Source organism: Chanodichthys erythropterus, chromosome 12 (assembly GCF_024489055.1).
Source record: "Chanodichthys erythropterus isolate Z2021 chromosome 12, ASM2448905v1, whole genome shotgun sequence".
NCBI lineage: Eukaryota > Metazoa > Chordata > Actinopteri > Cypriniformes > Xenocyprididae > Chanodichthys > Chanodichthys erythropterus.
In genome coordinates, this window is record NC_090232.1 from 16510141 (window position 1) to 16633711 (window position 123571).

General features: G+C 38.5%; 1 protein-coding gene across 1 annotated transcript; it reads right to left on the reverse strand.

Moving 5' to 3' along the window:
* Positions 1–36945: 36945 nt before the first annotated feature.
* On the reverse strand, positions 36946–104350 carry mtnr1aa (melatonin receptor 1A a). Its single transcript, XM_067403413.1, has 2 exons — positions 104167–104350; positions 36946–37814 (listed from the first exon to the last, which is right to left on the reverse strand). The coding sequence occupies exons 1-2, from the start codon at positions 104348–104350 to the stop codon at positions 36946–36948; spliced, it is 1053 nt and encodes a 350-aa protein (XP_067259514.1).
* Positions 104351–123571: the final 19221 nt, after the last annotated feature.

Consider the following 123571-nt stretch of genomic DNA (forward strand, 5'->3'; position numbering starts at 1 on the left):
CTTGTGCTGGTGAACTTCTAGGACAGTTCTGACTTGAACAAGCTCTTCCAATCATTAGCGGATTCTGCTAAGCCTTGAAAGCATAGGCTGTAGGTATTTTTAGCAATGGTCCCTTCTCATGGTTTCATTGCCTGTTATTTGACTTGTTGCTTGGTCCTCACAAACAAATTACACTGCATCAAATATTTAGAGGACTCCACATGAACATATCTATTTTTATCCAACAAAGCCACCTCCCAGAGCAGACAGCTTAACAGAGGAGTTAGGGCACTTTCTAAAAACAGCATGCACGTTTTCAGGCAATGAGGACTCTGTGAGCAAGAAGGATTTTAAACAGAGAAGGGCTTCAAAGCCTCTGTGCTCCACCATCTCTCTCCCAAAGCTGTCGCTAGCACGGACACTTCATATTAGCGTCAGTACCCACGGGACTCAGCGCGAGAAACCCTGACTGACTTCTTTTCAATGGGCGACAAGCCGATGAGACCCAAAGGAACTGAGCTGTCCTGACTTTCCCTCCCTCCTACCTCTTTTCTTTTTATTCCTTCACTTAAAAGTTGAACTTCTAGGCAGATACCATTATTGTTTATGCTGCTGACAATTGTAGCCATAGTTTACACTCAATACAGTCAATGAGACCTTGAGACATCATGGGATATCTTCAAATTCTAAGGAGACAGTTATTTCAGTTCAACTCAAAAAGGGGCATTTGTGCATAATGTGCCTATTACTCAAAAAGTATCATATGCAAACCAGATCATCTTAATTATTTAGAAAGTACGGCTCAGCAATTATGGATTTTCCAAAAATAACTTATCAATTATGGATATGAGATTAAAGGCTATTAAGAAGGCAGTGTAGCTATATTCCCTCACATGACGCACACTGAACACAAAATTCTAAAGCTAAAATATTTTTTACTCACTGTACTTCTTATCTAACCCATGCTCAATATTGCAAATATGTGCCTGTGGTGACATTTCTGCAAAAAACAATGCTTCTTGGACATTTTGCGACAATTTAAACTGAAATGTCCATTGAGTGTTGTTAAAAGCGCATTCAGTTTTATTCGAAACAGATGACTGGGAATGTTTCATTACATTGGATGTTGTATGGAATATAGAATATGGAAATTGAATGTCCGATGAGTGCCGATAAAAGGTAAAAGTTCAAAATTTAAGTTTTTTAGCTTTTAGTATGAATATGTTAGCCTTAATGTTATGAATAAGCTGGTGTGTACCAAAACAATGACAAAATTCGTATTTAGGAGATATAAGCATTGAAAACTTGCAGTATCTCACCACGGACGTCAGCTTCTTATCAGATCTTCTGTCCATTCAAATGCCCTCTAGAATCTAAGCTCATCTAAAATCATGACTCATGTTTCACGGGACTCTTACCTTGCTCAGCATCACACGTGAGTGCTGTACCAGGTGAGCTACCAAACAAGTTTACTACATCAGAAAAGCCATACATATGGAGCTGGTTATGTGAATGTCAAAAGCTATCAGCTTACAAATCATGGACAAATCATACAACAAGACAAATTACAAATCATCGTACAAGAGTTTGAAGTCTAACACAGTATTGTGCAAGAAATCGTGCAAAAATAAGTGTTTATTAATCAATCATCTGCCCCTGTAAACATAATTAATGTGAAAAGGAATAAGCTGTTGGTGTTTTACTGCCACTAGTGTTCATTCAAGCTATAGAAACTGCAGTGAACTGTATGAAGTTTTGTAAAAATTTAGGCAGATTCAAATTTTCCCCATGAGCCTAGATTGATCTTATCTGTAGGATAACAGCATTTAAATTAGCAGTAAGACAGCAAAGTTATTATTAGCCACTGATAAAAGCACACCAATTTCAAACAACAAAGACAGACAACAGGCAGGCCTTTTAATCTAAACATACTGGAGATGTGACCAAGCGGCACACATACACATGTTGACACGACACATGACATTCACATTCATGTGACATTGACGTGACATTTCCAGATCCTTCTTCTGCCTATCATTTCTTGTAATCGCTATATTGTTTCTATTAAAAGGATGAAGGGATGAAAAGACCAAAAACAATTATATTTAAAGTACAAGGCTAAAAGTGAAACAAAACAACCACAGCACTGTTTGTCCATATGCACTGCAAAATTGCTCTAATTTATGAAGTCTTCACATACAATGACAAAAGATTAATTAAGAGGTAAATTGGTAGAGATACATTTTATAAAGATTTAATGACTAGGTGATTAAATCAATAGTTTTCAATAATTGTGAGGGAATCTGTTTGCAGTAATGTACTGTATATGCAAAGTGGGCTACTCCATATCATAATGAAGATTAACTGATAACACTTACAATAACACTGATAACACTTACAATAAGGTTCATTAATTAAACATTAGTTAATGTATTAACTAACATGAACTAACCAGGAGCAATACATTTGTTACTGTGTTTACTAATCTTCGTTAATGTTAATGAAAATACAGTTGTTTATTGTTTGTTTATGTTAGTTCACAATGCATTAACTACGGTGGCCCAGTAATGCACAACACAACGAAATTAAAAAAACAAACAAGTTCACAACACAACGGAAGAAAGCCACAACACAACGGAATCGAGCCACAACACAACGGAATAAAGCCACAACACAACGGAATCAAGCCACAACACAACGGAATCAAACCACAACACAACGGAATAAAGCCACAACACAACGGAAACAAGCCACAACACAACGGAATCAAGCCACAACACAACGGAATCAAGCCACAACACAACGGAATAAAGCCACAACGGAATAAAGCCACAACACAACGGAAACAAGCCACAACACAACAGAATCAAGCCACAACACAACGGAATAAAGCCACAACACAAAGAAATAAAGCCACAACACAACGGAATAAAGCCATAACACAACAAAATCGAGTCACAACACAATGAAATCAAGCCACAACACAACGGAATCGAGCCACAACACAACGGAATCGAGCCACAACACAACGGAATAAAGCCACAGCACAAAGAAATCAAGCCACAACACAACGGAAATGCTCCCGACCACTAGAGGGCTCTCAGAGCTCGGTAAAGTTAGTTTTCCTTGCCACTGTTCTATAGAGTCGGCAGTAATATCAATACCAAGATTAGTTTAAACAGTATGTAACCACCATATATCGACATGAAATATTAATTCAATATTACCTACTTGCAAAATAGCTTCATATTTATACTTGTGAATGATTTGATGCGCTACCACGGCGCATGATGAAGGGAACGTCTGCCAATCCCACCAAGTGGTTAAAACGTATTTTGTATTCATTAAAATTACTTTTAACATTTAAAAACAGACATTCAAATTCCAAAGCTTGTCAGTCTTACCAACAGGAACTAACAACCTTTGGAATTTGAATATGTCTGTTTTTAAATGTTTAAAGTAATTTTAATGAATACAAATTATACGTTTTAACCACTTGGTGGAATTGGTGGATGTTCCCTTCATCATGTGCTGTATCGCGTCAAATCATTCACAAGTATAAATATGAAGCTATTGTGAACGTAGTTGATTTTTAATTAATATTTCATGTCGATATACAATGCTTACACACTTAAAACTAATCATAAACTGTCGACTTTATAGAACAGTGGCAAGGAATACTAATATTACCGAGCTCTGAGAGCCCCCTAGTGGTCGGGAGCATTTCCGTTGTGTTGTCGCTTTATTCCTTTGTGTTGTGGCTCTATTCCGTTGTGTTGTGGCTTGATTCCTTTGTGTTGTGGCTTGTTTACGTTGTGTTGTGGCTTTATTTCGTTGTGCTGTGAACTTATGTTTGCTTTTTTAATTTCGTTGTGTTGTGCACTACTGGGCCACCGTAATTAACTAATGTTAAAAAGATTTTAATAATGTATTAGTAAATGTTGAAATTACCATTAACAAAGATTAATAAATTCTGTACAAGTGCAGTTCATTATTAGTTCAACTATGTTAACTAATGTAGTTAATTAATGTTAACTAATGAACCTTATTGTTAAGCGTTACCGATTACTTGATTAATTATTAATTCATTAATTATTTTTTGAAAACAAATTTAGATCAATGGTACACGTTTAGACAGACACTGAAAATGATATCTTGAACAGTTATCACATTCAACACTTCTTCTAGTTCAGCCCCAGTCAGTGATCATGTTGGCAAACTGGCACATGCCCACAGCATTAGCAAGTGCTAAATGCTTTACAAAGTCTGAGCCTACAATCTGACCATAGAGGACACGGCACTGAATCATCGCTGCAGATTGGGCCGCTCCGTTAGTTTTGATGTGTGAGAGGGAATGTGTGCTGACATCATATGAATGTCCTCTCGTCCGGTACCAAATATGTCAGCCAGCCAATGAAGCCTACCAACAGTAGACAACATGTCAGGTCTTATTCTTAGATTGTGCCTCTGGTGTTCTTTGTCTGTAGCTCACACAAAATTTCTCTCAATCTCTCAGACACACACAAACACACGCTTTGTCTGACAGTCTACTCATCCTTATCCAGCTTTTTGCTTGCCGTTTCATTTCTTATTCATTTTCTCTACCTGCCACTCATTATTTCTCTTGACCTGTTTTTCCTTCTTCTGTTCTTTCTCTTTTTCTCTGTCTCTCTCCAACTCCGTTAATCATCCCCTGTGAGATTTATCTTTTTAATTCAACTCAGCAACAGCCTTTCCTATTATTCTGCCGTCATTGACTGAATCACAGGACTCTCATGCTTGACCACATATAAGTGTTCATGTGATGCGTCTCAGGCTTTAGGGGTCATATTTATAAAAAAAAAAAAAAAAGGGGGGGGGGGGTTGAATCTTCATCACACTGGCTATGTAATGCACACAATGACTAAGATCGGGATTGGGTGCGAGACAGCTTTTAAAGAACAAGACAAAAAAATTTGGGTTTCTACTCCTTTCCATTTAATTTCTCTAATAATATACTCTTTGCAGGTAATAAATTATTTTGAATTCAGATGGTTCCGAAAGTTACAGTGTGTTTAGTACAATGTACTCTTTTATTTCAGATGATCAAGGAAAATGGTATTCTTCATGAAGAGTTCATCCAAAAATGAAAAAATCTGTCATCATAACCTTTTGTTTTGCAGATATTTTTGCAGAGACTGCTCTTTTTTGTAATAGACCACAAACAGCTGCTGTCACGCTCTAAAAAAACAAACAATAAATATATATATATATATATATTATCACAATGACCAAAAAAAAAACAGGCATAGTGTACATATGAGCACAAAGCAAGATTGCTCAGGGGAATTGACTGGATTGGACTGCAGCAAAATATGAGCTTTTTATAGAAAAAAAGTACTGTAGATATGGAGAAGATTTTAGGGAGGCTTAGCAAAAGATGGGTCCAGGATTCTAGATCAATAACACCAAAAGATCTACCACCCAAGGAGGATATAATCTAAGCCAAGGACAGCTGGTAAATCACACACAGAAGACCTGAGAGTCTGTGCAGAAATCTATGGATAAACAGTAGTAACTCTGACAGATGGACAAGGCCAATAGCTTGAATACAGAGAACTTTGCAAAGAGTGCTAGCTGAGCATAGAGCTGCAAGCTACAAATTTAATTTGCATTTAATTAGATTTATTATGAAAAATTATAATTCATTTCTATCTAAGACAGGGGTTTTCATACTTTTTGAAGCCAAAGACCTCCAAATATGATGCAAATTGTCTTTCTATAAAGTCTACATCAACAATCAACATCAACAACAATTTGGAGTTGGAGCTAAGCTCTGCAGGACCTTGGCCCTCCAGGACAGAGTTTGGACACCCCTGCCCTAGCATATATTTGCAGACCCCAGTTTGAAAACTCCTGTTCTAAGTTCCTGAAATTCTTTGAAAATAGCCTTTCAAAAATGTCCTCATTTAGCAAATGTGAACAGCCATCCTTCTTATCAACAAAAACAACTGCATTTTTGAACATGAACATTTTTGAGTGTCAGTGTATACATGCCCTTACCAACATGAGTAATTATCTCAGACAACACAAAGCAGCAATTCTAATAAATGTGTTCATTCATTAACCCACAAATGACCACACACTTAACTTCTGCTTATAATACTTTATGTAAGAAACTAACACACTTAACAACCTTCATACTGTCCTTCCCAGTGGGGTGTGGTGGTGCAGATGGGCTTGGAAAAAGTATAACTGCAGAAAGTGAAGCATATGCCACATACAGCAAGGTTCAGCTGGCCCATATGCCATTTACACACTCTCTCACACACACACACACACCTCAGCTTCAGGCCTGACATCCGCCTCCGGGCATCTTATCTTTGGAAAGGGCAACATATAGTGCATTTGGGCTACCTGGACCTCCTCCAAAACTGCATCAAACAATCCCGCAAACGCAAACCTGCATATTTACATTTTGTCTGGTATAAGTGATGTTTTTGCAAACACATCAAGATGAAATAAAAAAAGAATAGCCTTATAAATGTACGACTAAGTTTCAGCATGCTTGAACTGCGTAAAAAGTATCAAGAGAACCACAAAAGTTCACAAGTGAATGCTCATAAGTCACAACAGGAGGTTTATGAGGTGAGGCATGCCTGTCTACTGATTCAACCTCTATGCATTTTTAATGCCACTCGTTTTAAATGACACCAGGCCTTGTAAAACATTACACTGTGGCATTAAAGGCTTTAAAAGAGGCCATGTCAGTGATCGCTACTAACAGGTACTTTGTGTTGATTATTTGTTACATAATGTCAAGAGATCCATGCTGTTTCATTGATAACCATGATAGGAGGTTTGATTGATCAATCCACAAATGTCACCTAATTGCCATGGAGGGACCCCTGCTCATGCTCAGTTCATAGATGGATATGACATGGGATAGTAAATATATTTGTTGCTGGTAAGAGTGCAAAATCAGAACCATTTCTATACTTAACATATCAGTTACATGTACACACTCTCTGAATGTTAAAACTGTGAACTGCCCATGTGTTACAGTTAAGAGACATTTCCTGACCCCAGTTTTCAAAACTATACATACAGAACCAAATTACAACTCAAATGTGCTAAATATTTGATTCCACTAAACAAAATTAATACTTGAAAATAGATTTTAAACAAAGTACATTCATGTACAGTAAGATTAAAATTTCAGTCAAATCAGTATAAAGTCCTAGAGGGCGCTATAGGAGTGTAGTGTGTTGCGATAGGTCTGCTGTTTGACAGAACAGACAAAAAAGGTTAGTGCCTTACACCAGGTCAAAGAGCGCACCACAGACTCCAGTCCCCGAACCAGGGTCACACTGTCGAAACTATACAGTTAATGTTGGGTCATGGAATCACAGAGGTAGTACTGCAAGGAAACCATATGCAAGGCAACCTCAGAACTCATTAAATTGTTCAGTTTGTTGGGAAAAACTGTCTACTGGAAGGGGAAATTGGAGGCCAAAGTAAGCATGGTTCTCAACACTGGAGCACAGGGGACTTGGGACTCACTACTCCATCCAAGTTCCCTTTCTGGTCAATCAGCTGCAGTTGGTGAGGCCTCTGTTGGGGTTTAATGTGATCTCGGAGTTAATTACAGGGCCAAAAGATAGTGCAGGCATTGTGCAAAAGGCCTACACATCTTTACCAAAGCCACTCTTGAAAGAAGTAAAGGAGTATGTTCAGGACTTGCTTGCCAAGGGTTAGATAGTAAAATCCTAATCTCTTACGCTGCCCCAGTAGTCTGCATCCCCAAAAAAGATGATGCACTATGATTGTGTTTTGACTACCGACAGCGTAATAAGAAAACCGTGCTTGATCGCTATCCGCTACCACAAATCCAGGATCTCGTGAACACCTCAAGATTTTGCTGATAAGGACAAACAGAGCTGGAAGGAACTTCTGCAGAAGGCAATCCATGCCTACAACTGCACCAAACCTGAATCTATGGGGTACTCTCCATTCTACCTTATGTATGGTCGCCAACTCCGACTGCCCGTTGACTTATTGTTTGGGCTGGTGAAGGAAGATGGATTCACCACCCCACACGGGTATGATGAATGCTGGGCAGATCGGATGGCTATAGGATTGCAGCACAGAGCCGCAAGCAGATGAATCTTTCCAGTAAATAGTACAATGACCAGAAAGCCAGCTGTGTCATCCTAAGACCTGGAGATCATGTCCTGGTAAGGAATTTTAGTCAGAGAGGAAGCCGAGGAAAGCTGCATTCTGATTGTGAGCACACTATTTATGTTGTGAAGAAGCAATTACTCTAAAATTTTGTTTACAAAATGCATTCTAAAACCGATAAGTGCAAGATCAGCACACTGCACTGAAAACACCTCCTGCTTGTGAATGACTTACTAACACCAGAGAGCCTGGACCCAAAGAGAGAGGAAGTGCCTAATAAAGGAAGTATTGAGGCAAGGGGACAGCAGAACAGAAAGGAGATACAAAAAGAGGAGGCAGGAGAAGATGGAAAGTCTAGTTCTGAAGGTTATTATTGGTGGAGGGCCAACAATCCAAAATAATCAGAAAGTATACTGACTCAGGGAGGATTGAATGGACCCTGCACCACTGAAAGAGATGATTCACCAATGACTTGCACAAGAAGGACTTGGGACAATTACCAACAGAACCAGAGTACATACCCGGTGAATCTCACCTGCCAGCTGATACTTCCCTACCTGCAGAGAATCTGGAGCCAGAATGAGGCATGGATTCAGAATGTGAAGGCCCACAAGAAGAGCAGATTACTGTTAACCAAGATGGAGGGTCATGGCAACAGGAACCTTGTGGAGCAATCAGATGGTTACTCAGAGATAGAAAACCTGCCCAAAGAATGACTTAACCATACCTGGGACAACCTACATTACAAACATTGCCTACACTAAATACATTAGCAGTGGGCACAATTCAGTCACTACCCTTGGTATCCACAACTGCACACACATTAGGCCATGCCAGTAATTCATACCAAGTAGTGCCATAAGTGACATAAGAAAGTAGTGACATAAGAAAAGTTAGAGGTTTACCTTCTGTGGTGTGGAGAGTGTGATGCCCCAATTGTTGGTCCGTCACAGTTGATGAAATTAATGTTGTCTCTGTATGTGAAAATACATTGAGGGAATGGTGGCTCTGCCAGACCGGTAGAGAGTGCTATGGGGGTGCAGTGTGTTGCGATAGGTCTGCTGTGCTGCTCCTTATAACCCAGCAAGACCAGAGCTGATCACATGCACCATTTTGTCCTGTTTTTATGCCACCATTCTACAGAGTGATTGGGAGCGCCTAACTGTCAGCTGATACAGAGATCCTGTACCCGCTACACTTGCACCCTTTAATTGAGTGTTTTTAATATGGCAGTGGAGGTCAAACCCACATCTGCAGTGATTTGTTCACCTGTCTTCTCTTAGCCTCCTTTGAAGATCATTATCATACAGATTTGCATTTTTTTTTTTTTTTTGTCAATGACCTTTTTAAAATCATTTTTTTTTAAATAAAGATATTACACTGTAAAATATTGTGTGTTGTTTTTCATGTAGTCTAGATCTGTTTTTATTTATAATACACTAATACAGCAAATTCTCTGAGCTTCTTTCCCTTGAGATTTTTCAAATTCATGACTTTTTATACAACACAAACTGAAATAGTATATGACAGATGTTAATTTGACATTGTGTTACAGGTTCAGGATGTCTGTTAGCATGTAGCGCAGGGAAGAGTCATGTGGATAACTTGTCAAAATTTATTGGGTGAAACCAAGGAGTTGTGACAGGGTTAAACCTGTTGGGTTTCTAGGGTAAATGAAGTGCCAACAAAAGAAGGGCACCAACAACCTGTGTCAACGCGAAATCTATTAACTGGCATAATGACTTTCACAGCTTGAATTTTTTCTGTCTTGCTCCTTCAAATCAGACCTTTTAGAGATTGACAGAGACAGTTCTCCATCCTGCCCACCTGTTACAGTTTCTCGCTCTGGTAGTCCCTTTTCTCTACAGTCTTCTCTGAGATGTATGGCTAATTGGCTATATGTTTTGTGTAAAAGCTCACAGTGAGATTTCATGTAGAGCCATCATTTCACAGCCAGACACAGACCTTGGCAATGACATCAAAGAAATACTGCAGCCCCAAATGGCTTCTGCCCTAAAAGTGGCACATTTCTAATTCACAACTGTCTTTACTTGTAGTACATTGAGAACTCACCCAAAAAAAGGTTGAGTTTCACTATTGACTCTTCTCAGCAGTATGATAGATGAACATTACCAGTCTGTTCTACGTTAAGTTGGACATTTTCTTCAACCCTAAATCAATTCAATGTATGCAATGCGTTATTCAAAATACAGGTAAAACACTTGTGTAAAATCAATACAGAAAATCCCTTATTAATACAGTACATTGCACTGTTTTTTTAATGGATTTTTCTTAGAATGCATATTAAATATTTTAGTTATGTTTAAGTAAAGAAACTTTTCAGTTCAAAAACTGGAAACAAATGAAGAACATATACACTATATGTACACTATACACAAGTATATACACTCAAGCATACAAAAGACCATACTGACAGTTTTTAAAACGTAAAATAATCATCTATCAGCTTTAGAAAACATTAAAATCTTTACAAATCCTTTTTAATATAAATATAAAAAGGGTAAACCTGTTATGATGGCATTTAACACTTAATTAATCTCATTAAGTACAATCAATGAAACCTATTAAATTAATATTCTAAATGTAGTTGTGCATACAGAAAATTCTTACACTTTAGATTGTCATTACATTAATACTGTATTTCAGTGTCTATAGAAACAAATGAAAATCTAGGTCTGAAAGAACTGCACATGTAGAATACCTGCAAATTCTGATGAGATCACATTGGTAAATCATTTATATTTTTTATAGAGTACTGCTAGCTCAGGAGGAAAGTCATGTGTGACAGTTATTTCACCCCATAGCTAATTTCTAATAGGTTAAACTATTTCTGTAATGTTACAACTCACTCAATGTTAGAACTCTCACTGCTTTCACCTACCAATAGCACAAACGTACCATATCTAAAGTAAGAAAACAACGGTATGAAACTTAGTTATAGCCGAATCAAACTCAACCAAGAAGAGGATGAAGTCATTCATCCATATGATGTCACATCTTAAGGGAAACGTACTGAAAGCTAACAGTTCTTTCTCCTCATGTTTTATATGTTTTATATTTCATACATGTGTGTGTGTGTGTGTGTGTGTGTGTGTGTGTGTGTGTGTGTGTGTGTGTGTGTGTGTGTGTGTGTGTGTGTGTGTGTGTGTGTGTGTGTGTGTGTAGGTGTAGGTGTGTATGATTTATGAGGACGCAAATTTGTATAATGACACGGGTATTACACTGGTATTACGAAGTAAACGTGAAATATGAGGGCATTTCTTGAGTCCTCATATTTAAAATAGCTTTAAAAACATACTAAACAATGTTTTCTTAAAAAAAATGTAAAATGTAAAATTAAGAATGTTTTCTGTGATGGGTAGGTTTAGGGTAGTGTATGGGGATAGAATAAACAGTTTGTACAGTATAAAAACCATTACGCCTTTAGAATGACCTTACTAAGATAGCAAAACAAACCCGTGTGTGTGTGTGTGTGTAGGTGTGTGTGTGTGCATTTATTTAATTAAATTATTAAAAATAATTATTAGTACCCCCCATCACCAGCCCTATCTCAACATGAGGAGGCTTTGGACTTCAGCATGTTACATAAAAATTTCAGGGTGCCATTGGTGGGGGAAAAAAGCAGAGGAGGGATAGTTTTTATTTTAATTTTTTATTATTATTATTATTAAACCACAAACCACAGTGGGTATTTCGTCCAGATGGTAAAGTAATAGTAATATTATTAATTATAATTAATTAAGTAATATTTATTGAATAATATGAACTTTAAATTAAACTTTTTTCATATTTTACATTTTAATTCATGAAATAGAGTGAGATATTCCTCATTGGGAAGCGTTCATACACATTATAAAACATGTATGGTTGAGCAGATTACCTCTGTACTTCTCACTGGTTTCATACTGATTACATAATCAGAGAATATTTATTTCACATTTCAAGCTTTCTATAGATTTCATTTCTATCGTGACTGAGGCACGTACAGTATACAATAAGTTTCAGTTCAATTTTTGAAGCACTCAATAAAGGAGACAGAGGCGGCAGAAAGTGCATCCTGTTTGTTTGTTTTTCTTTACTTTACAAAAGCATAACATTTTGTTTTGTAGACCCTACAGTTTAGAATGATGTATCTTCTAATCTGTATGACCAAAAACGAAAATGAAAATGAAAGTTCTTTCCGCTGTTATGAGGGAAAAAAATCCTGGCATGTTGGTGGAATGCTTATTTAACATGCCAAAATTAAAAGCTGATTTTAGAACAATGCAGAGCACCATTCGGCTAAGTGTGCCAAAACACTTATAAACTTCAATACTTTATACAAAATAATCACAAAACACAATGGCACAACATGCTGTCAGCATAATAAAAACAGACTATATGCCTAGATATATAAGAAACACTTTCTTTTACACAGTCATGAACCTATACAGTCCAATTTGAGTAGATGAGCTGACTTTGCCTGCTGTGACCCAATTAACCTATCATGCAAAACGCACTCCTTCCTCCAGATGCTAAAAATATATGCTTGCACATGTTAATAAAAATATGACTGGACTTCAGTCTAAATAATGCATTGACTGGTTTAAGAGATTGATGACTAGGGTCACGTTCAGACTGCCAGCAAAAATTCATATTTTGCATATCCAGATTTTATCCAGATGGGTTTTTGAAAGTCTGGACAGAAAAAAAAAAAAAAAAAAAAAAAAAATAATGAAATACAATGAAATGAAATACAATGAAATATGATTCCCCGCCCCAAATTTGATTCATACTACATATGGAGGTGGTATGAAATGGGATTTCAGTCAGATTTTTACAGATGTGTCTCAATCTGAACGCCCTGGCTGCTCAAATCGGATTTTTCCTAAACCCCTTTTGAAAGCCTCGTCACACCCCAAGCAGATAGCTTGGTTATGACTGGCCACAAACATCTTATTTGATCGCTTGCAATTAATAGTGCAGACAGTCTGCCTGAAAAGATCTGATTCAAGAAAAAATCTGATTTGCCTGCAGTCTGAACATATATCGAAATCGATGGCCGTCTCTCCGGAGAGATTAATCCTCACAGAAACCCAATACATCCTTATACTTAGAACACAGGATTTGTGTTTTGTTTTGTTTTTTTTTTTTTTTTTTTTTTTTTTTTTTTTTTTTTTTTAAACTTGTCAAGCAGAAACCCCGGGGAAAAATGACTAGCTGATCCAAATAAACATGACCAACTACTCGAGAGCAGTTGTTGTTCATATCTGTCTGAAAAGCTGCCTGAAGTTGTTGTCATGTACACATGTAGTGATTTCTCACCTGTCAGTGAATGTGTTTGTGAAACAGTGCTCAGTGAACAGATCTAATAAATGAACATCTCAGAACAAAATATTTCTGTCATATCATCACAAATAAAAGCATGTAATTATTGCACCACTAGCAACGGCAAGCGGATTTCCAATGTTCACAAACAGGTTTCCCAAATCAAAATACTCCCATAAAGAAAACAAACATCACTCTAGTAACTTTTTGTAACACAGCTCTGGTTCTGTATTCAGCTTTTTTTGAGGATTCCTTTAGGTTTACCGAAGACTAAACTTAAAGTTTCTATTCCAGAATTTCCATGCTGATTCCATTCAATGAAAGAGGACATTGATCTACTGTCAGGCTCCAAAAACACCATGAAAGTAGTTAATTCTACCTGTGAACATTTTCTGAAGCCGTATGATATCTTTGTGTGGAGGAGGCCTATTTTTAATTTGTCCCAGAGAATATTTCTATATGACATTTGACAGCCATGGTATTGTAATCCAAAAAATGAATGATGTTGTAATCACTCTATATATATATATATATATATATATATATATATATATATATATATATATATATATATATATATATATATAGTGATTACAACATCATTCATTTTTTGGATTACAATATCATGTAATAATATATAATTCTATATAATTCAGTATATAGGCTCTATATAATTATCTATTTTTATGCTGGCCAATTTATAACACTTAACCATGGCCCATTTTTGTATCAATATATATTACATATTATTAGGTATTTTCTGCTATAAGTAGGTCAAGAAGGATAATTTCTTTAACAACCAACCCCATGTCAACGTCATATTCCTTTGACATACCAACAATTGATAAACCCATAATTACAGTCTTATTTTTCAATAGCATGAGGCCATTTTATGACATTTCTTTTTTTAGGTATTATACATCAATATTTGAAATGTAATTTTGTACTATAAAAGATGCCATGTCGGTCCACCTCTGAGAAGCTGTACCTCAAAATGTCATCTTCTACTGAATTGCAAAATGTCATCTTCTACTGAACATGCTTCTCACACACATCCTACCTCAACTTCATATAACACATATGCAATAAAATTATTTACACACATATGTTTACCCCACTTTAAGGTAACCCAAATAACCTGCTTCATTTTATCTCCAAACTCAACACACTATCACAGCCACCACATACAGACTATCTTCATCTGTTTAATAACAGTTATAATTACTTCTTATCTGCACCCAGTTACAGCTGCCCGGCCCAGGGACCGACTGTTATCAAAACAGTGCAGTTTGCTAAATTGTATGATGTGAATTCATGATATCTGGATGCTTATTAAGCTAGTGTGTATGTTTGTGGGTTGCAGTTGTTTATCATCCTACTATGAGTGTACATATATGCATGTACAGAGGAGGGAGCAGCTCCAATATTATATATTGGCATATGGTATAACCGTGTGTGTGCATGTGTGTGTATGAATGCATGGGTGTATGCATGAGTGTTCTACTTTTCTAATCTCAGTAATGAGGACAGGGATATTATTAAGCTGGTTATGATGGCAAATAGAAATTGTGTATTGTGTTTCAAACATAGGGGAAAGAAAAAGTAGTTAGCAAAATCAGATAAAAGTTCTATTTAGTGAAAGTTTTCCAAAAGGGAACGTTCATAAAAAACAAAGAACGTCATGTGTTCTTTAGGGTTTGGGTTAAGGTCGGCCAATGGAAAAAATATTTTTTTTACAATTTACATATTTCTCAATACTTACAGTACAGGAGGTCACTTTTTCACACAGTTCTCCTAACCAACTTTTATCTTGGCACTTCAGTTAATTTCACATTCAAAATGCACTAAAACTACCAAAACAATTCATACACATTTCAAATAAATTCTTCCATTACAATAGCAAAGGTTGTCAACCAATAAACACACTTTGTGACTCATAATACAATGACCTAAAAATCACAAACAACAGGTAGCATTATACATTTCTTTTATAATGTTTAATTAGAAAATAAGAATGACAGTACTGTATAGAATTCACTGCAGTATATGTTAGTTACATAGACTGATGTTGTGCTTAGGTCAGTTTTTGAAAAAGTGACCTAAGTATTGAGAAATGTGTCCTAGCGATTGCAAACTGTAATAAACAATAGAAGCCAATATAGAGCATCCCGCCTTTTAGATATAGGTAAACACGTCCCCAGAAGTCTGCTAAATACACCAAATTATAATAATAATAATAACAAAACAATAATAATAATATACAATTTTAAACATGCTAAACATTTTAGGGGTCTACAATAATTTACAAGTAATAGCTGTCTATGATATGTCTTAATTTAAATGACACTAGTGTAACAGTTGTGCCATGCCTGATTCACTTGTGTCATATGAGGTCTTAGCAAAAGAAATGCTGGAACTATCCTATTACTAGAATTATAATCAGCACCCCAAGCAACTCTCAGATTTATTTTGGCAGTGAGATATTCTTAATTCTGCGCCTTGGATCATGTTACAGTCTGTTTTTTTTTTTTTAAAGCTTAGTCATCCAGGTTTATAAATCCTGACACTGAAATCTTTGCAACAGTAGGGACAACATGATACTGCACATTCTCAAATGTTTCTCTCTATTTATTTCAACATAAATACTTATATCTAAAGTTTGCTTTTACAGGAATTTTCAAGGTTCAATACAAGGTCAGCTAAATCTTTTTACACAGAAAATCATTTTTGACTCATGTCTACAGGAAATATACACTGTTTTGAAAACATATCTACAGACTAGGCTTAAGCCTATAAAATGCATGTTTTATCTCTTTTAACTGAAAGCAACTTGCAACTTGTCATTTCTTAAACTATGTAATTGCCATTGTTTTGTCATAAGATGCATACCAGTAATGTTTTTGTCTAACACGTTTAAAAAAGCTACTTAAATGTGACCCTAGACCACAAAACCAGTCATAAGTAGCACGGGTATATTTGTAGAAATAGCCAATAATACATTGTATGGGTCAAAAAAAAAATGTTTATGCCAAAAAATGCCAAAAATGCCAAAAAAAAAAAAAAAAAAAAAAAAAAAAAAATTATATATATAAATATGTAAAGATCATGTTCCATGAAGATATTTTGTAAATTTCCTACCATAAAGATATCAAAAATGTATTTTTGTGAGTGGATATGCATTGCTAAGGACTTCATTTGAACAACTATAAAGGCAATTTACTCAATTTTTGTATTTTTTTGCAACCTCAGATTCCAGATTTTCAAATAGTACCTCAGCCAAATATTGTCCTATCCTTACAAACCACACATCAGTGGAACACTAATTTATTCATATGATATCATGACTATGCAAACCCAGTAAACCATGTAAATTTCCATCATACATGCAATGATACAAGAAATGGACTGTTTACAACAACTGTAATGATTTACTGTACATTGAGAATGATTTTGGTATGGAGCAAATAACATAAGCAGGGTATTAAAACCCTCTGTAATGCCTTGGCCCTAGACTTCCATTGACCCTTTTCACAGACAATTAAGAACAATTTTTTTTTTTTATAAAAGTACATTTATAACACTATACTTTGTGTTTTATTAACTTGGGATTAAATTACAGAAAACTGGTTAAATATATATTTTTACTCTTTTGGAAATTCATAGAAACGCTATTGTGGATTTTTTTAGTCTTTTGCTATTGGGGCAAATGGGAATGCAAAATTATACTTGCTGTAGTTCCCTTTCACCAATACTCTGTAAGTTTACCAAAATATAACAACTTCTGCTTCTGAGAACACCGAAATTTGAAGAGGGACCATTGTAAGTGCAAATTCAAGGATGATTTTAAGTTATTTTCTGTGGTAAACAACAAAATATTCTTAATTTGTTTAAAACCCAGAGCATTCCTTTAATTATGAAATGTTCTTTACTTCCTGTGCATCAGAGGTCTCACAATTCCCTCTGCGCTTCATCTCATGCAAATCTACAAACCCTTTTCTTCATATTCCTTGATTTTTTTTCTTACCAAGTAGGTCTGTCTGGCATCTCATTGTAAAAAGAAGTTCATGGGAATCTGGGTCAGGAGAGATAATTTATACCTCTATAAGAGTAAGTTATGACAGAGCCTTCAAAAGACACTCCAACTGTCCCTCGCTACACTAGTCTAGTCTGTTCATTAGATCAGAATATGTTAATGAAAAAGCCTTCAAGATGAAGAACAGTACTTATGTGGTGCCTCTGCACTCTCCAAACAGTAAGAATAAATGATGTTCAAATTGAAGAAATGCTGACCTTCTACAACAAGGGTAGAAATTGGTAGTCTGACTCTTTTGGTTGAGAGATGGGCAGTATTAATATGTGTATTGATCCTGACTGGATAGGAAATGATATTAGGTTGGTTTATGACACACAGAATGAGGAAATCTAAAAATAGAGGACAGCTGAAAAGCCACAAATGCTTAGAAGGGATAATGTAGGCTAAAAAGGAGGTGTGTGTGTGTGTGTGTGTGTGTGTGTGTGTGTGTGTGTGTGTGTGTGTGTGTGTGTGTGTGTGTGTGTGTGTGTGTGTGTGTGTGTGTGTGTGTGTGTGTGTGTGTGTGTGTGTGTGTGTGTGTGTGTGTGTGTGTGTGTGTGTGTGTGTGTGTGTGTGTGTGTGTGTGTGTGTGTGTGTGTGCATTCGCAGATGCCAGTGCCTAAATGTAAAGGATTTGGTTAATCAACACGGCTTAGATCACTCTCATTTTATGGCCCAGCAGGACATGTTGATACCAGAAAATCTTCAATGGTAAATGTTTCATCTCATGGGGGTGTACTTGATCAAGTCTTAATTGTAATGACTGAGTATTACTGCAATCCTCTAAAGAACTGAATCCATTCATGAAATGATGTGGTCCTTTGAAGGAAGCAGCAGGCCTAGCAGAATGAGCTGGAATGAGTTCAGCTTTAATAAGGGGCAGGGTGACACTGGTCCACATGGTGTCAAAACTACTAATGGTGTAGGGAAAAAATTAACAAAACAAACAAACAAATTGAATTTTGTAGCATAAAAAATAGTTATAGCAGTGAATTTCTGTTGTCAACTGTATCTTACTCAACTGTATTCAACATTTCAAATCATATGTCATAATGTTGGCATAAATGGTTTAATTGAGATCAAATCACTGCTGTAAAAAAAAAAAAAAAAAAAAAAATACAAATAAGAAGTAACATTACATGTTGTAACATTTGGTTCCAAACTAGCTTACTGATTGCCTAATTAAACAGATAGTTCACTCAAAAATGAAAATTATCCCATGATTTAGTCAACCAATCCTAGGTGTATATGACTATCTTCTTTCAGATTAAAAAATATCCTTAGTCCCCAAGGTTCATAATGGTTGCGAAAGGGAGGCCGCGTTTTGAAGTAAAAAAATAATGCATCCATCCAAAAAAGTAATCCATACAACTCAGGAGGATTAATAAAGGCCTTCTGGAGCGAAGTGATGCATTTTTGTAAGAAAAATATCCTAACTTATAACTAACTTCTGGTGGATGACCATATGCAAAATGCACAAGTCGACTTGTGCCAAATGAGTAATCCTTTGACGAGATGTATGACGCAGGATGTAGGAGTATTGTAAGCTTAGAAGTCTCTTGTGGTTCAAACAAATAGGGCTGTGCAGAAAAGTTTAACTGCTCTTCTCTTATATCGAAATTCTCTGACATTTCTCTTTAATAATTATCATTTTAAACTTATAATCCATGAACGGTGATTTGTTTTGCTCTATCCTCTGCGCCTCCGCGTTCATCATTACGATATGCATCAGGTCAAAGGATACTCTTCCGCCACAAATCGACTTGCGCATTTTGCATACGGTTGGCCGCCAGAAGCTAGTTATTTGAATTTATACATTTTTAAATATCCAGCGTTAGCGTCAGTTCTGGCAGGTCACATCAGTCAAGCTCCCATCAGCTGACTTACGTCCACATATGAGCTGGAAATAATCTCTTGAAATAATCTGTTGTATAAAGATTATTTATACATGCCTATATAAACGCCTAAACGACGCCTATCACAGCATCTATATATAAGCTCCTCAGTATTATCAGCAGCTATTGCATTTCTCAGGAGCAAATTACCCTGCTCCATCCCCAGCTCCTCCTCTCTTCAGTCAGGATTGGCCTTATTATTCCCCTGAATCAGACTAATTCTTGAAATATGTGTACATGGTAAATTATGACAATTAATGATATCTGCATATGTTGGTCCTGTTCTATTTACCCTAGGGGGGTTATTGCTGCTCTCCCTGCTCTTATCCATGCTAAGAGCAGACAGAACCATACCGCCAATACAAACTCTATGCATTATCTACATATTTGACGATACAGGTTCCTGACAGAAATGGATATTTTTCTTACAAAAACGCACCACTTCACTTCAGAAGGCCTTTATTAACCCACTTGAGTCGTATGAATTACTTACACAAATCAGGTTTTAGATATAGAAGGCTAAATATAGAAATGTCCCAATTTTTTAACAGGGTTGCAAAAACTGTAAACTATGTATAGAATAAACAGAAAATACATCCACAACTATAATGCTGCTTTTGTCTCAAAACATACTGTAACCACATGATTGTAGCTACGCACACATAATTTCATACACTTTTGTCTTCCAAAACTTATCACAGCACAGTTCATAAAGCAATGCAAGCATGAATCTCAGCTTTGCCACAAGTAAAGTCTGTTTTCTTCTACAGTCAGTTTTCTCTTCCAGGTCACCTGTGGTCATGGCAGAGCAGGAGTTTCAAGAATCTTGATGAGTAATTTAAATTTAATTGTCAACTTGCTTATATCTAGCCACTAAAACAACACGTGTGTGTGTGTGTGTGTGTGTGTGTGTGTGTGTGTGTGTGTGTGTGTGTGTGTGTGTGTGTGTGTGTGTGTGTGTGTGTGTGTGTGTGTGTGTGTGTGTGTGTGTGTGTGTGTGTGTGTGTGTAATATAATGTGCATTTCCATTGCAGGTTTGGTCTTAAATTTCATATATTTCAAGGTGGTATTAAAAAGGTCTTAAACAGCTCAAACATGCATTTAAGTCTAGGCTTAAGCCTTGTCGGTGAAACTGGGGGGTAAAGTCTTAAATTTAATTTAACCCTGGATGATCGGTACTGAGGAAAGCTGAGATTTGATCATCTACATTAACAATTATTTAATCTGCCATTATGTTCCATTACTAATGATTTTAGCTAGGCGAGTCTGTGACTCATCTGTTACCTCTCACTCTCTCTCTCTCTCTCTCTCTCTCTCTCACTCTTTCACCCACACATGCATGCACACACACACCTTCAAGTCCCTGTCAGGCACATTTGTGTTGCTCCCACATAACAGAATTTTACTCCACTGGATCTGTTCTACTTCACTGGGCTTCTTACATTCACCGCAGACCATGGCTGAATTAAATCTTATAATTATTGGGCCAATTCACTTTTCTAGTCATCCAAATCTAATTCCCCTTTTCTCTTTTTATTTCTTTCTTTCTCTCCATCTTCCTCCCTGCAACCAGAAACATACCCTGCGTCTCAAACAGCTCCCAAGCTTCCTAGGTCGTGTATCAGTATACCATTTAAATGAATGTGGCCAACTCCCTGATCAGTGCCCTGACTAGTGAACTAGGAAGCTGATTGAGATGCACGCATACTGTTCAAAAGTTTTTTTTTTTTTTAAATCTCTTATGCTCACCAAGGCTGCATTTATTTGATCAAAAATACAGAAAAAAACAGTAATATTGTGAAATATTATTACTATTTAACATAGATGTTTTCTATTTTAATATATATTAAAATGTAATTTATTCCTGTGGTGGCAAAGCTTATTTTTCAGCAGTCATTACTCCAGTCTTCAGTGTCATATGATCCTTTAGATATCATTATAATATGCTGATTTGCAGCTCAAGAAGTATTTTTTTATCACAGTTATATATATATCTCTGAGAGGTCTTTCCAGCCATGCAACATTCTACCAGTATCAACCGTTTCATCATTTGAATCACTCCGCTGCAGCATTCTCACAGTGAGTATCATGGCAGACGATCAAAACCACCATATTTTTATAGACACTACTGTTATTTTGTAACGGAATGTAATTTTAAGAATTTTTCAGGCGTGAATATGGTTGTTTAGACCTCAGATATGTGATTTAAATGTAAACATAGTGCCTATTTGAAAATTTGTTTAGATGCTTTCAATTTCGATGAAATGTGTAAATCTGCATGCTGACTTCTTCAGTGTATCCAATGATAGACTGGAGAATATTTTGTTGTAATCTGACCACAAATATTTAACAAACATCAAATCTGAATTTAAGACAATTTAATATTTTTTAAGGCCTTTTACTAGGAAAAAATTATTTAAGACATTTTAAGACTTTTTAAGTACCCGCGGCCACCCTGTCAACACTACACACTGTCTGGGGACCCTGGATGTCTTCATGTGCAAAGCTAGAACTACAGCTGAATTTATTCAATGTTTGTTTGGTGTCAGTTTTTCTGTCACAAGTGGACCATATTAAAACAGCGTACAATATTTTAGAACCAGCCCTTTTTTTATCAGGGGCAAAGTCTGGTGAGTTTGAGTGAAAAGCAGATATCAGAGGTCCTGCTGTCCTTTTGCATCAGAGCTCTGCTTTCATCTGCCATAAAGCTTGGGGCAAAATCTGCTGACTTGCAGTCTCCATCCTCAAAGTCAATGAGTGAATCAGGTTGGGTAAAACTGGTTTGAGAGAAAACTTGTGCTTATGAGATTAAAAAAAAGTCCATGGGGCTCAGAACTTTCCTTTTTTTGATTCCATGACCCCTTTATTTTATGTGCATAGACTGACAGAGCACTAATCATGTTAAGCAAAAAGGTCAATACTCCAGAGGTGCCCCTTCCATGCGTCATTCGCGAATGTAGATCCTGTTTAAAATAGCAGGAGGGAAAGCCCTACCTGCATAGCTTTTATGCACAGAGAGTTAGTGCTCTGAAATCTACCCTGAACACCTGCAGCTAGGGAATGCTGTGGATTTGCTTCAGGAATACAGTCAAGGGGAGGTCAAAGCTGATATGAGCCGCACAGGCCTGTGATACAGTAAAGCACGTGCTGCATCTAGGATATCAGGTTGATCTTGATGACCTCAAAGCATGTGATGGATAGATCATAACTTAATTGAAATAAAAACAGACACGATCACATTTCATAATTGTACACACTCCACCACATTTTCCACACATTATCACCATGATAATCATGTTGCTTGAGTTGTCATATTGCATGTCATTTTTCCATATTAGGTAACTTTATCTCTGTCATCAGTAAGTGATTAACAAGACACTTTCATTCCAGCAGGGATTAATATCTGCTTCACACTGGGACTTCCTAATCCTAATCTATATGCAGCCTGCAGAGTGTTTCCAGCCACACTGATTTGATTTCCAGGGTGATAGATGGCCAGCTGTCCTCATGTGTTTATTCATGATGGCCAAATACCATTTTTTTTTTTTTTTATTCTGGAGCGCTTGGGGTTAAATCTGGTAAAGAGTGCAGCTGCTTCAATTATTCATTTCTCTCATGTTGCTGCTCACGCATCTGTTTCTTTCCAAAATGCAACATCTAGTTCTAGGTCAGTGCTGAAATATTTATGAATATGCAAATATTTGTTTAGAAGGGTGCAAATGGGAGCTCAGTTCGAAGTTGCGGGGCCATCTCTCCTGAGATCTTTTTAGCTGCATATTCATAAGCGTCAGACCAGTCCTGCATCACTTGACAGAGTGATGGGGTTTGATGAAAAAAGTGCATGCATGTGGTCAGCAGACAGATGATGTCACTTTGATCACTTTTACATCTGGTATTAACATTTCCTTCAGGTGATTCAATCACAAGCGGATAGCACTAAATACAGGTAAACATGGTTAGTAGAAAATAATCAGTGATCTGATCACTCAAGTACGCACATGGAAGAAGATAGCTTTAAATTAACATTTAAAATCACTTAAAATAATAATAATCTGATGTCCATTCAATTGGTGTCCTACCAGTTTAAGTTGAACCATTTTTAATTTTAGCAGATATGAAAGTTTGAGATACTGTACATAATTAAATTTCGTGAAAAAAAGTCAAGATAAAATGTTGAGAATAAACTCGTTAAATTACGAGAAAAAAGTTGAGATAAAATGTTGAGAATAAACTCGTTAAATTACGAGGAAAAAAACTCGTTAAATTTTTAGAAAAAAAGTCGAGATAAAATGTTGAGAATAAAGTCATTAAATTACGAGAAAAAAGACGTTAAATTATGAGAACAAATTCGTTAAATTATGAGAAAAATGTCGTTAAATTTCGAGAAAATGTCGAGATAAAATGTTGAGAATAAAGTCATTAAATTATGAGAAAAAAGTCGTTAAATTACGAGAACAAATTTGTTAAATTATGAGAAAAATGTCGTTAAATTTCGAGAAAAAAGTCGAGATAAAATGTTGAGAATAAAGTCATTAAATTACGAGAAAAAAGTCGTTAAATTTTGAGAACAAATTCATTAAATTACGAGAAAAATGTCATTAAATTTCGAGAAAAAAGTCAAGCTAAAATGTTGAGAATAAAGTCATTAAATTACGAGAAAAAAGTCATTAAATAATGAGAAAAAATTCGTAATTTAATGTATTTGTTCTCGTAATTTAATGACTTTTTTCTCATAATTTAATGACTTATCTCAACTTTTTTCTTGAAATTTAACGAGTTTTTTCTCGTAATTTAATGAGTTTATTCTCAACATTTTATTTCAACTTTTTTTTCGAATTTTTTTAATTTTTTCTCGAAATTTAACAACTTTAATCTCGAGATGGTTTTATTTTATTTTTTTTAATTATTATTTATTTATTTATTGCTTGGCCCTAATCCTCTTCTGTACTCCTACAGTAAATGTTGTATTGCCATAGGTCTGAATTGAAATCTGAATTGAAAAGGCAAGATCAATCTGTTATATTCATATATTTATTGTCCAACATTCACAATTTTTCTTATGCATGTCCTCAATTTAATTTCATATGTTGTTATTAATTCAGTGTTTATAAGCCTTTTAACATTTTTTAACCTAAACTGACTAGGTTTCTAGAGAGCAAAGGTTTTGTGAAAAGTGGAAGACTTAAATACAAAGTGTGTAAAATAAACTGTAAAAAGGATTTGATGATCACTAGTGATAGTATTTTATTCTGTGTTGTCATCATTCAGGTTGGATTTCAGCTTTTATGTACATTTTGTTTCAACAAAGCAGCTGATATTGCCATAGAAATTAGTGGACTGCCGACTCGCTTTCACCACAAAATGGCGGAAACACAGGGCTGCTGCTGGGCGCCGGTGTTTCAATGGAACGTTCTGTTGTCTGTCGTTTCTTGTTGGTGTATATTCTTTGTGATTGACTGTACAAATGGCTTTGACACAAAACCTGAGGTATATATTTAAAGACTGCCGAAAGCTACAGAAAAAAAGAAGCAAATGAATCACTGCAATTCACAGAAACAAATCGACTCCAGCAGAGAAACATGGATTTGCAGTTATCATTTTGTGTCAAATTGTTGGATTTTGACGTAAAATTACACCGTATATATTGAATTGCTATATATAGTGTTTACAACTCATCAATTAAATATTTACCATCTTATATTCTGCATAATTGGGTGTTTTTAAATAAACACTGACAAAAACTATGCAATTTTTAGGGCTGGACAATATGACGATACATATAACATTGATATAAGTGATTACTCGGATTTAAACCTACCTATATTGTAGTTACATAAAATATTCACAGGCAGATTTACTTTATGTATTTTGCCCGGCGTCGAAAACAGGCACATATAAATGTCAGGAAACACGACTCCTGGATATCCATGGATTAGGTTTATTTGACAAGTTGTAAGAAACTCTTTCGAGCCCAACCTTTCGTGTAATTTGTTTATTTTACTCGCGTTTTCGCTGTTTCCCCTATTAAATCCAGTCATCCAGCAGGTTCTTTTGCCACTCAGTCCAGCTGAGGGTGCGTGTTCCGACGGGAAAGTGACGTCGATGCATACCCTCTATTGTCTTGACCCCGCCCATCTTGTTACCTAATTATTGGTTTATTTGCCCCACCTGTCCACCCGTGTTACCTGCCTTGTTTGCTCTCCTATTTATTCTCCTTGTTTTTGCAGTCTGTGCTGGATCGTTGTCGTATATTCCCTTGTGTTTTCTCATGTCATGTCAAGTCAAGTCAAGCCAAGTCAAGCCTAGTCTGTTTTCCCCCTTGGGGTAGTTTTTGTTGTATTTTTATTATTGAATAAAGCCCTTCCGTCATGCATTATTGAGTCCTTGCTCCTTCCACCACCCATTACCTGACAGATACAGCACAGCCTCGACTACCTTATTGCTTACATAATATAATATAATATAATATAATATAATATAATATAATATAATATAATATAATATAATATAATATAATATAATATAATATAATATAATACAATGGAATAGAATAGAATAGAATAGAATAGAATAGAATAGAATAGAATAGAATAGAATAGAATAGAGAGCGGTGTAGTGAATGTTATGAAGTTTATCATTAGTTATACCACATATAAGTGATAGATATTTTGTATTCAGATGTAATTATTTGGGTGTTTGTTCACAATAACATTCGGTAACACTTTATTTTAAGGTATTTTAACTAGTTGCTAATTAGCATTCGTTTTACTAGAATATTGGCTATTTATTAGTACTTATTAAGCACATATTAATGCCTTAATCTGCAGCTTAAATGAGTGACATGTTGTAATAACAAATGTCTGACTCTAAGGTATGAGCTTCCCAAGTGCACTTGAAGGCATCACGATAGGGAAGAAAAGACAGTCACGAGTCCAAACTTTATATGTGCAAAAATACTGGACATTTAATATTATATGGTTTCCCAGTCCTGTACAGAAAAAAATAGGGTAACACTTTATTTTAGGGTCTTTTTAACTAGTTGCTTATTGGCATCTATATTACTAGAATAGTGGCTGTTTATTAGTACTTATTAAGCACATTTAATGCCTTATTCTGCATGACATTGTTGTTCATTCGTAATCCTACCCAATACCTAAACTTAACAACTACCTTACTAACTATTAAATGAGGAGTTTATTCAGGGAAAAGTCGTAGATAATAGTGAATATGTGTTCCCTATACTAAAGTGTTACCAAGATTAGCTGGATAATAAGCTACTTAGCAATTAACATTTTTCAACAAAACACTGATTGAGTACAGTATAATGCACCGCACTATACTGATGTACCGTATTAATGAATGTGTCCATTTCTCCCAAAGATATAAAACTTATTTCTTTGCTGACAGATCTTGCCCATGGATTTGCTCTAAAATCTCAGATGTTTTAAACTAGTACATTTCTTTTGTAAGAGAGAGAGAGAGCCAGATAGACACGTACAGAACAAGAGGGATGTTTAACGTCAGATATCAAAGGGGTCTGTCAGTTTTTCCACCATTTGAAGTGAAATTACAAAAGGATTGAGCAATTAAGTGAACTCCCGGTTTGATATGCACATTTTTACATATCCGTTTCAGTCTTGACCTCTCAGTATTCAGGCTCTCACCTATATTTTCTCTCCCGCTCTTCATCTCTACGGATGCGATCCATCTTCTGAGAGCGATGAAGCCAAGCCGAGTTCAGATAGCCATTCACTTGGTTGATGGTGTGTGGGTGAATTTCTGGAAGAATGCAGGACAAAAAGATGAGAAATAACAAGACATAAAAAAAAAAAAATCATAAAAAACTGCACAACACATATTGGCAATCACCAGCATCGCCTGGCTCAATCTGTCACTATATTTTTTATAGGCTTAAGGCAAAATGTGGGTGCAATATGTCATGCATGCACACAACACATGCAGACAGGCTTCACAAGATTGCAGTATGTTCACTGTACAATTTACACCATAGCTGTATTGAAATGCAAATTAATTGAGTATGCCAATAAAACACTTACTGTGCTTTATTGTAAAGAATAAAAAAAAACTTTAACTTCCAATTCATAGACTGCATAGAAAATAATCCATTGGGCCTGTTTCACACAGCTTGCAAAATTAACATAAGCAATCTATATTAATTTACTTAAATATTAATAGCATACAACATTCACACCTCACACTTTAGGCACGTGGTGCCTGCGGAGTTCCACCACTGAGCCTTTTTTACTGCAGAAAGCATTTAATTAATCAGAAAACACATTTACAATGCACTGTAAACCTATTTACCAGAACAGTCTTTTTCATTATGCTTTTATGAATTAGTATGAAATAATGGAATGAAGTATGCACCCATTTGAAAAAAAGACATCTGTACAGTAAACATGAATACATCACTAGATTTAAGCCATTTATAGCTACACTTTGGGGTTTTACTTTTACTTGGGGTTTTAATGTGATCTACCTCTTCATGTCAATTTGATTTCAGAACATCCATTTTTATAAGAATTCTCAAAGGCCCACTCCCTATAACCATTTAATATTTATGGATGTTATTAAAAGATATATTAGCTGTACTAACCCAGAAATCACTACTTTATAGATCTGCGGAGAAATGCTGTCATTGTGAAATTACAACACTTGCTGTTAAGCACTCTTCATTTAAAGGTGCCCTAGATTCAAAAATTGAATTTATCTTGGCATAGTTGAATAACAAGAGTTCAGTACATGGAAATGACATACAGTGAGTCTCAAACTCCATTGTTTCCTCCTTCTTATATAAATCTCATTTGTTTAAACGACCTCCGAAGAACAGGCGAATCTCAACATAACACCAACTGTTACGTAACAGTCGGGGTGTACGCCCCCAATATTTGCATATGCCAGCCCATGATGTTCCCAACATTATGAAAGGCATTAGACAAGGGCAGCCAGTTAATGTCTGGAGCTGCACACAGCCGAATCATCAGACTAGGTAAGCAAGAACAACAGCGAAAAATGGCAGATGGAGCAATAACAACTGACATAATCCTTGATAACATGATATTTTTACTGATATTTGTAAATTGTCTTTCTACAGGTTTCGTTAGCATGTTGCTAATGTACTGTTAAATGTGGTTAAAGTTACCATCTTTTCTTACTGTATTCACGGAGATAAGAGCCGTCGCTATTTTCATTTTTTAAACACTTGCAGTCGGTATAATGCATAAACACAACTTCATTCTTTATAAATCTCTCCAACAGTGTAGCAATAGCCGTTAGCCACAGAGGACAGCCTCAAATTCACTCAGAATAAAACTTTTAACATCCAAATAAATACTTTACTCACATAATTCGAAGCATGCATGCAGCATGCATGACAAACATCTTGTAAAGATCCATTTGAGGGTTATATATTAGCTGTATGAACTTTGTAAATGGGCTGTAATATAGTCGACAGCTTGTGTTGCAGGAAGCACGCGTCTTAAAGGGGCAGCGCCGAGTGTAAATCAGTGCATTGTTAATGGTGCCCCAAAATAGGCAATTAAAAAAATGAATTAAAAAAAATCTATGGGGTATTTTGAGCTGAAACTTCACAGACACATTCAGGAGACACCTTAGACCTATATTACATCTTGTGAAAGAACGTTCTTGGGCACCTTTGGTGTGAAACAGGCCTTAGAATTACAGCTTTAAAACAGAATATACACATATCTGGACACATATATTCAACAATATTTTTGATTTGACTGCACTGATACTATTGGATGAGAACTGAAATAAGCTGGACAATGACATAACTGAATCAACTTCAGCTGAACAATCTTATAAAATATCTTATAAAAGATAATGAAACTGATATTTGTTCTTATTTCGCCTGTGTGCCGAAATGTGTTGGTAAAATAAAACAGCATTACTATGGTAATGGTATTAAGTCAAATTAATGCCTTAAAGTTTTGCACAAAAATAAAGTTTTGCAAAACAAACAAAAAAATTGAGCAATAAAAAATTTTTTTGCAAACAAAAATAAAGAATTGCAAAGGAAAAATAAAGTATTGAGCAGAAAAAAATAAGTTTTGCAAACAAAAATAATAAATTGCAAAATAAAATAAGGTAGTGCAAAAATAAAAATATAATCAATTACAAAAATCAATGACAGCTGTAATCCTATTTATTTTTCATGCTCAAACCTACTAAATCATTTGCAATGCTCATTTTATTCTGCGTTTCAGTCAAGCGTGCGCTCACGATACCAGATTTCCTTTGCGCTGCACTTTTCTGTGCGGTTCTCTTTATGGCACTGGTTTGATGTGGGGGTGGAGTCAAGAAACGGGGGCACGCCCCCGCGAAACACGTCATCGGCAGGAGACCCAGATCGGAACAGAACAGATCAAGCATAGAGACAGAGCGCATTTATTATAATCTGAAAATCACGCCCACCGGGGGGAAAACAATCCAACCATCTCCATTGACTTTGCATTGCGTGAGGCTGCCTTCTTGTCTTTTCTGACTCATTACAAAAAACAGAACAATGCCTAAAAGGTGCTGTGTGACAAGGTGTACAACTAACAAGCTAAAAAACCCAGAAATACGTTTTTATAAGCTGTCGACCCCAAAAAACGAGTGTTTAAGGACACAAAAGTGGATACAAGCAGTGAGACAGAGCGCAACGAGTCATATTACTATTAGAAATGTTTTGGAATTGTGTCCTTAAACATTCGGTTTTTGGGGTCAACGGCTTATAAAAACTTATTTCTGGGTTTTTGCGATCTGCGTCTCCTGCCAATAACGTGTTTCGCGGGGACGTGCCCCCATTTCATGACTCCACCCCCACGTAAAGAGAACCGCGCAGAAAAGTGCAGTGCAAAGGAAAACCGGTGTCGTGAGCGTACGCTTGACTGAAACGCAGAATAAAATGAGCGTTGCAAATGATTTAGTAGGTAATGAAAAATATGTGGCAAAGATAAAATAGGATTACAACTGTCATTGATTTTTGTAATTGATTATATTTTTTATTTTTGTTTGCAAAACTTTTTTTTCTGCTCAATACTTTATTTTTCCTTTGCAATTCTTTATTTTTGTTTGCAAAACATTTTTTTATTGCTCAATTCTTTTTTCTTTTTTTTTTCTTTTTTTTGCAAAACTTTATTTTTGTGCAGAACTTTAAGGCATTAATTTGACTCCATACATTACTTTTTGAGCTCCATCTTTTGTTTGTTCAGACCCCTTGACTTCACAAGTGTTGCTGGTATTGTCCAAAAAATAACTTTTTTTAAGTTTTTTCCTTCCATGCACCTTGATCGTGTGAAGTTGCACCAGAACAATTACACAATTTTAGAGCTGCTGTGCAGCCAAAATGAACACTGCTTGCATCATTGAATCATTTTCCTGTTATCACTGTAAAGCCGCTTTGAAATAATCTGTATTATATATAACGCTAGAAATAAAGTATACTTGACTGACGGCCACTCTCTTGGTGAACTAAATAAATGTGCATCTTAATTAATCTGCCAGTATATTACTCACTTGTCAAGATCTCAGGTCATTTGTGTCTGTGTGACAGTTTGATCACAACTCAACATGGCTGCCAGTAAGCAACAGCAACCAATCTGGATGATTCATGCCCTCTAATGTAACTCGTTTCACATCTCATTCAATTTATACGGTCTTCAAGTGCTATTGGAAATTCCCTACTTCCCGCTTCTGAAATCGTGATCACGGGCTCATCGCATTCAAGTGCTTTGTTGTCAAAAGAAAAGGAATCATGGAGGACACCAGTTTTATTTTTATATATTGAGAAAATCTTATAAAAGTAAAAAATGATATTTAGAGTCCCATTTAATATAAACATTCACCATGCTATCTAGATAGACAGCTTGTTGACGAATCTGGAATTTTGGTCAAATACAGGCTATTTTCGCTTTGTATAAAACATACAATACACTTCAAATGTGAAAATGCATACAAGACAAGGTGTTGTGGAAAACCTAATAAAGAAACCAGTCACAGCAGCAATCGTTCTCCCCTCCACCATGTTTAAAGTTAATGGCACACCCAACTCAGGAACTTGGGTATCAAAATTATCCTTGAGCATCACAGTGGTAAATATAACTTGAGAGGGCGTTCAATATGGGTACAGAGCCTCACACATGACATGCAAGAAGAAAAAAATAGGAGGTTAAATAGTGCACACAATTTACTTTTAACCAGGAAATTCGTATTTACAATAATTCCGGTAGCACATGAAGGCAGCATCATTCTTTGGACACACAGAGGTTAAAATATAACAAATATTCCACAACCACTGATAAAAATGTAAAAATGTTTGCTAATATCTGCATGTTGCATTTCTTATGCATAATTATTATGGTTCTTATTATTATCAGTGCTAAAAAGCAAAAGAAAAGAACAGCATTTATTTAAAATGGAAATCTTTTCTTCATTGTCACTTTTGATCAATTTAATGCATCCTTGCTGAAAATAAAAACAGAACTGGCATCACGTTAGTTAAGGTTTTTCTGTAAGTTGAATAGGGACGGCGTAGGACGTAGTGTAGTGTAACTGTTTTGAACTGTGAGAGTTTTAGACTTTCTTCGTTGAACGGAAGGTGGTCTGGCGGAAGCTAGATGTTACTTCATAACATGTTAAATATGTTTTTGTTTTTTTTTTTTGTTTTTTACACAAACGCATTGCTTTGCTTCAGAATGCCTTTATTATGGAAATTCAGAATGAGAAAATTCTTTCAAAAACATCAAGTTGTAATTACCCCAAACCATTAACCATTAGTATATATATATATATATATATATATATATATATATATATATATATATATATATATATATATATATATATATATATATATATATATATATATATATATATATTATGTTTATGGCATCCCATAATTTAAACTTCACAATGAAGTGCAGCATATCAATTGTACCTGAGTAAGTCAATACACCCAGTGCTTTATTCATAAACATGAAATCCCAGAACAACGAGTAGTGACAGATCTGGGGCGCAAGATTATAGAACATATTAAAAAGTATTTGTTTAACTAATTAGTTGACATATGGTTGTCACTTAATAAACAGGTTTTATTAAAGTCCTGAATCAATGTAAATTCAATGTTGTTTGCTCAGTGTTTTACTTGAGGCTTGTCTTTGATCCATCACTACCCAAAGGGGGCTTGGCTGGTTAGTAGGGACCTCTACCCATGCTGGTAGATTTTATAACACCATTTGGATCCAAAAAAGCATACTTCAGACATTCAACCATATAGATGTGTATTCCGACTAAAATCTTTCAGTATGGTATGTTAGTTATTTTACTAATGCTGATTTTTTTGGAGGGCTTTTTCATAAAAGCATAAATTGACATTTATTTTTCCCTGTCTGCTACCTTTCACATCACAGCTCAGCAGTCACTTAACATTTTGGGTTTGTTTGGGATTTGGATCATTTGTTGTAATTTTCCTGCGGGTTCAGATTAGATGTATGCGGCACTGCACAGACCAATCAGCTTGTGACTTGAAAGCAGTGCATGCCAATTAGAAATTTTGACTTGATACGTCACCAATGTCATGTCACCGTGACATGACATCAAAGTACCGCAATTCGAGAGCAGTCAGCTGGCTCATTCTACAGAGTTTCTTCAGCGTGCTGCACAATCTCTGATGATGACAGTTGTTTCTCGATTGACCAGACTCACTGATGGCAACGATGATGTGTTTCGTGTTTATTCTGACACCTTCAATTATACTACTGCTCACAATTCCATGTTTTTATAAAGGTAAAAACTTTTTTGATGTAACCTAAATGTTAAATTGTCATGTTTATTAAAAAAAAACAAAAAAATACACACTTTATTGTGATTTAAATAGTATAGATCAATTTGGTGTTTGCAAACAGCGATGACGTTTTTTTGTGGGTGGAGCCTACCTGGTTGCAGAAAAAGACAGTTGAGCAGTAGCAATCTATGGAAGCCATGGAATAAAAGAATAAAAACAGTTAATTTCCAGTTTATTTCTCACAATTCTGACTTTTATTTCTCGCAAATCTGAGTTTATGTCTTATATTTCTTACAAGGAAAAACAGAATTTTGTACGGAAGAGGATTAGGGCCAAGCAATAATAATAAAAAAAATAAAACCATCCCGAGATTAACCTGTTAGCCAGCACCCCCGCTTTTGGAAAATCCCAAAAAATGACATACCCAAACTAAAACAGATACAGTTCATGAACCCTTTGCACTAAAAGCATAAGTAAGATATCATTTGAAAGCAGACACTTTGCAGTTTATGGTAAACTCATAATTAATTATTGTCACAAAGAAGAAAATAGTTTAAAATAGCTTTGAAATTTTGAAAAGTTATTATTTAAGTTGTTAAATTACGTGAAAAAACTCGTTAAGTTTTGAGAAAAATGTCGAGATAAAATGTTGAGAATAAAGTCATTAAATTACAAGAAAAAAGTTGTTAAATTATGAGAACAAATTTGTTAAATTATGAGAAAAATGTCGTTAAATTACGAGAAAAAAGTCGAGATAAAATGTTGAGAATAAACTCATTAAATTATGAGAAAAAAGTCATTAAATTACAAGAACAAATTCATTAAATTATTTTTTTATTATTGCTTGGCCCTAATCCTCTTCCGTAATTTTGAGATCTACTCATTATTCTATCTTTTTTCCTCATAATTGCAAGTTTATCCCGCAATTCTGACATTTTTCCACCAGGATTGTGAAATAAGCTCACAATTGCGAGTTACAAATCCGAACTGGGAGTTACAGTATAAACACGCAAATGCAAGAAAAAAGTCAGAATTGTGAAATAAAAATGTTATAGGCTATGTTTAAAAGTTTTCTATGTTGAATGTTATAGGTTTAAATATTATTTCATGCTGCAACTGCTATGTATGTATGTCCTCTATGAACTGCATATGTCAATATTATGTAGACTTACTACTAAAATCAAATTCATGCTTTAATAGTGGACTACTCCTTGCAAGTTTCATGATTCAGATGATTCTCACTTGTAGGTTGAGAATAATTTAATATTCATGCTTTCTTTACTGGCAAAATGCAAAACCCACTCAGACGACTGTTGGCTGCTAGACACGGAATAACAGAACTGGGTCAAATAACTCTTGCACAGGTGATTCTCCATTGGAAATGCTTTGCAGTCTAGAAATAGTCTTAATCTGTGTCTGGGAAGCCAGGGCTGCTCATCTGCAAATCACCTCAAATTAAATGGACTATTTCTGAATCAGCTCTGATATCATCATATTACAACAGACTAAATCCTGATCAGTCTGCGTCCAGCTCTAAAATAGCCCCTATCTCATATACAAGAAACCGCAAATCAACACAGATTCATTACATTTAAAATTGCCATTCATACAAAAAATTCCAAAGACTGTAAATTATAGCGTCCACGAAACGAACCACCTCTCACGTTCCAACTATAACCACACCTGGACGGGGTCAGAGTAAATCACCCCTCTTTCCACATGGTGTGTTCAGTTATTTTATACATAGATATGAATCTCTTGGTCTCAGAGGGCTATAGAGGCAGGAGAGGCACAGATTAGTGCATAATTCTGTTAGAGGGTAGTGTAAATCCTGGCATTTTTATGTTGCTCATTCATTCTGTCGCACACTTGTCCAGTCGGTTGGGTTGGATTAAACCGAGTGATGTCACCACAGAATGTCATGTTTCCCTCTCTCTCTCTCTTTATCGAGCAGCAGTGGTGGGCGTTCGGCTAGAACGATTGCATAAGCTTCAATCTAATACTGTAATTTAATACTTATATTGTTGTGTTGATGATACTGCCTGCTTTTTGCCCCAGAAAAATAGCTATCCTAAAAATAAGATAAATGTGCTTATCTTACATTTAATTTCTTTATGTAGTTGGCAGTGTTATGGTTAGAACAATAAAAAAGTAAAGTTCTCTTGAATAAAAAAAACAGTATTAACACAACTTATTTTTTACAAAGCTTATATATTGTTTTAGCCGTTTAATTTTTTAAAACCTTGTTTTAAGAACGATTCAATATTTTTACTAGATAACAAGACAAAAATAGTAAATTAGTAAAAATAAAAACAATTTTTGCATATTCAAGATATATAAAATTCCAATTTTATTTTTTATTAATCAAACATTTTGATTTTAATATGTTTACTCGGTTTGCATATGAACTTGTCATTAGATCCATGCACACAAAGAGTGGAGAGAGACAGATAAAAAGAAAAATAGAGGGAGAGAATGTAAAGAGACATTTAAAAAGACAAAGACAATTAAAAAAAATAAAAGTAGCAGGAGGAGAGGACAGAGACCCTGTGGGACTGTGGGAAAGCAGCAATCCAGGTGTATTGCTTTCTCAAATGGAGAGTAACAGTGGCAAACCAGGTGAGGTCATTTCAAAGCAGTAAACTTTGTAAGAAACTCTTTCGGTAGAGTGTTTGTAAAGATTTGGTCACATTTGTGGCCAGGCATTGCAGAGATATGCTGATGTTCATGGCATCATTTTGACAACATTGTTATTCATCCTCCACTGAATGATCAACATCAGTGAAACACACTCAATATATATTTATATACAGTAATAGTGCATTAGTGCCCGTCCACTTTTTTAGCGGCGTTGGTCCTAGAAGTATTTTTTCCCATTCATTTTTCCCATAGGGATTTAGAAAAAAAAAAAAAACTTTGTTAAAGCATTATAAACCATGAACCAACCAGCTATGAGGTGAATCACAACAACTCGTATTTACTTGAAAGTACTCAAGTACTTGAAAATCGGACAAAAAGACAAGGCTGTGTACTTAACAGCTTCATTGAGGGAAAAAACTACAATCCCATGAAGCACTTTTGGTATGACTTGCTTGCTGCGACTCTCTGATTGGTGGAATTGTCTGTACAGCATCATGGGAAATATAGTTTTTTACCAGGAATTCAGCTGTTAAACATGATTATTTTAAACATTTGTTGAAATAATGCGAACAGATGGCTTCAACAAAAGCATATGCCATTGCTTAACCTCAGAGCTCAACAAGTCTTTGTTTTTTGAAGGTTTACATCATTACAAATCTATTTTCCAATGGAGAAAATGAATAAAGTTTATACTTCCAGAACCCGACTGTTGCACTCTATATCATTCATACCTTCATATTTGTTTTTTGTTTTTTTTTCTTTCAGACAAAGATATTGATATAAAATTATTACACAGTATGTCTTACATAGATTTCTTGATATAATCACTGTAAACATTAAAACAAGAAATTCATACATACAAGTACATCTGACCAACGATGAAAAGTGCTTTATAAAAGACAATGATAATAATTTCCTGTTTGTTTTAATTGTGTTGAGGCAAATAAAATCACAGTTTCAGGGCTGCTTCCTGACAACATATTTGGTTATCAGTTTGTTTTTGTTTTTTTAAATCAAGTTTGCTGAGTTAGTTGAGTTCTCTTCACCTCACACACATATACAGTTCACACAGAGTCCACCTTGACCTGATTGTTGTTGGTCATGAGTGGTGAGGGTTTGCTTTTGAGTCTTTCTTGGGCTTCATTTGAACTTTCCCCAAAGAAGATCCTTGCAGTACATACCGACACCACAATGCGCTTATACTCGCGGCGGAAGTTCTGGTTCAACACTCCATAGACGATTGCATTGAGGCAACTGTTAAAGTATGCCATGAAATAACTTGCCACAAAGAGCCATTCAGGTATTAAAGGAACCACGCGCTCTGGAGAAATGGCTACCGCCAGCCCGATGAAGTTTAATGGTGCCCAGCACACGGCAAAGAGCACAAAAACAACAAACATTGTGACGAAGTTTCGTACGTCATGAGGCGTGAGCTTGGGACGATTGTCAGGCTTGACCCGTCGCCGCACCTGTATGACCAGGACCCAAATTCGTAGGTAACAGTAGGTGACTATCATGATTGGAAGGATGAAATGGAAGAAGACGACAGCGATCGTGTACGCCGAGCTCGCCGACTGCTCGAACGTACAGGAATAAACCCGCGGGTCATACTGCAAGGAGCCCACAAACAAGTTGGGCACGATAGCGAGCACCGTCAAGGCCCAGATTAACAGTACATAGCAGACTGAGTTTTTGTCACTGTAGAGCTTGTCATACTTCAGGCTGTGGCATATATAGCAGTAGCGATTAATTGCAATTCCGGTGATGTTGAAAATGGAGCCGATTACACTGACGCCCATCAGGAAGCCGCTAATTTGGCAGTGCATGTATCCCAGGTTCCAGCCCTGGTGAAATATGGAGGTCAAGACCAGCGGATATGGGTATATGGCCACCACAAGGTCCGCCACCGCCAAACTCACCACAAAGATGTTACCTGAGGGACAGACAGAAAGAGAGAGATAAAGGTTAAGAGTCTATGACATGCATCCAAAAGCTTAGGCAGCTTACATGTTGCCTTGCTGCCCTCATTGTAAAAAATAAACAAGCTGAGTTAACTTAAAATCTGCATTTTTAAGATTTTCAACTTCAGTAGTTGTAGCTGTGCCAACTAATTTTTGAAAGTTATACTGGTTGTTCACGCAAACTAAGTTAAATCAAGCTTTCTCTGCAAGTACATTAAAATATCAAGCGCTGGAAGTTAAATGAATAGTTCACCCAAAAATGAAAATGTTGTCATCATTTATTAACCCTCAAGTTGTTCTAAACCTGTATGAGTTTCTTTCTTTTGTTGAACACAAAATAAGATATTTTGAAGAATGTTGGTAACCAGTAACAGTCCATAGTAGGGAAATAAATACTATGGAAGTCAATGGCTACTGTCAACTGTCTGGTTACCGACATTCTTCAAAATATCTTCAATATTCAATAGAATAAAGAAACTCATACAGGTTTGGAACAACTTGAGGGTGAGTAAATGATGACAGAATTTTCATTTTTAGGTGACCTATCCCTTTAAATCCCGTTATTCTAACTTAAAGAAACAAATTCCCAAGCATGTCTTTCTTATCAGTGAATAGTTGAACACAGATGTTTTATCCTTTAATTCTAAAGCACAATTAAAGGTGCTATCGAACGTTTTTTTTACAAGATGTAATATAAGTCTAAGGTGTCCCCTGAATGTGTCTGTGAAGTTTCAGCTCAAAATACCCCATAGATTTTTTTTAAATTCATTTAACTGCTTTTTTGGGGCATCATTAAATATGAGCCGATTAATGCTGTGCGGCCCCTTTAAATCTTGTGCTCTCTGCCCACGGAGCTCGCACTTGCCTTAAACAGTGCCTAAACAAAGTTTACACAGCTAATATAACCCTCAAATAGATCTTTACAAAGTGTTCATGCATGCGTCGGATGGGCTGGCAAATGCAAATATTGGGGACATACACCCCGACTGTTACGTAACTATTCAAGAGCATAATAGAGTAAAATAGAAGTTGGATTTAATAGCTACATTTCCATTACCCTTCAAATTGCAAATTGAAAATATGCCCAATGAAAACACGTCAATTTCGCAAAAACTTCCATACGTATACTGCAAATAAGTTTTTACGCTCACATGAGATGGTTTTTCAGGCAATTTAAAAAAGAAATATTTCGCAAAACTACAATGGAAACTAATACAAAGTTTTTTTCGCATTTACAGGTCACCTGGCATGGTAAAAATCAATCATTCTTGACAGAAGACGAGACAGAGTTCTTTATTAAACTCATAAAAGACAAAAGTATTAAGGCAATACTGGAATTTAAACAACAAACAAATGCCACAATTTATCAAGACCTTGAAGCAGATAGGAGGAAGAAACACCCAGAGACACCTCCAATACTTGGATAACATGCCTATCTCCTTCGATTAAAAATAATGGCTAGTGCAGTGGCTGCAATATACTTAAACCTACTAACATCTGTTGCCATGATTTTTTTTAAATGACTTATCGCAAGAGGAAAAAAGACATAGTCCCATAACCTCAGTTAATTGTTTTTTATCGACATTTAGAAAATATTGCAAATGTTTTGTGCAAATCTGTAGTGGAAACCGACTTTGCAGGCAGCGTTTGTACATTAAGTTACTTCTCAAAACTGATTTCAGACAGACTTCTGAGGCAGCATGACCTTTTAATGATGTACAGCAAAATAGAGAGGGCTTTGGCTATTATTGTAATACTAATTTTTCACTAGAAATGTGGAAAACGTTTGTCAAAAAATTTACATTTACACACAAACTGACCGCTAAACACAACTTTCAGATTTTAATTTTTTTGCACAGAACTGTCACAGAATTGAGCACACAGAAATGCGGGATATCATAGGCAGTGAATAATACATCTATGCTACCTTCAAAAATAGATCAGGACATGCTTTGTTGCCTTCCATATGCTGCCTGCGGAAGCAGCATTTTTCAGCTTTCAGAAGCAGCCTACATGGTAACTTTTCATTTTTATCAAGTAAACAAAATGTGTACTAAGTCTTTCATTAGTTCAATAAACCTTTATTGTCCCATAAACATATGCATGAGCAGCACTCCAAACATTTGCCTCTATCAATCTACAGAATGTGCACTCTATAAAGGAGGGTGCACATGAGTGTTTATAAATGTGAGAGTGAGCAGTTATTAATTAGTTTCCCCCATTGTGTGGATGGTTAGGCATGGCCTATAGCTGATGGCTACATTAGTAAAAGAACATGGGAGGTTATAATGAATGCACATCTCTAATTGCCGCCAGGCACAAGGAATTGACATTGTGTATAAAGCTGAAATAATTAACTAACATTGTAATCAAGAGGGAAACACTAAAGGCAGTTGCAGCTGAGTTGCACTCTGTATAGCTCTCTGAAGATTGTGTAAGAAAAACGCATGTGAATGGCAACACAGAGGCTTTTTGTCACATAAATAAACTACAATCTGCATTTAGAAGGATTTACTGTTACTCCATCCTCAACAGTTAAAGACCTGGGTGTTATATTAGACAGCAACTTGCCCTTTGAAAATCATATTTTATATGTTACAAAAACAGCCTTCTTCCACCTCAGAAACATTGCTAAGATACAGAATATGTTATCTATTTCTGATGCAGAAAAGTTAGTTAATGCTTTCATGATGTCTCGACTAGATTACTGTAATGCATTACTAGCTGGTTGTCCTGCTTCCTCAATAAATAAGATACAATTAGTACAAAATGCAGCTGCTAGAGTTCTTACCAGGTCAAGAAAATATGATCATATAACAGCAATTTTATCATCTCTACACTGGTTACCCATTAAGTTCAGTATCAATTATAAAGTATTGCTAATGAAGGCTCTAAATGATTTAGCTCCTGTGTACTTAACCGATCTTCTATCGCCCTACAATCCTTCACGCTCTTTAAGATCATAAAACTCCACTAAAGGAGGGAGAGCGTTTTCACATTTGGCTCTGAAACTCTGGAATAGCCTTCCTGATAATGTTAGGGGCTCAGACTCGCTCACCCAGTTCTCTTTAGCCAAGCATTCACATAATGCATCTCATATCAGATCAATTGCACATGACTATCTTTGCTTAATGTTATGAACAGCAGATATGCTAATTATTCTCCATTTGCTTTTCTGTTTTACCTCGGGACACCCGTCCCAAGGTGACTAGAGTGGACATCAGCTTCAGTTTGGATCCAGCCTCTTAAGAAGACCTCAGATGACCAACACCTATGAAGAGACGGCGCCAACTCCTGCAAGGACTTCAGAAGACGCTATCATCTGGATCAATATGCACATTGCCAAATTTCTATATATCCTAACTATTGTTAATATGTAATTCATTTTCCAGGAACTCATTGCTTCTACCTTCAGTTAAACTGCTAACAGTGATTGTAAATTAATTGCCATAATTATTACATTATTTGCTAAATGCATTCTTTAAATTGTAATGTTGACATGCATTCTCTGTAAAGCTGCTTTGAAATTATGTGTATCATGAAAAGCGCTATATAAAATAAATGTGAAGTGAATTGAATCGAATACCATATATCTAGACTTATTAAAGTAGCACTGAATTTAATTCACAAAAAGGAAAGAAAAGGCACAAAAGGGAACTCTTTAATAGCCTTTATTCCCCTGGACAACAATGAAACTATTTCTGCTGAGCTAAAGACACGGATAGTCTCACATAAGGGATCAGTTTAACAAGATGCCAAAGTCTGCAATGAACAATCTGGACAATCTAATTCTTTTCTTTTTATTTGACAACAATTGTCTCCTTTGTGTCTATATCCTAAATCAGGGGTTATGAAACTGGGGTTGCCACAAGAGGGTGCAATGCAGTTCGCAGAAGAACAGAAAAGTTTCTACTTAAAAACATCTGAGAATATCTATCATGTCTCTTAGACTTCTTAAACTCTCATTAGGGTAACGTCACTAGAGAGCATATCATCTTTAAGGTAGATTTGCAGTGAAAAGGTCTTATTTGCCTTTAAGACAAACTCTTGCAAATCAGGATGTTGATAAGTCATTGAGAAATGGGCACATGAACCCGTCCTTGCGTGTCAGCTGTCTCGCAGCCCCCTCGCAATGTCAGCACGTGTCAGTAGTGTTGTCAAAGTGTAGAACAGAAGCACTAATTTACGAGTAGTGGCAGTCCGTCTTGACGATTATCTCACAGTGGCCAAAAGCAAAGCTGTCACTCAAACATCCCCTTGAGCACACCGTTGACATGCCATCCACATAGGGGCACATACACACAAACTTTCTCACCATTTGCACAAATATCATCTGTGCTTTTCAGGCAAATAACCTTGGCTGTTCATAAATACCAGAAGTCATTTCTCAGAGCATCCTCCTTGGTCGCAGACCATGTCGGAGACACCATGTGACATATAGAGGCTCCGCCTCCATTTATTCTACTTACATTTTAATGTAAAGCTTAAAGGGATAGTTCACTCAAAGTTGTCATTTACTTTCCCTCGTGTCAGTCACAGAATTATTGGAAAAACGTGCCTGTGGTGACGTTTCTACGAAATGTTGCTAGCAAATTGAATGTCCTGTGTGTGGTGTGTTAAAGTGTGTAAAATTTTTCCCAAAACAAATCTGAATCTGGCAACGTTTTATTAGTGGTTATCGAGGAAGTTCGTAAATGAAATGTCTGATGAATTGTGCTAAAACTAAAGGATAATGCTCAATCACATTTGCAAACAACGTACCACATAAACTAATCCCTACCCTTACCTGTAGTGTAAACCAGGGATGGGCAACTTCAGTCCTGGAGGGCCACTGCCCAGCAGAGATTAGCTCCAACCCTAATCAATCACACTTGAACCAGCTAATCAAGGTCTTCAGGATTAGTAGAAAGCTATAGGCAAGTGAGTTTTTATTGGGGATGGAGCTAAACTCTGCTGGACAGTGGCCCTTCAGGACAGATGTTGCCCATTCCCTGGTGTAAACAAAAGCATGCATTAGATTAAAACACATTTGCTGAAGCAACCATGTCATTTTAGCCTTTGAGCTCTGTTATTATGACTTGTGTTTCATGGGACTCGTACCTGAGCGCTCAGCATCACAAGTGAGTGCTGTACCAGGTAAGCTACCGAGCAATTTTACTACCTCAGAAAAGCCATACAGCTGGTTATGTAATGCAAACATCAAAATGTATTAATTTAAAAATCATGCACTATGGTAAAAGGTCATAGCATAGTATTGCGTTAGGAATCATAATTCATGCGAAAAAGAATAAAGGTTGGTGGTGTTTTAGTGCCACTAGTGGTCATTTAAGTTCGAAACTGTTGTTTGTAGGTACACTGTAAAAAAAAATGGTGCTATAGTACTAAAAGTGGTTCTTTGGCTCATAATCATAAGGGAGCCACTTTAAGTGCTGTATTGCACTAAATTTTCAGTTGTTCTTCAGTGGTTCTTAGGCAGTTCTTCACCAGTTCTTTGGGATGACTGAGGTGCTACAATATATAGCAAGCCCCTGTAAGGTTCTTCAGCGGTTCTTCAGTGGTTCTTCGGGTTGGTTAAGGTGCTATATAGCACCACTGTGCCATATAAAGAACCTGTTAAGCCCCTTTAAAGGTTTTTTACGATCCAAAGAACAACTGTTGGTGCTGTTTAGTACCATTTTTGTTGAAGAAATAAAAAGCGATATGGCACCTCTTATGGGTTCAACATAGCACCATTTGAAAAAGGTTCTGTAGAGCACCTTTAAAGATAGCACTTTTTTAGACTTTTTTTTAGAGTGTATGTTTTTGCAATAATGTAGGTAAGAGGGATTTTTTCCCCAAAAGGCCTATGTTGACAAAAACTGTTGAAACACTCAAACAACATATCTTCTTTTGTGTTTCACAGAAGAAAGAACATTCTACAGGTTTGGAACAACATGAGAGAGAGTAAATTATGACAGAATTACATCCCATTAGTGATCTCCTATCTGAATCTAAACATATAGTACACTTTCCCATGAAGACATTCAAATGTTCACAAAACAAGTTTGTTTTGAATCTCCCAGCAGTCACGGGTTGTCCAGACTCAATACCTTGTATGGAGCCATTACAGGTTAAGTCTTGATGCACACTGACAGCAGAGGTTACTTGGGTTGTCTCCATGACAACTTCCGTGGTGCACTCAGCTTATTTGTGACTAAGAGGGGTAGATGAAGGAGGCTATGCAGCCTTAGTTCTTACAGGCGGAAAGAGGAATGGAAGAAATCAAAGAATTGTCCTTGACAAAGTCAAACTGTCAAGTCCCAAGGGAATGTAATGCCATCAGCCTGGCTTTACTTCCATTCTGCAAGTTTGGGTTATCAGAGCTTAAGGTGTCACTCAAACCACTTTATTTAGCTTACAAGGAGATAGGACTCCGGCTCATGGAAGACATTCCTCATTTTCCCCATTACTTGTTCCAGTTGGGTCCCAAATTCTGAAATGTTTTCCCTTGTGGGATTTCAGGATGTGAGAATTACCCAGACAGACAAGTGACAGAAGCATATTAGCAGAAAGATATGAGACTCAGTACTTTTAATGAGTCTGTGACTGCCCTTAAACAAACTGCCCCTGGCATTCCCTCTAACCACTAAACACTTTGTAATCTTCCAGCATGGGTGAATCACATTAGCATGCGCATATCATCTTCTCTTTACTTCTTTACTACCGTCTTCCATGTAATGTATGGAAAGGTCATTCACATGTTAAAAGTCAAGGGTGCTTCAGGCATGGCCCAAGTCTTCAGGTGCAGCCAATATCCTTGCAAAGGCATCATCTTAATTAGAGCAGAATGCCTAGGGTCAGCCCTCAAATTGGGAAATAGGAGATAGGTCAACAGGTCACTATATCGACGAGGTCAAAACATGTGGCAGCTTCCTTCCAGCAGGTCATTATGCATAACCTTCAGGATAATGCATGTTAATGTATGTTAAATGTCTCACGGATATGACTACATTTCAATATGTCAAGGCAATGCCATTTTTTACGGATGCGTAACTGAGGACGACAGCACTGTAATTGCCTGCATATATTACATTTACACTGGACTACTTCACAATTAAGATTCTGAATACTGTTTACTGTAGAAATACATTATTATGAATGTCACTCTACTTTACATATAAACAATGTTCTTGATCGCTTCTTGGGCTGTTGAAATGGGAAAAAAATTCCAAACTGATTGGGTGAAAATTTTTTTAATGGATTCAGCGATATATGTAAATTTTAGGGATAACAGCATGACTGAATCTAATTCAACAAACCAATGGTTCTTAAATGTCTGCATTCTTCCACTGATGCGGACACCATGATAAAATACTACACGTGACACACATTTTAGAACAGGGGTATCCAATCCTTCTCCTGGAAGTTCCTAGTAATTCTAAGCTGTGTCCGAAATTGCCTCCTATACCCTTAAATAGGGCACCATTTCAGGGGACAGCCATTTGTAGTAGTGTCCGAAAACATATTGGACATTATCAAGTGCACTCATTCAATCCCACAATGCACCAAAATAATGAGTGTACAACCGATGTACGCTCAACGGCTAGAGAATACCCATAACGCACTGTGATGGTCATGCCGAATTAATTCCCACGTCTCACCAGGAGATGGCGTCTGCAGCTCAATCATCCATCCGCTTTCCACACCGTGGGTCCAATGTGGGTACAGCATAATATCATACAGGTGTAAATTAATTGATTTGTTTAATTAAGGTTTATACATGATAGTTTCCATGACAGAGTTGAAGATAAATATCTTCATTACTACTGGAGCTGCTAGTTTGCTAAATTTAAATAATCATTAAATGGCAAGCGCTTCCTGGCTGGTGGAATGACCAGATCACTTTACACTGTGACTTGACACAGCACTTACATATTGTTGTACTCATGTTGATTTGATTGCTTCTTCTATTCTCATTTGTAAGACAATTTTGAACACCGTTCATGTGTGTTTACTTGGGGTTGGAACTAAACTCTGCAGAACAGTGGCCCTCCAGGATAAGGATCGAACACCTTAAAATGTTGCTGTCATCATGACAACCTATATGCATCTTATTTTCTGATAATCAACCGTCAATTGTGTGATTCATTGTTTACATCAACTAAAAGTAGTGGTTTATCAATGACTGATGTTGATATCTAGAAAGCAGCATGGCCGATATACTGTAATGCTGACTATGCAAAATACATTTCAATGACAACAAATTAGGAGTACAGTGCCTGGATTTTTTGATCAAAAATAATAAAAACTGTAATATTGCAAAATTTTTATTACAATTATAATGATCCTTCAGAAATCAGTCCAATAAGCTATGTTGCTCAAGAAACAATTCTCAGTACTAGAAAAGAGTTGTGCTGTTAAATATTTTTGTGGAAACCGTGATACTTTTTATTTCAGGAAACACTTCTGCTGTCTAAAATCTGAAATCACCTCATACTGTAATTGAACAAAAGGTGCAAAAAAAAATATATATATATATTATTAAAGTGGAATCAGAATCATTTTGAAATTCCTTATGATTCACTATTCAGTTCATTTCATGTTAATTTTGCATGAATCACTATCTGTCTTTTGGATGGTCCGCATGCTACAAGCTTTAAGTAACTTTGCAGTTCTCTGCATGTCATGGCACCGAATGGCACCTTAAATGGGTCTGTGAATGAGAGAGATCTCTTAAAGGAGTCATTAACTTTTTATTATTTTATAATGTTCTCTGAGGTCCAATTATCATGTTATCAAGATTTTTACATTAAAAAAAAATCTATTTAGAAGTAATAAGTTATTTTCTATCCTGTTTTTGACCCTCACTTTCAAACACTCCATTTTGTTGGGCGTGTCACATGAAAGACTTGGAAGTAAATGGCCACTGCTATGATTGGGTATCAGTTTTGCATATTAAAATAATTTTCAACATCCCCACCACTAGGGCAATGCAAAGAATGTTTTTCCACAACTTGGCACTTCAAAGCGTCTTGTAATTCTCAGAGGCATCGTTTTGTTGCTTGATTAATCCTGTTTATCTCACAGTTACTACTACATGACATGTGTGAATTGGTGGGCGGTGCTAAAGAGGCAATGATGTTGCAATAGAGTGCCCCAGGGATGACGCGTTTTTGTAGGCAAAACCCGGAAGCGAGTTAGCATTTTAGGACTGTGGTCAACAAAGCCTCTAAATACTTTCACGTTTTGATCTATGACATAAAACACACCAGTTATAACCCACTTGTGATTTTTTAAACTTTTACTGTGTCTTAAATTCGGCGGTTGCTAACAAATTGCTAAAAGGGATTACTTCCTTTGGCGGGGACTTTAGACGTCATCATGACAAACAGGACATTTGGACAGCATTTCTCATGAAAAAGTGGATAAGTATTCATACACAGTACATATATAATCAGTGAGCATGTTTTTAAATAGAGTTGTTTTCTAAATAAAGTTTGAGGATGCTTGGTGGTGACGACGTTGATCCGCGACCATGGTGTGCTGTAGTCCGTTTATAGCCTACTGTTAGCCTTTATATCTGACGACTTTATTTAGGCTTCAAAATCTATAAATGTTGTGTTAACTTGTAAAGATTATCTTGATAGACAAAACATGTAAGTGTCATAACCCTTTGTTAAACACAGAGCTTATTTTCTGCGATTTTCCAAAAGTCTATGGGAAAAATTAATAGGCTTTCAGTCGAGGGAACCCGTGCGCTGCTAACTTCCGGGTTGGCCTACAAAAACGCGTCATCCATGGGGCACTCTATAGGGATTGATCTTCTTCTGCAGAGATGCTCTTTCATTGCACTATGATGTAATGTGACAAAAGCAAAACAAGTTGTTTTCTGAGCTTGTTTTCAATAAAAGCTGTTTTTGGACTAACAATTTCTTGAGTTCTTAACTTATGTTAAAATATGTCAAAAGATCAAAGAAAAAAATATTTCTTAATTCATGACCCCTTTAACACAAGATTAATGCTACAGTAAAAGAAAAAAAAAATGAATGGCAGTGACTCTGTGAAAATAGCAAGAAAAACAGCAAGTGGGTGGCTTTCAAATCTAACATTCATAATGACTCCAGTACAGTCAATAAAATGAAAACCTTAAGGTATTCATCTAATTATCAACCAATTACCCTCTCTTTTCAGCACTCAGTTGGCGATCGTCCCTTAATGTGTCTTTCTGAGACAAAAATAGGACAGGGAACCTGTGACAGAAATAGCCTCTAGTTTTTTTCCAAGCTGATTACGGTGTCAGCGGAAGCCCTTTCACCTATGCAGTCTAGCATAGCAGGAAGCCAGCATGAAATTATTTGATTTGGTCTGATATCGATATCATGTTTATAAATGAGAAAGGCAGTCAGACAGTAATGACGAGCCTCAATCACTCCCCAGTGCTCTGTATACATTGATGATGGGCAATTTGAGTATGTTTGAAAACAAAAGAAGCACTTTGAGGGCTCTATGGATATCAATTACAGTGCTGCACCTTAGAAGCACATATACACCGGCTGAAGAGAGGAAAAGTAGAAGTATGAAGGGACACTGAATTGTATTTATGCATCTGAATGGAAATAGCTCTCTTTTACTATCATGATTCCCCCAAGGGCACACAGACAAAGCAAGGTCAAATAGTTTTCAGTCATTGGGTTTAGTGCAGCAGTCAGAGGCAACAAGGTGTTACACTGAGGACTGTGAGCACAGTAATCTGCCTGATTAACTCCCTTCAGTAAACAGCATTGAAATTCAAAACCACCAACCCCTCCAACCATGATGCCATGCTGCTAGCGTGGAGTTAAACTGAGGGACAAGGGCATACAGAGACACATTAACACATTAGCGTCTACACACATGCAGCATGAAATTGAAGATGCCAGAAGCTTTGTGGCCATATTTAGAATCAGAATTACTTAAACACTGTTAAAGATTATATGACATTATGTGTGAAGGATGACTTTACAACATGCTGCATATGACACATGCAATTTAATAGCCCACAACAATAGTGAGGTGAAGGTGGAGTGAATGGTGTCTTATAAATTATGTCTTCGTAGATGTCTTATATTATATATATATATATATATATATATATATATATATATATATATATATATATATATATATATATATATATATATATATATATATATATAAAATGTGAGACAGAGAAAGAGAAGCACTTTGAAAAATAAAGGAGCATTTATTTTTAAAAAAAATTCAAATAAATGCTCCTTTATTTTTCAAAGTGCTTCTCTTTCTCGCTCTCTCTTATATATATATATATATATATATATATATATATATATATAGATAGATAGATAGATAGATAGATAGATAGATAGATAGATAGATAGATAGATAGATAGATAGATAGATAGATAGATAGATAGATAGATAGATAATTTGTAACAATGTAAGAGCCTTTACTGTAATTTTTTTTTATCAACTAAATGCATCCATGCTCAATAAAAGTATTAATTTAATTAAAAAATGTATATATTACGGACTCCAAACTTTTAAATGATAGTGTACATATGTACAAATCTAACATTATCATTAAAAATAAAAAATAATTGTAATGGTTTTAAAAGGATTTTAAATATGCTATTCTACATTAAATAGGGTCCTGAGGTTGTATTACAGAAAATTTCTATTGTAATTCTTGATTTCTTGAAAGAAAAAGTTTAAGTCTAACATGTTGCATGCTATGCTGTATGCTATGCCCAAGCAAACAGATGTGTTCGGATCAGGTCAAGAAAAAAAAAAAAAAAACATGTAAGTGAAATTACCATGGTTACTAAACAGAGAGGATAGATTTCTGAGTTGGAATTTTTCTGTAATACAGCCCTTGTGGTAACATAACATGCTGCAAAACATTAAAAGCTTCAAATTCTAGCACTTCCATGACTAATTGTATAAATCAAAGTAAAAGACATCCTCAGAGTGGCCCATTTAAGGTGCACTGGAGGACCAGCATAGGTGACATAGCTAACTGCCTAGAGCAGCGTAGGGCTCTTTCAGATACTTTTTCTCATCTTTCACACATTCAAGGCAGTTTCACTAGATTGCAGCCACTACTCTCATTTTTGCTTTTTTCAGATGCAGCTCCCTGTGCGTTACCTCCCTCCCTGCTGCCAGAGCCCCCCTCCACCTCTGTCCACAAGTGTCCTCACCTGCTAGAAGCAAAACATGGACACTGATTCATGGGAATGTAGCAATTCACTCACTCAACTCATGATTCAATACGATTCACGATACTGGCTTCACGATTCGATTTTCTCAAGATTTTCTCATGATTTTCTCATGATTTTTTTTTTTTTTTTTTTTTTACAAAATGAGATTTAAATGAGAAATTGTCTTGTTATTATTTCTCAGACAAAATATTTCTTTGTGAATTTGAAATATCTTTATAATAAAAACTAAATTGAAATTTTAAAACCTAAATCAAATAAATAAATAAATAATACAAATAAAAGAAATCTGCTAGACGAACAAGATGTTTATTTGCTCTATTACAGCATGTAGCCATTTAAAATGGCAACCACTGCATTTTAATCACAATCCCAACAAAGATGCTGCATACATGCAGCATGTGCAGTTTTTAGATTGTATACTTTTTAACATTTGAAGAAAAAAAAAATTTTTCAGACTTTAGCTTTGTCAAATTATGCTACATAAAACTTCATAACAGCAGACGGGCTGCATGAGAACGCAAATTCACTGTCTTGACAGCAGGTGGCGTTTATGGTACAGCGGCAATACAGCGCTTCCATGGTTTCTGCTGTAAACAAACCAGCGCTGTGCACTAAAACAAAGAATATGCACTTAAGCCGGGCACACATTTAACGACTAGCTAAAACATTCTAAGACTGAGCTCAACATACAGCGATTGTTTCCTGCGACTGAAGCAGATTTATATACTTACACATGACTGTAATCGCAGACTGAACACAACTGGCTCTGACTGGACGCGTTTGAGTCAATTTACATTCATAATTGGCCTTACAATCGTTAGGTGTGTCTCCGGCTTAACAAGAACAGCAGTCAACAAGTTCCATTGAAACACCGGCGCCCAGCAGCAGCCCTGCGTTTCCGCCATTTTGTGGTGAAAGCGAGTCGGCAGTCCACTAGTTTTTATGGCAATATCAGCTGCTTTGTTAAAAAAAAAAAGTACATTAAAGCTGAAATCCAACCTGAATGATGACAACACAGAATAAAATACTATCACTAGTGATCATCAAATCCTTTTTACAGTTTCTTTTACACACTTTGTGTTTAAGTCTTCTACTTTTTTCACAACACCTTTGCTCTCTAGAAACCCAGTCAGTTTGGGTTCAAATTCTTTAAAAGGCTTATAAACACTGAATTGATACCAACATATGAAATTAAATTAAGGACATGCATCAGAAAATTTCGGAATGTTGGACAATAAATGAATATAACAGATTGATTTTGCAGTGTTGTCTAATGTCTGTTAAAAAAAAAAGTGTCCAAAAGTGGGAATTAAGCGATAACGGACACAGCAATGCATCATGTATTTTATGATCGTTATGTTTGTAGCATGATCCATTAGAACGTAACCTAACTACGTTACCTCAGATGGAGGATTAGTTGGATTCCACAACTGGTAAAATAAAAAATATATAAGACAATACAACATTTACTGTAGGCGCCATACAATTACTTAACTTAAAATACTGTTCTATTGCGCTTCTGATTTGGCTGTGAAATTCGCAAATTTTGGGTGCGTAAGATGTGAAGGATTCTATGGTCCAGTTAGTATTTTCACCCCATAATGGCGGCCGCGCTATCGGAGCACCATCTAGTGGCTGTTAGCAAAAAAATATCAAAGTGTCGCCTCTTGGGTTCTAAGTCGCTTTAAGACAAGACAATTTCACTCGGCGGCCATCTTTGAAACGCCCCTCGGGCATGCAAGTGCAATTCCTATCTCTTTGAATAGGGAAACATCAAATTCTCCAAAGCTGTTTGCCAAATTTCTCCAAAGCTGTTTAAATTTCATATTTGTAATCACCAAAGAAATCTGACAACAACTGTCTCATAATTTTTTTTTCCAAAACAAGAATCATGAAAAAAAAAAAAAGTATTTTTCAGGCTGGATCAAGCTAATGCGCATGCGCAGACCTAAATGTGCGTCACTTCGGAGGCTATAGAAACCGGTGCTTGTGACAGCCACTGCAGTGACGCAATGACTTTACTAGTCGCCGATTGGCTCTTATTTAGAAGGCTGGACTTATTTCGCCATATTGCGCATTGCACTTTCTCCCATTCAAAACAATACAAGTGACACGTCTTGTGTTATTCTGTAGTCCTTGCTAAAACTACTTTAAAATGCATTTTATGGAAGTAAGATGAAAAGAAAATACCATCTAATTTTTTCTGAACCCAGTCAGCTCTCCTCAGATATACATTAATATAAACCCCCGCCTCAAAATGTATCGCATTTCATTTAGCATTTTTGAATTGTCACGTTTCAATCTATTTTTAACCCATTCCAGATGTATTGTTACATCCCTACTGATTCATGTTATTAGCACAAGTTTTTAATGTTGTTTATATGTTTATGTAGTGTTTTAATTTGCTTTAAGACAAACCATGTGCAAATTCATATGTCAGCACCATTGCTGAGTATTTTATGTTTGATACTGCAGTAAACCAAAGACAGTCTAAAGGCCTGTAAGGAACCCCGCATCGGCCCAAAAACGGAATCCGACACGCCCGGGTGAAGGTTAACGCGTGTATGTCTTTTCAGCGTCTCTATTAAGTTAACTTAATTTCACTCGACTCCAATTTCAAATGATTGTTACTCTTAGGTTGTGTTTCCAATTAGAAATTAATAATTTGTTATGTATTAATTTAGATATTCGATTGTTCTGATTACCTTATATATTCAATTATTTCGTTCACTGCAGTCCCGATATCGCTTTAGAAGAGTTACTACGGCCTACTTGAGCACTCTTCCAGGACACAAACTCGTCAGTCTGACCTTAAACATTGGATGCAGGGTAAATATCTACCTTTAAGTCGGTCGTGCTCTGCTTACTCGTAACAAAAAGCATACAATTAGAAGCCAATTCAGAAATGTTAAATGCATAACATTGATTACTCAAAGAAATGCATATATACACCCAGTGATGCGTGAATGTCTTCAGACATTCACCCATCTCTGTATGGGGGTTCTGGTTACAGAAGGTCCCACATGACTGCTTTGCTCTTTACCTTTTATACCAGGACCAGAACAAAAGGATCATAAATGTTTATTACACCAACACCTGTTTTAGGGGAGAGGAGAAGAGACACCACCCAAAAAAAGGACAGAATTTTCCTTAGTTTTCCATCTTCTTCATAATTCTAGTGACAGCTGTGTGTGTGTGTGTGTGTGTGTGTGTGTGTGTGTGTGTGTGTGTGTGTGTGTGTGTGTGTGTGTGTGTGTGTGTGTGTGTGTGTGTGTGTGTGTGTGTGGTGGGGGGAGGCATTGTCCTTTTGGAGTTAGGGCAAGGCATTGCCCCTTGCTATTTCTCTGAGATCTTCTTCTCTAGGCGAGTTTTATTGCTTTATTGCAGGATGCTTGATCTCAGTTTTCGTTTAGCAGGAAAATCAAGCCTTACAGGCCAGAACACACCAAGCTGACGCCGACGAACTAGTGGTGACGAAAGCAGACTGCGGGGTTGGCTCACGCCAGCAGCGTCTGTGTCCAAAGTTGCCCTGACACACCAAACCGACGCTAAATAGCCGACGGCCAAGTAGCACGTCAGTTCTGCCTGCATGAGATGAAATGCCTTTCTGAAACAGCAGGCGGCAGTAGCTGAGCAGCCAATCAGAATGATCAGATGGCCCCACGGACCGACGAGCTCCAACGCCGATTCGACATGTCGAATCGGCCAAAAAAAAGCCGACTAGGACCAACTTCAGCCGACGGTGCAGAACACACTGAGAAAACTTAGTCGGCGGACGAAGAAAAACTGCCCGACGGCCGACCGTCGTCTTGGTGTGTTCCTGCCTTAAAACCCGCAGTTTGAAATCGTGGGTGTAACCAATCACAACAACGTGCCTGCAGGCTTTAGCATATCATTAACTATGACTGCTCTGAAGCAGGAAAGTCTCGAGAAGCCAGGTTATCCCAGTATATTCTGTTGATATGAATAATTGTGTAGATTTAGCAATACAGCGAGTCTATTACGATGTTATGATAAACTATATGCCTTTCTCCACTGACGTTCTGAGTTGTTCAAAGCGTTTGTAAGGATAGTGATTGTTAGAAGGCAGCTGTCTGACTCTGAGATGAAGAATGAGAATGATGTGTGTAACAATAGTAACACATTATTAGCTGTTTGATAAAGTCAAGCAAAAAATGTATCATATTAATTCATATTAATTCATGAGGAACCGTCGCAAGGGTTGTGCCAAGTGTGCAAGTGCATAGGAGCTCGCGTCAAAGTAAAGTGACAGCTGACTTGAAGTAAAGCCAATAAAGTTAATGTTTTTGTCCTTTGAAATATTTTAATACTATAAAACATAGCTAAAACAATATTGCTCTGAGCGTGTGCGTGTGACCGTGATTCCTGTGCATATTCAGTCACCGTGGCATCGCACGTCAAGTTCTGCTATTCAGCCCATTATAAATTCTGATTTTGGCCCCCTCTGGAATGGATCAAACCATAGATATTAGCCTAACCTGATAAGTAAATACGCTGGAAATCTGCATTCATTCAAGGATGTGCATTTATTTCATGTACGGAGAAGGAACTGGCACCTGCAGAATTTCATCTGAATGTTTTTTAAAACTCCAAAAAGCAATGAAATTGTCAAACATCCATTTAATGCATGTTCACAGAGGAAAACGGCTGCTTGTTCTCTCAATGCGGTCTGTTTTACTGAGAAATTGCTTCAGGTGATTCAGTGAGAGAGCAGTCCAAAGAAATGCAAGTGGATTCAGACCGTTTTGCAAAGGCGTTTTACCAATTCGTAATTTAAAACACAATTTAAGCGTCAGAAAATATGAGAAGTTCAGTTGCACAGCTGTTAAACTGAATATACAAAGTGAAGCAAGCTTTTTTCTTAAATATCCACAAACAACAAATTGCTTGTCACCATAGCAACAACATACTCTCTCCGAGCTGGCGCGAGTGAGTGGATGCGGGTCTAATTTGCATATTCATTCATTATCCATGTATAACTTATAAAGATTAAGTACCCTGCAATTAAAGTCTGTTAAATCATTGATGCAACTTAAAACAATTACATTTTCTGAACGTTTAGTTTTATTTTTGTGTAGCTCAACATTTTTGAGTAAACCCTAATAGTAAAATTATTATTTTCAAGTTTACTGAGCGATAAAAAGTCACGTCATCCATGTCTCATCGTTGCTGATGTTACCAATGTAACTGACGTTATCAGAAGAGTTCATTCAACATTAAACTGAGTTGCAGCAGATTTCGAGTTCCCAGTATGCTTTGCATCACACTCTGTAAGGGAGAAAAAATTCTGAAATTGCTATTTTGTGTGTTTTTTCACTGAATTAATACAGGGAAAGATGTGTTGTTGTTTAATGTTCTGTTATTTTGGTATTTAAAGATATTTCTGTGATGTTGAAGTTCATGGTGAAGAGAAGTGCCTGTGGTTAGATCTAGAATGGGCTGTGAAACATCAAGGCTATATTTACTCCATATTGATTAACAGTTCATGCAAGTAAATAGTGATTGTCTCTTTGATGGTTACATTAGCACATGCTGATGCGCTGTTGCAAACTAACACTCAACCGTAAAGATTAGGTGTTAGTTTATTCAATATTTCAATTAAACTGTAATTACCGAATTTGTTTAGTATAAAATAATGTTTTTTAGGTTCTACTAAAATAATCTTTGAGTTGTTTACTTAAATGTTTTGAGTATTCTGAACTGTTTTACAACTGCATCAAAACAACTGAAAAATAAGAAACATTACATACGGTAAATAATAGTTTTAAGTACAGTGGACTTGAACACTAAATAAATCTAGAATTAAAAAAAAAAAATCAGTTTGACAATTTTTATTTATAATTATTCTTTACTTAAAAGATTTGAGTTACTTAAATTGTTTGAGGTAATCGGTGTCTACAATAATTTTGAGTACTCTGTCTTTTTATACACTGTAAAGCCCGATAAGTTCAGTTCAAGGATGCTATCAAGCATTTAAAATTTTAAAAAGACCAGAACAATTCATATCATCTCTGCTCAGTCATGTCCTTATCTTCTCTCTTTTTGTCTCCTGGCATTGCTTGCCTGCTTGAATTAAGGACAGCAAAGATTGCTGGGGTGAACATATTTCTTCATGACGCATGCTCAGACATCTCTCTCTCTTTTCGTTGCATAATTCTCCTTTTCCTGTCTCTATGCCTATGATGAAACTCGTTTCTCATTCAAATGATACTTAAGTATCAATTAGCTGTTATACCAGGCTTGTTCACAACTCAAAATGTGCTGGCTCAAAGTGTCCACCATTTGAACTATCCAATAAAACACTTATTCTTAATTTATGATCATAACCTCACGCTCACACGCTCTCATGGATCGTTTGCGGTCAGCGCGATACGACATCGTGTCACGGGTGTTATGCCGCAGATTGTGGTCGGTGTGACGGTACCTGTCGTACAAGCTCAGCGTCTCCCTAGAGCAAACAGAGATGACAAAACACCACAGGTGGTGTCACACTCCGCGTCAGGCAAGTTCTGAGCAAAGTTGGCAAGACGCGAGCTGACAGATCCGTGCCACAGACTCTGAAACATACACATACACATATTCACACAAACACAGAAAGAGAGGTGGAGACAATGAAATACACATGGCGCTACTGAGGCTTTAACCCTGTCAGATGTCAGGTTTGAGCCCAAGTCACCGAACACACACACACACACACTTATATACTCCGGCAGTCCTAACGCTGACAGGACTGTCAGTTCTATTTCTTGTCCACCCGAGTGTCAAGCATTAGGCTGTCCTATTCAAACAAGCATGTCCTCCAAGCGCAGTGACGTGTGGTGGTCTTCTGAAATGAGAGGACAAGGTTTCATCTCTGAAATTGTTTTTTATTCCGGTGTAAATTTGTGACATTTTAAGGGTTTTATGTGACACTGAAGATTGGAGTAATGACCGCTGAAAATTCAACTTTGCCGTCACAGGAATAAATTGCATTTTTAAATATTTTACTTTTTAAAATTTTAATCAAGCATAGCAATAGTTCAGGCAGGTTACGTCAATCAAGCATGTATCAGCTGACTCTCTACCTATAGGAATACGACGTCTATCACAGCATCCATATTTAAGGTCCATTAGTATTATCAGCTGCTTTATCACGTTGCTCAGGAGCCAATTACCCTCCTCCATCCCCATTCCTCCTCTCAGCCAGGCAGGACTTGGCCTTCTGATTCCTCTTCGAATCAGACTAATTTCTTGAATTATGTTGTAAGCTACATTAAATTATTAAACATTAATGATATCTTCAATACATTTATGTTGGCTCTGTTCTGTTTACCAAAGAGGGGTTATTGCTGCTCTCCCTGCTCTGATCCATGCTAGGCTGCATGGATGTGCAAGGAGTTCTTGCCTAGAACAGAACCATACCGCCAGTCCAAACTGTATTCTAATTGTCAATCACCTTTGATGATAGTGGTCATGACCGAAATAACATTTTGATCAAATAAATGTAGCCTTGGTATAAGAGGCATAAAAAACATTTTGTAAAAAAAAATAACACTTTACAATAAAGCCTCATTTGTTAACTCATTTGTGCCCTAGAACTTTTAAAAAAAAGATGTAATATAAGTCTAAGGTGTCCCCTGAATGTGTCTGTGAAGTTTCAGCTCAAAATACCCCAGAGATTTTTTTTAATTCATTTTTTTAACTGCCTATTTTGGGGCATCATTATAAATGAGCTGATTCAGGGCTACTGGCCCTTTAATTCTCGTGCTCCACACCCACGGAGCTCGCGCTTGCCTTGAACAGTGCATAAACAAAGTTTACACAGCTAATATAACCCTCAAATTGATCTTTACAAAGTATTTGTCATGCATGTGGCATGCATGCGTCGGATTATGTGAGTATTGTATACTGTTATATTGTTTACATTTGATTCTGAATGAATTTGAGGCTGTGCTCTGTGGCTAACGGCTAATGCTACACTGTTGGAGAGATTTATAAAGAATGCAAGTGTTTAAAAATGAAAATAGTGACGGCTCTTGTCTCTGTGAATACAGTAAGAAACGATGGTAACTTTAACCACATTTAACAGTACATTAGCAACATGCTAACGAAACATTTAGAAAGACAGTTTACAAATATCACAAAAAATATCATGATATCATGAATCATGTCAGTTATTATCACTCCATCTGCCATTTTTCACTATTGTTCTTACTTGCTTACCTAGTCTGATGATTCACCTGGGCAGATCAAGACGTTAATACTGGCTGCCCTTGTCTAATGCCTTTCATAATGTTGGGAACATGGGCTGGCATATGCAAATATTGGGGGCGTACACCCCGACTGTTACGTAACAGTTGGAGTTATGTTGAGATTCACCTGTTCTTCGGAGGTCTTTTAAACAAATGAGATTTTTATAAGGAGGAGGAAACAATGGTGTTTGAGACTCACTGTATGTCATTTCCATGTACTGAACTCTTGTTATTTGACTATGCCAAGATAAATTCAATTTTTCATTCGATGGCACCTTTAATGCATTAGTTAACTTGAAATAACAATGAGCAATATTTTTCATAGCACTTATTAATCTTTAACGTCAGTTAATAAAAATCTAATTGTTCATTCTTTATGTTAGTTCACAGTACATTAACAAATACAACTTTGGTTTTTAAAAATGTATTAGTAAGAAGTATTGTTACAACGAACTCAATGGATATATTCACCTCAGAGAAGAAGGTTTGTGGATTGTATTTTGAGTCACGTTGTTTTTTTGTTTTTTTTTAATTCTTCTTTATGATGTTTTATTAACAAAATTCGGGAGGAGCAGGTGCAGATAATTAGACTAATTATCACAGGTGGAAAGCATTCAGCTATTCTACCAACAGAGGTATATATACTGCAGACTTACCTCCATTCGATTGACAGTTTATCAGCATCCCTCCACCACCCCATCTCCTCACTTCTAAATTCTATCTCTCATAACCACATCCGGGGGGAGTACTCTGGGTTCGAGCCAAAATTCCGAGCTCGGAGCCCTCCCCCTGGACAGCACGCCAAATACGCATTACTTTCTCTATCTAATATGTATATGTGAACTCATGAATGGCCTGGTTTGAAATCAGCCGTTTCTACATTTGTCCGCTTATGTCATACATGCCAGTTAGTAGGAAAACCAAAGCAGACCATACTGTTGCCTACTCTTAACCTGATCCCTGTCCTTCATGAACTGACTGATTGTAGACTGAGTAGGTCCCTTACCTAAATCCAAATCCGGTCATCAATATATATTTTAACCATCATATGCACTGCAACTCGCTATCTACAAGCAATTCCTCTTTGCACAATAAGGGATAAAACAGTGGTGCGAGAGATAATTTGTTTCTGCTCTCTCTCTTTGGTTTACCTAGGGTTATTCAATCAGACCAGGGTTTAAATTTTACCTCAAAAAGTGTTTACACAGATACTGAATGAATTGGGAGTTAATCAATTGGCGAGTGTGTATCACCTCGGCGCATTACAAAAATTTCATCAGACTCTTTAGTCTATGCTCAGAAAATTTTACACAGAAACTGGTAGAGATTGGGTGGAAGATGTTCGATTGATTATGTCCACAATAAGAGAGAGTGTTCAGCCCTACAGAGTTGGTGTTTGGCCATACAGTGAGAGGCCTGCTTAGGTTTACTGAGTGAACGGTTGCTTTCACAGACTTCATCACCTGTACATACTTGAGTATATGTGACTTCTTTCCGTGAATGTCTTTATCAAGTCTGTCAGTTCTCATTTACATTACATTTATGTAATGGCTGCACAGGATCAGGAGCAGCAATACAACTGTAAAGTAAAGAATGCTTTTAACATCTGACCCCTCCGTATAACTCACGGACCATGGCTCCGGCCGGTCTAGGAGAAACTGTGACTTTGGCATCTTTGTTGCCCATCTGAAGCTAAACAGAAGACCCCATCACCAGCTCTGGGGACTTTAAAAGAGTCACCCCATGTGGGTTGATGGCCAGGTGGCCACAGGCACCAGCCAAACAGACTGCCACCACAGACACACAAACACACAGGGAGATTGTATGTACATTTATCCTCAAATTATGACTGTGCCAAAGTGTACCCGTCATTGTATTTCAAGTTGCATGTATGTATCCCTAATATATAACTTTAGCTATGACTGTAGTTGTATTAGTTTTATTCTAAACGCTAAAATTCAAGTATAAACTGTATCTCCCTTTTATGTCTTTGCCATCTGACAAGTTTGGTCTCATTGCAAAGCTCTCTGAATGTCCTAATTGACAATGTATGTTACATTACTGTAAAATGCATTTTTCTATTTTTAATGGTACTTAGATCTGACACTTCATAAACCATGCAAATTAGGTCATAAATGGAGACAAAGAAAAAGTTTGCCTGCCAAAATTGCACCCTCACCATTGGCTGGCGTACCCAAGGAGGCGTTCTGGTTTGTTGTCCTTAAAACACAATGACACACATCTCTTGGTCGCTCAACTTTTTCTTTTGTCAAGCCTTTTTCATCCTCCATCACCTAGGAGACAGACTCTCTCTCTTCTTTATTTTCCAATTATCTTACTCTTAAGTTAAAACCTTGTTTGAAAATCCCGCCAAAGAGCCCTTCCGCGGAAGCGGACCAATCGCAAAACCACGCGCACTGAAACTCTGACAGAAAGGCGAGTAACCACAGCACCTGAACTTATGCAAGTAACAGAACAATTTCTTTCCACATGCTTTAGGCTCTGTGTAAACTGAGTTTCCTTGCTGGCTCTCAAAGGTTTTAACTGTTTGTAATTTGCCATTTCATTGATCACCTCTGTTCCCATTCAGTCGGTCACGTTCGACGTACGTCGGACAGACGACGAATAGGAATCTCGCTAGAGAGGCCAATCTACTTCGAGTGTAACTAAACGAGCCAATGCACATTGGCATGCAATCATATGCATCAGCTGCTCGCCTCGCAGCGCGGGTATATAATGAGCAGCAGGTGCGTTGCATCTTCAGCTTTTCGCTTCGGAGCCAAACCTTCTATGAAGACAGCTACTGAAAGCGAGTGTGGTGAACGAGTCTCTCTTCAAGACGTCTCTTTGTTGCGAGGTGCAGGCGGACAGCGCAGCAGCGGGGCCGATTCTCCTTTTGTTTTTGTTTTTGACTTTAATTTGATTGAGCAAAGCTGTAATCAGCGTGAAGGCCGTTCTCACGGCTGGTGAAACGGTGCGCCTAGAGCGCTAAAAAGCTGTTGTTACAGCTGGTAAGAGGAGCGCCTTCAAGGAGAGTGCACACGACAGGCCGCACATTCCCTGTCTGTGCTGCAGCGGCTATTCCCCTGCGTGCTTCAGCACCTAAAAGAGTCAGTCCTTGAAAGAGCTAACACGAGTAGTTCGCGTCTTTTTAAAGATGTCGTTCTACTTGTGTGTTTCTGGATGCGGTCGTTACCTGGCGCCTCGGGATGGTCACCAGCGCTGTATCGCGTGCTTGGGCTTAAGGCACGCTGAGGCAGCGTTTGTGGATGAGTCATGTACCCATTGTGGGAAGATGACCATCGCGGAGTTGCGGTCGAGACTCCACTTTCTGCAAAGGGGTGGAGTCCCGGTCCCGACGCCTCGCTCCAATCCTCCTCAGAGGGTTGCTGCGAGCGGCGGGGCTGGTGACTTGAGGATAACGGTGAGCGCGCTTCCTTCGGGGAACCAACCCCTAGGAACCCTCCCCCTCGTGCGCTCCGCAGCCAGTAGAGCTGCCCTCGGAACGTGGTGGACCACCCCAGAGGTGTGTACCATCCGTTTCCTTCGGAGCTCCCCCAGACGACCGGATGTCGATCGCTGCATCGGAGGGTGAGCCTGATACTTCTGGGGAGGATGAGTCGGCGCAGTTGCCTCCTTCGGGGGTGACAACTGTGCCCGACACGGACCCGGAAATGATGGCTATGCTTTCCCGGGCCGCCAACAGGGTCGGGCTCGTGTGGAATCCTCCACCGTGTCCCGAACCCTCGAGGTTGGATGACTGGTATCTCGGGGTGGCCAGGGCTGGTTCTCAGCCCCCCACCCCAGTGCCCTTCTTCCCGGAGGTGCATGAAGAGCTCACGGGCACGTGGACGGCACCTTTTACTGCCCGAAACCGTGTCGGTGGGTCCTCCTCCCTCACCACCCTTGATGGCGGGGCAGCGAAGGGTTACACGCGCATACCCCTGTGGAACGGGCCGCGTTGCTATGCAACTGTGCCCTAACTCCACCTGGCGGGGGAGCCGTCTCTCCCTTCCCGGGCCTGTAAGTACTCGTCGGATCTTACCGGCAAGGCTTATCAGGCCTGTGGGGAAGCTGCTCTGCCTTACACGCTATGAGCGTTGTTGCAGGTCCATCAGGCCAAGGCACTGAGGGACCTGCACGAGGGTGGTCATGATCCACAAGTTCTCCAGGAACTTCGTGCCGCGACGGACCTCGCGCTTCGAGCGACGAAGGTTACTGCGCGGTCAGTGGGTCGTGCGATGTCCACTATGGTGGTCCAGGAACGCCATCTCTGGCTGTGTCTTGCGGACATGAGGGATACCGACAAGGTCAGGTTTCTTAATTCACCCGTGTCCCAGACCGGCCTTTTCGCGACGCGGTCGAGAACTTTGCCCAACAGTTCTCGGCTGTACAAAGGCAGTCTGAGGCCATCAGTCACATCCTGCCGAGTCGGTCAGCTGCTGCACCTCCACCGCCGGCGGCACCTCAGACTACCCGTCGCCGAGGGCGCCCCCTGCAGCCGCCCCCGCTCCCGCGCCCCAGCAGCAGCAGCCTCCATCCAAGCGGCGCCGTGGAGCCGGTCGCGGGCGGGGCGCCCAGCCCGTCCAGCCACCCCCCAAGAAGAAGGGTGGCAAGGCCAAGTCCAAGCGGCCCTAGGACGGGCGACCCGGAGATGGAGGGGACTGCTCTTCAGGAGGTGGTGAATGCACCACTCCTTCCCCGGAGGAGGGCCGGGTGGAGAATCTTTGTTGTTTCCTTTTGTTCCGCCGCTGGCTCAACGGCCAGCGGTACCCAAATTTTCAAGAAAAGAGCAGTTTCCTTTATCTCCGGGTCCCGAAGAGGGCTCGGAGAGCAGTGGGAGGGCTAGAACCTCACCACTCTCATCCACCTCTTCTGTCGCCAGCGGACAGCAGCGAGCAGCAGGTAAGCAAATCCTCGACTGCTCCCTCTGTCCACCCGTGGAGGCAGGTAAGTGTTGCACAGCACACTGTGACCCCGCTTCGGGCCGCCTCACACAGAGAGCCTCCCGGGCCGCGTCCCTGCGTTCCACCTCGCTGTCCCGCGGCGGGTACGCCGGTGGTCCCCTTGGTGCCGCTGGTGCGGTCTCTGGGAGCCTGGCTAGCGCTCCCCAGTCCGTCTCGCTGGCTCCTCCGGACCATCAGGCTCGGCTATGCGATTCAGTTCACCCGGCGTCCCTCCAAGTTCAGGGGCGTCCTCTTCACTTCAGTGAAAGATGTCGATGCCCCTGTTCTGCGTGCGGAGATTGCAGTCCTACTGGCGAAGGACGCGATAGAGCCGGTCCCTCCAGCCGATTTGAGGTCAGGGTTCTACAGCCCCTACTTCATTGTACCCAAGAAAAGCGGCGGGTTACGACCGATCTTGGACCTGCGAGTTTTGAATCGGAGCCTTCACAAGCTACCGTTCAAAATGCTTACGCAGAAACGCATTTTCGAGTGCATCCGTCCCCGAGATTGGTTTGCAGCGATCGACCTGAAGGACGCGTACTTTCATGTTTCGATTCTTCCGCGACACAGGCCATTCCTGAGATTCGCGTTCGAAGGTCGAGCATATCAGTACAGAGTCTTACCCTTCGGGCTGGCCCTGTCTCCCGCGTCTTCACGAAAGTCGTGGAGGGAGCCCTTGTTCCCATGAGAGAACAGGGTGTTCGCATTCTCAACTACCTGGACGACTGGCTCATTCTAGCACAGTCTCGGGATCAGTTGTGCGAACACAGGGACTTAGTGCTCAGGCACCTCAGCCAGTTGGGGCTTCAGGTCAACTGGGAGAAGAGCAAACTCGCCCCAGTGCAGAGGATCTCTTTTCTCGGTATGGAGTTGGATTCGGTCGAACGGGTAGCACGCCTCACAGAGGAACGTGCTCGGTCGGTGTTGAACTGCCTGAATACGTTCAATGGCAGGACAGCGGTCCCACTGAAGTTTTTTCAGAGGCTCCTGGGGCATATGGCGGCTGCAGCGGCTGTAACACCGCTCGGGCTGCTTCATATGAGACCGCTTCAGCACTGGCTTCACGGCCGAGTCCCGAGATGGGCGTGGCAACGCGGCACGTTCCGGGTGCCAATCACTCAGGAGTGCCGCCGAACCTTCAGTCCGTGGTCGGACCCTTTGTTTCTCCGGGCAGGAGTGCCCCTAGAACAGGTGTCCCGGCATGCTGTGGTTTTCACAGATGCTTCTGCCACCGGCTGGGGTGCCACGTACAACGGGCATGCAGTCTCAGGGGTTTGGACGGGACCCCATCTGCATTGGCACATCAATTGCCTCGAGTTGCTGGCAGTATGCCTTGCTCTGAGCCGCCTCAAAGGCCTGCTTCAGGGCAAGCATGTACTGGTCCGTACGGACAACACTGCGACCGTTGCGTACATCAACCGCCAAGGTGGTCTACGCTCCCGTCGCATGTCGCAACTCGCCCGCCATCTCCTCCTGTGGAGTCGGAAGCATCTGAGGTCGCTTCGCGCCATTCATGTCCCCGGTGTGCTCAACCGTGTGGCCGACGAGCTATCACGAGCTGCGCTGCCCGGAGAGTGGCGACTCCACCCCCAGGTGGTTCAGCTGATCTGGAGAGAGTTCGGAGAGGCTCAGGTAGACCTGTTTGCCTCACCAGAAACCTCCCACTGCCAGTTGTTTTACTCTCTGACCGAGGGAACACTCGGGACAGACGCACTGGCTCACAGCTGGCCCCGGGGCCTGCGCAAATATGCGTTTCCCCCAGTGAGCCTACTTGCACAGACCCTGTGCAAAGTCAGGGAGGACGAGGAGCAGGTCTTGTTAGTTGCGCCTTACTGGCCCAACCGGACCTGGTTCCCAGAACTCTCACTCCTCGCGACAGCCCCTCCCTGGCCCATCCCTCTGAGGAAGGACCTCCTCTCAGAGACGGGGCACTCTTTGGCACCCGCGTCCAGACCTCTGGAAACTCCATGTCTGGTCCCTGGACGGGACGCGGAGGTTCTAGGTGACTTACCCCCGAGGTACTTAACACCATCACTTCGGCACGTGCACTGTCTACGAGACGTGCTTACGCCTCGAAGTGGAACCTGTTCGTCGAGTGGTGCTCTTCTCGCCGAGAAGACCCCCGAAGATGCTCGATCGGTGTCGTGCTTTCCTTCTTGCAGCAAGGGTTGGAGCGTAGGCTGTCCCCCTCCACCCTCAAAGTCCATTCTGCTGCTATCTCCGCTTACCACGACCACATAGATGGCAAATCTGTTGGTCAGCACGACCTGGTCGTCAGGTTCCTTAGGGGGGCGAGACGGTTAAATCCTCCTCGTCCCCCCTCCATACCCTCTTGGGACCTTACTCTGGTGCTCAGAGCACTCCAGATTGCTCCCTTTGAGCCTTTGCTGTCAGCAGACTTAAAGATTCTCTCTATGAAAACTTTGCTGCTGGTGGCATTGGCCTCCATCAAGAGGGTAGGGGACCTGCAGTCATTTTCGGTCGACGAATCGTGCCTAGAGTTCGGGCCGGGTGACAGCCACGTGGTACTGAGACCCCGGCCTGGCTATGTGCCCAAGGTTCCTACCACTCCCTTCAGGGATCAGGTGGTGAGCCTGCAAGCGCTGCCCTCGGAGGAGGCAGACCCAGCCCTGGCTTTGCTCTGTCCAGTTCGCGCCTTGCGACTGTACATAGACAGAACTCGAAGCTTTAGGACCTCAGACCAGCTCTTCGTCTGTTACGGAGGCCAGCAGAAGGGAAAGGCTGTCTCCAAGCAGAGGATGGCCCACTGTATAGTGGATGCCATCGCCCTGGCTTACCAAGCTCAGGGCGTGCCCTGCCCGCTCAGGTTGCATGCCCACTCCACGAGAGGTGTGGCATCCTCCTGGGCGCTGGCTCGTGGCGCCTCGCTAACAGACATTTGTAGAGCTGCGGGCTGGGCAACACCTAACACGTTCGCTAGATACTATAGCCTTCGTGTCGAGCCGGTCTCCTCCCGTGTTCTTGCCTCAGGTCAGAGGCACGGAGAGGCCCCGGCTTAGTGTCGGCTTGCTGCGCTACATGCGCATTCTATTCTCCAGAGAGTCCCTACGGGCAGACCCTGTTGAGTCCTCCGGTTACCCTTCGGCAGCCGACGTGGCGGAGCGTCTGGCGCCAGGCCTATACTCCGTTGTATCCTTGAGAACCGGATTTAGGCTGGGTTCCATATGTGTGACCCTACGGGGATCCCATATGGCTTTTTCCAAGGCTGCTCCTAAACGAAGCCCGTGTCTTTCCCTCTGGGAGAACCCATCTCTCACCGAGTGGAGTCACCCCAGTTCTTCCATATGTTGTACAACCTACAAGGTTAGTCCATATGTACTTATCCATATAACTCCTTCGGGAAGGATATGGCTTCCGCAGCGTTCCTTATCGCATGTAAGGCTACGCTTTCCCAGCGTTATCCAATTGTCGCACTGAGTGGGTTTTGGGAACAACAGTGATCGACCCTCTCTGCGTGAGCCTGGTCCCACCGTCCTTAGGCAAGGGGGTTCAGGTGGCTCACGACAGAGCGCTGGAAGAGGGCAGCCCCTGTGGCGCTTTGGTAGGGATTCCTATTCGTCGGTCTGTCCGACGTACGTTGAACGTGACCGACTGAATGGGAACGTCTCGGTTACATAGGTAACCCTCGTTCCCTGAAGGAGGGAACGGAGACGTACGTCCCGTCGCCACAGGCGTTGTCCTGCTGATGCTGCCGCCTGCTGGGTTCGGCTCCTCAGCGAAAACCTGAAGATGCAACGCACCTGCTGCTCATTATATACCCGCGCTGCGAGGCGAGCAGCTGATGCATATGATTGCATGCCAATGTGCATTGGCTCGTTTAGTTACACTCGAAGTAGATTGGCCTCTCTAGCGAGATTCCTATTCGTCGGTCTGTCCGACGTACGTCTCCGTTCCCTCCTTCAGGGAACGAGGGTTACCTATGTAACCGAGACGTTTTCTTGACTTTACTTTTGTTTTCTATACATGTATTATTTGTGTATATTTATCAGTATAGCCTCTGTATTCGTAGTTTCATATATTAAATACATTATATTCATGCTCGATTGTTTCTGCTGCTCATTCAGAAAACCAAGTCACTTCTACGTTTCGATTTTGCAAACTGCTTTACGATTTAATGCTAGAATAGGAAGTTATTTCTCGTGGCCAGAGAATAACCTCCTTTTATAACAGTCTATGAGAAAACTGATGGTTTGCAGGACAAACTAGTCTAGTCTTTCTAAAACGACTATTAAACTAGAACTAATCATGAACCATATATGTAATTAATTATAATCCGTTGTAATTAATTCACAATATATGTGCATAATTCCCTTTTTGGTTGATTTATATTATAATTAATCATAACGAGTTATGATTTAATTATATTTATATTTCACCCATAACTTGAGCTAATGAATTAAATACCTGTAATTTGCTACATTTATATTTAATCATTCAGCATTTTATCCAAATTGACTTTAAAGTGAGGAGAGCAATAGAAGCAATCAAGCCAACAATAGGGCAACAATATGCAAGTGCTGTGACTAGTCCCTGTTAGTCTAGCACAGTACAGGGTTTGTTTGTTTGTTTGTTTTTTTTAAAATATATAGAATAGTAAGTGTTAGTATTAATGTGTCAAGTGTTTATGAAAAAGATGCATCTTCAGCCGTTTCTTGAAAATGGCTAAAGACTGAGCAGCTTGCGCTGAGTTAGGCAGGTCATTGATGCAAGCGACAATTGGCAACCAGTGAAATTTAATGAGGAGAGGTGTGACATGAGCTCTCTTCAGCTCATTAAAGACCACTCTTGGCGCTCCATTCTGAATCAGTTGCAAAGGTTTGATAGTGTATGCTGGAAGCCCTGCCAAGAAAGCATTACAACAGTCCAGTCTGGATAGAACAAGAGCTTGGACAAGGAGAAGTGTGGCATGCTCCTATAGGAAGGGCCTGACTGTTGTATAAAAAAAAATAAAAAAAAAGTATGAGGCGTGATTTTCAGCCTGGTGAGGTGAGGTCTGTATTGGCCCTACTTCTTGTGCCTGGAACAGCCTTACAAGCTAAATTTTCTTGTTGATCTAAAAATTCCCATACATGAACCAACCCATAGACCCTCCTCTCGAAGAAATCAGGAGAGAAGTGGTTGAAAATGGACAAAATAGACGTCTTAAAATACCAGGTGTAAACGAGTATGCATTTCTACTTGTGATCTGATCGACCAAAACACTTCTTAACACAAGGTGTAAAAAGGGCCTCAGACTACACCCTATTGTTGAAACCTAAAAGGAGAAACTGAGTGTGAACTTCTATGATTACTTATTGTAAGCTGATTCATTTGTTTTGTCTTTTGATTATTTGAAGTTTACTAGTTTAATAACCTATTTGCCTATTTCTTTATTGAGGGGTTAGTAGGGAGGTAGGTGTCATTTTATTTTTGAATTAGACTTTTTCTCATGTTTATGTTAACTAGGAAATTTATTCTGCTGTACTTTTCTTTTAGTGTAGTTATTTTGGTTAATTAGGAGTTAGAGTGTTTGTTTTGGCATTGCCCCCTTCTGAAATCTGAAACCCTCCTTTTCTTTTGTTTGTTTTTGTAAATAAACACCTTTCGTCTGTGAAGTTAAATGTGGTTGTTTTGGCTTTTGTTGTAAAGCAATTTGGGGTATTTTCTCTGCTGTTGCACATTTCACCACCATCCATTTAGCTGTTGCGCTTCTACCCTAGCCTAATTTGGAATTCGTAACAGGAAGAAATAACATACCTGTACAGCCGCCACTATAAATGGTGTAATTGCATTCAACATTACTTTCTGGAATAGAAAGCAACCCGCAGCTTCACTGAGTAACATTTACGAGAGCAGCAGGAAAATGTGTGCTATGATGAATAACAGACAAGCATATACAAAGTAACTGCTGACAGTAGAAGTAGAAGTCAAGCATGCCTTGTACATATTTCTCATATTCATTGTTTGTTTGTGTGTGTGTGTGTGTGTGTGTGTGTGTGTGTGTGTGTGTGTGTGTGTGTGTGTGTGTGTGTGTGTGTGTGTGTGTGTGTGTGTGTGTGTGTGTGTGTGTGTGTGTGTGTGTGTGTGAGAGAGAGAGAGAACTGTTAGGCCGCGGGCTGAAGAGCTGAGCATATTATGAAGGTCAGGAATAAAGCGCTTCTTCATTTCACCTCATCAGCTCTACAGAGAGTACCGCACATGGGTCTATTCAGCACACACACACACTGTGTACACACACACTGATACTAATGAATCTATTGCACATAAGCCCATAGACATACACTTGCTCAGACAATTAGCATAAACTGACAATTTTATTGTTTTAAATAAAGGTGTATTACAAAAATCTTAATCCGAAGATAACTATATACAATGTAATTATATATATATACTTTGTATATAGATGTTCATGTTCAGTGTCACAAAAATGCTTGTATCTGACAATCTTTTATATTTCTTTACCAGATATTCAATTAGTCTCAGGTCCCACTTCATTATGTTATATAAATTCTAATATACTGTAGTATATATTATTAAAAAAAATATATCCTGTATAATATATATTATATGATATGTTTTGATATTATATCTCCATTTTTTTAATATATACAACATTTATTTATTTAAGCGCATATAAATACTAGACGAATCATTTTATCATTTATAACACAAAGTGGTTAGAATCCACCAAGGTCATGGTTACTGGAATGCAACAAGGGTCACCATGAACAATATAGTGTCTGTTGCCCTTTTGTGCTCCTGAATTATAGTTATGATTTGGGTTGGAGAGGGTCCTAGAAAAGCATTAAACACATTTATTAAGCATGAACAATAAGGAAGAAGCTTGTTTCCAGGACATTCCATGTTATGAGTCTATGATTTCAGGACAATCAACCTTTAAGAGGTGCTCAGTGTCAGCAATTTCCACTCAGTGAGAGCTTTTACGCAGCTCGCTTCAGGAAAAGTCACAGTAAATCATAACATGGGCAGTAAAACCCAGATATGAATGGGGCTTAGAGGCTTTTCCAGCCTTTACATCACAAGTAAATGGCTTTTATTGTGTTTAAAGTGTGTGTGAGCACATGTAATAAGATTTAGGGGATCACAGGACCTGTAAAAGACAGAAATACTATATCTTTCTCTTTTTCTTTCTCTCTTACACATACTATATTTTTGTGTGTGTAAAGTATAACACAATGTACACGCATGTACTCTGAAACCAGAAAGAGAGCTGTCAGTCCCTTTATCCATAGTGGCAGTTACTTTAAAAGGTGCCATCGAACGTTTTTTTTACAAGATGTAATATAAGTCTAAGGTGTCCCCTGAATGTGTCTGTGAAGTTGCAGCTCAAAATACCCCATAGATTTTTTTTTATTATTATTTTTTTAACTGCCTATTTTGAGGCATAATTAGAAATGCGCAGATTCATGCTGCGGCCCCTTTAAATCGCACGCTCTCCGTCCCCGTAATAAACGATGGTAACTTTAACCACATTTAACAGCACATTAGCAACATGCTAACAAAACATTTAGAAAGACAGTTTACAAATATCACTAAAAATATCATGTTATCATGGATCATGTCAGTTATTATCGCTTCATCTGCCATTTTTTGCTATTGTCCTTGCTTGCTTACCTAGTCTGATGATTCACCTGTGCAGATCCAGACGTTAATACTGGCTGCCCTTGTGTAATGCCATCGTAATGTTGGGAACATGGGCTGGCATATGCAAATATTGGGGGCGTACCCCCCGACTGTTACGTAACGGTCAGTGTTATGTTGAGATTCGCCTGTTCTTTAGAGGTCTTTTAAACAAATGAGATTTATATAAGAAGGAGGAAACAATGGAGTTTGAAACTTACTGTATGTCATTTACATGTACTGAACTCTTGTTATTCAACTATGCCGAGGTAAATTCATTTTTCAATTCGATGGCACCTTTAACGCCATACATTTGCCATTAGCTTCTATGGAATCACCATTAAAAGGCATATATCAGAAGAGACATGGTTCAGCTCTGGCATGATGCCTTATGTAAGGCCTGGTCAGTGTTTTTATGTGTCTGTGTGAGTGGTATGGGACCTGCAGATCACAGTTTCAGAAATGTTGCCTCCAGGCAAAGAAACACAAGCTATTGTAGTCTTCACAACTGCTAGATCAGAGTGTTATAGGGAAGAAGGTTTGTAACTTTAGCTCTGTAATGTACTTATCACTTAAAGTAACAGTACTCTTAAATTGTGGTTAAAATATATTAAAAAGTAAATATTTTCCAGACAATACTTTAGACATTTTACACACTGAATTGGATTAGAGTATAAATGGGCATATTATAGGAAGGTCCCTCAGAAGGGGGATCACTGGGGGACCATGGTATCAACATTTATCTGAAAATCTTATCTTAATATCTTTAGACTTATACTGCAAGCTACTAAAGAAAAGTAGTAATACACCCAAGCTATTTAAGGGGGGAATGTTTTGGAATATTTATCTATCATGTCTCATTTTAGAGTTTATTTCGCACAAAACAATGAGGTGAATATTTTTAGTTCATTGGTTTGTTCGGGTGGGCTCCAACATCCCGGTCACCCAAAGCTACACTGACAGTTTTTAAAAAAAATACATATATATATTTTCCAACACTGATCAGGTAAAGGTAGGAGAGAGCAGGGATAAAAGTACAATTGTTTTAAAGATAATGTTACATTTTAAAAGATAATGTTTTAGACAATAACTCACAAGTGTGGTCTATCAATACCAGGTGGTGTTTTGTACAAATGTAGAGCGGCTTCAGTATAACTTCACTTTGAACATAAATTACACATTGTTACTTTCGACCCCGTCAGGTGGGAGGAAAGTAACAAACAGGTGGGCCAAAAGTAACAGAACAATACAAGCTTGATTTTTTTGTGTTGGTCTTGTTTTTATTAAATATACCTGACTATGACCTTGTTAATATCTAACTGCAAACATGTTTTGTCCTTTATCTTTGCAAAATGATATTAAATTACATTTTCATTTTAAATTGAGAATTTCAGTTTGATTAAATGTTTTAAAAGTAACCCGACAGTACAAACTTGAAATGTTTAGACAATTTTTTTGGGCAATGTCAATTTATTTTATAAAAAAATTTTTTGTAGTATGAACAACATGAAAATTAAATTAAATTAGCATAATATAAATTGTCAACATAATGTAACAGTAGTCAAGTTTCCAATCCAGCTGTTTTTATGCATAAATTCAAAATATGCACAAAAAACATCTGAATGGAAACACTGCAAATTCATAGGTGGATGTAGAAAAGCTATATGGCTAAAAACTAAATGTGACTGGTAAATGTAAACAGATTGAGGGAATAAATGATGACATACAGAAATCAGATGATGGAAGTGATCAGCAACAGATGTCCAGAAATGTCCTCTCATAAACATCTGGCTGAATCAGACCTCTGCTGTCTTTCTGTCCCTCACTTTTGGCATATTCTGCTAGTATAATATGACATAAACATCTTTTAATAAATGCTGCAGCACAGAGAAATACACCACATTAGCAGTGGGACAAAAGTTCAGGATGTGTTACAGCACTAGATAACCTGTAGACTGATCATTATTGTGACGCATAAAACGAGAAATACAACTTGTAATTCTTGCAATTTATTTACTGTACTCGAAAACTGCTTTCCGCACCTAACCGCGGGAAACAATGACAAAATCACATGATATTTGGCAGGTCCCGGTTCTCCCCTACTGACAGTTATTCTGGTTTCCCACAGATTCTTACATTGTAAACACACACCAGTGAGACAGAAAGTGGAAAAAGATCTTGCTATGAAAAATCAATGATCAGGAGGAAACGAGCATAGCGGAATAAAGAAATTAATACCACATAGGAAGATTCCATCATTCAGTGCTCACTCAGCACACTCTGACCTTCACTGCACCTACTTCTTCCAAACAAAACTTTAGGCTATGGACATGATTGATACGTGGCTTGCTGAAGAAAGTTATGCAACAGGAATTAAAAGCACAATTTATACACACTGGACACTTACATTAAAAAGTCTCCCCACACATATCTCGACACTGAAATATCATTGACATGTAGCTGAGCTCTTTTAATGGGGTGATGTACTGATGTACCCTGCCATATTTCAACAGAATCAGCACCAAAATATCAGAGATGCGAGGGTGGCCCGTAAAGTACAAACAAAACACACAACGACCTGGCAGTGAGATTTACACCCATGCAAGCACCAGTGAAACATTTATAAGGTTGACAATACTTTAATAAATACAGTATACCCCTTTTAAAATGGCTATTTAAAATAGACTTTTTATAGAAAAAAAAATCCAATTATGAATTTTCCAATTTTTCCAGTCATCGTAAACACGACTGACAAATTTCTTTGCTACTTTTCTACCACTACTGTAATAGTGGACTGTATTGTTAAAGAAGCCAGGTTTAAGGTACAGATACAATAAGATCTGCTGCAATGAACATGTTCTACTATGGTTCTATAACCTCCTCTACATTTTATGACTCAAGCAAACCCTTCAGGCTCATTTTGAAAAAGTCACCATTCAGGCAAATCTCAAGACTCAGTGACCCACTAGGAGTAGAACAGCAGCCATGCAGCAAAATGTCCTATAGCATGAAAATAGTTCCATTATGTGCACAATTTTATTCAGAGTAACCTTCACCTTTTCAGATGATGTACAATGTATGCAGTGACTCAAAGACCTTCTTGAACCTCCACACATGATTTACGCTTAATACACGATGCCGTGTTTTGGACAATAGGTGAGATTGCAAAGCCCACTTAGACTCAAATGTATATTGACAGCGCTAACTAGGCGTTTTAAGTCACAAGTCCATGTTTGTTCTGACATCCTTGTTTACACATGAAATTGAAATCATACCGAACAAACCAAGCAAGACTTTTGTACTAAAGTTGGAAGGACCTTTGTGCTAAACTGTCTCCCTCTATATCATTATAAATAGCAAAAAATTTAATTTTATGTACTGTCATATGGGAATCTCTACTCCTGGTACATTAGCTTGGGTTTTTTGAATGTTGAATTGTTAACCATGTTTTTAGAAGTAACTTTCAAAACGATCCAAAGTCTCTCATATAGAAGTTTAAAATATGAAATAAAGTCACACTGTGAGGTATAAATGTGCAATTACCAGAAACATAGTTGCAATTGCAAAATATAAAGAAGCAATTTAAAGTTATATTTAAAGCTGCTGTCCGCAGTTTTTCCTCTTTGTCGCCATCTCTGTTTGAAACATGCGATTGCAGTCATATGTGGAACAGTTATTTGTATGTGCGTTGTGTCTCGGCACGGCTCCTCAGCGCAGATGAATCTAATGTTTGCTGTCAGTCACTGCACCGGTGTAGATACTGTACTTCAGAATCACAGATTCTACGTCTTGAAAGTATGACCAATATAAGAATTTTCACTGGAAAATATCACCTGAACAAGTAAGTAACATGTCTGCCACTTTTGTTTTGACCAACTGAGAAAAAAAGCATTAGGCCTACAATAAATCATGCTGCCAATGATGATTAAATCTAACGATCGCTTAGTTCGGATCACGTCAAACCGTGCAAATTATTATTACTGTTATACTTTGTTCTCAAATTGTTATTGTTAACAACATCAGCACTGCGTGACTGTGTGTATTTAGTGTGTATTAGCGTTACCTGTAGATTTCAATTTCTGTATCCACTCCACAGTCCGAAGACTTTTGCTTTTTGTCTACGGCTGAATCTCCAGTTGTCACTGATGATTGTCATTTGGATCTTTCTGGATTACAATCCGCCATCAAAATGACAAGTTTAATTATTTCAGCTGTTGTGAGAAAAGGCTATAAATGTGCCACTACCGGCAGCTGATATATATTACTAGCCTCTCGACGGGACTCCTTCCTTTGTTTACGGACGTGACGTAATGACGCACAGAGGAACTGCTGCATGCTTGAATTTCCCGCGGAAATCCGCCATGTCGCTCTTATTATGAACATTATTACAAGCTTACCGTTGTGAATCAAGACAAGATAATTAGATAGTTTTGAACACTGGCTGGTTATGTATTTGTTCAAAAGTTGATTTTGGATAATTTTTAACCCAAAAAAGTTGCGGACTGCAGCTTTAATTTTTTTTATTGCTTTAAGAAGAATCAATGTTTCCAAAGCATAAGGATGTAAAACCAATACATTCTGATTATAGGTGAAAGACAAGTGTGCTAAAGAACATTTTCAAAATTATCTTGCATAAACTCTACACCTGCCATTTCATTTATTTCCCAATATCAGATTTCACGGAAATGTACATTTTGCACTCTTCTTAATAGGATCATATCATTATTCATGCACAATGAAATGTTCCTTAATGTTTTGAGATAAAAGCTTGGGATTGTAAAACATCCTCAGTTCATATAAGACTATTTACTGAAATTGAGCTTCAAAAATGCAATAACTCATCCTGAACTTATTTGGCACAGATTGATTTGTGAGATTTTCACAATGTAATGGAAGCTTTTCAAAGAGGCTGTTACTGAAAAATCAGGGGATTAAAAACTCCACAGCAAACTCACAGCAGGCCTTTCATATCAATGGCATTTGCTCAAATGGAACAGGACCTTGACATCCATAATTTGAAAACTGCCACCTTTCCTCACAGCCACTCAGTTTTGGAAATGTTTTTGACCCATTCACTAGAGCTGTAAATGCTCTCAATCACTGAAAAATTACAGTACGTTGTAACAACACTGTATGACTGATAACACCATCCAAACCATTCAACAGCTATACCCTAAGCCAAAAAAAGTAGACATGGGAAAAGTCCCTATTTTATAAAAACAACTTCTGTACTATAATGAAATCTTGGCAATATATACTGTAAGATGCTTGGGGGGGAAAAAATGGTAATACTTTAGTTTAGGGGACAATTCAGGCACATATTAATGCCTTATTCCACATGACCTTATTCTACATTCCTAATCCCAATTCCTACCCAATATCTAAATGTAACAACTATTAATAAGCAGTAATTAGGAGTTTATCGAGGCAAAAGTCGCAGTTAATAGTTAACTTATAGTGAGAACTGGACCCTAATCTAAAGTGTGACCGAAAAATGCTCATCAATGTAGAAAGATTCTACATTCTAGAATCTATAGCATCTACTAGCATTCAAACTAGCTAAACCTTGACTCCACTAAAGCTACGGATTAACTTGTAATACACAGATGCATGAACCCAGGTGTCTCTCATGTCTTATATGAAAAATAAAGGGTCCATCGTATGATTATATGCATCGCTTTCACCGTTTCACTCCTCCTCTTCATAAAACCAATTACCAAGGCTTGTGCTTCAATTTGCAATTACTGGGCCACACATATTCTTGACAAAGATTGGATAATTCCTATTTCTACCTGCTAGCTTGTCAAACGCACTCCATATAAGAAGCAATTTATAACAAACCACTGATATACTGTATCCTAAATAATCCTAATAAGCCATTAGTATACAGATCCAGAATTCAAGACAATTTCCTGTCAGCTGCTGCTAAGTCATTAGAAAAATGTACCTGTGGGAACGTTTTCACGAGTCACAAAATACGTAAATAAATACATACATATCACTGCAGTTTTGATGTGAAATGCCCACTGAGTGGTGCTAAAAGCATGTTTTTTGCGTATTTTTTTTTTTTGCTGGAACAGATAAACGTGAATATGGTACGTTTTTATGACTTTGGTTTTTATACCAATCACCGCAGTTCTGATTTGAAATTTGCACTCCACTGCATTTTAAAATAACGTACCACCAACATTAACCTACCCGATAGTGCTAACAAAAGCAAATGTGACATAAAAAGCATGCATAATCGTGCTGTTTAAGCTTGTTTAGATCTTTCTTTGAGCTCTTTTACCATGACTCACCTTTCACAGGATTCATACCCATGGCTTCCTCATCTTAAAGGGATAGCTCACCCAAAAATGAAAATTTGATGTTTATCTGCTTACCCCCAGGGCATTCAAGATGTAGGTGATTTTGTTTCTTCAGTAGAACACAAATGATGATTTTTAATGCATGTCAATGGCAACACAATCTATAAGAGTAAAAAAAAACATGCACAGACAAATCCAAATTAAACCCTGCGGCTTGTGACGACACATTGATGTCATATGACACAAAACGATTGGTTTGTGCGAGAAACGAACAGTATTAACACCACTATGTCCAACTGTCCTGTGCATCCAGTTAGTGAGGTCTTAACGCACTCTGACAACGGAAGTGATGTCTTGCACTCATTGAAGCAAAGCGCGAGAGATCACTTCCATCATCAGAACGCGTTTTCAGACCTTACCAACCGGATGTGCATGTGCACATATTGTGCAAGGAGACGTGAAAACAACAAGTCTTTATTAATCCATAATCTGACCCCGTAATCGTAACTGTGTATCAAAACGATTAAAAGCTCTTGCCGTTTTACTGCCTCTACCGTTCATTTCTGTTGGAAACTGCAGTGATATGTACGCATTGGTACGTATTTTGGCGACTTACATGAAAAGGTAGATATATGGTGTAATTTGAATTGGAAAAATAGGATTGATTACACCTTGGTTAACTGCAAGTTGGTCAAACTAGTCCTTAAGGCACAGTCTTAATATAGTGACTAAGTTTATGGAACTTGAACTGGCATTCATATACTCACCTTACATCTTCCTCTTACAAATCATCTTTTCTTTTTTTCTGTAGTATGGTGTATACTTTATCAAAAAGTCTTGCATAATATAATTTATTACCGCTATAGGTTTTATTTGGGAGGATGGAAAAACACCTCATCATCTACCAGGAAGAGAAATTACCAGATAGCCACTCTATTCCCCACACAGTAAGATGCATTGAACACTGAGTCCGGAATCCCAGCGGGCTGGAAAAATTATAGTAACTTCCTTTAAGTTTCTGGAGCCATTACAGGGGGGCAGAAACCATTCAGCCACTGTACAAATCTTATTCCCAGGGCAAAATAATTTCAATGATTCAATGCTCCTGCAGATGGGATATCTCATGGACAGGCAGAAATGTGGAATAAATTAATGCACCCAATAGAAGATTGAAGAAAAAAAAAAAGATGTAGAAAACAGAAGGAACAAACAAACTCACGCATGTGTGAAATTGTGCATACAATACATTCTTTTTTGTGAAATTCTCAAATATTCTATGCTATCTCATATTTCTTTCTCATTTCCACTTCCATGAATGTATCTCTATAGCTAATATTTAATTAGGTGTATATAACAAATTTGTCATTTTTTGCATTCTAGGCCTACATTTCATTGGCCTTCCAATCAGCAGAGCATGGTGATCACAATGCCATCATACCCGTAAATACTCTCGTTTTTCCCGGGAGTCTCCCATATTTCATACCCATCTCCCGCCCCCTCCCATTTTTGTTTTTTCTCCCAGGATACTCCCATAATTTGTATGGCCCAAAACAGAATAATCACATCAATATATCATTCCAAGGTTTTCCAGTTGCCAGATCTTGTATGAAACACATTTGACTCACACAATTTAAAAACTTTTGAAACCTCAAGCTGGCAAACTACAACCCAGTTGCGCTGTTGATATCTGCGCAGGTACAGTAGTAGATGTGGGAAGTTGAATAATGCTCACTGGTAGGAATGGGAAAAGACTCATGGTGCTCCGGCAACAAAAACAAAATATACATGTCCATTTAAAGGTGCCCTAGAACGCTTTTTCACAAGATGTAATATAAGTCTAAGGTGTCCCCTGAATGTGTCTGTGAAGCTTCAGCTTAAAATACCCCATCGATTTTTTTTTTATTCAGTTTTTTAACTGCCTATTTTTAATTATAAATGCACAGATTCAGCGCGCGTCCCCTTTAAATGCTTGCGCTTCCCACCCACAAGGGAATAATAATGAAAATAACAACGGCGCTTGTCTCTGTGAATACAGTAAGAAACAATGGTAAGTAACTTTAACCACATTTAACAGTACATTAGCAACATGCTAACGAAACAGTTACAAAGACAGTTTACAAATATCATTAAAAATATCATGATATCATGGATCATTTCAGTTATTATTGCTCCATCTGCCATTTTTCGCTATTGCTCTTGTTTGCTTACCTCCATAAAGTCTGTTGATTCAGCTGTGCAGCTCCAGACGTTAATACTGCCTTGTCTAATGCCTTGAACATGGGCTGGTATATGTAAAAGTTGGGGGCGTACATATTAATGATCACAGTTGGTGTTATGTTGAGATTCGCCTGTTCTTCAGAGGTCTTTTTCACAAATCAAATTTACATAAGAAGGAGGAAACAATAGTGTTTGAGACTCACTGTATGTCTGTGGCGAGGGGGGCGTGGTTCAGCGAGGTCTGCAGTAGGAGAGAGCATCGGGAGATCTTTGGTGAGTGAGCGAGTTAAATGTAAATCACGAACACCTGTTTCTCATTTCAGTAATTGGCGCGGAGACAGGTTAAAACGCCGCGAAAAGCAGGAGTCAGTGAGAGAGAGGGGAACTGCTGACTGAGCCGCTGGTGCACGACAAACTGGAGTGAAGCCCTTTGTGGATTGTATATGCTGTGACCAGGAGTGAAGCCCTTTGTGGATTGTATATGCCGTGACTGGAGTGAAGCCCCTTTGTGGATTATTTTGTTTTTGTGCCTTGCACAGTTTTTGTTTGACATTTCTGAATTTCGAAATAAAACTCAGTCAGCAGTTAAACGCCGACCCTGTCCCCTTCCTTCCTACACTAAAGAACTGTCTATACTACACTGGTGCCGAAACCCGGGAAGGAAGCTGGGTGGCCGCTGCCATGCAATCTTCGTCCTCCCCATCGACATTTGCGGAAGTCATCGCCTCCCTCGCGGTCCTGCATCAGGAGCAACATCAGGCCCTGCTGGAACTGAACAGGGCCCGTATTATGGACCCAGGGGGGCGGGACTCCCTGCCGCCAGGCCGGACTCTGCTCCTGCTTCTCCCCTCTCTCCGCGTCAACCATTTAACCCGCTCCCTGCCACAAGAGCGGCGGGCAGGTCTGGGCCGGCCTGTTGGCACCCCGGGACCGGTTGGCACTTTGTGGACAGGTGTCCAGTGATGGAGGTTGGGACGTTGATCCGGGTCCCGGACGATCCGCAGGCTGCCCCCAGTCAAGCTGGCGAGTACCAAATACCTGTGAGTGTCAAAGGGGGTACCTGTCAGGCTTTGGTGGAATCAGGATGGAACCAAACCTCGGTGCATCAAAGCCTGATTTCGTCCGGGGCATTGGATGCAGGCCGCTTGGTTAAGGTGAGGTGTGTGCACGGGGATGTGGTAAAATATCCGTTAGTGCCCGTCATTATTCAATTTAGGGGTCAAAAGCATAGCGTGGAGGTGGCAGTTAATCCGCACCTCCGGCATCCGATAATTTTGGGTATGAATTGGCCTGCATTTAACAAATTATTGGGGTGTTTATGCTCGGATGCCTCTTGGGGGGAAAAAAAATCGCGGGATAAGGAGATGCCAGTACAGGCGGGAGAGACTGATCAGGGACCAGTGAGTTCAGCTTCAGGGGAACAGAGCGAAATTGGAAGACTTATTCTTTCAGATCGCGATGACTTTCCCCTGGAGCAGTCTCACGATGAGACGCTAAAAAACGCGTTTGAAAAGGTCAGCACTATCGATGGTCAGCCTCTCCAGCCTGGACGTCCACTTTCTTATCCGTATTTTGCGATCATAAAAGATAGGTTGTATCGAGTGACCCAAGACACTCAGACAAAAGAAGATACGACCCAATTATTAGTTCCAAAGAGCCGCAGGGAAATGGTTTTCCACGCAGCTCATTCTAATCTGATGGCTGGACATCTAAGACAAACGGCAACACTAAATCGTCTCATGACCCAATTCTTTTGGCCGGGCATTCACGAGAATGTGCGCAGGTGGTGCGCGCCTTGTCGGGAATGTCAGTTTGTTAACCCACCGGCCACCCCAAAAGCGCCGTTGCGCCCCCTGCCATTAATGCAGGTCCCCTTCAAAAGAATTGGTATGGACCTCATCGGGCCATTAGAGCGATCAGCAAGAGGGCATCGCTTTGCTTTAGTCATTGTGGATTATTCAACGCGATGTCCTGAAGCAGTGCCACTCCGCAACATTTCCGCTAAGAGTGTTGCGGATGCACTGTTTAGTTTAATCTCCCGAGTGGGGATTCCGAAAGAAATCCTCACTGATCAAGGCACGGCGTTTATGTCACGCACGTTACACGAACTTTACGAATTGTTGGGCATTAAATCCGTGCATACCAGCGTCTTTCACCCACAAACAGACGGGCTGGTCGAACTGTTTGATCGCACGCTTAAATCCATGACTCGTAAATTTGTTTAAGAGGACGCCAAAAATTGGGAAAAGTGGTTGGAACCTCTGTTATTTGCAGTGCGAGAGGTCCCGCAAGCCTCCACGGGGTTTTCCCCCTTCGAGCTTCTCTTTGGACCCCAGCCCCGTGGGGTATTAGACGTCCTAAGAGAGACTTGGGAGGACGGACCATCTCAGGCCAAAAATGAAATTCAGTATGTGCTGAATCCACACGTTGGGGCGGCTGTCTATGGAGAATTTGTTACAAGCCCAGCACAGACAGAGCCAACTGTATGACAGATGAGCTAACTTACGCAAATTTGCACCGGGAGATAAAGTACTTGTATTGCTTCCCACTTCAAGCTCGAAATTACTTGCAAAGTGGCAAGGACCATTTGTGGTTACACGGCAAGTCGGTGAGCTCGATTATGAGGTTGTGCATTCCGATAGGCGAGGAGCACGTCAGATTTACCACCTCAATCTCCTTAAAAAATGGAATGAGGCGGAGTCAGTGATGCTGGCGATGGTGATTAGCGGAGAGGATGATCTCGGGCCAGAGGCGTATATCAAAAAACAGTCCCTCGCTCTGGCCCCGGGGGGAGATCACCTCTCGCCCTCAAAGCTCACTGATTTATCCAAGTTACAAACAGAATTTGCAGACGTGTTTTCTCCCCTAACGGGCCGTACAAACCTCATTCAGCACCACATCGAGACAGAGCCAGGCGTGGTGGTTCGCAGCCGGCCATATAGATTGCCTGAAAAAATTTGATAAAATTTTGCGGCCCCATGGTGCATATGCTGCTGCCTATCTGGATGATACTATTATCTTCAGTAATGACTGGCAGCGGCATATGCAGCATTTGAGGGCCGTCCTGAGATCGCTGAGGGGAGCCGGGCTCACGGCCAACCCGAAGAAGTGTGCAATTGGACGTGTGGAAGTAAGGTATCTGGGCTTCCACTTGGGGCATGGACAGGTGCATCCCCGAATTGATAAGACGGCAGCTATTGCGACCTGTCCGCGCTCCAAGACCAAAAAGGAGGTTAGACAGTTCCTCGGGATGGCGGGATATTATAGGAGGTTTGTTCCTAATTATTCGGCCCTCACCAGCTCGTTGACTGATCTAACTAAAAAGGATGCACCAGATACGGTCCAGTGGACGGAGCTGTGCCAGCAGGCCTTCACCCAGGTGAAGGCTGCTCTATGTTGCGGGCCATTGCTTCACTCTCCTGATTTTTCTCTCCCTTTTTTGTTGCAGACTGACGCGTCGGACACAGGGCTGGGTGCTGTCCTGTCCCAGGAAATAGAGGGAGAGGAATGGCCGGTGCTGTACATTAGCCGTAAGCTCTCAAGGAGGGAAGCTAAGTACAGCAACGTTGAGAAAGAATGTTTGGCTATTAGGTGGGCCGTCCTCACCCTCCGCTTTTATCTCCTGGGACGGGAATTCACTCTCTGTTTGGACCACGCTCCCCTGCAGTGGCTCCATCGCATGAAGGATACCAATGCGTGGATCACTCGTTGGTATCTGGCATTACAGCCTTTTAAGTTCAAGGTGGTCCACAGGCCGGGTGTTCAGATGGCTGTGGCCGATTTCCTCTCCAGACGGCTCCCTGGCCTGAGTCGGGCGGTGGGGGTATTTGGCGAGGGGGGCGTGGTTCATCGGGAGATCGTTGGTGAGTGAGCGAGTTAAATGTAAATCTTGAACACCTGTTTCTCATTTCAGTAATTGGCACGGAGACAGGTTAAAACGCCGCGAGAAGCAGGAGTCGGTGAGAGAGAGGGGAACTGCTGACTGAGCCGCTGGTGCACGACAAACTGGAGTGAAGCCCTTTGTGGATTGTATATGCCGTGACCAGGAGTGAAGCCCTTTGTGGATTGTATATGCCGTGACTGGAGTGAAGCCCTTTGTGGATTATTTTGTTTTTGTGCCTTGCACAGTTAAACGCCGACCCTGTCCCCTTCCTTCCTACACTAAAGAACTGTCTGTACTACACTGTCATTTCCATGTACAGAACTCTAATTATTTAACTATGCCGAGGTAAATTCAATTTTCAATTCTAGGGGCCTTTAACATCAGCTTGATGGATTCCACAGCTTGATATATTGACAATGCCCACGCCTTTTGCAAAGTGTGTCGCACTGATTTTATTATCTGACATGGTGGGAAAAAATACGTTACAGCACAGAAGGGCACACCAGCCATTTTGACCTTCAATGTAATTTTAATGTACATGAGATATTTGTTACATATTCCACAGTTACATGAACCAGAGTTTTTAACGTCTGTGCAGTGTTTCTGTTTATGTAATAAAATACTCTGAGACAGTCAGTCTATTCCTGCTGAACCATGTTTGAGCTGATTCTAAAATGATATGTGATGTTCCTATGCATTTTAACAGTATGTTTACCCATATGGATCCACAATGGCAAACCCTGAATGCATTTTTATATTTTACTCTGTGTGTGTGTGTGTGTGTCAATACACATCTGACTACACTTGGGCTATCCTGCTAATACAACGATGAGCAAAACCCACCCCCAAAAATAGACTGTTTAAAGAAAGCAGTTGCTTCTTTAAACACTAGTGACTCATGCACACCAGCGCACTTCACCTGATCTCCTGTTATTTCCAATCTTGGTGTGGTCCAAACCAAGAATATGATGAAGTAAAACATCACTGTGGCTCATCCTATTGAACAGTGAGTATGTGATCAAGGTGTGAAGTGTTTATATGTCAGTAATTCCAAAATTACTGAATTGGAACAGATGGATTTGTGTGACTTTAAAAGGACTTAAACTGTGATGGACAGACAGACAGATACATAATTAGACATAAGGACAGACAGATAGACTAACAGTGATAGAAAGACAGACAGGGAACAGTTTTTCTGAGATGATAATGGAAGCCTGCCAGTGATTTGCTATATTATAGAGCCCATCTATTCCTGCAGCTTTGTCCCCAAAGCACATTACAAGGCTCAAAGCACATGATTCCATTTAGGAAATATCACAGTTTCTGTCACTCTCTCTCACATTTTATCTCTCACTCTCATTCATTTATTTCCCTGGAGTCTCCTTATCCCTCTTGCAGGTACCTAGATGGACAATCACTGACACACAAACGCACATAAATATACAAACACATGCAATTATGCAGTTTTTGTGTTGGAAAAGAGATAAAACCATTTGCTTGTCTAATGCAATACCTTCAAATGGAGAAGAGAACTGGGCTTTAGATAAGATAAGCTTGTATTAACGTAATAACACGTTTTCAGATCATTTTATATTTTCTTTTTTTTTTGTTTTAAGCATAAACCTCAATACATTCTGTTATATTAAAGCATTATATTAAAGTTTCTGGCTTGTAGAAAAATATGTCCGTATTGAACAATACTGTATCTTACAATGAAGATGAAGGGAAATATCATAAGTAGGCTCAAAAATTAGGATTTTTGCTCCCAACACCGACTACTGATTACTTGTCATCATGATTGGCAGATACTAGGGGTGTAGCGATGCCCGTCTTTCAATTTGGTACAAGTGTACCGATGAATACAGAGTTGTATAGTCCAGTAACCAATAATCGCAATAAGCTCTGTGTTTTGTTACTTTCGATAAGAAACAAAGTCTCATCCCTCAAATTCTGTCCATTTTATGGTGAAATAAAAACAATAAATGCCGTTTTGATGCTCTTTGATGTGGTGTGACAGATCACTGTACAGGTGATTTTATTTCAAGGGACAGAGCGGAGCACGAGTGACTACGATCATCACTTCCTCTTTTAATATTAGTTACAATATAAGAATATGAATGAACATCTGAAGGTATGTTGAAAGATTCAGTACAACTTACTGAAACATATCTCATGTAATCGCTCAATCAGTGTTTTAACAGTGGAAAGACATCAATTAAACAGCTTATAAGCAATATCACATATAACATTTACCTCAGAAATGCCATTCAGTGTCCACACCTTGTTAGTTCGCAAGATAAATTAATTTTGTGTATTGTTACACCCCAGCAGATACCAATCCCAAGCTTTATATAAATGATATATAAGCCTTCTGTTGACGGTCAATGTTAACTCCTTACACCATGAAGAATTTTTAATGATTTCATGTCCTTGGGCATACTTTAAAGTAATGGCTTATAACTTCTTAAAAAAGTCAATAATTATACAATGTCTCATTAAAACGTCTACAAATCAGATACTGATCAAAGATCAGGTAAAAACCATAGACAACTGTTCAATGGTTCACCTCTTGGGGGGCGATCTCAATGAATCTGCATGATTTAGGTGTTCACAGAGATTGCCCCCCAGCAGTGAACTATTGTAATTTTAAAAATTGTTATGTAAAAATTATTTTTGCATAACAAAGCCTCGGAATGAATACTCTGAACCACTGGTTCGAAACAAATGATTCGTAAAGGCTGCGAAGCTTCATTAAGCAGTGTTTCTAAAGTGCCCATCATTACCTTACCAACCATACCAGAGATCTAGTTTCTATTGGTTGAACTTTCAAATGACATCATGCGATCCGGTCCCGGAAATTCTATAGCTTTGGCAAGCAGCATGTCATGTCACTTCATGAGGATTTCCGGTCTCCGCATCATGTTATGTTGTGTGTGAGCTCATTTGAATCTAAATATAAACTTTTTTTTTATATATATAACTTTTTATAGTTTTACATCATTAAATTGCATGACTACCGATCAAGTCATAGAATGACAGTAATTATTAGCCAATACTGATCTGCGGCCATTCGATCGGAGCATCCCTGATCAGAAGACAGGTCAGTGATGAGAGGCTTGTAGATCAAGAGAACAGGAATTGTGTTCTTTCTGGGATTTCCCATATTGGGCCGTCTTTGTTAATGGCTCCAGTGTCTCTAACCTATGACAGAAGCCATTAAAAAAAACCATAGTATCTCATGGTCATGTGTCTCTATTATAGCTACTAGTGGAGGAAAGGAGAGGAAAAAGAGCAGGAGAAGAACTATGCAGAGAATAACAATGTGAGATTCACTGGTAATGCATCAGCTACAGGATTATATGACCTATTTCTGACTTTAATTTTGGGCCACTTCCATTACACAGCCTGTGAAAAAAAAAAAAAGCTTCCTCTTTCACTCTCACTCAATCTCTTTTTTACATACACAACCTCTTCGGAAATGACAGAGAAACAAAATAACAAGAGCACGACTTCAGAATTAGACTTTTATGGGAAAATGAAACTTGGGAAATTAAGGGAAAATAGAGCTATTGTCCTTTGAATCTATATTTATCATCCCTTTCTCTGCCTTTCATTCTCTCTCTCACTGTTAGTACAGTGTCAGCAGCAAACCTAACTGTGCAAGAACATTGGTGCTTTACAGCATGTGCAATTCGTGCAAGGTCCTGAGACAGGAAGAGAAGGATAAATGATTGGATAAAGGAATAATGAGCGCTCCTCTAGCACAGTCTGTTCGCAGAGTGGGTGGGATGGATGAGGGAGCCAAAGAGATTGACATGTGCAGACATGGGGGTGTTTACTGTGTTTGGATGCACTTATCCAATATGCTGTAAATAGAAATAAACAACTATGACAATTAATACCTCACTGGTATGGGCTTTTGACCATGACGTTTATCTGACATTCACACACAGTCAAATTACATGAGGCTTGAGTGCTCTTCACAGATCAAGTGCACAAATACGCATGTAAGCGTTCAGTCAGACAGAGTCTGGGTACCGTATTGAGATGGTAGTTGGTAGAAAGACTGGCACCTATACATTTTTTGACAAAATGAAATAAATACTAAAAAGATCCTTAAATAGCATGTAATACACAAAACTATAATTGAGGGCTTCTCAACTCTGGCCCTCGAGATTCACTTTCCTGCAGAGTTTAGTTCCAACCTTTTTAGGACTGAATCCAAAAACTTAAAAATGCTGCCTTCGGAGGATGCATTACAAGGTAGGAAGGCATCAAGGAATGTAAAATCTAATGTTAGCTTCACTTTCTGTCTCCTGAACTACCTTTATCTGATTGAATTTTGAAGGCAGCATAAATATATTCTTCACTGCCTTTGATGTCCCACAATCATGTGCTTTCTCTTCTGTGACAGTTGAGCTAAAAAATAAAGATGGCATCTGAAAGTTGTGGTTGGTGATAAGTTTGTGTGTAAATGTACATTTTTGACCAACGTTTTCCACTTCCGATGTCATTTCTAGTGACAAATGACTATTTTAGTAATAAAATATTTGCTTAATTATCACCAAAGCTCTCTCTATTTTGATGTAATTTACCTTTACGCTGCTTTAGAAGTCTATGCGAAATCAGTTTTGTGAGGTGCCTTTTGTGCGCAAATGCAGCCTACTGTAAAGGCATTGCCTAATAAGACAGCAAGACAACAAGTCAGCTGCCTACATTTTAGAACACAGCCTAGTAATCCTGAAGACCTAGCTTGTTCAGGTGTGTATGATTAGGGTTGGAACTAAACTCTGGAGAAAAACCCCCACGTTCCCCAGCTCCTCTCGTATAGATCTGTAACAGGTAATTCATGTATGCTATATTGTACAGCAGCAGCATGTCTTACTTGCTCACAGCAGCATGTTGTGTATATATTGGCAGTAGAGAGCCAAAATGTATCACGCAGATCATTTTCCAAGTGTTCTGATTGGATGTGCTGAAAAACCAACATGTTCTCCAACCAATACGACCATATGGTCGTTTGTCATTTCCCTGAAATACGACCCACTAAAGTGGCGCCCCTATCGACAACAGGACACTTTCATTTTAATGCATTGTTCCCTTTAATCCGGTCATATTTCGTTTCGTGTAGCTCAATTGGCAGAGCATTGCATTAAAAAAATATGCAATCATGTGATCATGCGATTGTGGGTTCGATCCCAGGGAACACATGTGCTCATAAAGTGTATATGCACTATAAAATCACTAAGGTTAGGTTTAGGGATGGGGGTGGGTGTAGTCTTTAATAAAAAATAAGTTTTGCTAAATGGAAATAGGAGAAATTGTGTAAAAAGTCCAGACATTGCATTTAAATGAACACGCATTTTGATTGGTAACGACGGTCATACGTAACACGACACTATCATTATTTTTACGCCAACAAGAGGGTGCATGACTTTAAAACGCAAATATAGGTCGTAATAAGGTGGTTTTTTTTGGAGGACAGTCTCTGAAAAACAAGTAATATTTAAGCAATTTTAACAGTAAAATTCTTGTGAACATCACTGAATTCCTGAATCTATTTTCTCGAGCATGTTATTGATCTTACTGTGAACGACTTATCCAGGGGCGTAAATTTCGTCGGACAGTAGGGGGGGACAATAAACATAAAATTTCTCAAGAGCAATTTTTGAAGGGGACAAATAATACAGCCACAATTTTACTTATAAAGGATATACGCAGGGGTTAAATTGAGCCGGGGCCGTCCGGGGCTGAGCCCCGGCACATATGCTTATCAGGGCTCGACATTAACGCTTAATTTTTTGAAGGGGCAAGAGAAAGAGAGCTTTACTTGTCCTGATTAAAACATCAATAACAAAAATAGTTAGGGAATGACCAAAACGCAAGCATGATTCTATTACATTTAGTGTAAGTGGCGATTGATAATGGATAATATAAATATTTAATAATAAATATTTTATTAATGAATGATTCAGCGTTTTGAACGAATCGGTTGCGTCAAAGATTCAGTAATAGCCTATTCCAAAACACCTGCCTCATTCTTGAATGAATCAGCCATTTGAACAAATCGTTTGAATGAATGACTAGGACAGTCACTTGCCGCCACCTACTGCCAGTTCAGTTTCATGTTTAAATTTTCCCAACATTTCTTATTTGTATATTAAAAAATATTTAAAGAATATCATAACATTATTTAATGCAGTTGTAATTTTTCAGTGTAAATTATTTAATTTGATTCATAACAGTCCTGCTTTATTTTTCTTATTGAATTTATTGATCAAATGTAAAAAAAAAAATGAAATAAGATTAGGGGAAAAAATGACCTTGGGGTAAATATCACAAATATGCAGATATAAATATGCAAAAGCTGATGGAGCACTGTTGAGAATATAGCTTCAGAATAAATTATATTTACACCAAAAAAAAATCCAATTTTTTCCAGACAACTTTTTTGGTCGGACAAGTGACCAATTTACTTGTCCAAAGGACAATACCCTGTATTTTGTATTGATATGCTCTCCTTTAGGCCTACAGAAAGATTTTGTTATCAGATGTAGCTTTGCACACTGCCAACATCTAGAATGATTTTGATCTGCATTTTAGTGTTCATAGCAGAGGGCTCTGTCGACTTATTTTTAGTTTGTCAATTGATAAGATTTTGTAGGCTTTGCATACTCATGTGCACTCCTCGAAAGCCTGAAACCACAGAGCCCCCCCACATAAGAAATCCCAATTTAACCCCTGGATATATGTAATGTTACACAGAAGAAAACCTTACTACTATTATTAGTGTAGCATGTAGACTGCCATTATGCTCAATGTTTCTCTTTGGTTCAATAAAAAAACTTACTAAATTGACCAAAATATTCAAAATCACTTATTTATTTGAATATTTTTGAAGTTTTTTACAACCAAGTCACCAAAATACGATGAATATACTTTGAGCAAAACCCAACACACAACAGTAAATCTTCTAGCCTTATTACAGTTCACATATTCTTATCACACTGTTAATTGTTGTTGGTGTGGGTGACATAGTATCCAACAAGCTATTGTAAACAAGCTACCAAACACGCTAGGTAACATTATAATTGCTAAAATAGCGGACTCACGGGAAAAAAAAATCATGTTATCATCTTGCTTTTTTGTTATGACTAATTACTCAGCGTCGTCAGCATTAAAGCAAAAATAACCACTTCATCCGATGTTTTTGAATAAAATAGCCTTAACAGCCGACTTACTAGAGCTCCTCTCAACTACCGTCTGTCTTCTCTCCCGCCGGCGCCGCCGGATTTCTACACGCACGAGTGTGACATGCGCGGTGGACCAAACCACTGTGAGGCAAGGGAGAGGTGACTCAAAATGTTTCTAAACTTAAAACGCCTGTTTGCGTTTGTATTGCTTTACTTCTTACACAATTATTTTAAAAATATATCATTTATTTACAATACTTAGAGTGGTATTTAATTATATTTTTTGGGGGGGACAGCACTCAGATAGGGGGGGTCATGTCCCCCCCGTCCCCCCCGCGATTTACACCCCTGGACTTATCCATGCATACTGAAATGACAGACTGATGACATTTGCTGGACTTCTCCAATCATTAATCCACTTAAACCCTGCCCCTGCTTTACAACCAGCCCTGTCTTTCACATCTGCCTCCATCCAATCAACAACTGATGGATAGAATAAACTGTCCTACCATTGTTTTTTTGTTTGTTTGTTTGTTTTTTCAATAATCCATTTCACTTGGATATACATCACAATACAGAAGAAAAGATCTGTTGCTACTTCTGTTTTATCATGACTACTTAATAAAGTTAGTCTGCAGAAAAAAGTATAGAATAGAACTGCATGAGGTTGAATAAATGATGACAAATTTAATTTTAGATGAACTATGCCTTTAAGATTTTTTTCTAAAAGTGAATTAAATTCAGAATATTTTTATGAAAATGAACATATTTATATTCAGAGCAACATGTACTGTTGAATCATGCAAAATAAGCCCTGAATATTATCTGAATTAAACTACCTGTTTGTGTGATTGTGCTGATGGAAAACACTATTAGCAGAACTCCTCTACAGGTACAAGTGTGTATGTGTATGTGTGTAAACATTAGCTTCCTCCAGCAGCAGGGGGGCACAGACTGAGAGTGATGCACACAGACAAAGATGTCACAAAGAATGAGTACACCCCAACCAAAATATGTCTGTGCGAAAGAACGAATGGGAGGGAGAAGGGGGTCACAAAGAGGTAAAATCAGAAAAAGAGGCGGAGAGAAACAGATGGAAGGGGTGGGGGGAATGCAACCCAAAAGACTGAGAGAGGGGGCCTGAGGACAAGCAAACAAGTGTGCATCCGAGAAGCATCTTCGCACAAACACATCGGGTTATGTGTTACGTGTGTTGTGCCTTTTAAAGAACATGTTTTGCGATGCTCACAGCAGGCATGAGTGATTTCAGTGCCTTTCATGTTCACTGCTTTTCGGGTCACTGACTCTCACCTCTAGCAGCTACATGCACACACGCAACTCCTTTCAGTCATCACGCTACACTCTACTTCTGCTCTATACACATGTATTCACGTGCATACACACAGTTCTCAACACACTACCGCCTATCCATTAGTACAAACACACATGCTTGCTCACAAACTCACACATAATGCTCCAATAGCTCCACTCACACCACACCAGAGATACACACTTCATTCCTTGATATCGTAAGGAAGTTACTGCTTAATCGTAGCAAGCAGAAAGCCTAATCGCAGCAAGCTGCAAATTGCTCAAAAACAAAATTAATAACATAACAGGAAAAATGATCTTACCGATGTGGAGTAGACCGTTAAAAAAAACTATGGGTCAGACAACTTGACTCTATAGTTATTTAATTAACTTTCACAAGTTGGCACACTCATTTAATCCTAAACTTAATACAGCTGTCACTATTAACTAACTATTAACTATGACTTTTGCCTCAAACCTCTAATTAGTGCTTATTAAAGAGTTAGTTCACCAAAAAATTACATTTCTGGCATTAAGTACTCTGTCGTTCCAAACCCGCAAGACTTTGGTTCATCTTCATCTTTGATGAAATCAAAGAGGGTTTTTTTCTTGTTTGAGAAGCTGTTTTCCTTTGATATTTGTCACAATGGGGAAGAAAAGACTATCACAACTTCCATTTCATGCAAACTTTAAACTCTAACTAAGCCTATGCTTTACAAGCCAGCAAAACAACAACTGGATTGTTGCCATTATATATAAACAAAGCTGTAGACTTATACATTGCAAGCAATGTAGCATGTATAAAATAGGATAGTTATTGCAGATGTACTGTACTATGATAAAGAGACAGTAGTCCACAACATATAGAGACTAATAATCAGTTTGAAAGATACACTATATTGGCAAAAGTTTACGCCTGCCTTTACGTGCACATGAACTTTAATGACATCCATTCTTAATCCGTAGGGTTTAATATGGAGTTTTGCCCACCCTTTGAAGCTATAACAGCCTCAACTCTTCTGGGAAGGCTTTCCACAAGGTTTAGGTGTGTGTTCATGGGTATTTTTGACCATTCTTCGAGAAGTGCATGTGTGAGGTCAGGCAGTGATGTTGGCGAGAAGGCATGGCTCACAGTCTCCACTCTAATTTATCCCAAAGGAGTTCTATCGGGTTGAGGTCAGGACTCTGTGCAGATCAGTCAAGTTCCTCCACACCAAACTCGCTCATCCATGTCTTTATGGACCTTGCTTTGTGCACTAGTGCACAGCCATGTTGGAACAGTAAGAGAGGCCATCCCTAAACTGTTCCCACAAAGTTGGGAGCATAAAATTGTCCAAAACATCTTGGTATGTTGAAGCATTAAGGAGTTCCTTTCACTGGAACTAAGTGGCCGAGCCCAACCCCTGAAAAACAACCCCACATCATAATCCCCCCTCAACCAAACTTTACACTTGGCACAATGCAGTCAGGCAAGTACCGTTCTCCTGGCAACCACTAAACCCAGACTCATCCATCAGATTGCTAGACAGAGAAGCGTGATTTGTCACTCCAGAGAACACGTTTCCTCTGTTCTAGAGTCCAGTGGCAGTGTGCTTTACACCACTGCATCCAACCTCTTTGCATTGCACTTGGTGATGTAAGGCTTGGATGCAGCTGCTCGACCATGGAAACCCATTCTATGTAACTCTTTACACACTGTTCTTGAGCTAATCTGAAGGCCACACGAAGTCTGAATAACAGCAATTCAGAAGTGAGAAATGTGTAGCTTAAGACAGACCAATACAATGGCATAGCATACATGAAAAAGCATACATGAATTACCTGTAACACACCTATAAAGGTGGAGCTTTTCTGAAAACTTGCTGCAACCGCTATAGCAAATACTAACCAATTATTTGAAGGTTGAGCAGCAAGCTCATTGGCTACTGATTGAGATTGAGTTATGGACCTATCTAGAGTTTCATGACAGAACTTTGCATTTATTATTAGTGAACTATTTATAATGGATATTGTGTTTTTATTGCTAATAATCTATAATGTCTAATGACTACTTAGTTATTATTGCGTCAAAAAGTAATCCGTATCTACAGTTTAATCTTTATCTACTGTTCTAGAAGAAAGAATCTAGTCAGCTGTCGGTGAGAAAAGTAATGCAAAAGTAATGCACTACTTTCCATAAAAAGCAACAATGTAACATAAATAATTAGACATTTAGGAGTAACATAATAAATGTAACATGACTTTTAAAACTAATCTTCTCTAACACATGTGCATTGGGATTCAGCCCTGAGTGAAAAACTTGTGATCTTTATTGGAAGCATTGCTCTTGTGTGTTTGTGTGTGTACACATACTCATCTGCATGTGCGAGACAGAGCACCTGATCTCTACAGGGGGTTACAGATGCAGCCGTGTATACAAACATCCACACTTGAGCACAGCAGGATATGACAGAACCGAAGCACACATCACCAACTTCCTGAAATTTACCAGCCTCTCTGCTTATTATCGCTAACAATGGTCAGAACAGAAAGACAGAGGACAGTGACAGATTGAATGCCCTATATAACCCTCTCCAAGCTGGAAAAGGGCCTGTAAGCACAGGAAAAAAAAAAAAAAAAGAAAAAAAAGCATGTTACGAAAAAAAGAAAAAGCAGCAGTGATATGGTGACATTTCAGCACATGGGTGAGATTATGATTCCTACTATGACATTCCTTATGCTGCTAATTAGTAAATGTGAACATGCTAAGGATAACTGCATGTAAAAGACAACAACATTACAGCAAGTGATAAAGCAAGATCTGCATTTTTCACCCCACTACAAAAATAAAACTTGCTTCATATTGTTAACTTGATATTGGCAAAAGACTAAATGCTGAAAATCTATCTAGGAAAGCAATAAATGTTTCACACAGAACATTCAGTCTGTCTACTCCATCTATCTTTTCTAGAAGTAGATAAAAAATTCAGCTGAACTCAGATCACATTTGAGTTTTCTCTTAAACGCTTAAGGTTTGAATATGGTTAGTGGGGCACACATGAGGGAAGAACAGAAAAGTTTTACCTAAATTGTGCAGAGGGTTCAGACTCATGGGGACACAAAACGACAGGATGTTTCTTACAGTAGAGTGCACTCTTACTTTAACTCTCCCTTGAAGCACGCTATACGCCTGTAAAAGCTTAAAGAGTCAAGATGGGACAGTTACCTTGTTCAGCTTTATGGCCTAATGGATACACACTAGATAACTCAACCATGATATTGAATGTGGATTTTAATAACTACTAGCAAATTATAGATACAGTGGCCCTAAAAGATAATTTATTTTAGAAAATACTAGGGTGTTTTAGACAATTCAGCTCACTTAAAAAATGTATGCATGGCACTGCTTTAGATCAAGGGTTTTCAAACTTTTAAAAGGTGCCCTCGAATGAAAAACTGAATTTATCTTGGCATAGTTGAATAACAAGAGTTCAGTACATGGAAATTACATACAGTGAGTCTCAATCTCCATTGTTTCCTCCTTCTTATATAAATCTCATTTGTTTAAAAGACCTCAGAAGAACAGGCGAATCTCAACATAACACCGACTGTTATGTAACAGTCGGGGTGTACGCCCCCAATATTTGCATATGCCAGCCCATGTTCCCAACATTATGAAAGGCATTCACAAGGGCAGCCAGTTAATGTCTGGATCTGCACAGGTGAATCAATAGACTAGGTAAGCAAGCAAGAACAATAGCGAAAAATGGCAGATGGAGCAATAATAACTGACATGATCTATGATATCATGATATATTTAGTGATATTTGTAAACTGTCTTTCTAAATGTTTCGTTAGCATGTTGCTAATGTACTGTTAAATGTGGTTAAAGTTACCATCGTTTCTTACTGTATTCACAGAGACAAGAGCCATCGCTATTTTCATTTTTAAACACTTGCAGTCTGTATAATGCATAAACACAACTTCATTCTTTATAAATCTCTCCAACAGTGTAGCATTAGCCGTTAGCCACGGAGCACAGCCTCAAACTCATTCAGAATCAAATGTAAACAATATAACGGTATACAACACTCACTCACATAATCCAACGCATGCATGCCGCATACTTTGTAAAGATCCATTTGAGGGTTATATTAGTTGTGTAAACTTTGCTTATGCACTGTTTAAGGCAAGCGTGAGCTCCGTGGGCAGGGGAGCAGGAGAATTAAAGGGCCAGTAGCCCTGAATCAGCTCATTTGATAATGATGCCCCAAAATAGGTAGTTAAAAAATGAATTTAAAAAAAAATCTATGGGGTATTTTGAGCTGAAACTTCACAGATACATTCAGGTGACACCTTAGACTTATATTACATCTTTTAAAAAAAAGTTCTAGGGCACCTTTAATGGCAAGGACCCCATAATTGCAAGGAACCCTCTCCTAAAATATAAAGACAGCTACATTTTTTTAAATATGTAATATTTATGTGATATTATAAAAGACAACATATTGTTTCCTAAATAAAATAATTGGTTTTATACTGTCATTGTCCTAAAGCAAAAGGAGTAAAATATATCTAAAACATGTTTTATTAAAGGGGGGGTATAATGCTATTTCATGTATTCTGCCTCAAACTTCTAATAAGTGCTTATTAAAGGGTTAGCTAGTTCACACAAAAATTAAATTTCTGGCATTAAGTACTCAGCATCATGTCGTTCCAAACCAGCAAGATCTTTGTTCATCTTCAGAACACAAGTTAAGATATTTTTGATGAAATCCAAGAGGTTTTTTTCTTGTTCGAGAAGCTGTTTTCCTTTGATATTTGTCACAATGGGGAAGAAAAGACTATCACAACTTCCATTTCATGCGGACTTTAAACTCCAACTAAGCCTATGCTTTACAAGCCAGCAAAACACAACAACTGGATTGTTGCCATTATATATAAACAAAGCTTTAGACTTATACACTGCAACCAATGTGGCATGTATAAAATTATGCACTAATTAATCCCAAAGGAGTTCTATCGGGTTGAGGTCAGGACAGTCAGTTCCTCAGTCACGAGATCAGTCAAGTTCCTCCACACCAAACTCGCTCATCCATGTCTTTATGAACCTTGCTTTGTGCACTAGTGCGCAGCCATGTTGGAACAGGAAGGGGCCATCCCCAAACTGTTCCCACAAAGTTGGGAGCATGAAATTGTCCAAAATGTCTTGGTATGTTGAAGCATTAGAGTTCTTTTCACTGGAACAAAGGGGCCAAGCCCAACCCCTGAAAAACAACCCCACATCATAAGCCTTCCGTGGCTGCTCGAACCCTCAGGATCGGCGCTTATGGTTTCATAAACAAGGCCCAGTTCTACACTGGATTTACAGATTGTTTGAAACTGAGAGATGGAGAGGTCACAGTGGTAATGATCCCAGTCGAAACAGCAGGTGGTGAGTAAAACTGCTTCAAATGTCTGTTTTAAGGGCAATAGGCGCCTGAGTGCATATAACGTAATGTAAACAACACGAACAAAATGAATTCATAAATTCATTATTCATCATTCATACGCTATATTCATTATAGTGATTCAAAAGTTATCCAGGGATAATGCGATGGTGGATCGTGTGTTTAAATACATATGTTTAGCTGACCAATGATAGCTTGTAGACGATCTCTACACAAAAGCTGCACATATACATGATAGCTTGTCACTCTATCTCCGCTCACAACGACACACCTCCAGGTAATCGGCTGTTTTCGGAAATACTCGGTACAGCGTATGTATCTTTTATAAATATGATTAAACTAAAGTCTTTTTGGAAACATGAAGGATGCACTACTACTCTATGGGTACTCAAGATTAACATGAGATTGGCAGAAACTGTGCGTGATTTAAAAAAGGTAGATTATTAAAAAATTATTAAATGTATTAATCTATTCACATTTATTTTTATAGCTCTTTTCACAATACATGATTTCTTATTTTTTTCTGACTTAGTCTTTTTTATAAGCAATATGTAATATCAAATTATAAATGTGCTAAAAAGAATTGTGTTTTAACTAATACACTGCCCAGCCAAAAGAAAAGTCACTGTTTGGATTTTAATAGGCAATTACTACTTAATAGTCTTAAATAGTCTTAAATAGTCTATGAATGGATCATTATAACAGTGATTATTATTTTGCATGTTATATATTTGGCAATGGTTCTTTTAACCTTAAAAGATGGAGTATGTAGCTTTTCATTTCTTAAACAACCATGTATTAAGATGTATCATGGCCATATTCCAGGATGACAATGCCAAGATTTCTCAGCCTCAAATTGTGAAAGAATGAAGAATCATTTTCACACATGAATTGGCACTGACCTTAACCTCAGTGTAAGTTTTTGGGATGTGCTAAAGGAGACTTTACAGAGTGCTCACCTCTTGCATTGTCAATACAAGATCTTGACCAAAAAATGATGCACCTCTCGATGGAAATAAATGATGTGGTGTTATTTCCATCAAGAGGTGCATCAAGATCTTGTATTGACAATGCAAGAGGTGAGCATTCAGTAAAGTCTACTCCAGCACATCCCAAATACTTTCAATAAAATTAAGGTCTGGACTCAGAGGTGCCAATTCATGAATGAAAATGATTATTCATGCTCTATGAACCATTCTTTCACACTTTTAACCCTAGATAATCTTGACATTGTCATCTTGGAATAAGGCATGATGTGTCTTCCTACATGGTTGAAATGAAAAGCTACACATTCCATCTTTAAGGGTTAAAAGAACCGTTGCCAAACATATAACATGCTAGAAACATAAAAATCACTGTAATAATGATCCATTCATAGATTAAGTATTTGCCTATTAGAATCCAAACAGCAACTTTTTTTGGGGCCGGGCAGTGTATGTTTAAATAATAAAAAACAGCATAGTTTACACTTAAACTTTGACATCCCTGTAAAAATATTTTGCAATTTTGTGGACTCCCAAGCACATCACTCCTACTTCAGACAACAAAATATCAAACCAAGTGATATTTGTTATTAATACACACAGTATAAAAACTTCCAAAGTGAAAAATTTCCTTCCTCATTTAAGTGTGGTCCAAAATCTTTTGAGGACCAGTACAAACACATGGGCTAGAAACCAAGCAAGAATACCAATTGTCCTTGTGTCCATGTTGAGTGTAAAAACTTCTCTCATATCTCAAATCTCAGATTGTCTTTTCGAAGCCAGTCCCACACCTTTCTCCACTGGACAGAGCTTAAAATCGTAATGAAACGGAAGTAGGCTGCTGTTAGGGTCTTTGATTCTTTCCCTTAAACTCAGTAGCACACGACCAGTTGTGACCTACCACTGTAAATCCTTTTCAATCCACTGAGAACTATAAACACAACATCTGTGAATGAATTCCTTTTAGACTTTGGAAAGTCTTCAGAAAGGATATCAATGGGATCATGTGCAGTAATTCTTTGGCTACACTTATTAGAGACAACAAAGCCTTCCCACAATTGACTTACAGTACAGTAAAGGCCTCATAACTACCCACCCACATAAACACAATTATATAATAATAAACAACACAGCATGATGAACAGCAACAGTGATGTGAATGAATCAATGTGGTGTCTGCATAAACCCAAGCCACAAACCAGCAAAGAGCATAACACAGAAGGGAAACAAGAGTCAGTCAATACAAACAGAGAATAATCTGTGACAAACAAATTATATCAGGATTAATGGTGAGAACACCAGAATGGTTCACATCTAGTGAAAATTCTATATATTCTAATATATTATATATATATATATATATATATATATATATATATATATATATATATATATATATATATATATATATATATATATAGGACAAACCTAACTAAAATTATATAAAGAAGTTCTCATTTTATTTCAAGTAACACTTTTTTTATGATTTCAGTTTTAGTTATGGGATTACCACTTACGTGTTAGTCGGTCCCACTCACTGCCAAAGCCACCAGCCTACTCGGATATACATTTTATGTGAACAAATACAATTATTTTTCTGGGACTGTCTGCAATTAAGCACAATTAAGTTAAACTTAATGCCATTCCTATTCCTCATAAAGTGGGGGACACATTAGGTGATTTCAAAAAGTGAAAGAAAATTGATTAAAGAAATGTAAACTTTTATTCAATAAGGAATTGATCAAGTGGATATAAGGGCATATATATATACTGTTACAAAAAGATGTCCATTTAAAATAAATACTGTTCTTTTGAACTTTCTAATTATACAAGAATCCTGAAAAACACAGTTATTTTAAATTGTAATAATATTTCACAATATTACAGTTTTTACTATATTTTTAATCAAATAAATCCAGCCTTGGTGAGCGTAAGAGACTTCTTTCAAAAACAGTTAAAAAAAATCTTACTGACCCCAAACCCCATACTATATGTATGACAAATGACCAACAAAAAATATAATTTCTTTACTTTCATTTGATTAAGAACACTGACCCTGTGGTTGTAAAAAAAAGTTTCAAAATCATCCTAGTACTGCACTCCACGTCTTCACTGCACACAACTCTCTTCACTCAACAGAAGTAAAAGTGTGTTTGCGAATTGCAGCACCAACTGTACAAATACCACAAAAAAACACTCTAGTGTAAACCTGAGCTGTGTGCTAAAGCCTGTGGGTTGCATACAGTAAGAGCTCTCTGTGACCACACACATCCTCCTCTGACCTAAAAACAAGGCTCCGATTGCCCGCTGCACGTACAATGACTCGAGAGAGAGACGTCCCAGATTATGGGTGAGCACTGCAATCACACAGGCAGCGGCACAGCACTCCTCCCCCAGCACACTGTCACTCGTTCATCTGGCACTAGAGGACAGCCATATGTCCAGCAGTTGTGGTGGCTGCTTCGATCGTTCTGAATTTCAACAGGGACTTTGTGTTAATTGTTCGTGGTGTGTGTGTGTGTGTGTGTGTGTGTGTGTGTGTGTGTGTGTGTGTGTGTGTGTGTGTGTGTGTGTGTGTGTGTGTGTGTGTGTGTGTGTGTGTGTGTGTGTGTGTGTTTCTGTGCAATTCTTCAGATGTGAAGCAAGCCAAGCAGGTGCAGAGTGGCCGGGGGGAGGTGGGGGTCCACAGTAAAATTTTGACCATGTTTTGTCCTGCTCTGCTTGGTTTGCCTCTGGGCTGCTGGACAAAATCCAGGTGTGACTCCAACATACAAGTAGCACCTTTAAATGAGCCAATCTTCACTAAATGAAAACAGCCAAGGGAAGAGCCAGTTTTAAATGTGCTGTCTGTTTAATCAGCTAAAAAAAAAAAAAAAAAAAAAAAAGTAAAAAAGTAAAGTTAGGAGCTGATGTGACACGTCCTTATAAAGGGGAAAAACTGACATGTTTTTCACAAATTACATTATTTTTCAAGGATGCCAAATATTCAAGACAAGCACTCATCAACTTAAGATTTGCACCCAAACGTAAGCTTGTCATGTTTTTTGTTTACGTGCATATAAATGTGTGTGTGTGGTCCTACAAGGACAGTAATATACTAAATTATATAAATCATACTGAATTATGTTTTTGTTTTTTTTGTTTTTTGACGACAAAGTAAAAATGCACAAAGTTTTCTGTGAGGGTTGTGTTTAGGGTTAGGGTTAGAGGATAGAATATACAGTTTGTACAGTATAAAAATTATTACGTCTATGGAAATTCCCCATAAAACTTGGAAACCCAACCATTTATTTAATTGCAAATTGAAAAGTCAGAGTGGGCACACAAGGCACTTCCAAATAAGCATTTTACAGCATCTATTCAAAAACAACAAAATATAACTGGTCACTCTAAAGTTTGTGTCAGGATGTTGCTTTAATCTTCTCATGGCCTCTCTAACCTGTTTCCTTAAGGAAGTCCGCAATCTCTCGAATAGTCTTTTCTCTGGTCTTTCTATGACAACTACCTGGTCTTCCACTCTGTCTCTCCAATCATTTCCAACAATAGCAGTCAATAACACTCTTCCTTAAAGAATATAAAAGAAAAAAAAAATGGGTTTAAATAGCAAGAAACTCTATCATATAAATCTGCAGTTGGTTTATTGGTCTCTTAAACTATACTATCCAGGCTACCAGTTAAATGACTGGATAGTATATTAGTAATAGCGTCTTTGAATGTGGTATTTGATGTGACTTTTACAATGACTTGGCAACGCATTATCCCAATAGAACTAATTACAATAACAAATATGAGCATTTTTGTGAGCATAATTTCTCTTATATATTTAAATTTAAGTGAACATATCATAGGCTTCTAGTTATTTTTCTGTAGCTATATGGACTATAAGCACGTGTATATTTGATTCTTGTGGATTAGAAATGAAATAGGGGATTAAAACTGTTACCAAACGAATGAAAGCATGAATCACATGGCGAAGTACAGACGCGCATGCTGCAATCTCTGTGATTAGCGTCGGTCAGTGCAAAGGCGCACGAGAACTGACAGTGGGGAGCGCGTGAACTTGACACTGAAACAGCCTCCTCTGGCACGCGAGCACAACAAACATGTTCGCGCCCTTTCCATACACTTCTCTAACGTCCCAAATATCCGCGCTCCCAACACGCATTTAAAGAGCTCCTTGGAAAAATGTCAGTTTCGACAATGTGGGTCAAAGCTTAATTAAATTGAGTCCGATGTTTTTCTAACGAGTCTATATGAGTCACGTTTTCCAGCACTCATCTGCTCATCTGATTTGGACAAGTTTCCTGGCCGTATTTTATTTTCCAACTCTATGATTGACAGGACAAGAAACACAATCCCATGGCACTTCATACTGATGTGGACAGATGAATGCCAAAATAAACTGCCATATATCCGGCTCAGCATGTCAATCAAATCCAATGAACGAGTTCATTTTCCCTAGTAGAGACAAACAGCCTTCAGTTCAGCGTTTAATACTCAAATACGTGCAATCTCAAAAGATGAAACGGCAAAAGAAGAAAAGAATGAAGACCAAAAGCACAACTACTGACAGGTACACAGATATGAAGTGCCTAAATAATTCATTTAACCCCTTCAGACCTGAATTATATATATATATATATATATAATTCAAACTTAGCTAATAGGAATAGTCTAGTGGAATTCATTTCTTTCTTTTTCAATTGTTCTGAATGGTAAAAGGTCATCAAAAACAAAGTAAAAAAAAAAAAAAAAAAATCTAAATGCAGCATTTATGTAGACAAGTATACACTTACTGAAGGGAGAATCACTAGACTGGAGCAAACATTATGGGGTTATGTCCCTTGCTCCATGGTTCAATGATGGCCCTTGGATCACCTTCTGTGGGGTTCAAACCTGCAACCTTTTACTGACCAGCTCCAGGTTTTTTTATTTTTATTTTTTTTAATTATGCACAGTGCCATGCCACCCCCAGTTTTGGCATCTTACTAAATAAAAATACTTTAGAAGTTTTCACAAATCATGAAGCACTGCTAAAATCTCCTAGTGCTGCTGTTAGGCAAATGGTTTTGTATAGCTATAATAACTTTGTCAGACATGGTCTGAAAGGCACTCAAATTTGATGAAGACTAGACAAAACCTGTAGTAGGATTATCACTGAAATCAAATCTAGCTGTTTTGCAATAGTACAGAGTAGCCTACATAGTTCACATTGAGACCACTGTCTATTATAATCGACATCACAGTCTACCATAAGAATATGTTATGACTTATCTTACTAATGCCACCTCCCAGCTTCATTTTATTGAGGTAAATTTAATGGCAGAATTCATAAACATAACGGAATGGGCACTGAATGGGTTGAAGCATCTCTAGAGTACTGCCTTATATTTGATGGACTCGACCAAATATGCAACGGTGTCCATATTAACATTTTAAGTCATAATAATATGTTTACAAGTTGCTCAAATAATTAGATATCAAGCACATGTCGTTAATTTGTATTACTCTGTATTTATAATTATACTGTAACATGAACACTGGAATATAGCCTAGTGTGGAATCAACCAAAATAATATAACGTTTTATTTGTGAGCGCTGGTATTCATGTTCGACATGATGGCACTTTTGCAAACAGCCGTGCGTAAAAACACCCACACGTTTGTAGCTTAAAGTTCAATTTGGCTGCATTTGAAACAAAATCTTACGTTTATCAGCGAGCGTTAAGGGACCACACTGAATTGTAGGCTATATCACTGCAAACATGAAACGTGCGCGTTTATCAGATACAGGTGCGCGCTCATCTTTCTGAATCCTGCCTGTCAGTGCTGTATCATCTTCTGTCTCCATGCTTCGAAACAGCACATTTAAGCTGTTAATGTGGAATAAATGTGACGAGCGTGTCAAACGAGAATGTACCTGTGCTAGCTCACGCGCGCAACTCACCTGCGTTCCTAAGTTTCTTGTTTCTGTAGACGGAGAAAATCACCAGCAGGTTTCCTAAAATATCCACCACTATAGTGAATATGAGGAAACACCCGAGAGTAGTAGTGACCCAGGGCGGCCGGTGAAATGCTTGCTCGCTAGGGTCCAGTGCAGAGCTGTTCAGAGAACTCCCATTCATAAACATTGTATATCTTCATGAAACTTTTCTCAGTCAACAAAATAAACCGTGCAGTTCAGGTGGCGCGCGTCTCTCCGGTGGCATCTCATCTCTTCTTGAGGTCTGGATAAGTTGTGCGCCCCGGACAACTTTCCTCTGTTTTCTCGTCGGGGCTTTCGTGTGTCGGGGTCTGCACTTTTATGGCTATGTGTGCACCCATCACAATGTTGGTACATGACATCCACAGGCAACTTCAAAGCTCCTGTGAACATGTGATTAACTGCAGAGTTGTGTGTGTTGCCACCCTGTGGTCGTCATCGGTAATGTTGCTTTATTCACCCGTTCCATCTTGCGCTGTATGAACCCTCTTTCATCTGCTCATTCATTATTTTTTATCCGCACTAAAAGAAGCTTTATCCTGTTTTTCATTCAGGAAAATGTAGGATATTCGTGGAAATTCTCAGCCAGCTCTCTTAATACTATAATAATACAAATAATAATAATAATAATAATTATTATTATTATTATGATTCACACCTATTTTAAATACCCAGTAAAATCCCCAGATTTAAATTAACTCTACTCAGAGTACATATGGTCCCTCTCTAAATAATGTTAAAGTAACACTGAAGCAGAGTTAAAGTTAATGAGATAATTAAGCAATTAATAAGGCTGTGACTGAAGTCAGTTGTTGTTCTTGTGTTTCTCTTTTCTTCAGTGATTCTGCTTGTTAACAGCATGTGTTCATCACTAATGCACGATCATCACTTAATTAATTGCTTAATTATCTCATTAACTTAAACTCCGCTTAAGTGTTATTTTAACACTATTTAGAGAGGGACCATATGTACTCTTAGCAGAGCTGATTTAACTCTGGAGATTTTGCTGTGTAGGCTATAATATTTTGTAAAAAAAAAAAAATAAATAATAATAATAATTATACATCATGAAATAATAATTATATACAACAGTAAGTTTCTTCTTCTAATAATTTGATTGCCGCAGGCAGCGTAATACAAAAATTACTTCTAGTCCTCTAATTTGATTATCTGAGCTGCATTCCAAATGATGATGCAGTGAGGAGTTTTATAGTCAGTGCAGTGCATTGCTTGGCCACAAATAAAGCAGTGGCTTGTTTTCATTGCTGGAATTTTTATTGATGGGGAAAAACTATGTGCAAAATAATTTTAACCTTAAATTTAAATAAGTAAAACTTAAGCTGTCATAAATAAAACATATTTAATAGGTCTACTAATAACCTAAATACACGCCCATTTCTAAGGTTTTGCCAGTGTGTAACGGTCGACAACTCTGATGTGTGTATCGAGTTTCATGCAACTTGAAGTATGCTATGAGTCTCAAAAACTCCCAAAAGAATATTAAAGTTTGACCCGTTGCCATGACAACAGTATTCAAGATATCAAGAATCCTTTTACAGGTGTACATCTGCGGTGTCTTGAAATTATTGTTATGAAGCAAATTGGGTAAAAATAAGAGACCAATTTCAAAGCACACACTATATCAAATTCCAGAGCATGTAATTTTCACACAACCTATAATAGCCGACTTCCTGTTAGGCTGGCGTATAACTTAGAGTTCGAAAGTTGTTTGGCTCAATGAGATTTAAAATGTATGAAGTTTGGTTACTGTAGGTGAAAAGGTGTGCGTTACAGAACCCCTCAAGTACAACAATATATAAGGGTGCGTTGTGTGTGCAATGTTTTAAGAGTTTGTGCGAATGCTAAGGGCCCCAAAGGTTGAAAAAAAAAACCTTAGGAAAACAACAGGTCAAATAAAATGTTGTAGATTGATCATTTATATAACAGTCAAGTCTTCCTTATCTACAGTACAAAAATGTAGTCAATGTCTGAATTTTGATAGAGTTACAGTACGGGGAAAATTTTGTGAAGTATTTTAAATTGTGCATCTTTTACTTTGTACTTTTGAACTTTTAAACCTGTATAATCCCCTTTTTAAGTCGTGTATTGAATTCTGTTTCCGGGTCCAAACCTCTACTTCAATAATAATAATAATTATAATCACTACAGCCGTTTATGAGCACTATTCATTTAAGCTAAGCTGGGCTCGTGCCCCAGTAAAAAGAGTCTAGCAACACCCCCGATAGGGAGTGAGCAAGAGGAAGAGGATTCTATAATGACACTCATACGGTCTCATCCCCTTTTGCGACTGACTGTAACTAAAAAACGTAACACATCTCAAAGAGTGCTGGCTGTCTCCTCGCCTTTAGTTCAAAAACGTGAGTTTGTGATGTCCCATCAGCACTCTACCCCCAGCAGAACTCAGATGTATCCACTGTTCAAGCAGCCTGTCTGCCTCCAGCCATTACGATGCAATTTTAATGCAGCGCTGTGCTCCTAATGGCTCCAGTCGTGAAAGCAGTTAATTACTGTCTTTCACTTGCTCTGTCTCTCTCCCAACTGTCAGGTGGTCTAAAGGGAGACTTAAAAGATTTTTACATTTACAATGAATAGACTATGCATTAAATTCATGCAAAACTATGTGCTCCCGTAATGCAGAGCATGAGACGACGGAAAGTGAAGGTGAGGGGAAAGAGAGATGAAATGTTGTTGGGCAATGAAACTATGTGATACATGCATGGAAAGGGCATTACTGTTTCAAACATCTGTCTCATTGAACTTTAAGACTGTATGTTTGAAAGCTTCCAAAGTTAATGGGAAGAAAGGAAGTCATACAAGTTTGGAATGACATGAGGGTGAGTAAATGATGACAATTTTTGGGGTTAAATATCCCCACTTTTAAACTGCAACCATTTTTATGAACTTAAAAACTTTAGTTAGTGTGTAATGTTGCTGCATAAAAAGATCTGCAAGGTTACAAAGCTCAAAGTCCACTCCAAAGGGAGACATTCATTTTAACAGAAAACATTCCATTTAAATTTAAAAAAGGGGGGACGAGACACAGTTTTTTCCACCCTGGTTCCAAAACCCTTTTAGTTTGGCCTTCTTAAGGCAGACGAACTTAGAAAAGAGTGTTTAAAAATGTATTTTTTAACACTGTTTCTGAACATTATAACAATGTTTATCTGTGGGCTGCATATTTTACTGAAGACAGCATCCAGAACCTTAGAGAGTACAATGCCGGCAATGCACAAAAGCTTCTCATGAAAGATGGAGCAGCATTTTTGTCAGTATCATAACCTGTAACTATGCTAGTGTAACTGTCGTAAGCCAGTAAGAGTTGTGCGAGTAAACCTCACTCCCCTGATCTCAAGAGGCAACTGATGCTAGAGGTTGTGGTCTTTAGCTTCCTCATTAGAGCGTCCACCTCCCACGCGGGAGACCATGGTTTGAATCCCACTCTGGGATGTGTTTCCCGTATAACGACATAATTCGCTGCTTCACTACCATAGTACGATGCATCATTGAGCAAATCAAAGCTAGTCACCACTGTTTCCCGAAACTGTATTGTCGCAAACCTGTCGTTCAGCCACGTTGGTTAATGATGTCATGCAGGTGGTGGAGTAATAGCTTATTTAAATTAATCAGTTTGAGTTTGATTGACTACTTTTCATTTTTCTTAGTTATTTTGCTTTACTTCCAGATTCAATCATAGGCTCGTTCTTACGTAGGCTACTAGAGCATGTACGCACATGTGCACTCTTCAAAAAACGTTGCTTAAAATCTCTTGGCAAATTAAAGTGTCCCTATTATGGCATTTGAAAGGTTCCTATTTTTGTTTTGTTAGTCCCCAACCACAGTGTTACATGCATGAAAGGTCAAAAAACACTTTAAATGTCTTATAATATGCATTTATTTTTACCTTATTTGCTCAACGACTCCCAGACGATTCGCTCAACGATTCATTTTGCCGAACCCATCGTCTGCGTTGATTGGTCAATGACTTCTGCAGGTTAACACGGAGTAGCCTACAGTATACAGTGTTTGCATCACTTACATTGTATTATAATGATGATGCTCCGCTCTATTCTAAAAATAAAGACTCGGAGAGGAATTAAGCTGTTTTGTGTTAGCGAACCCACAGCTCGGTGGTAAACACACAAACAGTCATGGTATGCGTTAGCCCAACGCAGAGACGTATTGATAAAGCACTTCAGTTGTACACCAATGTGTTGCTCTATTCTTTATTATAACTCCAAGTAATAACAAAGACAAACATTTGACACATTTCTAGACAATTGCGAGCAAACAAATATTGCTGTTAGCTGGTTATAGCCAGAGACCTGCAAGCTTATACCTTTTTATAACCTTTCTATATCTTGGCTCCTTAAAAACTTGACTAATTTAAATTACTTTCTCTGTGAGAATTATAATTCATTCTTTCCTACAAAACAGTCTGTCAAACGTGGCAACAATTATTAATCGTACTTACAGGTTGTGATTCGGAGGAGGAAAAGAGCCGGTCCAAATAAACTGTCCCATCCTTCAATAATAACCAGCCTGCGAATCCCTCTTTGAACGCATTTAGGTTGAAGCAGCAGTCGACAGTCGTCCGTAAAATGACGGGAACAGAGCACAAGGTTCAGGTGTCAAGTTTTCCCTGGCGTCTTCGCGTGCAATAAGTGGGCGGGCAATATGCTAATGTTTCGTTGTAACATCACAACAACGTCGTTTACAAACGACTCGTTTAATTGATTCAGAGTCGACTCTTATTTTTGAGAGATAATAACTTACGGTGCACTTTCAGATTTAAAACTTTGCTGGATGTTTTAATTCACTTAGAGCCATTACACACTACAGGTAATTCTCAAAAATCCATAATAGGTGCACTTTAAAATATGTAAATGACATTTATATCTAAATAAATGATATACATTGTATTTAATGCCAGTTTGCTTACTTTACTCAAGATAACGATTTGTTAAGTCCACGTCATAAAAACAAGAAACCATGTTGTAACGCAGTTCGTAAACATGGGAAGAAGGAGGCGGGAACCGGCGAACATTCAACAAAACTTTAATATAAAATATACAAAGAACAAAACGAAAGTAATGCTGGCAGACCCTCGCGGACATCTGCCGGCCACACAAACATAACAAAACATAAAATAAAGTCTAGGCCTGGTCCTCTCTCATCGTTCACTGTCGTTGCTCCTCCTTTTATGCTCACAGAGCTCCTCCGTGAGAGACTCAAGGCCGGTGCGCCTCCCAGGTGTAGCTCGTTAACTCTCGCGCCACCGGCCTCGCGCCATTCACTCACGGCTCTCGCACGCCCTGGTCGCCACATACCCCCATCACCCCATCACCCCTCGCAGGGGGGTACTCCTGAGACTGCGTTCTACTTTCCCCCTGGCCTGTCTCGGCGGCCGCAGCACCTGGGGGTAAGGACAGATGAGACGAGAGAAAGGAGACGGAAGCAAGGGGAGCGACAGGACGAGAGAGGGGAGAGAGGAAAAAGAAAGAAAAAAAAAATTCTGGGTCCGGTTCCCAGACACACTGCCGCTTAGTCCTCAGCCTGCCAAGAGGCTTTTCCTCGCGGTGCCATGCGATGGCACTGGACGCTCGGTGGACAGCCCGATCCTCGACCGCCTCTTGGCGGCCAGCGATGGCTCCTCCGGCTGAGGGCAGCCGGCAGCTCCTCCCCCGTCCCCTGCTCCTCCCCTTCATGGCGGACGGCAGCAGGCTCCGGCCCACGGCGGACGGCAGCGACTCCTCCGATCCCTCCTGGACGGCAGCCACCCCACCTCATCCCAGGAGCACTGCATCCGGGTCTCCATCCCACCTTTCTAAAGGCTCCAGTACCACTGCCTCGGGCAGCCTCTCGCGGTCTTCACTCCCACGCTGCCCGAACTCTGCAGCACCGCGATCCCCCTCAGCAGCGAGGGCTCTCCGACAGAATGTCCCTCCTTCCTCCCGGGTTTCGGCACCAATTTAACGCAGTTCGTATGTACGGGAAGAAGGAGGCGGGAACCGGCGAACGTTCAACAAAACTTTAATATAAAATAAACAAAGAACAAAATGAAAGTAATGCCGGCAGACCCTCGTGGACGTCTGCCGGCCACACAAACATAATAAACCATAAAATAAAGTCCAGGCCTGGTCCTCTCTCGTTGTTCACTGTCGTCGCTCCTCCTTTTATGCTCCCGGAGCTCCTCCGTGAGAGACTCAAGGCCGGTGCGCCTCCCAGGTGTAGCTCGTTAACTGTTGCGATGTTCCCTCACGGCTCTCGCCCGCCCTGGTCGCCACACATGCTTCTAATCACAGCTTGAGATCCTTTCCTACCACACAAGTTTGAGATGTTCGTTTGAATTATGGTTTCGGGAATCACCAAATCATTGAACTATGTTAGGAACGACAGAACTTGCGATGTTAGTTGGCTACTGATGCTTTTGGGAAACGCACCCCAGAGCGGGTCCTCTTGTTCATAAACAGTCTCAGGGTCTGAATCAGGCTCGAATTGGTATTGCAAAATTGACACCATTGTTAATATTTACACCTGAGCAGGTGAAATGGTTATGGTTTTGGGCGTGACATTTCCAGAACACATTCTTAAGGTGATGATACACGGGGCAACTTTTTGAGCAATGTTGCTGGGCAATGTTGCCGTCAACGGGCAACCTGATGAGACACAGGGCAACTAATTAGGGCAACAGACAGTTGGCAGCAACCAATCAGAGAGGAGCAAATCTATTGCCAACTCAATAAATACTTTATTATAAACACTTGTTAGGCACTTTATTTCAACTTTTCAAATATTTTCTTAATTTTTATTAAAAATAAATGCCTTTCCGATCTGATTTGTGACAGGAAAAGGGAGAAGAGCGAGTTCGGCAAAAGGCGGATTCGAACCCGCGTCGATCGCATCAAAAGCTATTCAAATGTCAAACGCCCTACAGCCTACGCTACTACAGACGTTGAAAAATTCCGTCTTTTTAGTGTTTAACTGAAATTATTCAATAGCTTCATTACAGCATACACACATTACTTTCGGACAGTTGTTGGTATTTTAAGCAATATATGAGGTAAATTCCCTGTTTTGGGTTGACGCATGACAACTTACTAGCGTAAAAAGATAAAAGTTCACACTCCTTTTCTCCACTCCACTGCCGCTGAGAGGCCGCCATCTTGTTTTAATTTTTTTCTGAAATCTCTGAACCGGTCATGTGATCGGCTGCTAACATTCTGATTGGAGGATCTCAAAAAATTGCCCACGACCGATCTAACGTATCCAGATATATATTTGTTGCTCATTCTCAGTGGGAAAGTGCCCAAGCAACGTTGCTCGGCAATATTGCCCGGCAACATTGCTCAAAAAGTTGCCCCGTGTATCATCACCTTTAGTGGTTCGCCATTCGCAACACACTGGGCCAACTAACCAATCAGTGCACATTTCTTATTTTAGAATGAGGGGCTTCATCGAAACAGGAACTAAACAGAGCATTTGATACGGAAGGCTGTGATTGTCTGTGCGCAGCTTGTCAGTGAAGCACGCCTCTGTGATCAGTAGTTAATGCTGCTCCATCTGAAAGCCAGAGGGCGCTCTCGCATAGAAACTTCAAATATGCCCTGCAGAAGTAAGAGAACTCCGTTGTTCCAGGAAATCCCTATGGTAATCATAGTATCCCTAAATCAGGGGTAGGCATGTTCAGTCCTAGAGAGCCGCTGTCCTGCTGAGTTTAGCTCCAACCTTAATCAAACACACCTGAACAAGCTAATCAAGCTCTTCAGGATTACTAAAGCTATAGGCAGCTGAAGGTTTTTTTTCAGGGTTGGAGCTAAACTCTGCAGGACAGCAGCTCTGTAGGACCGAACTTGCCTACCCCTGTCCTAATTAAACAGAAGAATGAAATGCTTTGATTGATTAAACATGACTAATAAACATACGAGTGTGACAATATATGGTTTATCTGAGTTAAAGCCTTCTCAGTCTCTTTTCATGATAATAAAGTATATCTATGATGCAATGCTAATTGACATAATCTTTATCACTGTAGAATACTATGAAATAATATATTGTGTGCCTTATCAAAGAAAGGGACTTTGGCCTAATTCTGTGTAAGACGCCACATCATCTCACATAAGGATGCTATTTCAAACACTCAGCTTATGTTATGAAGTGAGTTTGGAGTAAAAACATCATATAAAATGTTGTCTTTTGTTGGACAAGAGGTTCATAATTGCATGTTCGGAAAAATGTTTGAAGCATGTTGCTTTTTCAAATGCAAATTATAAGCGACTCAAACTCTTGAATGCTTTCAGATGGAGCAGCATTTACTGATCACAGAGCCATGCTTCATTGACACTGGCGTAAATCGCAGGGGGGACAGGGGGGTTAGGACCCCCCCCTGTCTGAGTGCTGTCCCCCCCAAAAAATATAATTAAAAACCACTCTAAGTATTGTAAATAAATGAAAAAGTAAAGCAATACAAACGCAAACAGGCATTTTAAGTTTAGAAATATTTTGAGTCACTTAAACCTGTGATCATCCCACTTCTCAATCTCTGATCTCACAATTCATCTTCTGTCTCACACATGAGTTGACATTTGTGAAATGAAAAAGAAAAAAAAAAATCAGTGTTCCTGACATTTAAATATTTCAATAAGTGGAAACTACATTTTAAGTAAATTAGCTTTTAACTGCAACAGAAACAGGCAAAGAAATTAACCTTTTTTTTCTTAGCATAGGTGAAGGTTGCATTTAAACTGTATTGGAAACCTTTTACCATGCCTTCATCAACACATTTCAAAAGCATTGTATGTATAGATTTTATTGTTTTACAAATTTTCTTAAAATTTGAAAATCAAAACAAATTTTAAAAGCACAATATAAAGGCTAAAAAATGAAACATAAAATTTCTACACTTAATGTGCAAAAATGACTCAAAAAATGACTAATATTTACAAAAATAAAGACTGTCCCTCAGTTGTGGCGACCACTACAGGCAAAATGTTCTCACTAAAAAGGTTTAACAAGACTCAATTGTGTACTTGTTTAACAAGGAGCCAAAAGTGTCAGCGAAGAGACTGAGACGAATGTGATGCATACATGTGATGTTGGAAGAAAATTTGAATATTTAATAATAATGTCCAATCATGCAAAATTAAATTTTCTCCTGCAATGCCTGTATGTTCACTTTTGCACAATGCTAGCAGTTAGTAGAAATCCCAAGAAACTAATGCTAATGATTCTCTTAGAAATTTAGCTTGTGTTATTATTTCTCAGTTATGTGAATGTGTTTAGTGTTGTTTGTAAGAGAGCAATATTTTGATGACTAATGTTGTTTCTATGAATGTCCATTTTATTTTAATCCCTAAAACAGACCATGTGGAAAACAGCAAGACAGCACTGTGAACTCAAAAGACTTCACCCACCTGTCACAGCCACAGGACATCATCACCCATTTGTGTGTGTGTCTGTGACTCCAGGAGGAACACATGAGAGTCATATACCCAGGGACGTGCACAGACATTTTGGGGGGCAGGGGCTCAAGTGGAAAAAAGGGCACTTTTCATAATTATTTATTTAAAAAATAACGAACCCTTAAATATATTAAGACAACTTTGACTTCACTTACACTCATGCAATTGTTTTATACTCCACAGATTTCTACAAAATAATCAGTTCACACAGAGACCATGGTCTTCTTTAGTATTCACTAGGTTTATCACAAGAGAAGTCAACAGCAACTATTTTCAAGTAGCCTATATATTTAGAATAAATGACTGCACCAAGAAGAGGGACATAGTTTCACTAATAATTTGTTTATTTTGCACAAATCAATAAATAGTTTTAATTTTTTGGTGTTATTGGAATACTTCTTTCATGAAGTGGACAATTTTAAGATTTTACAATTTTACAATTTTAAGGTCCATTTTTGCTGCCATGTCTTTTACTCTAATGGAAAGAAAACTTAACCATAACCCTACACATTTAGATGGAGTTTGTTTTAAGCCTACTACCCTCCATCTGTTTGCATCTGTAGATTTCTTCTAAATTAACCAAAATAAGCTAATCTGCATATTTAAACACATCAAAAAAAAAAATTCCTGAACTGTTAATACATTATATGTTATAACAAATGCCTGCAGAGGGCGCCAAAAGCCTGCTGATTTTTGTTGTTAGACAGCACAGCATGATCAAATCCACGATCAAAGCCAACTATGATAGAAATGCTAGTCACTGTAATTTCTTCAACAAGAATATGTGGACATCAAACACGCAAAGACAGAGCGAGGGTTTAAACTTGTATTGATGTATTATCATGTGTAAGCGTAGATTTAAGAATAGCATTATGTAGCTGATGCTGTATTATGATTTTTAAATGGTTTTAATAAACCATGCATCCTTAGAAAACTGTCTAATAATGTGGTTCATGAATGCTCCTCTTCTGGTATTGACAGCCCAACCTATCGGTCAAGTGTTTACCATACTCAATGCATAGCACAATACAATAATTTAAATTATAATATGACATATATTTCATTAGTATCAAATCAGGCAGATGTGTTGATTGTGGTCAAACTATTAATGCAGCGTTAAATGTATAAATAGCCCTTAAATAGACAAAACTTTCAGGTTTGTGAACAATGGCTAGCCTACCTGAAAGAAATGCACGGGATGCATCCATCTAGGGCCTTTTTTCTTTTTCGCTTCTTATCGCCAGGCAGCAGTTGCATTTTCGCGGAAATAGTTGTCACAAGTTTTCAGCCAGCAGCAAACTCGAGGTGAGGTGAGGTGAGGTGGGGCGCGCGTGCGTGCGTGCGGGCATGAATGGCGTGTCGCGGAGTGAGGGCATCTGAACTCGACAAAGCCGACCTGATATAGTTTTTTTTTATTATTATTATTTGTTTTTTATTTGTTTTATAAAGTAAATATATTTGTTTGACAGGGAAGCTGAGCGCAAACAGGAATATATATATTCATTTATTAAAAAAAAAAAAAAAAAAAAAAGCACCCCAGAAAAAAGGGCACTTTCTCTCCAGGAAGAAAAAGGGCAGGTGCTCAAGCCCCTTTTTTTGTCTATGTGTGCACGTGCCTGCATATACCAGAGCCACATTAATAAATAATGACATACCTTATGCTCAAAACCACGAGACAATGAAATAATCTGATCTTGGCCTCACTCCACTAAATATGAGCTTCAAATCCACATGTGCAACAGTGTCCTTATTAACAATTATAGCTGCTGTTGTTGACCTTTTTTTTGACCTCAATTTAGTTTTGATAATTGTAGCACACTAAATTTTGCCATCTGCTGGTGAATGACTGGCATAAAGAATGCTAATGCATTTAGAATTAGAATCAGAATGAGCTTTATTCGCCAGGTGTGCACAAACACACAAGGAATTTGTTGTGGTTTTCTTCAGGAAAGAACATTTAAATAAGTAAAACTAAGGGAAGCACCAATGTACTATCAAGACAAAAAATTGTGAATATACTGTATGTTGTATACAATGCAACAAAATATTTGATTAAAGAATATTTGCACAAATACATTTTGACAAGAAAATAAATTAGAACGTGGAATCTGTTTTCCACTGCACTTCAAGTTTTGGTCTGGTCTCCAAAATTATGATGCAATGGTGCCCTCTGTTGTATGTCACATGACAGTACACCTCCTTCATCTAAAATAGGAAACATTTGATTTTTAAAGGATTGCCAATGCCCATTTAAAAAAAGTGTTTTTGAAGCAGAAGACTTATTCAAGAAAGAAATGTGTCCAGTGGATGTGAGGCAGAGGGTGAGGACGAATCAAAAAGAGATGTGTTGTAGAGCTGCAAGAGTTGTGTCACTCCTTAGCGGATTTGAAAATGACAAAACACATGGTTAAAGGCACAATATGTACGAATTTTGGATTAAAATATCCAAAAACCATTAGAACAGTGTCACGCTCGCCTCTCATTAACAGTCGCTCCAGCTGCCTCGTTGTGCTGCCACAGCACTCAGCACTGCTCTGCTTCATACTATAGTTAAGTCATAATCTCATCCATAAACATGATTTCTGTCCGAGTCATGTCCCGATTCTTTTCCACCAGTTGTGACGTGAAGATGACCACTTCCAAGATTCCACTCTCAATCTTGGCAATCTACGCCTTTCTTTTGAATAGGCGACCTCTATTGGCGAAAATGTACATAGTTTGCCTTTAAAGGTGCCCAAGAATGCTTCTTCACAAGATGTAATGTAAGTCTAAGTCGGAAGTCACAACGTTCTATTTTAAGATATGGGCCAATAATGTGGAAAAACAAAAAATCGATTTTTTTTAAAGCTAATTTCAAAGAACAGACTTTCAAAAATAATCTCCCAAAGTTTCGTAGTCCAGATAATTGAGTCAAGGTATTTAAATGGCTATTAAATTTGACATGGTTTTACTAAATTCGCTGGAAATGAACTTCTCAACTCCCTCATCACTTATGAGCATTTCCCGGTATCCCCTGAAACGTCATTATCTCTGCTCTACAAATATGGTGTTACACGTTGTATAGAACCAATCAAAAAGCTTAGAAATGTAAACACGCTGACCTAAACGCACACGATCAGTCCAGCCATCCTCCTGTCAGATTAGCGCGCCTTATAAAATAAAACTCCAATTTGCGTGTCTCTCTTTAAAAGCCAATAAAAATTGAATCCATATAGGTAGCACAAAAATTCTTTTTGCATACAAAACCAGAGACTTTAAGCTTTCATATCAAGCCTCCAACATGCTTCTGTTGCGTTGTTTTCACCCTCTAATGAGTCTGAGTAATATGCGTTTACAACAAAAACAGCACAGCCGCAAACTTGATACAAGTATGTATATTTCACGTAACTTCATGAAAAATGCACAGATCAAAAAAATGGCACAATATTTAAAGCAGATTCTCAAGATTAAAATGAATCCAAAATCAATATAATATATTGCGTTGATCACGGAATGATTTAACGTACTTGGCTAAAAACATGTCTCTCATCTCTCCGGGATGCAGTGTGTATCCAATGTTCCCGGACCCATCCATGTTCGTTTTCCAACGTGGAATAACACAAAATAGATATCATTTTAAAGCTTAGAATCTCATCTTTTTAATGCATCTAACCATTTTGAAAAACTCCTAACGAGTGCTGAGAAGCTCCTCTAAACCGGAGTTTACCGCCTGTTGGAGCCACCTGGCTGCGGAAAAAAACACATTTAACAGTACATTAGCAACATGCTAACGAAACATTTAGAAAGACAATTTATAAATATCACTAAAAATATCATGTTATCATGGATCATGTCAGTTATTATTGCTCCATCTGCCATTTTCGCTGTTGTCCTTGCTTGCTTACCTAGTCTGATGATTCAGCTGTGCACATCCAGACGTTAATACTGGCTGCCCTTGTGTAATGCCTTGAACTTGGGCTGGCATATGCAAATATTGGGGCCGTACACCCTGACTGTTACGTAACAGTGTGTTATGTTGAGATCCGCGTGTTTTCCGGAAGTCTTTTGAACAAATGAGATTTATATAAGAAAGAGAAAGCAATGGAGTTTGAAACACAATGTATGTATTTTCCATGTACTGAACTCTTGTTATTCAACTATGCCAAGGTAAATTCAAATTTTGAATCTAGGGCACCTTTAAGATATGCTACATCTACAAATTCATGAAATCTTCAAGTTAATAAGCATAGATGGTCTTTTATATCATAACAGCATGTGGCATTTTTGGCATTGATGTTGCCAAGTCTGAGGACTTAAGCAACTCCAAGTAAAATGTCACGGGTTGTCATCTCGTAATCACAGTAATTACATGCTGTGAATATCATACATTTGATTTTAAGTAATGAAAGTATTTTTCAATTGTGTAAAGCATTTAACAATTTAATGCAGATTAAATGTCTCACAAAACTGTAAAATATTTTTCAGATCAAGTCTTTGGTTAATTGCTGTTGCCGCATATTTTGGAGTAGCCATACAATTTAATATTCATTACTGGATTGTTTTTTTCTTTTTGCAAAATCAGATCACCTGCGTTTTTGCTACAGAGAAAAGGAAACCCCATTCAATAGCCCAATTCTCTACTTTTTAAATAAATCTGAAAATAAAAATGAGACTAACCTTTGCTTTTGGGCTCTTTATGTTCCACCTCTTCCAAGTGTTCTGAGAGTTCTGGAGAGGCTCTGGGGTCTCTTCCCATACATTGTTTCTTTTTCAGAGGTGGCTGAACCACACCTTTGTGGTTGGCCTGTTGAATGAACAGACATCATCATGTAATGCATGGACAAGTTATCCTTAGAGGAAATCTCACTTCATATTGTTAAATATAATATGATGCAAATATTTATTTTTTTAATAAACCGGAAAAAAATCAATATGATTGATACAGAAGCTCCATTGCTCTATGGACATAGCCTCTTCTGAGTACATTTGTGTGCTCTCTCAGAGGACTTGGCTGGCACTGGTGATTCCCCAGGGGACACTGCAGGCACTGGTGCTTCCGCTGGGTAGGCAGTGGGCATGGGTGCATCCTCTTCGGACGAGTTGGACACAGGTTCTTCCTTAGGGGACGTCGTGGGTACTGGTGCCCCATTTGGTGTACTGGCAAGCGTAGGTGGTCCCTTAGGGGACCTTAAGGACAAGGGTGTCAAATGCTGTCTCGTTTTTTTTGGGGGGATTCTTAGTTTTCCCATGAATGGGGCCAAGCAGGTACAGGTACATCCTGTGGGGACCCGTCTGGCATGGGTGCTCCCACAGGGTATACCTGAAAACCAAATGGCATAACAAGAAGCAGGTGATACACATCAATCAAACAATGAGTCCTCATAGAAACAAATGGGAACATGCTTTGAAACCATAAAGTGCTTCTCAAATGGAAGACTGCATCCTAGTGAGGATATGTCCTTCCTAGGCTGCTTTCCACTTCGCTTTTAGACACACACTCACAAACTTCCCAAGCACTTCGCCTCGGGGAAAACCCGCCGCCATTTTGAAGTGCGTTTCACTTGTGAAGTGGACGAGTGAAGTTTATATGGACAGACCTCGACGCCTTGATTTTGTCAGTAATTATATATTATGCATCATTCATGTTAATTATGAACCTGTATATAGTAGTTCTTAGTAGTTCTCTTAGAGGTATGAAAAAACAGTAGTTACTGATTAGTTAATAGTGAACTACCACCTTTAACTGAGCACTATTACTTACTAATTCATTCATCAGAGTTTATTGTTAGTTAATAGTAGTTACTAGAGTGTTAATAATGCATTATTCATTTGTTCCTGTGTAGTTATTCATTAATGAAGGATCAGTATTCTAAAGTGTTACCAGAAAACATAAGCGCCGTTCCTGAGGGCTCGAGCAGCCACAGAAAAACATGAGATATTCTCCATTCATTTTAACCAATAAAAAAGTAATTTTAATTATCAGTCTCTATGGTTATTTTAATGACAAATATCGAGAGTGCATCAATGTAATGCGAGAACACAATCTCAACGCCACTTAACGCTGGGTTCTTTAGGAAGCAAGTTATCTTTCCCTCACAACCAAAAACACACTTCTTTGGTGAAATTGTTGATTTCCTGAAGTCCTGTGACCTGTGCAGCGCTGCCGACAACTTCCGTAAAGCCTAACGTACATTGATGGGCGTGCTTTTGCTCTCTCGCTCTGGGGTGCATTTCCCGAAAGCAATAATTATTGGTGAACCACGGTCGTAAGTCCCATTGAACTCTATTGGTAATGACGGAACTTGCGTCCATAGTTCGCATTGGGTAACGCACCCCAGGTCGATGTGTGTGTGTGCGCGCGCGCCCTTCCGGGAGAATTGCCCTTACAAGGAATTCCACCCCCGTTTACGTCACTCAGGCCCATACTCAAAAAAGACCCCGAATCCTGTAAGGATTTGGAAGAGAATTGTTGACCCCTTTTAAAACTACTGTCACTCAGGCCTCTGTGCTCCTCTTGTGACATTTGTTGTGCATTTATGCATCTCACAACATAAATAAAGCCCTTTGTGATCCCATAAAAATTAAGTTCTAGTTTTTTTTAAAGATTTCCTTCCACTTATTAAAGTTCACCCAAAAATGAAAATTCTGTCATTTATTACTCACCCGTAAGACCTTCGTTCATCTTCGGAACACAAATAAGATATTTTAGTTGAAATCCGATAGCTCTGTGAGGCCTCCATAGGGAGCAATGACACTTCCTCTCTCAAAATCCATAAAGGTACTAAAAACATATTTAAATCGGTTCATGTGAGTATGGTTTAATATTAATATTATAAAGCGACGAGAATATTTTTGGAGCGCCAAAAAAATAAAAATAATAATGACTTATTTAGTGATGGTCGATTTCAAAACACTGCTTCAGGAAGCATCGGAGCACAGTGAATCTGTGTATCGAATCTGCAGTTCGGAGCGCCAAAGTCATGTGATTTCGGATTTCAGCCGTTGGCAGTTTGACACGCGATCTGAATCATGATTCGATACACTGATTCATTTGTGTTCCGAATCTTCCCGAAGCAGGGTTTTGAAATCGAATAACACCTATGAATAACACTAAATAATTCGTTATTTTGGGTTTTTTTGGCGTTCCGAAGATTAATGAAGGTCTTACGGGTGTGAAACGGCATGAGGGTAAGTAATAAATGACAGAATTTTCATTTTTGGGTGAACTAACCCTTTAAACAATATATAATTTAATGTTACATTTTCTGAAGATGAAAATTTAATACATTGTTTTAAAATTGCTTGCACACAATTTTCTAAACTCTAAACACACAAAACGTCACACATTTCAAGCAAAAAAATCATCCAAAACTATTTGAACTCTTCCAAATACGGTGTTTTTGCATAGTATAACTCTAACGTTACACACAAACCATCAAATGATTAGCCATATACATGCCAAACAATCTGTATTGTGTAAAACACTATAGAAATAAAGGTGACTTAACTTGTTTGCATAAGTATACATTTACAAAATAAACAGAATTGCAAGGGTGAAATTTTCTCAAAACCTTCATTTTTGATTTCTAAGTGAACAAATTAAGTAACTTATGTTGTAAGTGTTTTCACACATGATCATTGGGTGTAGGTAATCAGTAAATGAGTGAGAAATTTAAATGGCAGCATTTTCCAAATGAAACACAAGCTGTTAGTTTTGAATGATCTGTAGAGAACTGCGTTTAGTGTTTATCAAAAGTTTTCTTTACAATAATTGTAAACTGAGTATAAAGCTAATCATGTACTTGCTGTTTTGCATACTTGGTCTGAAGATTAGGTATGTGAGTGAATGGTTTCACTGAGTGGGCCTCGTGTATCATTTTTGGTCTGCAAACAATTTTTTAAAAACTGTTATGTCCTGTTCACAGACCACTAGGGGGCAGCATAAGACCCTGTAAAATTTCAAATGTATACATTTGACAGTGAGCTGGGTGTGTATTCTAAATAAATTTTAATAAGACACATACCCCACAAATCATCTTGATATTACACTGTTTCAGACGATGTCCCTTAACTCATAACATGAGTCGTCACTATCTGATTTACAAGCAAATAATTATTTAAAAATAACATTACAGCCCAATTATCGCTTCCCGAAACATAAACATGATAGTAGGTAACAGGCCCTATTATAGGCTTTCTCCTCCACTCCTCTCTGTTAGTTTGATCTGCCCAATAATGAGATAATGAGAAAGAATAAATAATATGCGTGGATAGTAATAGATAATAGTGGACAGAATTTTAGGGTGAACTATCCCTTTAAGTCCACCTTAAAAACAATGACTGGACTGAAGGGAATGAGGGATGAATTAAATGAACTTTAGCTGCGGCATTGACTCAGCTATAAAAGGGATAGTTCACATAAAAATGAAAATTATTCCATGATTTATTCATCCTCAAGCTATCCCATCTTCTTTCAGACGAATCATAGATATTTAAAAATATCCTTAGTTCTCTAAGGTTTATAATGGTTGTGAATGGCTGCCCAAATTCTGAAGACAAAAAAAAGGCATTCATCCATAAAAAATGAATCCATAAGACTCCAGGGAGTTAATAAAGGCCTTCTGCAGCAAATCGATGCATTTGTATAAGACAAGTATCCTTATTTAAAGTAAAATAACAAGCTTCGGGTGTGACAGCCATATGCATTCAACGTACGTCCAAAAAGCAACTTCCGTGACGTTGTACACAATGACATGACTTGCTACTATATATTTTTAAATATATCTCTGATTGTGTTCGTCTGAAAGAATAGAGTCATATATGCCTAGGATAGCTTGAGGGTGAGTAAATCAGGGAATAATTTTCATTTTTGGGTGAACTATCCCTTTAACACCTTTCTTTTTTTTTTTGGTCATGGAGTGATGCATGAGGGCATGACCTCTGGAGCAGCATGGTCAGATGTTTGTCGGACCCAATGGTGAAGCTGCCGACCTCTCCATGTCAGGCCTAATTTAGGTCTTCTGCACCTGAATAACAGTTAAAATTAATGAGCCGTTGAGCAATTGTCCCAGCAGACCTGCTGCACACTAAAGCACAAACGCAAGCCATAAAGACATTCTTTTACAGTTTAATAACCAAAAATATTCATAAATCAAACAATACACTTAAGTGTGAAATGTATAAGAAAAACAATTGCGTAGACAGCATATTTCATATTACAATAAAAAATTGTGTGCCTCCCATCATTATACAGGTAGCAAGCTCTGCACAAGTGAGAGATGCATCCATGATCAAGACTATAACATATACATAACAATATGCAACAATATGCATAACATTAAGTGAGATTTCCTCGTGAGGTCAGTCACTCTTTTCACTGATACAGCTCCCAGTATTTAAGATGTATAAGATGACAAATACAAAAAACAGTAGTGTATTCAGTGAGAATGTTGCACAATCACATGTAATGCAGCCTCATGAATATATAAATATTATAATTATATGTGTGTGTGTGTGTGTGTGTGTGTTTAGCCAGAGGCAATTACAATGAAATCAAAGGAATTCTCTCACAACGGAATGAAACGGCATCATTTGTTTTGTTTTACAAACTGTTTACATTTTCCATAAGATTTAATTTAACATTGTATAGAATAAGTATGTGCTCTATTGTACACTGTACATGTGATTGTTTTTAATGGTATCTACGTTCCCAATATAAATAGTATCCAATGCAAATGAAGTACATCTGTGATCAACCAATCAAACACCTGCTCTGGTGACTTGATTCTTTTAAAATCTTCAAAAAAAAAAAAAAAACTACTAAACCTCACAAAGGCTCTGCTTTGGCTGAATATGATTATGCTACAAGATAATATTGTAATATACGATGACCTGTCAATAACAGAAGACAT

Excerpts from the sequence above, each read along its gene's own strand:
- mtnr1aa (XM_067403413.1), bottom strand. The coding sequence starts at position 104,350 with ATGTTTATGAATGGGAGTTCTCTGAACAGCTCTGCACTGGACCCTAGC. Across the intron at positions 37,815-104,166 it reads CAAGAAACTTAGGAACGCAG|GTAACATCTTTGTGGTGAGT; the intron begins GTGAGTTGCGCG and ends TCTGTCCCTCAG.